Source organism: Dipteris shenzhenensis, chromosome 14, assembly GCF_047967505.1.
Source record: "Dipteris shenzhenensis isolate YYH24624 ecotype China chromosome 14, Dip_SZ_1.0, whole genome shotgun sequence".
In the NCBI taxonomy this organism is placed as follows: Eukaryota; Viridiplantae; Streptophyta; class Polypodiopsida; order Gleicheniales; family Dipteridaceae; genus Dipteris; species Dipteris shenzhenensis.
The window spans coordinates 28787053-28931231 of record NC_141609.1 but is presented as its reverse complement, the minus strand read 5'-3'; the positions used below and the strand labels follow the sequence as shown (position 1 = coordinate 28931231).

Genomic DNA, 144179 nt, shown 5'->3' with positions numbered 1-144179 from the left:
TTTTGTCTATTAAACAAGTTGATGTTGGTACTTTGTTGACTATGGTAGAGCAACACATAGAAAGATTCATCACCCACAATTTTATCTTCAAATGGCACGTTGCCCAATTCAAGGAATGTCTCTCAAATTTTCCAAAAGATGTGATAGTATCAGTCGTTGATTTTGTTGAGAATTACTCATTCAAACAACAAAATGAGATCCAATCAACGCACTGGCACTCGGAACAATGCACTATCTTGATACATATCACCTACTACTGCAAACATGATCTGTGATAGAGGAGATGCACTTCTACATTTCTGATGTGACACTATTTGTGCAACATTGTTTTTTGAGTCATTGGAATTGGTGGAAAGAGCAAGGCTTGCAATTTAAAAGGCATTGGGTGTGGTCAAATGGGTGTGCAGCCCAATTCAAGGCTGCAAGGCCTTTTTTCTTTGTTGGAAGTTTCTATGCCCTCACAAACTTGGAGATGACATGGAATTTTTTCACCTTCGGACATGGAAAAGGAGAGCATGATGGAGATGGTGCAGTCATAAAGAGAGCACTCACCCAAGAGCAACTCAAAGAAGATAAATTTGTGTTATATAAAGTCTCTGATGTTGTGGCTTTTCTGAGGAATACACTAAATACAGCATCAAGTAGTACCTTCAATAAGAAGAAGGAAAACATAATACGAAGATTCTATTGGGAGATAAAAATTAGCAATGTAGATAGGTCCAAATAGTACAGTTGTGTACGATTGCTTGGCTCTGCACAGTGTATGTGGCTACAGCAAGAATGATCCAACCCAAATCAAGATCAAAAAATTAAGTTGCTATTGTCAAGTTTGTATGTGCAATGTGTGCCGGAGGTGTGTCAATAAGGACTATGTGATGAAATGGAATAAAAAATTGTTGAAACCTGTAGAGGATGATGCACCCGATGTTGAAGTCATAACAAAAGAACCCCTTTTTGAGGGTCACAAAGACTTCCTCAGTCATTTGTTGTGTGAAGGTGACAGCTTTGCTATTCTTGCAGAGCTTGATAATTGTGAAGGGGTAGAATTTTACATTTTGAAATACACAGAGAAAAGGCAAGTTGCCACACATATGGTGAAGGACAAATGGGGAGGAGAGTGCAAGCAAGGATTTGCATATGTTGCTAGTTTGTACTACAAAAAATGTGATATGTTCATCATTATCAGCTTCTGGTTGAAGGCCCCTTTGCGATCATTCTTTCTCATTTGGTAAAGTCCATTAAGTTTTCAATGGATGCTAGGAACAATGACAGCAACATGTACTACCTCTCTTCAGAGATGCATAAGGCCATATACAATGCAATGTTGGATATTTGTAATGAGACCTAATGCTATGAAGTTTTATGGAAGAAAATTCCTATTTTTTGTACCATTGCACATACATGTATGGCTTGTTCGCATAAATCCATGAACAAAGAATTCTACATCTTTCATATGTTCTTATGCTTATGTAGAATATCTCCTTGTGGTACTTTAAAGGGAAGCTTGATGTTTCATTGCTCATTTGTGAGCTGAAAACATACAAAGATACATGATATATTCAGAGGACACGTAAGAATAGTCTATTGTAATGACTTAAGATGAAATAATTCGTGAAGACTTATTGCAGGCAAATAATTAGGAAGCAAGGGATAATCTTCAAAGCCTTATATGCTCGGATGGGTAACAACTGTAACAATTTCCATATGTACAGCAATGACAACCCTGGATTGTGACACTAGTAGCTTCTATCATATGTTTTCCTCAAATGCTTGTGGGCTTCTCTTAACAGATTGTGACAGAATTGAAACATCACTGGAATAAATTCAGAATGTCACTTTTACTGTGATAGCATGTCACTGTACTAAAATAAATTCTAAATTTAAACTTTACGGGGAAAATGGAGAAAAAGTACATAATTTTGTATTAATAGAAACATTTACAATGCCTAGTAAACTGGGTTGTACAAGAACAAAACTGTAGGCTCTTAGTCAATATCAATCCACCCATGTGCGGGCTTCTCTATCTTTCCACCACGGCACATCTTCTGCTTCACAATTCAAATTATGGGGTCAAATCCCCCCATATGTAAGGCTACTTCCTTGCCAATGCCAACCTATTAGGTGAGTGCAACCACTTATAGAGCCACACACCGAGGTCACAAACCAGAAATCAGACTCCACCTGATCTTCGAACTTGGGCGAAATTAAGTAAGTGCCAGGTTTGTTCCCTTTGCATTTGTAGAGGCTATCATCCAGCAACAAAGTGTTCTCCTTCGTATACTGGGGAAACACCTCCCAAAATGTAGATAGTCACTTGAAGAAAATTGGTTTCCCATTTGCAAATGGGAATGCTGCCTTGTGACATAGGTCTTGGGATAGTAAGCCTAAAAGCTTCTCTCTGATATCCCCAAAACACAAGTCTACTCTCCTGAAAACATTTGTGCTTGATGCACAACTCCATATGTATATATCAAAAAACTCGCGAGCCAACACCAAAAATGCCTTTGCATCTTTCTTGACATAGTGTGTGATACCTCTACCTTCAGGAACCCTAGCAAAGCATGGGGAGTATACGAGTAAGGTCTCCCCTCTCCGTGCATTTATTGTAAACATGAGCACACCATTCAGATCGACAATCAATGCAGGATTTTGAACATTGCACTTGGGAGCCCTACCATAATATATCTGCACATTAGCTTCCTCCTTTGTATTTGCTTGGGGATCTGCTGGATTAGGCTATGTATCACGGTGCACAACATCATTAGGCAGTGCAACATCAGGTTCTGAAACATCAGGCTATGGTATATCGAGTTGTGAAACATCAGGCTGTGGTATATCATTAGGTTGTGCAACATCGGATTGTGAAATATCTGGTTGTACATCATCGGTCATCGGGCTGTGCAATATCTAGCTGTGCATCATCGGGCTATGCAATATTTGGCTATGCATCATTGGGTTGTGCAATATCTGGCTGTGCATCATCAAGCTGTGCAATATCTGGCTGTGCAATGTCTGGCTGTGCATCATCGGGCTATGTATCATCGGGTGTCTCCAAATTACCGCTAGCCTTTGCATCATCACTGGATTTTCTCTTTGGCACTCGTGCTATTGCATTTAATAAAAAGTGCTACTAAGTTCATACCAAAAGCATTCACTGAACATGAAACTAAAATTATACTCCACATAACAAAAGCATACACCAAACATAGCTTTTGCATACAGTCAATTAAACAAGGAGTTGGAGGAGAGATAGAAATTCATGGAAGGGCCGTGCTACAATATGGGAAAATGCCAACGCACACACTCTTACATGCCTTTTGTTTTCCTCTTTGGAAAAGAACAAGGCAAATCTTTGGAGCCCTTTTTTTTCCTTGAATGCAAGAAAGAGGATAGAGGTACTTCATCCTCTGCCTCTTTATCTTCACCATCCTCTTTGAGAGCTTCCTCCTCAATCTGTGCTTTCCTCCTAGGAGACTTGTCTTCTTTGGAGACACATGTGCACCCTCAATTTTGGCATGCTGCTTTGATGGTGTGGCCTCTGGTGGTCTCTGCTAGTCCTCAGCGTGCTTAGATGGCGTGGTCTCTGATGTTCTTAGAGGGCTTTCCTTCCTGGAACCAACACTGCTCCCCCTCTTTCCATGCAGTTGTTGCATAAACTCGCATTCACTTCTAGATGCGAACCCTCCGCAGTCTTCAACAAAACCACTATGCATCTCCTCCAATGTTCCTCCTAGATTTTTCAAATTTGGGTTTTTATGCAGATCATCTGGGTTTTGCTTAGCTTCAGTGGTGTTATCTACAATATTTTGCATGGTTGCACTAGAAAATTATTTTGAAAGAAACAATGGACATTAGCAAACAACTAAACTAAGCATTGGTAAGAAGAAATGATAAGAAGAAAATGCAAACAATTGCCTACAGTGGATAAATATATGTGTTACCTTTTTCAGGAGCAGGCAATCCAAGCATCTTCTTCACCCTTGGAGGAACTGTTTGCAGACAGTTGTTCTCTACACATATCCCTTTCACCAAACATATGTGCACAAAGCACAAAAAGTGGTAGACATGTTTGTAGGGCAGTGAGAACACCTCCAAGCACGAAGAATCAAAATCGAAACCACATGCAGAACATGTTGTGTATGGTCCAATGAATACTTTATCGAACACTACAACAGTTGGTGTGACAGGCTGTGGAGAAACTGTAAGCTGCAAGGAGTGTTCTGCCCACTCCTTAAGTTGCACACAGTAGTTATACTATTGTAGCACTTGTTTGTATCTCTCCTACTGCGAATCGACCACACTCTGCACATAAATCCACATGAAAGCACCATAAACCACATAAAAAAGCACATGGAAACAAAAGCACATAAAAGCACAAGCAAGCACATGGAAGCACATGGAAGCACAAGCACAAGCACATAAAAGCACAAAAAAAGCACACAAAAAAGCACATGAAAGCACATGGAAGCACAAGTGAGCACATAAAACAAACTTGAAAGAACATAAAAGCACAAAAAAAGCAAACAAAAAAACACATGAAAGCACATGGAAGCACATAAAAGCACACCTCAAAGCACATAAAAGCACACAAAAGCACACATAAACGCACAAAAAAAGCACAAAAAAAGCACAATAAAGCACATGAAACTACATAAAGCACATATAAAGCACACATGCAAGCACATAAAAACACACTTGAAAGTACATAAAAACACAAAAAAGCACATAAAAGCACACTTCAAAGCACATAAAAGCACAACAAAACACATGAAAGAAAACTTGAAAGCACATAGAAGCACCAAAAAGCACATAAAAGCACATAAAAGCACATGAAAGCACACCTCATTGCACATAAAAGCACACAAAAGCACAAAAAAGCACACATAAAAGCACAATAAAGCACATGAAACTGCATAAAGCACATACAATGCACAAAAAAACACATGCAAGCACATAAAAGCACACCTACAAGTACATAAAAGCACAAAAAAGCACATAAAAGCACACCTCAAAGTACATAAAAGCACAAAAAAACACATGCAAGCACATAAAAGCATACCTGAACGCACCAAAAAGCACATAAAAGCACACCTCAAAAAACACAAAAGCACACATAAAAGCAAAATAAAGCACATGAAACCGCATAAAGCACATACAAAGCACAAAAAAACACATGGAAGCACATAAAAGCAAACCTAAAAGTACATTAAAGCACATAAAAGCACACCTCAGAGCACATAAAAGGACAAAAAAGCACATATAAAGGCATAAAAAAACACATGCAGGCACATAAAAGCATACCTGAAAGCACATAAAAGCACCAAAAAGCACATAAAAGCACACCTCAAAGCACACAAAAGCACAAAAAAGCACAAAAAAAAGCACACATAAAAGCACAATAAAGCACATGAAATCACATAAAGCACATACAAAGCACAAAAATACACATGCAAGCACATAAAAGCACACCTAAAAGTACATAAAAGCACAAAAAAGCACATAAAAGCACACCTCAAAGCACATAAAAGCACAAAAAAGCACACATAAAAGCATGAAAAAACACATGTAGGCACATAAAAGCATACCTGAAAGCACATAAAAGCACCAAAAAGCACATAAAAGCACACCTCAAAGCACATAACAGCACAAAAAAAGCACACATAAAAGCACAATAAATAATAATAAAGCACAATAAAGCACAATAAGACACATGCAAGCACACCTAAAAGCACAATAAAGCATAATAAAGCACATACAAAGCACAAAAAGACACATGCAAGCACAATAAGACACATGCAAGCACATAAAAGCACAAAAAGGCACACATAAAAGCATAAAAAAACACATGCAGGCACATAAAAGCATACCTAAAGGAACATAAAAGCACCAAAAAGCACCTCAAAGCACACAAAAGCACAAAAAGCACAAAAAAAGCACAATAAAGCACATACAAAGCACAAAAAGACACATGCAAGCACATAAAAGCACACCTAAACGTACATAAAAGCACACCTCAAAGCACATAAAAGCACAAAAAAACATATGCAGGCACATAAACGCATACCTGAAAGCACATAAAAGCACACCTCAAAGCACAGAAAAGCACAAAAAAGCACAAAAAAAGCACACATAAAAGCATAATAAAGCACATGAAATTGCATAAAGCACAAAAAGACACATGCAAGCACATAAAAGCACACCTAAAAGTACATAGAAGCACATAAAAGAACACCTCAAAGCAAAAAAAAGCACACATAAAAGCACATAAAACACATGCAAGCACATAAAAGCACACCTAAAAGCACATAAAAGCACCAAAAAGCACATAAAATGAATCTGTAGACAAAATCAATGCTGCCTTCATCAATATGTCCCTTGAGGGGTCCCCTTTAGGGGCAAGGGACATATTGACAAACGAGTTTAGGTGGCCCTTGCCCCTAAAGGGGACCCCTCAAGGGCCACCTAAACATATTTCAATAGAGGTCGTACAAGACTCAAAGCACAACACAACAATACATGAAAGCACATGCAAGCAAACAAAAGCACAGAAAGACACACTGAAGAGAAAAATAAGCACAAGAGAAATACCTTTTTATCTACGACTATCTTTCGAATACCTTCTACATTTGGTTGGGAGTATAGCACTTCTACTTTCGATAGCAACTCATCGCAGGCAGGAGCGCTTTAGTTCAAGTAGGCCTGCCTAGATCTTCGATATGTTGGAGGCCTTGGAGGACAGCCCCTCAGCCCTGCGGAGTTCTGAAGATGATAGCTCAAAAGAGGCATGTGCCTCATGGAGCAATTCCCTCCTACTTTCCACTCTTGCCCGAGCCACTTTAACATTGGCAATCAGGTCAGCCAACTCTTTCCTACCAATACCAGCATGCGGGAATCTAGGCCTACTAGTGATGGCGATGCTAGAGATTCGATTCAATGATGAAGGTGCAGGGTTGGATGTTGTCGACCTTGTCTCACAGTCCTTGCATGCTAGACCCCTCCCTAGTCATCTTTCCTTTTCCTCCCACCGAGCAATCTTCGCCCCCAAATCACCATGCTTCTCTGCGAGTTGCATAGCCTGCTCAGCAAAGTGGGCCCAATCGACTAACATAGGGCTATGATCATTTTGATGCAATGTGAATGCCTTTGCAAAAGACTGCCCGACCTCCTTGTTTTTCGGGGCATCTTGATAGACATGCTAGTGCAACTGCATGAATTCTTGCAAAAACTATGGCTTCACTTCACTGCACTTCACCTACTTCGAAGGTGCTGGCCGTGGGCATTTAAAAATGTGCTGCCACACCTCCTCACTGACATTAGAGTTTGTACCTGATTGAATGGTTCGAGGGTCCAAGCCCTCAGAACTCAATCCATTGTGACAGCTGAATTCGTCTGTTGTCCCATTAGGGAATTTTGGACTCAAGAAGGGCCTCATAAGGAGTGGATTAGCAAAATGGATTATGAACTAATAAGGCCTACAAAGGGTCCCCTCACCCCATATGAGGACCAAAAAGTACATCTCCCTAGGTAAGCATTAGATCACTAAACCAAATGTACTTTGATGTTAATTAAAATTGCATTTCAATATTTCTTGTGGACATTTGATTAATTGGCTCTTTTTTTAAAAACAAGCGTTGAATTTTGTACTTGTGGACCCAACAAGGGTGGGCGATGAGAAAAGTTTGGGGGAGCGACCTCATGGGAGTTCAAGGGGAATTTCAAAAACCCCTTAAATAAGTTTTTTTCCCCAAAACAAACACCCCTCCTCTTTACGTAATTTTTTCCTAAAGTTGAATGAAAAAACCCAATGTTTTAATGAACTAAGTAAATGTTTTGATAAATATCACTTCTTTACAATGCACGTGGTACACTAAAATTTTGTGAGGTTAACACGATAACAAATAGAGGGGGGGCAGGAGGGGTTGAGGGGGGGTAAAGGGGGAAGAAGGGGGGGGGGGGGGTTCTAACTAATAATGATGCACAAATTAAATATACCCCTATATATATGCAAATACCTTCATTTTCTTAGTACCACCAATACTCTCTCATACTAGTACATTACTTCCTATCGTCACATTTCCCATAGCCCCACCATCACCGACATGGCAAAAACAAAGCAGACTGGAAGACCGGTTGATTCCAGAACAAAGCTGCCAATCCCTCCCGATGTATATAATGCAATGATCGAAGAAAGAAGAAAGAGGAGGCAGGACGAGGAGGAGGAGGAGAGGACAGAAACAATGAGCAAATAGATGTTGATGAAGAAGATCATGGGGAGCAATCCAATCCTCAGAGTCATCCCGAGGCACCTCAAGAGCCAGAAAGCAAACCAGAAGAATAGGAGCGCAAAAGACGTAGATTGGAAGAATGGGCCAGAGGACAAGAAGATGCCAGGCAAATGCAAATTCAATTGGCTCAACAACAAAGAGCACAAATGGAGAGCCAACAACGACGACCCGCATGGCACAATGCTACTCGGGACTTTCCACATTCTAGATAGGGTGGAAAATCTTTGCCAGAATTGCATCACATAGCAAAAGGAAAAGGCAAAACTTGCAATAGGCGAGGTGGAGGTGGAGGTGGAGGTGGAGAAGGAGGTGGAGTCCCTAGAAGACACTGCAGAAAGCTTGGAAGGAAGGCGCTTCAAGACATAAGAAAGTATCAAAGTAGCATGAAACCTTCTAATCCCAAGAGCTTTGTTTGCTCGATTGGTGAAAGAGATTATGCAATCCTACAGGGACGACTATCGTATTGAATCAATCGCACTGGCGACCATACAAGAAGCAGCAGAAGTGGCGATCATAACTCTTTTTTACGACACAAACTTGTGTGCAATCCATGCCAAGAGGGTTATGATCATGGCAAAAGACATGCAGCTGGTAAGGTGGATTAGAGAAGACCCACAAGTTAGGCCATAGATCATATTTTTTGTTGTATTTACTATGGACACCAATTTTGGTTGTCAAAAGCAATTTTGTGCAAAGATGGTTGTAAATATATTTTGTAATAGAATCCTTTGGAAACTATTTTTCTTGTAGATTTTCAACTTTGAGCTTTCATTTTCAAGTGGAATCTTGCAGTGTATTATTTACTTCCATATCTAATGTATGTACATGATGTAATTGATTGTTGATGGCAAATAATCATGGCAGAATGTCACTAGTATGTAATTAGTCAATAATCATGGTAGAATGTGATTAGACACTAGTATGTGATGGGGGATGCATCCCCCCAAAAAACAAAAACAAAAAAAAGCCCCCGAGGGTGTGATGGGTGTATTTGTTTCTTGTGTGTGTGATGGGTGTGTGTGCAAGTGATGGGGGATGCATCCGCAAAAAAAAAACCAAAAAAATCCCTTGAGAGGCCTAGGTGCACGTAGGCGTGCACCAGGGCCTCTCGAGGGATTTTTTTTGTGTATTTCTTGGTATAGGCACTTTTTTTTTGTTTTTTTAAATGTATTTCTTGTGTGTGTGATGGGTGTGTGTGTAAGTGATGGGGAATGCATCCCCTAATTCAAAAATAAAAAAACAAAGCCCCTGAGAGGCCCAGGTGCATGCAGGCACGACTTTGGGACAAACGGGAAAAAAAGCCCCTGAGAGGCCCAGGTGCGTGCAGGTGCGACTTTGGGCCAGAGATGGGGACCCGTCTGGCCCAAAGTCACGCCTGCACGCACCTGGGCCTCTCAGGGGCTTTTTTTTGTTTTTTTTTATGTATTTCTTGTTATAGGCACTTTTTTTTTGTTTTTTTAATGTATTTATTGTGTGTGTGGCCCAAAGTCGTGCCTATGCGCACGTGCACGCACTTGGGACCCCGTCTGGCCCAAAGTTGCGTCTGTGTTGTTAGCTGAAAAAGAAATCAGGACAAGAGGCTAGACACTAAGCATGGCAATGCTCAAGGGCCATAGAGGAAAGGAGAACGTGTTATCATGGGAGGGGAAAAGGGATTAGAAGGGGAGGGAATGAAGAGGGAGACTATGGCACAAGGGGAAAGGGAGAGGGGAAAGAGAAGCATGTACATGATGGGAGGAGGAATGTAAAGATGGAGACATCAAGGGAAGAGGGCCATGCTTTATTTGAAAGGAAGGGAAGGGGGAAATCAAAGTACTAGCTAGGTGGCTTTCAAGAATGAGCGTGTCCCATCAAGGAATAGCCCCCTCCTTTTATAGCCAAGAGAGAGGGTCTCTCCCAATAAATGCATCCTCCCACATGCATGGTATGTGTGGAAGAGTCTCCCATGTGGGCTAGGTGGTTACGCACTCTCAATTGTGTGCGATAACACTCGGCCACATTTTTCCACATATATCAACCCCCATATCCCAAGTCTATGATACTCCCTTGTTCTCTTCCCAATTTTATAATACGTTCAAACATCTAGGAGGACAAGTGGAGGGCTGGCACAAGGAATCTTGCCACCTCATCCTACTTTACCCATTATTTAACTTGCACTCTTGGACCTTCTATACCTCCCCCACATGGGCCTATCCTATATGAGGGAATAACCCAATATAATATCCATCTCCACCTATTTTATATTACTTCTCCCATGGACTTTGAGCCATATCTCACTAAATGCAGGCATGGGACCACCTAGGTGGAGGGGTGGCACATGGAGGAGCCATGCCACCTTAACATTTTATAATATTACTACCATGGATTATGTACAACACACCTTATGGGTCCTCTTATGTGGAAGGGTGGCACATGGTCATGCCCTGCCACCTCAACCCTGGGCCCTATGCACACCATATTTTATTATACTATTGCCACACATACAAACACACACTCATATTTATGCCTTTTTACTTTGGTCAAATTTACCCATAATAGTTCCCCCCCAGGCAGGGAATGCATAGCATTTCATCATACACAAAGAAGGGCTTGAGATAGCACTTGTTGATCACCTTCTTGCCATATGGCTCATGTAGCTCTTGAACTTATACAGACCCATTGCTACGTTCCTTGATGATTTTGTATGAACTGGTCCATAGTGGCAAAAACTTCTTATCCATTTGGTGGTCCAATCTGTTATTAAAGAATAGCACAACATCCCCCTTAGCAAATTGTCTTTCTCATCCCTTGCGAATCTTGGTATCCAAGCGGGCCTTTTGTCGATTCTTTTGGATCTCTGTTTGGTGTAGTGCAAGGCGTCGGGTTTCATCTAGCTTCTAAAGTTGCACCAACCAGGCCTCTACATGTTCATCTTCTGTCATCCTCTGTTCTTGTGCCAATCTCAAAGCCAGAATCTCTATCTCTAGTGGTAAAACGGCCTCAGTATAGTACACCAACTCAAAAGGAGTGTGACCTATAGACGTTTTATGAGTGATGTTGTAAGCCCATACGACTTCCTGACCTTCTAATCCCACTGGCTCCTGTTCCCTGCAGCCATTTTTCCCATGGTTTTACAAAAGAGGCCATTGGTCTGCTCCATTTGACCCATGGATGCTGGATAATAGATGCTAGAAGTGCGATGATCAATACCCATGCGATCCATGAGCAATTCCATTGCTTCATTTAAGAATGGACTACCATGGTTAGATACTATTTCCATGGGTGTCCCAAACCTTGTACAGATACATTCAAATATGAAATTTGAAACTGCCTTACCATTTGCAGTGGGGAGGGCGATAGCTTTAGCCCACTTAGTGACATACTGAGTGGCTACCAAAAGATACTTCTTTTTGCGAGCAGTCATGGGCAAGGGCCTGACAAAATCTATTCCCCACTTCTGAAACGGATGGATGGACATCACTAGGTGATGTCACCCAGGACGCAAATCCTTCCTACCAAAGAATTGGCATGGTTCATAGGTTTTGCAATACAAAGTGACATCCTTGAACAAGGTCGGCCAATAGTTTCTAGCATGTAAAATCTTCTTAGCTGTATAGTCACTGGCATAGTGGCCTCCACAAAATCCATCATGATAATGCTTCAATACCTTAGGCACTTCATCTGCATCAATGGCCCATCTTAGTACCCCATCCATGCCTTGACAGTACAACACCCCATCAAAGAGGTGTAGCGCCTACTATCTCTTCAGATCTTCTTTCTCTCATAGCTAGTACTTTTCGGAGGAAAGGAGAAAGCAGTTAGAAACCTGTAGATACCACCATACCATGGATCCCCAACTTCTATGGCCACTACAAGGGTTACATCAAGGCACTCCTCTAAATCAATCAAAGCATTCTTCAAGTTGGAACAACCTCCTTTTACAATTTTGAAAGAAAAATCATATTCTTGTAAAACTGCCAACCATTTGGCCAACCGGCCCATGGTATTTGGTGATTGAAGAACTTGCTTTGCAAGACCATTGCTAGAGATTATAATGAAGGACTTTCTAGCCACATAATGCTTAAATTTCTCAATGCAGAACACCAAAGACAAGGCATGCTTGTCAGCCTCAGAGTAGCGTCGTTCAGTTTTGAGCAATTGTCGAGAAGCAAATCGAACAGGATACATGAACCGATTCTCCCCTTGCTGGAGAAGAATACTTGCTAGAGTGTGCTCACCAAACCTAGGATTGATATAGAAAGTCTTTGACCAATCTGGATTGTGTAGAATGGGTTCTGAAGCTAGAGCATTCTTGATTTGTGCAAACCCATCATCACAATCCTCATTCCAAGAGAAATCAACCCCATCTTTCAATAGCATAGTCATGGGTCATGTCAAAGCAGCATATTGATCAATGAAGGCGGCAATAGTATCCTGCTAGATTGACAAATGAGCGTACCTGATGTTTGGTTGTTGGTGGGGAGAGCTTAAGGATGGCTTCTACCTTCTCAGAGTCAGGCTTGACGCCCTCATATGAGACAATGTCCCAATAACCTCCCTTGAGTGGCTCCAATGGTGCATTTCTCAGGGTTGAGACTGCCATTCGCATCATTGACCCTTTGCAAGGCCAACCTAACCTTCATGACGTGCTCCTTACGTGATGAGAATATACAAAAATCATCTAAAAACACCTCCAAGAAATCCCCCAAATAAGGAGCAAACACCATTTGCATAAATCTTTGAAAGGTAGCAGGAGCATTGGTGAGGCCAAATGGCATTACTTTGAATGCAAATGTCCCCCAAGGTGTGGCAAATGTGGTTTTAAGCACATTTTCTTCGGCAATTCTGATTTGATAAAACTCGGAGTAACCATCACAGAAACTATACATCTCATGACCACTTACCTTCTCAAGAATGAGGTCTTGAAAGGGCAGATGATGATGATCCCTCTTGGTGGTCGCATTGAATTTCTCATAGTCGATGCAGACCCGCCACTTGTTTTTCTTTGGGGTGACTACCACTGGTGAAACCCATTCAGTATTGTGAACCAGAACAATAAACACAGCTTCTACAAGTTTCTGCAACTCTGAGCACAAAGCATTAGTCTGTAGGGGCCCTAATCTTCGATACTTCGGAGGCACAGGCTTCGCATCAGAGGCTTCAGCTCTATCTTGTGCTCTATGGTAGTCACATGGCGAAGGTGGCGGTAGCTAGTTGCGAAGAGGTTAGGGAAATCTTTGAACATTTCTAGGAACTCATCTTTCTCACTTGGAGTGAGGTTTGGGGAAAGCATAGATTCAAGCTGTTATCTTTTCTGCCGGTGGCGGGGTCGGAGACACCCCCATCATGTAAACTTCCTCCTCTGAGAACTCCTCCCCCCGTCTGATTCTTCCATTGATTCAAACACCGAGGACGAGACAGTATCACTGTCTTGCTCCTCTTCTTCTTTTGGTTCCGTGGCACTTGGTTGCACTGGGATCTTCTCCTTAGAAGCACCAAAAGACATGTTTCCTGTCTTCCAATAGCTGAGTGCATCACTCTTTCTCAACCATGGTCTCCCGAGTATGGCTGGGTAACTCCTACCTGTATCTTCAATGTCCACTACATAAAAATTAACGGTGGTGGTCAACCCATTGGTAGTGATGGGCAAATCCTCAATGACTCCCAGGGTGGCGAGTCGTCGACCATCTACTACCTTGATTTGAGTGGAGGAACGCCTTGTACATTTCAAATTCAATTTCTTCATGATTCGGGGCACCATGATATTACATGCGGCTCCCCCATCAACACACACACTTTTGACATGGCAATTATCTATGATGACATCTACTATATGTGGGTGCTGATCAATTTCTTTAGAGATAGAAGAGACCTCTCATACCTTTCCCTTTTTCTTGCTCCTCCTTGTTGAGAGCCCTTGCTGTAGCTCACGTCTCACCTTAGGGCTTAATCCTATTAGTTGAGGGAGCGTGATGCTCAAAGATCGATGAGCAAGATCCTGAACGACCAAATAGTCCTCTTGCCCTAAGCCGATGGGAAAATCCGAGGGTGACCACTTAATCCTATGAGATATTTTAGTCTTCTCTATTGGTGGGTCTGCCATCTTAGCATCTGAGGGCTCTAAGAAGGACACCTTCTTCCTGGGGTGGCCCAGTCCATGGTTTAGAGAGGGGTTTGAGGTGGTACGGCTTCTTTTGCCGAGGTCAAGGATTTCTACATCAGAATCCTCAGAGCCTAATTCACTTAAAAGATTCACCCTTGGAATATTGGGACATTTCGTGTGATAATGACCCTTCTAGTGGCACTCGTAGCACACAACATTGGCACGTTCTCTTGGAGGGTGATTGGATTGATTTTTGATGCCCACCATCTCAAGCCAAAGATCATTCAGGGCCTTGGCTAGGTCATTGACTCCAGGTTCTTTTGCAGGAGGGGCCTCTTTAGCTAGAGGGGCCGAGGGAGTAGAAAAGAGGGGGGCTCATGGGCGAGGCTGGGGAAATCTTCGAGGCGGAGGTTGAGGATATACTCCTTGTTGAGGGTAAGCATCTAAGGGAGGACCATACATTTGAGGTGGAGGCGGTGGATACATCCTTGATGAGGGGTGGGGGTATGCCCCTGAGTTAGACCCCCCAGGTTGTTGTTGCAAGAATTGAGGGGGTTGCGGAGGGACAATCGTCTTCTTTGAAGCGGGGTGAAGCGGGGTCAGACTAAACTTTATCAAACTTTTGAGCAATCTCATGTGCTAGCACCATAGTTTCTGGATTCTCCCATTTAAGCTTGAGGCGGCGGAATTCGTCACTTGCTCTTGGTACAAGGTAGCCCAGCACATGCTGAGTCATTCTAGCTCGAAATCCGGCATTGTCCTTCTGCGTAGAAATTAAACAATCCAAGAGCACGGCCGCTCGATCCACATATCGATGTGCCATCTCACCTTCTGACTGCTTCAAGTTTGCCACCTGCAGGTACACATTCTCCAGCTCCTCTTCTTTGCTGAAATACTCAATCATCACTGCTGTCAACCTTGGCCAGCTTTGGCGAATGTCTTCGGCCTGCTTCTCATACCACACTTGAGCCAAACCCTCTAGAAATGTGGGAAGAACCAACAACCATCTATCTTTAGTAAGAAAGTTGAGAGAAACACAATGGCGCTTGAAGGCCACAAGATACTCATTTGGATTTTCTTCAACCCATCCACAAAACACGAGAATGTCAGCCATGCTTGGAAAATGGGAAAGAGAGAGACAAAATGAGGCTTATCTATGGGAAAACAATGGAAAGAGGTAGCTTGAACTGAAAATCAGGTGAAGATACATACACAAAGCACACATAGGTAGGGTAGGGTGTGATTGGTGTATTGTGAAATACTACCCGAGAAGAATTTTCAGCATAGAATAGCTCATAGACAATCTTAAAAGAACCAACCCTCATGATATCGCAGCCATCTTTACAAGCGAGGGTTAGAGATGCGGCGTTGCATGAGGTTGTTCATCAAGGCAAACAAGAATGCCATGACAAATGTCAATAGTTGGAGAGCTTGCACATCACCTTTAGCTTCTTCCAGTTCTTGTAGTTGCCATGCTATTTCTTCAAGGGGTGTGCGGTCTGGCATCCTTCTTTTGAGCAATGTCCTTGAGGACCTTTTTGATGATCTTCCGAAGTCAGTAAATGCGTATCAAATATGCCCAACACTTAGTTTCATGATGACCACAACCTTTGCATTCCTTACAAATGATCACCCTCCTTTGTGGCTTGCAGCTTTGTTGGGGTGGTGCTTCCACTCGCGTCATGCGTGATTGAAGTACAAACTTCACGTGCTAAGAAATCAGCAACTATATTTTGAGCTTGAGGGATATGCTGAATTTTTACCTCTTCAAATTGTTGGCATAGTTCCAATGCTTGTTGATGTCATGGAACCAAGCCTTTGCTCCGCACTTTCCACCTTTTCACACACTAGTTGAGAATCTCCTTGCACTCAAGCTGCTTGACGTGATGTTCTTGTGCCTTTTGTAGCCCAAAAATGAGTGCCGAGTACTCAGCTTGGTTGCAAGCACTTGTAGGTGTAGACTTGCTATAACAATACTCCTTACCACCCGGTGAAGTGAGCTTCACACCCACACCAGCAGCTCGAAGGTTTGTAAGCTCCATCAAATTGAAGGATCCAAGATGTCATCACACCAAGACTAAAATCTGGACATCCCAAGTTTCTCGGTAGTCCAAGATAGGTAGAAGGAGAGGGTGGGGAGAATTCGATACTCGAGCCAAACATTCAGCACCAAATAAACTTGCAATCCTTTGTTGATAGTTTATCTTTAGACAAAAAAGAATTACAACTTGAAGCTCAAAATGAGGCACAAAGGGATTCCTTGGTCAAAACATTACCAACCATAGCCGAGCCCTAGAAACTTTTGTAGTGAGATTGAGAATAAACCATTCAAGACGAGCTTATCCACAGGAATTAACAAGCAGATGCGCCAAATCTCCTCAGAGGAATGTAAAGATGGAGACATCAAGGGAAGAGGGCCATGCTTTATTTGAAAGGAAGGGAAGGGGGAAATCAAAGTACTAGCTAGGTGGCTTTACAAGAATGAGCGTGTCCCATCAAGGAATAGCCCCCTCCTTTTATAGCCAAGAGAGAGGGTCTCTCCTAATAATTGCATCCTCCCACATGCATGGTATGTGTGGAAGAGTCTCCCATGTGGGCTAGGTGGTTACGCACTCTCAATTGTGTGCGATAACACTCGGCCACATTTTTCCACATATATCAACCCCCATATCCCAAGTCTATGATACTCCCTTGGTCTCTTCCCAATTTTATAATACATTCAAACATCTAGGAGGGCAAGTGGAGGGTTGGCACAAGGAATCTTGCTACCTCATCCTACTTTCCCCATTATTTAACTTGCACTCTTGGACCTTCTATACCTCCCCCACATGGGCCTATCCTATATGGAGGGAATAACCCAATATAATATCCATCTCCACCTATTTTATATTACTTCTCCCATGGACTTTGAGCCATATCTCACTAAATGCAGGCATGGGACCGCCGCCTAGGTGGAGGGGTGGCACATGGAGGAGCCATGCCCCTTAACATTTTATAATATTACTACTATGGATTATGTACAACACACCTTATGGGTCCTCGTACGTGGAAGGGTGGCACATGGTCATGCCTTGCCACCTCAACCCTGGGCCCTATGCACACCATATTTTATTATACTATTGCCACACATACAAACACACACTCATATTTATGCCTTTTTACTTTCGTCAAATTTATCCATAACAGCATGCACCTGGGCCTCTCAGGGGCTTTTTTTTGTTTTGTTTTTGTGTATTTCTTGGTATAGGCACTTTTTTTAATTTTTTTAAATGTATTTATTGTGTGTGTGATGGGTGTGTGTGTAAGTGATGGGGAATGCATCCCCCAATTTAAAAAAAACAAAAACTAGCCTTTGAGAGGTCCAAGTGCTACTTTGGGCTAGACGAGGTCCCCGTCTGGCCCAAAGCCGCGCCTGCATGCACTTGAGCCTCTGAGGGACTATTTTTTGTTTTTTTTTTGTTTTTATTAATGTATTTCTTGTGTGTGTGTGTGTGTTTAAGTGATGGGGGATTCATCCCCCAATTTAAAAAAAACAAAAAATAGCCCCTGAGAGGCCCAGGTGCATGTAGGCAATTCAAATTAAAAAAACAAAGAAACAAAAGATCATCATGACACCCAAAGCAGTTCATGCGTATTTTGATTTCAAGGAGAAGAAATCACAACTTCTTTGCTTAAATTAGCTCAGTGGGATCAACACTTTCAAGTTAATATGATGCAAGCAAACATAAGATCGGTGGGCTCTTATAGTAGAATGGACATCTGATTGCATTTGAGATTTGGAAGCTCTAAGTCCATAACTGTTTGTGACAAAGAGTGAAGTTCTAACATAGTCCATGTATTAAAGACATGGAAACATTTTTTTAACGGTCAACATAGACCACACTAGTCATCACTTGGCTACCTATCACCCAATGGATAGAATAACAGATGTGCTAGAACCAATCATTCTAGTAATATGGCAATAGTATTGAGTACATTCGAAGTAAGAACAATGTTGTGATCAATGCATGACTTAGTCCAAAAGAGTTGGTCACACAACAATTTCCATTGTGTACGACCACTTTCTTTGACATGAGGAATGAATAGCACAATTCCAAGAGTTTGGGAAATTTTGGGATGCATCCCCAAATTTTTATAAAAAACAAAAAATAGCCCCTGAGAGGCCCAGGTGCAACTTTGGTCTAGACAGGGACCCCGTGGTCCTCGTCTTGCCCAAAGTCGTGCCTGCGCACACCTAGGCCTCTCAGGGGTTTTTTTTTTTTTTTTTAAATTGGGGGGATGCATCCCCCATCACTTACACACACACCCATCACACACATAAGAAATACAATAGGGGGAATTCTAATAATGGATGTTAGCACCCTCCCCTAGGTGTTGACTATGATTTGTTAAGGATGGTATTTAAGACGTCATTTTCATCCTTGGGGTCATTTTACCACTAGGTCCACTAAAGGGACTATGGTAAGATAATTGTTCTTCGAAATTAATACGTTTCATGCTTACAAGGACCTATGTTGAACAAAGGACCTCACATTTCTTTTGGATCACTCAATTATACCCTTAAGAGTACATATCCTAGTTGTGGCACTCATGAGGAAATCAGATGTAACAGCGAAGCCTGGATTCCATTACCTATTATGCAAGGACACCGGCCACCTTACATCTCTCACAAGCATGCAATGCCTATACCTCCTTGTTGTGTGAGCTCAAATCTCTGGGGCTTCTCTTTATCTTCTCCTCCCCAATGTTTTTCCACTTTCCTCCACCTAGATCCTGTATTCTTTCCTTTCCTCTCCCCATTTTCCTCTTGAGTCTCCACTATTGAGCTTGACCTTGCAAGCATTCTTGGGTTTCTCTCGTCTTGTGCCTTAACTAAGGCTATGCTACCAGCCACTCTTCTTCTCACAACCAGCATTAGCATTCATGCAGCTCATATGGTAGCCTTTTCCTTTTCGGACAATTGGGCGATGCCCCTCATCAGGTTAAATCTTATGGCTTGCAAAATCCTTCCATCGCTTTGTGCCATTGATGGTCCTAACATGTTTTTTATAAAAAAAAAGTGCCTATGTCATGGCCACCTTTCGATCAAAGATGGAAAATTTTTGCCCAAATCAATTTGCTTCTTCATACTTGAAATGTGTCCCAATTTATAAACCCATATCTTGATCATTAGCATTCAAATTTGGAACCCACTTTGAATAATGGTTTCATATGTCATGTTATTCACATCATTTTAATCCATTGCAACCATTTTAATCCATTGTTGTTCATAGCTATTAGTGCATTTGTCAACCTTACCATTTTGTATCAAACTTCATTGCTGTCATTGCCAATGCCTTCAGAATATCAAGGCACACTTCTAAAGCGATTTTGGCCATTCCTAGCATACTTTACAACATTTCACACCATAAGGGCCTACATCTTCAATTGTGTGTAGCACCCTTTAGCCAAATTTCCATAAAAGTCAAAACCCAATCTCCTATGCTAGGATTGAGTCAGTCATATGTTCGTTCTCTAGCCAAATTTGATAATACACAAACACCAACCAAGTATATGTGTGGATTATTGCCATCTCCATGTGGAACCATTGGCATAAGTGAGAGCTTGCCATCTCAATCATGGAGCATATATCCTCTGAATTTACATTAATCCTTCCAACCAACCATGCACATAACTAAATTAGCCACCATATTATTGTTCTATTTTCCTCCTAGGTTTGGGATGCAAAACATTCCTAGTCCTAAGATGAATCTAAATATGGAAGGGTTTGAGATTGTGCACCCAATTTAACCTTTTGTTGCTATCTTGATTAGAGTTCATCGGCAATCTTGATTTTGTCTATTCATACACCTAGTAACTTGAAGAATTTTTGAAACCTTTGATAAGGGAATGCACTTTTCTTCAAAATCAAGTGTATATTTAAATTAAGGATACACTAAAATCCAAGAAATGAAACTCAATTATAATGCAAAACACCACCCATCTGGAAAACAAGAGAAATATATATTAAATTATACAAAATAGATGCACTTTTTACAAAATATTTGCTTGCTTAGGTTTAGCTACTATTGCTGCTCTCCTCTGAGTTGACAAAACAGTGGGTTCACTGAAAGATTCTACAAGCTGTCCAGCATCATAAACACCTGCCGAAGCACCCATAGCAGTAGCAACCGCCATGATTCTTCCTGCTAGTTTCTCTCCAAAAGTAGATAATGCCAAGTCTCACCTCACCAAAATACGCTTGTGTGCAGAAGGGGGTTAAAGGCACAAGGGAGACTAGCTTTGAAAGTGCCTTGCACTTTATCATCTCTTCCTTCCCATAAGGGGAGAACAAAGTATGGAAGCACACTAGGCTATGGTGCTCGAACATTCCCATGTAGTGTCCTAGTGCTGAATCCACACCGATGTTGTCACCTCGACCCCCTTTACGTGTCGCAAACTTATCAACTTCGATGACATCCCAAAAATTGAGATAACATCAATAATCTTCTCAATGCCAAAATAAGAACATAAATTCATTCATATTGACAAAATATCATGAACTTACAATGTGGGCAGCATCTTGTTCGTCCATTCCCCGACGAGTTATATCGATGGAGCTTTTGCTCTCATCAATTGTTGGAGGTGGTGCCGATGATGGCGCCTCTGCAGTATTCTCAAGTCTCTGGCATTTTTGCACCCTCTCTGCCTCCAATCTTTCCTGGACCTCACAGAACTCCATCTCTGTAACTGCTGCATTAGTAGAGTCATGCATTTCCTCCCACACAATCAAGATCAGTAGATGCTCCAAAGTGTTTACAAGTGCCAAATCTATTCACCTATTCAACCCCTCTTCTGGGTAACCTAAGTTACTACTACTCTCCCAAGTGGAGAGTGCCCCCAGTACTTCATCTTCTCAAATTTTTAATATATTGAATGTCAATCAATAATAAATATACTCTGTTTTCAATCAAAATATATGAAAGGATTTGCATCAAAACCTCATCCATCATATCTTCTTCCTCCTCTTTTTGCTCTCCTTCCTCCTCTTCCTCTTCTGGCTATCCTGTGGGGGATGATGTCCAGCCTACTTCAGGAACCACAACAACTCTATCGTCTGCTCTATTTCTACTGTGTGCTTTTCCTTGTCCAAAGTTGCACTAGACCAATCTAGAGCAATGGTGGCTTCCGCAACCACATTAGGATTCTCCTCAACATCCACATCTTGCCATACTGCTAGAAGAAGAGTTGGCTCTACATTGATGAATGGAGGTGCATCTGTGTCCTCCATTTCCAAAAGAATTACACAATAGGCTATTTCCAAGGATACAAAACAAGTTCCTATAGGTTCCACATGCAGATCCAACTCTTCATCGTTGGAAATCCTTCTAAAACTTTTTAGACTAAGGGATTTGCAAATTCTTTGCAACCTAAACTTGAAAGTGCTATCAGGTCAATGAGGAGATTCACAGGAACCCACTGTACTCTATCTAGGATCAAGTAAGGCTTGATTTTCTCTCTCACATAATCTACCACATTTCAAAAGAGATCTAGATGCTTGTGGATTGTGCCGATGGCATCTATCTGACGATAAAAAATATCATACAACTCTGCCTCTCTACTTGAATGACGAGTAAAAGTGACAAAGTCATGGTATGCCTTGCGGGGTGTGGCCATTGGAGGTTTGTGGAAGATGGCAAGAGCAAGCTGTCTAGGAGGTGAGGACAATAAAGGCTATGTCATACCTAATGGCCCATTATATAGTTGACTTCAGTCTCTTTAAATACCTTAAAAGTTTGACTACAATTTAGGTAATAAAATATTGGACAATGTAATATATTGGCCTAAATAATTTGCCACCATCATATTCCACTCCCGCCTCCCTCGCCACCCAAAATAATGGCTTTTTTTTTTGGAATTTAGGGGGCCCTATGTTAGTACAAATTGTAAGAAAACAACACAATGTCTGTGCTCAACAGATAACAGGATCTCATATGCAAGAGAGAAAACAAATAGTATGGAGAATAAAAAATTTGATTACTATAGAACTGATACAATAGATGGCGCTGCCTCCCAACCATGCACTCCTGTGAAAGAAGCTTCGATGGCGAGCTAGAAATAGTAGAGGACGGAGGCTGGATGCTAAGGAATCAGGGTTGCTGTAGCTAGTGATGAAATGGGCTTCACGGGCTTGCTCTTATATAGCCACTAGTCGTAGTCGGTTGGGCTCAATTGGGTGACCGACCCAGTCCGCCCAAAACGGTCGACTGGGGGTCGGTCCCAAAAAGGCCACCGGCCACACGATAGAACCGGTTTGGCCCACAGCCATCCGGGATCATCTGGGATTCCAAACAGGCCCCGCAACCCAAGAGTGGGCTGCCTCAAGAAACGCTCCATCTACCCTCAATGCAGTCAGTCATGGGATGCCTTCCCGCACATGCATGTAGCCTAGTTGGTAGTGTGCCAACTCCGTCCAGCCTTTAGGCCACACACATGGCCCCCATCTGGTGTCCAAACCAGGACCTACCGGATAACTGAGCTACTCAAATGCCTTCCCCTCATATGGGGGGCTTACAAGTAGAGTTAGCTGGTTCTCGTGTAGTTACATGAGAGTGGAGCATTGATATCTAACACCCCCCCTCAATGTCCACCCACAAGTGAACTTACTTTTTCGGTCCAATGCTAAGTCGATGAAGATGCCTCTCCAGCAAGTCTCTTCCAAGAGCCTTTGTGAAGATGTTCGCAGCATTCTCTGTAGTCGGACAGTACCCATGTCCCCTAGAATCCTCCTCAACCACACCGCCTCGCAAGAAGCAAAGCATGCTGATTTGTACTCAGCCTTGGTAGAAGAAATAGCAACTGTGGGTTGCTTCTTGTTGACCCATGACACAGCTCCAGATCCAATGAGAAACAGTAACCTATCACCGATCTCCTGCTGTCCACGTCTCCTGCCCAATCCGAGTCACAGAATCTAGTCAAGATGTTGCCCTTGGTATAGGTGATGCCATAATCAAGTGTGCCTTTGATGTATTTCAGCACCCGCATCCCTGCCCTCCAATGGTTCTCCCAGGGCTTATTGGAAAACTTGCTTAGTACACTAGTCGCAAAGCTGATGTCCGGCCATGTGTTACACAAGTAAATCAAACTGCCCACAAGCCTTTTGTACTTCGCTTTGTCCACCAGTGGTGATGAATCCTCGTTTGAGAGCTTCACGTCAACCTCCATAGGGGTACCAACTGTCTTGCACTCAGCCATGCCAAATTCCTTCAGTATCTCTCCAGCATACTTCAGCTGTGAAATGAAGATCTATTTTGGCTCTTGCCAAACTTCAATCCCCAAACAGAAATGCATCAGTCCAAGGTCTATCATTTCAAACTCTCTTCCTAGCAAATGCTTTGTTTGCGAGATCTTCTCTTCATGGTTCCCTGTTATGACAAGTCGTCCACATAAAGGACCACGATCATACACCTGCCTCCTTCTCTGAAGATATACAAATTTGCATCTAATGGGCTCCTCCTGAAACCGTTTTGCAGAAAGTAGGCATCAATTCACTGGTACCATGCTCGTGGGGCCTGTTTCAGCCCGTAAAATGCCTTCTTTAGTTTACAGACTTTACCTTCTGAACTGGGGATCACAAAACCTGGTGGTTGTTCCACGTATACCTCCTCCTTGAGATCCCCATTCAGAAAGGTGGATTTTACATCCATTTGAAACACGGGCCAACTTCCCTGGGTAGCTAAAGCTAAAACACTGCGAATTGTGGTTAGTCGAGCTGTGGGAGCAAAAGTATCCTGATAATCAAAACCATGTACCTGTGCAAATCCTTTTGCCACGAGTTGAGCCTTGTACTTATCCAACATGCCGTCGGATTTGTACTTGGTCTTGTACACCCACTTGGTGCCGATTACCTTGCGTTTTGGTGGACGATCCACAAGGTCCCAAGTGTTGTTCTTCATTATGGAGCCATACTCTGACTGCATAGCCTCCATCCACCTATCATCACCCTGTGCCTCTTCAAGACACTTGGGTTCATTAGCATGGATCACTTCTATCATCAAAGCATAGTTGACCAAGTGTTCCTGCGCTCTTCTTTGCTCCTCTAATCTCTTGGACCGGCGGTGTTTGGATGGTTCCTCCTCAATGGTTGGAGGTTCTCTGCCATCCAAAAGTTGCTTTACCCACTTCAGGAATGGCTTTTGCCGTTGTGGTTCTACAAGCTCTTCTTCATCTTCTTTATCTTGAATCCTCCCAAGCACCATTGTGGGAGTTTGGTCTGCTATTGGTGGTGGTACTGGATGGATATCCTGGTCCTAGTTGTCTGGGAAGGAAGCATCCTCCTCCAATTGATGCAGCTGTTCTGAGAAGACCACATCACGACTTACTATTACCTTCTTGGTAACAGGGTTATAGAGACAGTAACCCTTCGCCTCTTCACTGTAGCCCAAGAAAATACACTTCCAGCTCTTCGGTTCCCATTTGGTCCTATTAGCATCAGGGACATGCACAAAACAGTCACATCCAAAAACTCTGAAATGTGTAGCTGAAGGTTTCCTACTAGAAAAGGTGTGTAGTGGAGTCATCCCATTCATAGCTTTCGTGTAGCTATGATTCAGAATGTAAACTGCAGTGTTACATGCTTCAGCCCAGAAAGTCTTTGGTAAATCTTTCCCTTTCATCATACTCCTACCCATTTCATAGATGACGCGCATCTTGCATTCTGCTACTCCATTTTGCTGTGATGTATGTGGCGAGGGTTTCTGCCTCTTGATCCCGTGACTTTTGCAGTAGCTCTCAAATTCAGTTGATGTGAACTCTCCACCTCTGTCTGATCTCAATTTCTTTACCTTCTTCCCCGTTTCTTTCTCGACCATTACATGCCATTCCTTGAACTTGCTAAAAGCCTCGTCTTTAGTCTTCAAAAAGTATATCTATATCCTTCTACTATAGTCGTCGATCAGTGTCATGAAGTAGTAGGAACCACCCAAAGCTTTCGTCTCCATCTTTTCGCAGAGGTCCATGTGAATGAGCTCTAGAGGAGCCTTTGCCCTGCTGGCCTCTTTAGAAAAGGGCTGCCGATGCTGCTTGCCCATCATGCAAGCTTCACATACATCAAGCAGATATGAAATTTTTGGTAGGTCTACAATCATTCCACTTTTATGCATCTCCTTCAAAGAACTAAGGTTTAGATGACCAAACCTCTCATGCCACAGCTTCGTGTTCTTCACATCGGCTTGAGCAGTGAAAGCTAAGAGTTTGTAGATGTTGTTGCACTGTGTACCTTTACCAATGACCTTTCCTTGAAGATCTAGGATCTGTGCACCATTCTTATCGAATTGAACTTTGAGGTCCCGATCCGTGATCACAGAAATGGACAAGTTCCTCTTGATATTAGGCACATAAAGAACATCAAACAACTGTTTTACAACTCCATCTGACTTGAGAGTAATTGTACCTTTTCCTTTTGCTGGACATTTTGCATCATTGCCGACTGCTACCAAGATGTCATTCCCTACTGGCTGTAGAGAGGTATACCAATCCTTCCGATTGGTCATGTGGCACGATGCACCACTATCAATGATCCAAGGCTCATCCATAGGTACATGAACTGCCTCCATGCAAATCTCCTCAATTGCTACGAAGAGCTCTACCGATGCTGCCTGCACGCTGTTGCTGGACTCTTTCTTTACTCCGTTCTTCTCATCGGCAATCTTCTTTTGGCACTCGTTCTGCTTGTGCCCTGCCTTGTTGCAATAGAAGCACTTGATCTTCTTCTTTCTCTTTTTATCATCAGAAGAAGATGGGTTACCAGAGTCCTTAGCCTTACCTTTCTTTGATCCAGTGCAGAAAGCCGAATCTTCTCCAATCCTCGTCTTTTGATGCATCTCCTCCCCCAGAAGCATCGTGCTAAAGTCCTCAAAGTTGATTTCTATTCTACGTATTCAGTGCCGTAACAAGACCGTCGTACTTTGGCGGGATAATTCGTATACACCTTCGTGCTAGATTCTCGTTGGTGATGGTGATGCCAATCGCATTCATCTGATCGCGCAGATTCTTCACCCTGATGATGAACTTCTCTACCGCTTCAAACTCAGACAATTTCTTGTTCACGAGTTGAGTCTTCAGATTTTGAATCCACGTCTGATTCATGGTCTCGTGTTGATTTTTCAAGACCATCCATGCCTCCTCCACTGTGGTGACATGTTGAATTAACGCCATGATGGAATCACTTACACTGCAGATAATAGAACACAGTGCATCTGCATTTCTTCTTGTCCACGTGAGAATCTCATCCGCAGTTGGTACTATCTATTGTCCTGCATTGGCTGGATCCGCCGACCTCACGTCCACCCCAGTAGCAGTGTCCCAAAGCTCATATGCACTTAGGATGGTCTTCATCTTGAACTTCCAGAGTGGATAGTTAGAGCCGTCCAACTTTTCGCTTTCACCAAACGGTGGGATTCGTAGTCTTGTGGGTTGGGCCATCTCTCACAATCTGCTCGCAAACAGAAACACACTACCAAATCTTCTTGCTAGAGTCCAGGCTCTGATACCATGTAAGAAAACAATACAACGTCTGTGCTCAACAGATAACAGGATCTCATACGCAAGAGAGAAAATAGACAGTATGGAGAATCAAAAACTACTGTAGAACTGATACAATAGATGGCGCTGCCTCCCAACCGTGCACTCCTGTGAAAGAAGCTTCGATGGCAAGCTGGAAACAATAAAGGACGGAGGCTGGATGCTAAGGAATCAGGGTTGCTATAGCCAGTGATGAAATGGGCTTCACGGGCTTACTCTTATATAGCCACCAGTCATAGTCGATTGGGCTCAATTGGGTGACCGACCCAGTTTGCCCAAAACGATCGACTGGGGGTCGGTCCCGAAATAGGCCACCGACCACATGATAGAACCGGTTCGGCCCACAGCCATCGGGGATCATCTGGGACTCCAAACGGGCCTCGCAACCCAAGAGTGGGCTGCCTTGGGAAATGCTCCATCTACCCTCAATGCGGTCAGTCATGGGATGCCTTCCCACACTTGCATGTAGCCTAGTTGACAGTGTGCCAACTCCGTCCAGCCTTCAAGCCGCACATGGCCCCCATCTAGTGTCCACTACCGGATAACCGAGCTACTCAAATGCCTTCTCCTCATATGGGGGGCTTACAAGTAGAGTTAGTTGGTTCCCGCGTAGTTACATGAGAGTGGAGCATTGATATCTAACACAAATGACATCACACTTATTAACAAAAACTATTACATTTAGTCAAAAACTATTACAACACAGTTTCAAAACTTTTACATTTATTCAAGTGCTATTATAACACACTTCAAAAACTATATCATATTTTCAAAACTATTACAACACACATCAAAAACTACTAATTTTATTAAGTATCCTCATTGCCTAGTACAAATGACATCACACTTCAAAAACTATTACATTTATTCAATACCAGTATGAATGGACAAGTTACAAGGAGGCTTCCATTTCTCAAGCATTGATGTTCCTTTGAGTCTCGTTCTTACTATCTTCCCATTTAGTGCAAAGAAAAAATCACTATCATCAAAGGCAACAGCGATGTATTCTCGAACGTGCTTCAAGCTCCAACTACCTGTGACCTCAAGATATTGGATATCCCCATTGGGCATATGTACCTCTACCTCTGTGGTGTCCACTACATCACAATCCATAGGTATCCATGTGCCATGATTATTTTTCCAACGCCTGTAAGCGTATCTCATGTAGCAAATACTCCACACTACTTGATATCTTATTACTATACTTTCTTTAGTAAGTATACATCGAAAATTGTCTCCCTTCTGCAAACCCTCCCTAACATCCCACATTGGGTATAGAATATTATCAAGAAATTCATTTTTCTAGCCTTTGCATACCCACATGGTCTTTGTCTTGTGAATGAAGGTTGATTTGAAAAACTGAATAAATGTAATGGAGGGCATGAACCAACTAACACCCACAGATTTTGAACCAAAAGTAAACTTCATTGATGGTTGAATATCTGATCTCATCTTCATTCTAAATGCATCTATAGAGAATGGATCAGGAAGAGGCCATTCTGGACTATCAAAGATAGGGAGAGGAATAGGACATAGGCTTCCATATGCACCTTCTCTTTGAGGAACTTGGTAACATGAATTATAGAAAAAAATACTAAACTTTGTCAAGGAGGCAGCACTCCGCATCCTGAGAACATTAATTCCCCAATATTTGAATGGAAAGCTTAAAATATTCCCGTGAGACTATCCAGAGGCTGGGTTTCAACATACACACACCTCTCTCTCTCTCTCTCTCTCTCTCTCTCTCTCTCTCTCTCTCTCTCTCTCTCCCTCTCTGTCCCTCACTCACTCACAAATCTCTCCCCTCTACTATCTCCCCCTAACACCCCTTAACCCGTCCATCTCTCTCTCTTTCCCTCCCCCCCTCCCCCTCTACTATCGCCACAAGGCACCCTCTCTCAAAACGCATGCTCACATACAATCATTAGAATACACAATTGAATTGAAAATGAAAAAAAATTAATGTAAAAGAGAGATAGAGTTTGAAGGAAAGCAAGTTTGACTGGCAGGATCCAAGTTCATGTCTCGAGCCATGTACACGTGTTGAACCTTTACCTTATGTCCTTTTTTTGTATTACAAAACCCAACAATGTGACCCTTCCAATGCATCTCTTTCTTTGCTCTATTCTTTCTAGAAACCTTGAATGGACCTATTACAGATGGTTGCATTGTGACCCATGACATTAACCTTAACTCTTGAGGGATCCAAATATCACTATTGTCCTTCAAAATGCGACCCACACAAGATCGAATTGATAGCTTTGGCCTAGGGTAAGGGGAGTGCTTCACCATTGTAGAAAGAATGGGAGCAAGCAAAGATAAAGAGGTTGGGAGGAGGAAGAGGTTGAGAGGAGGTTGAGAGGAGGAAGAGGTTGGAAGGAGGCTGAGATGACGTTGAGAGGAGGAAGAGGTTGGGAGGAGGCTGAGAGGAGGTAGAGAGGAGGAAGAGGCTCAGAGAAAGGTGGGGAGTCAATGGGGATAGTTTGGGGAGACTCCTGGGAGGAGTTTGGGGTGCTAGGGACACTTTTGAAAATTTTTAATTTTTTGGAGGGAAAACAAAGTCACAGATTTGGGGGCCTACCAAGAGAGCCTAGGAGGGTATGGGGACCATCCAAAAGTGAAAGGGGGGAGTAAATGCCTCAAGAGGCAAGTGGAAGCCTAGTGGGGACCAAGGAGGACTATCCACCAATGAGAGGCCAATATGGAATCCTCCATTCTTTTAATGCCCAAGCCTTCCCATTGACTGGTTTGCTAATCACAAATCTTAAGGGACTAATCCAAGAGGCCCTTTTTGAGTCCAAAATTCCCCTAATGTAGAGAAAGTAGGCTGCAAAGGTGGCTGGTAATCAGAAAGAGAGAGCGCCTTTCTAGACTTTGTTGCCTCTGGCATGTTTACTGACTGAGAAGGGATCTGCAACTTCACTCTTACTATGCCACGGGGTGTGCATTTACAAATATATTCCTTAGGAAGTAGAGAAGAGTCCTCACCTTTCACCCTCCCTCCAACTATCTGTCAAGGCTCCTTTGATTGTATTCTACCCTTTCGGAACAAAGAAAACGAAGGAAAACTAGAGAGAAACTCAAAATAGGAAGAAGAAACACTGGAGAGAAACTCGATATAGGAAGAAGGAACACATGCAAGATGACGTGGTATCACTAACTGTAACAACTCGCCTGCAAACGGTGTGAGAGTGGTCACTTCATGCAGCATGATTATCCAAATTTTTATTTAAAAATTCTTTCAAAATTTCATTGCTCATGTGCTTTTTCCCATGGTATCAAAAGCACAAAATTCATGTCACCTTCCCATGCTAAGACCCAACTAAGCTATCTAATTGTACTCTCTTCAGTCATTCAAGCCTTAGGTCTACAATTCCTGTAGTAGAATGCTTATGAGAAGCAAACAATCTACATGTATTCTCAGTTCTTCTAGTCTCAATCTTGAATCTACCATTTTGCTTGCAGAATGCTCATGAGAAACAAGTCATCCAATATTAATCTCTTCACTTATTCTAGCCTCAAGAGCACTCCAAACAATTTACATGGTCTACAGTCCCCTTGATAGAATGTGCATTAGAACAAATTGTCGAATCCTACTCTCCTAAGTCATTCCATTCTTAGGAGCACTTTAGCACTACAAGACACGAGCCTCTTTCTGATGTTGTCTTTCGATGCTTCGTGGGTGTGGGCACGAAGATCATTGGTATGGTTGGTGGGCAGGGAAGGTGTCGATGTGGACGTCAAGGTATGGTCATTGGTATATGTGTTAGTATAGGGCTAAATATATACCGACCCCTATATTGACCTTTATACTGACTACCATATCAACTGACACCAACCCTTGCACCCATGCCTTGGTATATTTCTCCATATCGACGTTTTTATAGAACATCACTTCCAAGTGTCCCAAAATAATTTGACCACAAGTTTGGTCATTTGAAAGATAAAAAATATAAGAGTATGTACAGCAAAATTGAGATCAAAACACTCATATATTGATAGTGAACTTCATTAACATATAAATTAATGTACAAAATGTCACTAAAAAAATGTGAGAACCAAATTATACATAAGAAGTCTCGTCAATGTCAAAACTATGAATTGGTAGCATTTACATCAACGGCTTCATCTTGAGCCAAGTCTTGTGCACCAAATATGTCTTTCTCAAGGTTTCCATACAATTGATCACCTACATCATCATCCCCTATTATATGTCTACCGAAGACTTGATCCTTTAGTTCATTGGCCTCTAGTCCTCCCTCTTCTTCCCCAAAGTCATGATCTCCCCTTCCTCCATTACAGTTTCATTATTGTCACCTTCTTCGTGGCCCATATCGTCATCTTCATCCTCTTCCCTAGATCCATCGGCATCATTATTTGGATCTTCTGCTATATTCTGGGGATGATGGGAAAATGTCTCAAGACCTTCATTGGGATCATCTCCCCTAGCAAATCCTATCTGTAGCACTATGCTCCACACTCCGAGAAATTAACCAAATTGCCATACTCATGACAAAACAAAATATAATCATTAGGGCAAGTCATAATACATCCCAACCATTAACATCTTTTGGAGCAACATATTACATTTTGCATATCCAAGAAACTTGTGAATGAGATACTAACTAATTAAAACAATTAGGAATGAGATACTAAGATCAAGGCTCCAAGCCTCATCAAGGCTCAGACACTTGTGTCTGACTATCCATACTTTGCTTGCAAATTCAAGATCGAGAGGCAAGCTCATAGTTTTGACATCCTCGCACCATCATACAATAGTGTTGATGCCAAATCTCACATCATAATCTCATGCTCAAAGATCTCACCCCCATCTACCGTGGTGCCTCCAAAAAAAGAATCCATCATGTTTGCCATACCCTTGTCCTCCTCTAGAGGATCATTCTCAAGATCATCTTGATCGAACTGTAGTGGTGGTGGATGTGCTCCCTCGCTGCTCTCCTCATCCTGTATAATATAATGATGCAAGGTTAGTGCATGCAACAAGGACAAGAAATAGAAATATCCATGAATCATTCAAATATCATTGGTGTACCAATGATGCACTAGCATGTCGATGTACATCCTCTTCTGGTGGCACCTCTCCATACATCTACAAGTGGTGCATGACAATATGATATTGATGACGAACCCCTCGCCTGCAATGCATGCAAGGACAAGGCAATCTCTCATAAAGCCACTCCAAACTCCTATTCGATGAGCTATCACTACTCATCCTCTCCACCTACACACATCCACAACCATCCCCCCAAGTCAAGTCAAACACCCAAATACCCAAATCCCCCAAATTCCCTCAAACCCCCATATCCCCTCTCTTTCACCAAACACCGTGGAGCCTAAATCCCTTCAAACACCCACTCACCCCCCAAAATCGCCTCCCACTCCCCATACCCCGCAAAAACCCTAAATCCTAAACCCCCACAAAACCCTTGTTTTGTTAATATACTGACATCGATACCAACGTATATACCGATGCTCTGCTTTTATATACCCACAATAATACCAATGCCCATATCGACATTTTTTGGGAACCAAAAACTGCACGTTGTTTGTCCCGCGATGCCATTCATTTTTTCGTGCATTCTCCTCCCTCGCTTTCAGCTCGGGATCGCCTACAACCCTTGCCTCCTCATTCCTACCTCCTCCCTCCTCCTCCCACCTCTCTATCCTCTCCTACATTGTCCCTCTACACTACAAGACTTGCTACAGCTCCCTCTCCACCTCAAGGTAAGAATTCCTCTCTTCCCCTTCTATTTCAAGTTTGTTTGGTTTCTTTGTCTTTCTTTCTACTTCTCCTCTTGTTTCCCTTCCTCTACTTTCTCTTTCCATTCCTTTCTCTAAATTTCTCTCCTTCCTTTCTTTCTCTAAAGGAAGAAATGATACACAAAAAACAATCATGAAAGAGAAGAGTATGAAAGCTTTACCTATTGTTTTCATGCTTTCTCCTTGTTTGTAGGCTTCTCTTTGTCTCCTCAATCCAATCCCTTTGGAATGTTGCTTCTCCAAACTTCTCCTTTTACTAATTAGTTTACTTAAAATGGTATGTTTCCTCTCTTTTATAGGGCCAGGACATGAAACACCTCCTTTCCCGAGCGAGATTATCTGGTGCCAAGACACGTCATTTCTAGGTAAGAACGTGCTTTGAATCCTCTCTTTTTCTATTTTTCTTTTCGTGATTGCATTGGCTTGCAACTAGCGCCTTAGTGCCTTAAGTGCTAGCTGCAATGATGGGTGTAGGAACTCTTATCCTCTCTTCTCCTCACTTTTATGTCCTCTATTCTCTTTTTTCTTATTTCCTCTATTCTCTTTTTTCTCCTTCTCTTTTTCTTTTCCCCTCTCGATCTCCTCTTCTCCTCTCTTTCCCTCTCTTCCCCTCCAGGGATGATTTTTTCATGTTAGTTTCATTAAGAAGCGAAAGTTTTATATTGGTGTCGAAAGTTTGTATGCCCTAATAAAAATAAATCTTTGAAACGTTCTCTGGGATTTGAACCTTCTATGTGAAGATTTTTGAAGTTTCGCTAGAATTTACATATTTTACTTCATATTTCAAAAGAAAATATATTAAAGTATACTATATTCTATCAATATTGTGAAAGTAAAAAAACTAGCTTGATAAACTTTTGCCATGATTTTATATTAATATATAAACATACCTTCGATAAAAGCATCCATGTTCCCCTCTCTTCTCTTATTTCCTCTCTTCTCTTTTCTCCAATCTCTTCTCTTCTTTCCCTCTCTTCACTCGTCTCTTCTCTTGTCTCTTCTCCTCTTCTCTTATTTCCTCTCTTCCCCTCTCTTCTCTTCTCTCTTTTCCTCTCTTTTCCTTCCTCTTCTCTCCCCTCTCCCATTCCCTCTCTTTTCTCCTATCTCTTCTCTTATTTCCTTTCTTCCCCTCTCTTCTCTTCTCTCTTTTCTTCTCTTTTCCCCTCTCTTTTCTTCTCTCTTTTCCTCTCTTTTCCTTCTCTCTTTCCTCCTCTCTTTTCCTCTCTTTTCCCTCTCTCGTTTCCTCTCTTTAACTCTCTTTTCCTCTCTTCTTCTTCCTCTTCTCTCGCCTCTCTTATTTCCTCTCTTTTCTCCTATCTCTTCTCTTAGTTCCTCTCTTCCCCTCTCTTCTCTTCTCTCTTTTCCTCTCTTCTCCTCTTCTCTCTTTTCCTCTCTTTTCCCCTCTCTTTTCCTCTCTTTCCTTCTCTCTTTTCCTCTCCTTTCCTTCTCTATTTCCTCCTCTCTTTTCCTCGCTTCTCTCTTCCTCCTCTCTTTTCTTCTCTTTTCCTTCTCTCTTTTTCTCTCTTTTCCTTGTCTCTTCTCCTCTCCTTGAGGGCCCACCCATGTGAAGCTTCAACAGCCTGACATCTAGCAAGCATATGTAGACTTGTGTCATTGCGCCCCTCTATAAATCATTCTTTGAAATCCTGAGAGTCTCGGTTGTCTCAAGTGCATTTTGGACTTTTGTTTTCTATGTCATGGCAACTAGAGGCTAAGATTTGAGACCCAAGAATTCAAAGAATGATCTGAGTCTATAAATGCTTATTAAATCCTAGGCTACACCAGTGCGAGGAGCCTATCTTTTTCTCTCTTTGTTATTCATTATGCTGTATGTTTTTTAAAGGAGAGAAAAGATAGGGGGAAAAGTGTTGTTCATTATGCTGTATGTTTTTTAAATGAGAGAAAAGATAGGGGGAAAGTTTGAAAAGAGAGAGGGATAAAACATAATCTCATCATAGATCATAACAAATATCCAAGAGGGGTTACAACAAATATCCAAGAGAGGGCTCCCTCTCATACACTAGAAACTATAGCTAACATTTTCCAAATGAGAGTACTTTATAAACTGTAAAGACATTCTTCATCATTTCTTCAATGAAGTGCTACCCTCTCCTTTGTGATCTCTCTTCTTCTTCTTATCCTTCACCTCTTTTTTCTTTTGCTCCTTAGCCGAAGGAGCTCTTTAGGCATATGGCCTTCCTCTCGGATCAAGCTCTGCATCTCCTCAATAGAATCCTCTAGGATCAAGCTCTACATCTCCTCAATAGAATCCTCTAGGATCTCTCGATCGGCCTTGTATATGTCTTGGTCAGAATGATCTTCACCCTTGGTGTGTGCATTTGGACATAGATGCGCACCAAGGAGCGATGGTATATCTACCTCCCCATCCTTTATATCATAATATTGATTGTAAAGCTCCTCCAAGTATGCTACCATAGCTTTTTCACCAGGGGCCATGGGGAATAGCACAGAGAGAGGGAGAGAGAGAGAGAGAGAGAGAGAGAGAGAGAGAGAGAGAGAGAGAAGGGAGTGACTAGCAGTGAACGACGATTAGGAAGCAACTAGAGAGCAACTAGAAGTAGCAGAGGGGAAGGAGTGGAAGGAGGGGAATGATGAGACGAGAATGGTGTGAGACAAAGAAGAGAGGAGGGAAGACTTTAAAGATTGAGGGAGGGTGAAGTGGAAAAGGGAAAGGCAAAGAATCAAACGTTCAAACATTGAGGAGGATAAAGCGGGTAAGGAGATAGGCGACATGATTGGCGCAAATTGTTGAATAAAGGAGAGTGGATGCAATAAAGTTTCATAGAATTATATTTTTGGAATATATTGGCTTGTGAGATATGTATAATTTGTTGAATAGAGCTTGTTTGTACCCTTCATTCTTTTACATATCTTGAATGAGTGCCCTGATATGATTTGTAATGTGTTTTATATGCCCGTATTTGGTTCTTTTTTTTGAAATAGATTAAAATTGGAACGCCCTCTCCACGACAGTCTTTTGAAAACCCCAACCTGATTCCCCATGTTGCTCTCACTCAGGACATCGAAACTCTGCTATCACATGTAGCAAAAAAGATTGTGCATGATGCAGATTGGGTAAAGTATAATGTTAAAGTGCATGTGTGTGGGTGGGGTTCTGGCTGATCGCTCGTGGAGTAGCATGGACTGAGGGAGGCACAAAACAACCTACAGGATCTCCGTAAGCTTTGGAGAGACCACTACTATGACCGACTACTTAGCAAAGATGACACTATAAAAGACAATGGTTTGTGTAGACGTCTTCTTGGATCGCGAGTACATAGTCCAAACAGAGTATAACTATATATTAGAAGAGTGGAAGATGAGGTCCCGAGTGACTCATCTAGCGGTGAGGAGGAAAGTACCTCTGATAGTAATGCAGAGCAGTAGACCTCCTCCTCTCTTTTGAAATTTTGGAGAATGTCTCTTTTGGAGACAAATTTTGTTTGACAATAATATTTTTGCGAGAATTTATGTATATGAGAACTATTTTGGATATAAATTTTGTACCTAAACACTCTTTTGGACCCAAATTTGGTATATAAATACTCTTTTGGATACATATGATAATGTAACTTATGGAGATATATGATAATATACGATGAAGTCTTAAGTAAATTGTCTTTTCATAGTCTTAGTAAATCGAATGTGAATTTCAAGTAATAAATTATCTTTTAAGTAAAGTGTAAGTATTGTCTTTTAAGTAAATTGTCTTTCCGCTTCTTACCCACTCTTGTGTTTGTGTTTGTCCAATCCCCCCAAATTAGACATGTCAGCACGTTGCACATCCGGAGACTACAAAGCCCCTCATAGGAGGCCTAGGAGACGTCATGATATGTACTCTCCAGAGGACTTTCTTTCCACTGAGCCGACTCCTGAGGGGCCTACCCCTACGACTACCATTGGGTGGACTCCCCATGGGCCAACTCCTCTCAGGCCTACCCCTTGACAGGGAACTCCTTTGCTAGTAGCCCCTTGGGGGGTGTACTACTAAGAAATCCTAGGTATCACGTGCGTTCAAGGGGTATTAAAAAAACCCCTCAACTAAAAGTTTCTCTCTGGTAAAACCACCCCTCTTTACTTATGGACTAACGGATTTTTTTCTAAATTTGAATTAAAAAACCCCTCTTATTATTGTAATCCTATTAAATTATTAGCAAACATGGGATTAAAATACCCCTCCTTTTGAATGCACGTGGTACACTAAATTTTTTCGAGGTGAACCCCCCGAGAGTAGCCCATGGCTTCGTCAGGAGTCCCAACGAGTTTGTCGCATCCATGAGCAATGCAGATGTAGTGATATTCTTCTCTCTACTATCCTAGAGGACCTCAACTATTGACAGCTTTACCTACTCGACAGCCGTCCCTTGTAGCCCCTTCGACCAAGGGGTCATCACTTGGGCATACCCATCGTAGATCTAGAAAGAGTAGTAAGGGTTGAGGCTATTGTGGTGGCTCGAGGGATGTAGACGAGTTTGCACACACATCCCTACAGGTCTCCACTTCGTCATGAGACGAAGTACCAGTCAGGTCCCTTGCCCTCTCCACTCGTAGGGCGTGGCACCCAAAGACCACTCCCTCCTTTACTCCTCATTGCTTAAGCGCTCGCACCATCCCTTGCTCTAGCTCTGCTACTCCATCCACTGTGAATCCTTCGGACTTTCTTTTGCTCGAGGACCTTTCCTATAGAGTGAACATCATTGGGAAGGTTATACAGGACGAGGACAGGAAGGCGATCACCAGATACATGAGGAGGTTGGTGAGCACCCACTTTCCCAATGATATATTTAGACCTTGAAAACAACAAGACAATAAAGCTAAGGAAGCCGACATAGAAGCCCTCAAAAGACAATTTCCAAATCCTAAAGGGTTTGAGTTTGAAACAAATGCCATGCTTACTCGCATGGGGGACTCCTTAGGTAGACCCGAAGGATTGGAAGAAAGCGAAGAAGTTTTACAAGGACAATCCTGATGCATTTGAGCCTCAGCAGAGGGCAGCGATGGAGACCATAGGTCCTTTGCACCTCAAGAGTGGTGGCACACTCGATAGTGAGGCATGGGTGGTAAGTATATATTTATCTTCTACTGAATTTCTAATATGTTCAATCGTTCAAATATCTTGTCATTCATATCTAACTAATTGAATTTAGACCCACAGGAATCTGTGATTCGAAGGCCTCCAAATGACAAGGAGTACAGAAGGGCCTTCAGGATTGGAGCCAGGGCATGGTTTAAGGAGAAGGAGGGAGAAGGAGTCCACAATGATTGGGAAAGGGTGGTGGCTTGTCATGTGAGTATACCCTATTCCTCTTCATTATCGTTTTACTATCACCATTGCCTTACAATCAACGCTCTTAGTTTTTCTAACTTGTTTCATTCTTAGGGAGGCACATTCAACCCATCTGAAGATCCGAACGGAGAGATGGGATCTGAGTAAGAAGCGGCTAGGTACGCAGCAGAGGAGGGCGAGGGATTGGGCAACGAGGCCATACGTAGACTAGAGATCGAGGGCGAGGAGGGCAAGGAGGATGAGGAGGAGCAATAGTAGGATAGGACAATATTTAGTGGTTCAATATTTCGGCACTTCTGCCATTTTGTAGTAGATTGCCTTGGCAGATTTGCCATTTTGGAGTTTGGAACTTTTGCAATTTTGTAACACATTAGCGCATTACTTCGGCAGATTTTCCATTTTGTAGCATATTGCCGTTACTTTTAGACTTTCATTGCAACCTTTGTAATGTACACCTCCGCATTTGTAACATTTAATCGTGATTTTAATGGGAAAAAATTTTATGTGGGGCATGATGGGATTGAAACAAGCCCTATCCTACCCCACATATTTTTTCAAAGCTTCTGTAAAACACTAGTATATCGAGCCTATACTGACACTGCATGTCGATATATATCGACGTCTACACTGACGTTCATATCGACACTGTAGGATAGGACAATATTTAGTGGTTCAATATTTCGGCACTTCTGCCGTTTTGTAGTACATTGCCTCGACAGATTCACCATTTTGGAGTTCGAAACTTTTGCTATTTTGTAGCGCATTAGCGCATTACTTCAGCAGATTTTCCATTTTGTAGCATATTGCCATTACTTTGTAGACTTTCATTGCAAAATTTGAAATGTACACCTCCACATTTGTAACATTTAATCATGATTTTAATGGAAAAAAAATTTATGTGGGGCATGATGGGACTAAAACAAGCCCTATCCTGCCCCACATATTTTTTTAAAGCTTCTGTAAAAGATCAGTAAACTGACGTTTGTATCGACACTGCATATCAATATATATTGACGCCTACATCGACGCTCGTATCGAGACTGTCAGACATATTTTACTGACGGTGACACCGATGCTCGCACCGACGGTTTCTTTGCGACATCCACACCGATGGATTTTTCGATACTTTTCACTTGTTTTTTAAAAAAATTCTTCGTATTTATGTCGGTATCGGTGTCAAAAAGAGGCCTGTGTCTTGTAGTGTAGGCTTTTAGAAGGTTTACAATTCTCTTTAAACAAGTTATAAATGATGAAAATCATTCATAAAGCCTGCCCAAGATCCAAAATAAGGAAAAAGAAGATGAATTGGATAGGTAGCATGGAAAAGAGGGCGGAAAACTCTGTGTGTGTGTGTGTGAGAGAGAGAGAGAGATTTCCACCCAAAAAGAGTGTGTGTGTGTGTGAGAGAGAGGGGGTGAGAGGAGACAAAGAGAAAGTAGAGAAAAAGATAGAGCAAAAGGGATGAAAATAGCAACTGAAACTTGTACCAATCATAAAAAAGCCCACGTGGAGGACACATCATTTTCCCTTTCCTTAAGGAATATACCTTTACTAAAGCCTTCCCTCCTCAAGCTAGGCCAAAAATATACATGAGAATCAAATAGTCTAATTGTTCACTCTTAAGTCATTCTAGTCTTAAGAGCACTTTGGTCTTTTAACATGATCTCCAATGATGGCAAAATGTAGAGGAGTTCTATATTATATAATTGTACTTTCTTCATTCATTCTAAGGCTCTCTTTTGACATGGTTTGCAATTTCCTTAGTAGGATGCACATGAGAGCCAAAGTATCTAAAAAGTATCTAATCATAATCTCTTAAGTCATTCTAGCCTCAAGAGCACTCGAATCTTTTGAGATAGTTTGAAATTTCCCTAACAAAATGCTCATGAGAGTGAAATGAATACATATGCGATGTCAAATCTTTACACATACCAAGAGCTAAGTTATCATTCATAAAACTTAGACCACAAGGGGTGTGCCTTCCACAAGGCTCCCATGTCTACCAAGGGGACACCCTTGGTCTCAGGGAGTAGTTTATGCATGAACACAGTCATGATCATCACCCACCCGGCAAAGAAGAAGAAGAGCCCCGATTTGAAGCAGCATAGCATCGCCAGAAATGCTTGCGCCGTCACGAATATGAACAACATCATCGCACAGATATTGATACTCTGCCCTGCCGACCTAATCTCCAGCGGGAAAATCTCGCTCGGTACCAGCCACCCCAGCGGCCCCCATGACCACCCAAACGTCAGGGTGTACACACTTAGCAGCACTACCCCCACAATCGCAAATGGTTTGGAGAGTGAGTTGTGTGCTCCCAACTTCCATTGAAGAAGTATCCCAATCAGTACCTGAAGCAGAAGATGCCCATTTGATCATGATCTTTTCTTTAGCTACAGAACGCACGAGATGTGGTGGCTCGCGCTCAGATATTACGTGCGCTGTGATGGGCGAAAAGATGACTTTCGCAGGAGAGAGTCTGTTCAGGCAAAGCAAGATGCGGGTTGCTGCAAAGATTACGATCGACTTATGGAGCTCGTATTTTCTTCACGGCATTATGAAATGAACAGTGTGCTGCAGAGAAGAACAATCGCAGGGGACGACGGCGCCATAGGATCGACATTCGTCAGCCAAACAGAAATGATTGCTGCAATTCTTTCGTGAAGAGATTACCAGGGTCGTTAACATCTGCAAGCCACCATGTAGAAACAGCTTCCGTCGCCCAATTCTGTCCAGCGCCAGAGCAGCTAATATAGAACTAATGAGTCCCAATCCACCAAGAATCACTGCAGAAAACATAGATGCATCGCCACCAAGCCCGAGCGTTAGGAACAGAACCGGAGCATAGAACGTGATTATGTTAGTCCCTGTGACCTGTTGGAAGAACGGAATGGCGAACGCCATTACCAACTGAGGCCGGTACTTTCTCAACAGTATATTACGCCATGGATGCTTCACTGCCTTGCAAAGTTCCACAGCCTCAATTATATCCTCGAATTCAGCCTGCACGTCTGGAGTTCCACGCATTTTTACTAGAATTTGATGACCCTCGTCTAGGTAGCCCCGCTGGATGAGGCTGCTAGGTGAGTCGGGCAAAAATAAGGACCCGATTGTCATGGTAGTAGCAGGAATGAAAGCTAGACCCAGGGAAAGACGCCAACCCCAGGGAACGATATTCACGGTTACATAGTTGATTACATATGCACATAAACCTCCCAGTGTTATGGCTATTTGAAAGAATGTAGTGAGGCCACCACGCAACTTTGGAGGAGCCATCTCCGAAAGGTACAAGGGCACAGCCTGAAACCACAAAAGAAGCAACTTAACGAGCGAGCATCCGAGGCTTTCTTTCTCTCGGACGTATAATGAAAAATGCTAATTGTATACTAGGAAGACAGTGCGAACTTGATTTGTAAAACCAATTCCGACTCCTAGCATGATCCGCCCTGTGATGAGCATTGCCAGATCCTGCGCAGCACAATTAATAATTGACCCGATCATGAAACATAATCCGCCAATCGAGATAGACGCTCTCCTCCCGTACTTCCTAGTGGCGACGGATGCGAAAAGGGAGGTAACGAATCCGGCGAGATACAGGGAGGAGGTGAACAGGGCGAGCAATTGACTGTCGAATTGGCAGTAGTTGTCAGTGGTGGCGGCATGTCTTTGACGGTAGATCGTGGGGAAGAACTTGAGGAGGAAGTCATCCATAGCAGTAACACCACCTGGGGATCAAGCTGGGAGATGTAATTATCCGACATGAAAATCTTGTAAGAATGGACGAGGTGATGAAAAGGCGAAATTCTACCTGAGATGCCAAGGTCGTAGCCGAAGATGAGGCCACCGGAAGCAGCAGTGATACAAGCCAAGACAACGAAGGTGGTGGTGCGGTTTGAGTTGGAGTAGGGGTAGAGACGATGGGAAGAGCCTTGTAGCAAGGTAGCACCACCCGGCATGGTAATGGGCGGCACAAGGTTTATTGTATCGAGGTGGGGGGTCTTGAGTTGTTTAGGGCTCATAGGCAGCCCCCATACCCGCCCTACATCAGCTTCTGAAAGGGACTGCAATGAATGGAGACTCTCCCCTTAGCTCTAGATTTAAGACCGCTTCCCGAGAATGCCATCTTCAAGAAGATGGTGAAACACCAACCATGGTGATGGATGGGAGAAATTTGATAGTATGAAGGTGCCTTTCCTATGCTAGAAGGGCTAAGAGGCCACCCCTTTACCCCCCCTAAATCACCTTTCGCTTAGCCACATGGGCATTGAATGGAAGCCATGCCCGTGGCTGTCTCTAGATTTGGCCGTGGGATGCCATCTTCAGGAAGATGGTCTAGGGGACTAAGCAAGCCTTAGATGCTTCAAATAGCCCACATGCTACTAAGGGTCATAGCACATGTGAGGAAATAGAATGGGAATTGGGAAAGATGGTCCCTACCTATATTGCAATCGTATTCATATCCCACCATTGCTTATAGTCAACATACCTAGGGATGGATTAAGTGGGAGAGGACACATCATGTCACTATTCAAAGGTCATTAGGAGGTGGGAATAATAACACGTGTCATCATTCCATGTTTTCCATTCCCTTAAAAGGGGATCCCATTTTGGCTCCCAAGGCCTTGAGGCAATGGTCCACGATAGGAGAATAAGTGGATATTCCCATCTTGAACCCATCCTAAACCACGTCTCATCCTAGATTTCTAGTACATTACTTCTAATCCCATCTTAGTCCCATGAATGTGCTAAGGCCTTAACTTCAATCGTTAGCTAGTCATTAGTCCAACCTACTTTGCAATCTTTCTTTATACATCCAAACTCATTATGGCTCCTCTTCCACAAGTTGAAATACTTTCACCAACTTTGATGACCATTAGTCAATAAATACCTCAAAACAAGTTGCCTAGAAATGCTTGGCAAACTCTTTCTAAACTAGAATTGCCTCTTGTTTATCTACTACTTAGTTACCTCATGCCCAAGATTTCCAATGGGAATCAAGAGTCCATGCATGTTAGGGGTAGGGCGGGAAGGGAGCATCATCTAACCAATCTATGCTCGCAACCTTGCCTTCATTTAATTCAATAGCATAGCATCTTTGCTACTTGCCCTCATCCATTGCACACAACTAGCCTCATGGAGAAAATATCAAATCTCCATTGGCATGTAGTCACTAAAAGTGGCATAAACTTAAACCTAAAGAGAACCTAAAGGGGCCTTAAAGTGCGGCTTAGGGAATGGATCTTTCCACTATGGCTCCTCATCAACACGGACAAGGAAAAACTAAGATTGATGCCCTAGTCATTATACTCATGATTGAGTCACTTTTCCTTAGATTAAGCCACCTCCATAAGGATGGCTACTAGCATTATCACTTAATAGATTCTACAAGTTGTATAGAGAGGACAATATAATTGTGGATTCATAGAACATAAAGAGGATGAAACTTGTAGGCAACTTCATATACAACTGTAAATGCTTTTATGAATAGTGTTTGATTGCCATATGAGAAGATAAGTCCACGAGAACAATGTTTCGGAGCTTACTTACAAAGTATACTCTTCAAGCATCTTTCACATGGAACCAATGGAAAGTGCAATAACTATTAACTACCTTCTCTTATAGTACTTTCGTGTACAAATGGTGACCATGAAGGCATACAACCAATCTATGAAATTCTTTGATTGAGTGATCACACTCATTCACCCACCAATAGACTCTCATGAATTATTGGCCAATGGGAATTAAGTAGTGCCCAATGAGGAGTGCACTTTACATTTAAGTGATGGAACATCGATTTGGGCCCTCCCATAAATTTTCAATGTAACTGTGGAGTTTTTCATACATTGAGGTGATGCTCTCTCTCTCTCTCTCTCTCTCTCTCTCTCTCTCTCTCTCTCTCTCTCTCTCTCTCTATCAAATGTATTGAAGCCTGGCTTCCATAGCAAAAATGTATTGTTCTAACCGTCATTTTTGTTGTGATGGTGCCAGGTGAGTCGACATACCTCTCCATCGGATTTGCATTGAAAAATCTAAAGCATGAAGATACAATGTTGGCAACTTCAAGGAGTACTCTACAGTGGATTATCTCCAACTACTAATAAATAATATTGGACTTTCTATTGGAGACTAGTCAAGATTCGAACATTGGTGTCCAACATGGTTATGAAAAACTAACATTGGTGACCCACACATGTTCTAGTGTGTGCGACGAGGTTCTTTAAAAAAAAAAGCCATGTATAGAACAATTTATGGTACGAGATTTGATATGATCCTTAGGTATAATATGAATGAGAAGCATACCAACAAGTCTAGCTCCATTACAATATATAGAGCCATGGATTTGACCTTACCCTAGGAAAAATATTTCATGTCACAATGCGGAAAAGAAAAGGTTATCTACCCTAAAACAATATGCTACGCTATTCCAAATGCAATAAAGCCTAGCCAAAATCTTTATTCCATCATGTATTAGATTCCTATAAGTTTTGTCTTCTACATGGTTATGAAAAACCAACGTTGGTGACCCTCACGTGTTGTAGTGTGCGCAACGGGGGATTTTTAAACAAAAAGGCATGTATAGGCCTATTCATGGAATAATATTTGACATGGTTATTGGTGGGTACAATGTGATTGAGAGGAATACCAAGTCTCTATTCATTCTGAGATATAGGGACATGGATTTGACCTTTCCCTAATCAAACATATTTCAGTTCATGGTGCGGTAGAAAAGGAGTTATCTACCCTAAAACAATATGCTATGCTACTACAAATGCAATAACACCTATTCAAAAGCTTTATGCCCTTGTGTATTAGAGTCCTACCAAGTTTCATCTTCTTCCGACCATCGATGCCCAATATGGTTATGAAACGTTGTTTGCATGGTTGGGCATGCATATGTTTTCATTTGTCACCATGTCTCATACATGAGTATGGAAAAACACACATCGGCGTGCTCCTATCGCATGTGCATATGCCCTATGGGCACAATTATTTGCACATGCCTTAAAACTATTCAAGTTAAGGCCCATGCAAAGTATCATGACCATCATACACTGTTTGCATGGTTGGGCAAGCATATGTCCTTATTTTTTCACCATGTCTCATACACGAGTATGAAAAATATGCATCGGCCTGCCATTACTGCATGTGCATATGTTTGATGGGTTAAATACTTTGCACACACCTTAAATCTATTCACTTCAAGGCCCATGCAAAGTATCATGTCCATTAGACACTGTTTGCATAATTGGGCACACATTATTTTTGCATTTTTCACCACGTCCCATACATGAGTAGTATAAAAAAATACTCATTGACGTGTTTCTATCACATGTGTATTTGTTTGATTGGTATGACACTTTGCAAACACCTTAAACCTATTGAATTTAAGGCCTTTGCAAAGTATCATGTCCATCAGACACCTTTTTCATGGTTGGGCATGCATATATTCTCATTTTTCATGTCTCATATGTTCTCATTAGGGATGGACATGATCTCACGAATATGTTATCATTTTTCATGTCTCATAAAAATTTAAGGCATTTTTCATCAAGCATGCTCCTATCGCACGTGCATTTGTCTGATGAATATGATAATTTGAACAAACCTTAAAACTATTTACTTTAAGTCCCATGAAAATTATCATGTCCACCAGATATTGTTTGCATGGTTAGACACACATATGTCTTTGTTTTTCACCACGTCTCATACATGAGTATGAAAAAATAGCATCAGCATGCTCCTATCACATGCGCATATGTCTGATGGATACAATTCTTTGCACACCACTTTAAACCTATTAAATTTAAGGCCCTTGCAAATCATCATGACCATCAAACGCTATTTGCATGGTTGGGCAAGCATATGTTCTTGTTTTTCACCATATCTCATACATGAGTGTTAAAAAATACACATCGGCATGCTACTACCGCATGTGCATATGTCCGATGGGTAAAATACTTTGCACACACCCTAAAACTACTCATGTAAGGCCCATGAAAAGTATCATGTCCATCAGAAAACATTTGCATGGTTGGGAACACATATTTTTGTATCTTTTACCACGTCCCATACACCATACATGAGTATAAAAAAATATGCAGCAACGTGATCCTATTGCATGTGCATTTTTCTGATGGGTATGATAATTTGCACATGCCTTAAACCTATTTACTTTAAGACCCATGAAAAGTATCATGTCCATCAGACACCATTTGCATGGTTGTGCATGCATATGTTCTCATTTTTCACCATGTCTCATACATGAGTATTAGAAATACATATTGACGTGCTCTTATTGCATGTGCATTTGTCCTATGGGTATGATACTTTGCACATAGCTTAAACTTATTCATTTTAAGGCCTGCATAAAGTATCATGTCCATTAGACACACTTTGCATGGTTGGGCACGCATATACATGTTCTTGTTTTTCACCACGTCTCATACATGAGTATCAAAAATACGTATCCGCATTCTCCTATCATATGAGCATTAATCCGATGGGTATGATACTTTTCAAAATCCTTAAACCTATTCACTTTAAGGCCTGTGCAAAGTATCATGTCCATCAGACATTGTTTGCATTGTTGGGCATGCATATGTTCTCATTTTCTATGACCTCTCATACATGAGTATCAAAAATACGTATGGGCATGCTCCTATCGCATGTGCATTTTTATGATGGGTAAGATACTTTGCACATGTCTTAAAACTATTTAATTTAAGTCGCATGCAAAGTATCATATCCATCAGACACTATTTGCATGGTTGGGCACACGTATTTTCCTATTTTCCACCATGTCTTATACCTGAGTATAAAAAAATGAGCATATGCATGTACTTATCGCATGTAAATTTGTCCAATGGATACGATACTTTGCACATGCCTTAAAATTATTTATTTTAAGACCCATGGAAAGTATCATGCCCATCAAACATTGCTTGCATGGTTGGCAATGCAATGTTTTCCACATCTCATAGATGGGTATAGGTCCTATCCTAAAGCAATATGCTACACTACTCCAAACACAAAAACACCTAGCCAAAATCTTTATGCCATCATGTATAAAATTCCTATCAAGTTTGGTCTTGTTTTGGCCATCGCTTGCCCAGCATGGTTATGAAAAATCAACATTAGTGACCCACACGCATTCTAGCACGTGCAACAGGGATTTTTAAAACAAAAAGGCAAGTGTAGACCTATTTATGGGATAAGATTTGGTATGATACTTGTGTATGATGTGAATTAAAGGTATACTAACTCTCAATCCGTTACGGGATATAGAGCTAGGGATTTGACCTTACCCTATAAAAAATGCTTCAGCTCATAGTACGGCAAAAGTTCTTAATCTACCATAAAATAATATGCTACGCTACTCCAAATGCAATTAAACTTAGCCAAAATATTAATTCCATCATGTATTATACTCCTATCATGTTTCATCTTATTTGTACCAACAATGCCCAACATGGTTATGAAAAACCAACGTTTGTGACCAACATGTGTTCTAACATGTGCAACAAGATTTTTGAAAACAAAAAGGTATGTATGGACCCATTTATGTAACAAGATTTGGTACAGTGCTTGGGTACAATGTGACTCAAAGGCATACCAACCCTTGGTACATTATGAGATATAGAGCCATGGATTTGACCTTACCCTAGAAAAAATGTTTTGGCTCGTGGTGTGGCACAAAAATTGTTATTTACACTAAAATACAATATGCTACGTGACTACTGTAAATGCAATAACACCTAGCTGAAATATTTATGCCATCATGTATTAGAGTCCTATCAAGTTTCATCTTGTTTCAACTATCGATGCCCAACATGGTTATGAAAAACCAACATTGGTGACCCACACATGTTCTAGTGTGTGCGACTGGTTTTGTGTAAAAAAAGGGCATGTGTAGACCTATTTAAGGTTGGGGTGATGTCCAACCCATAGTTTCAACCCATGATATTCACTCCCTTGTGGATATAAGGGATATCATCAAAGAATAGAGGGATGAAATATCTACCCTTAATAAAAAAAAAGATCTAACAAAGGAGATGAGAGGAAAATCTGCTTCAATCTAGGCCATAGATTAGATGGAAGATCCAAGGGAGGAGATGGGTGTAAGAGGGGCTTCAATTTCGGTCATAGATTTGTTGGAAGATCCAAGGGAGGAGGTGGGTGTAGAAGGTGCTTCATCAATCCAAGCCATAGATTTGATGGAAGATCTAAGGGAGAACATGGGTGTAGAAGGGGCTTCAATTTGGGACATAGATTTGATGGAGTATCCAAGGGAGGAGATGGGTGTAGAAGGCACTTCAATCTAGGCCATATATTTTATGGAAGATCCAAGGGAGGAGATGGGTATAGAAGGGGCTTTAATTTGGGCCATAGATTTGATAGAAGATCCAAGGGAGGAGATGGGTGTAGAAGGCACTTCAATCCATGCCATAGATTTGATGGAAGATCCAAGGGAGGAGATGAATGTAGTAGGCACCTCAATCCTAGTCCTCCATTATGCGCCTCAATCCTAGCCCTCCATCTATGAAGGTTGATCTCTACTATCCATTATGGTCCTCCATCCTAGCCGCCCATTATGTGTCCATATTAGCCATTAATCTTGATCTGGATCAAGGGAAAGGTACTTATTGATCACGTTTAATACTCCTCCCCCTCCCCCCTTTTATTTGATTCAAACCCTCCTCCCCCTCCTTTTTATCCCTACATATTTTACTTACTTGAAAGAGTACCCTTCCCCCCTTTAACGCTAACTATTTATACCACTTCCCCCATCCCTTCTTTATTTAATTAAAGCCCTCTTCCCTTCCTTCTTTATCCCTAAATATTTTGCCATGTACTCCCCACCCCCCTTCCCATTTTTATTTAATTGAATCCCTCCCTCCCCCCTTTATCCCTAAATTACCCACATACAGTCGATGTCATCATAGATAATTGCCATGTCAAAAATGTGTGTGTTGGCAGAAGATGAACATGTAGAGGCCCGGTTGGGTGCAACTTGAGAAGCTAGATGAAACCTGACGCCTTGCCCTACATCAAACAGAGATTTAAAAGAATTGACAAAAGGCCCGCTTGGATGCTAAGATTCGCAAGGGATGGGAAAGACACTTTGCTAAGGGGGATGTTGTGCTATGCTTTGATAATAGATTGGACCACCAAATGGATAAGAAGTTTCTGCCACTATGGACTGGTCCATACAAAGTCATCAAGGAACGTAGCAATGGGTCTGTACAAGTTCAGGAGCTGGGCAAGAAGGTGATTAACAAGCGTTACCTCAAGCCCTTCTTTGTGCTGATGGACCCAAGCATGGAAATGCTGTGCATTCCCTGCCTGGGGGGGGGAACTTTTATGGATAAATTTGTCTAAGGAAAAAGGCATTAATATGTGTGTGTGTTTGTATGTGTGGCAATAGTATAATAAAATATGGTGTGCATAGGGCCCAGGGTTGAGGTGGCAGGGCATGACCATGTGCCACCCTTCCACGTAAGAGGACCCATAAGGTGTGATGTACATAATCCATGGTAGTAATATTATAAAATGTAAGCTGGCATGGCTCCTCCATGTGCCACCCCTCCACCTAGGCAGCATTTAGTGAGATATGGCTCAAAGTCCATGGGAGAAGTAATATAAAATAGGTGGAGATGGATATTATATTGGGTTATTCCATCCATATAGGATAGGCTCATGTGGGGGAGGTATAGAAGGTCCAAGAGAGCAAATTAAATAATGGGGAAAGTAGGATGAGGTGGCAAGATTCCTTGTGCCAACCCGCCACTTGTCCTCCTAGAGGTTTGAACATATTATAAAATTGGGGAGAACCAAGGGAGTATCATAGACTTGAGATATGGGGCTTGATTTATGTGAAAAAATGAGGCAAAGGGTTGTCACACACAATTGAGATGCATAACCGCCTAGCCCACATGAGAGACTTTTCCACACACACCATACATGTGGGAGGATGCATTTATTGGGAGAGAGCCCCTCTCTTGGCTACAAAAGGAGGGGGCTATTCCTTGATGAGACACGCTCATTCTTGTAAAGCATAGAGCCCTTCTGAATTTTCCAACTCTGAAAGCCTAAAGTGGTGTGAAAACTAGCATCATCTAGCTGTACTTTGATTTCTCCCTTCCCTTTCTTTCAAAATAAAGCATGGTCCTCTTCCCTTGATGTCTCCATCTTTACATTCCTCCTCCCATCATGTACACGCTTCTCTTCCCCCTCTCCCTTTCCCCTTGTGTCATAATCTCCCTCTTCATTCCCTCCCCTTCTAATTCCTTTTCCCCTCCCATGATAACGTTTCGCCCTCACGTTCTCCTTTCCTCTATGGCCCTCGAGCGTCGCCATGCTTAGCCTCTAGCCTCTGGTCCTAATTTCTTTTCCGGCTAATAGCAGTTGTATTGAAAAAGAAGATTGCATTATATTCTTTGATAAGATTTGTACGATTGTTCGATTCACGGTATAGCATTTCACATTTAGCATATAACACTTTGTTAATTTGAGCTTGAAATATAGTATTAAAAACGAGAGAAGATGTGTTACTTAATTGGAAAGCATTTTGTACTCCTCATTAGCACATACCACACGTTCATGTGGAGGGAGAGTTGGCATGCTTCCTCTACAAAAATTATAAGACCAAGGAATGTGCCCTTTCTTGGGTTTGTAGCAAGTTGCAGTCAACACATAGTAATTTGCATTCATAGTATATGCATAGCGCATAGGAGTTTGCATTTTGCACAAGTAGCACTTTGGATAGCACATAGGAGTTTGCATTTTGCACATGTAGCACTTTGCATGTAGCATATAACCCTTGCAGAGATACATGAAACTACATCGTTAGGTCTTGGGTTCAAATCCTACTCTTTAATAAAAAGAGAGGAGAGGAGAGGAGAAGGAGAAGAGAAAGAGAAGAGAGAGGGGGGACGCGGGTAGTTTTGCAGAAACTCAGAAAAACTGTCCGCGACCAGAAGACGCAGGAGCCCAGAAAACTGTCGCACGGGTGAACACAGTAGACGCACGAATCGAATGCGCATGCAGGAATTCAGAAGGAGCACAGATGTTACAGTTCTGTAGATGCGACCGGTATGAGCAAAAGATTTGCTGGCCAGAATACACGTAGGAACCGTGAGCAAAAAGCAGGCAGACTGAAAGTGCAGAAGCAGGGAGGTTTTGCAGCCGTAGGGACAGGGAAGGTACACAATTTGGACGTACAAAAGTAGAGAACTGTGCACGGAAGAGGCTGCAGAGCCACACCCAGTTGTAGGAGTAACAGGTTTTACACCACTAGCCGTGGAGATTTCGATCCCAGCAGCCACACCATTTCTATTAGCCGGAAAAGAAATCAGGACCAGAGGCTAGAGGCTAAGCATGGCGACGCTCGAGGGCCATAGAGGAAAGGAGAACGTGAGGGCGACACGTTATCATGGGAGGGGAAAAGGAATTAGAAGGGGAGGGAATGAAGAGGGAGACTATGACACAAGGGGAAAGGGAGAGGGGGAAGAGAAGCATGTACATGATGGGAGGAGGAATGTAAAGATGGAGACATCAAGGGAAGAGGACCATGCTTTATTTTGAAAGGAAGGGAAGGGAGAAATCAAAGTACTAGCTAGGTGGCTTTACAAGAATGAGCGTGTCTCATCAAGGAATAGCCCCCTCCTTTTATAGCCAAGAGAGGGGCTCTCTCCCAATAAATGCATCCTCCCACATGTATGGTGTGTGTGGAAAAGTCTCCGATGTGGGCTAGGCGGTTACGCACTCTCAATTGTGTGCGACAACCCTTTGCCTCATTTTTCCACATAAATCAAGCCCCATATCTCAAGTCTATGATACTCCCTTGGTCTCTCCCCAATTTTATAATATGTTCAAACCTCTAGGAGGACAAGTGGAGGGTTGGCACAAGGAATCTTGCCACCTCATCCTACTTTCCCCATTATTTAACTTGCTCTCTTGGACCTTCTATACCTCCCCCACATGAGCCTATCCTATATGGAGGGAATAACCCAATATAATATCCATCTCCACCTATTTTATATTACTTCTCCCATGGACTTTGAGCCATATCTCACTAAATGCAGCCTAGGTGGAGGGGTGGCACATGGAGGAGCCATGCCACCTTACATTTTATAATATTACTACCATGGATTATGTACATCACACCTTATGGGTCCTCTTACATGGAAGGGTGGCACATGGTCATGCCCTACCACCTCAACCCTGGGCCCTATGCACACCATATTTTATTATACTATTGCCACACATACAAACACACACACATATTAATGCCTTTTTCCTTAGACAAATTTATCCATAACACTGCCTACTCAAATCTAGTTTAAAAGAGGGCTATTAGAAGGCAATTTTTGTAGGATGATCTCCATAAATGGCAATTTGAAACACACAACTTAGGTTTTTTTTTTTAAAACTATGCACAAAAGAGTTTCAATCCTCCGCTATAGTAAGGAAGGAATAATAAATGGGACATTGGTTATTCTACACATTGATTGGCTAGTCTATTTGTCTGACCAGAGAGACACTTACATTGACCTACACCAGATTATCCAACACATGGACAACTTGCACGTACCCACACACTCTACCACTACCGCTTCGACACGTGCCACTTGCCCGACATGTGCTCTGATTGTTGCCCCCCTCCCCTACGCACCGACAATTGAAAATCTACAGTGGTCTTGTCGATTGATTGATTTCTTGGTTTCCTCATGATAGGCACCTCTTGCTACCGATTCCCTACTTCATCAACATCGAAGTCGGCGAAGTCCAAATATGAACTGCTTGATCCTCCACCATCCGTAATCGTAAAAGACCATGGCCATAGTAATAGATAAAACCCATCAGCTAACACCTATGCCACGAAACCACTATTGTGGATTTGATTTCAATCGGAAAATGCATGTGAGATGACGCTTTGCAACCATTTGATCGAATCTTGAATCTGATGCTTATAGCCATAGATTTTGGATTGATCCAATGCTCCATGTGTGCCATCCATTAAAAGGAAATGTGTGACAGATCAGGTTGGTCTCTAGAATAGGGCCAACATGCAGGCACATATGTACGGATGCTTGTAGCAGGGTTGCACAAATTATGTTGGCAAATAATTGGGGAAACCATCACATGCTTTGAGGCGTCTACTTTTGTTAAGGAGTATGTAATGCTCATAGGAATCTAAGATTAATTGCACAGAGAGAGAGAGAGACAAAGAGAGATACACACACACACACACACACACACACACACACACACACACACACACACACACACACACACAGAGGGAGGGAGGGAGGGAGGGAGAGAGAGAGAGAGAGAGAGAGAGAGAGAGAGAGGTCATGCTAGATTTTCTACTGGCCAAAATTGAGAAAAACTAGCTCAGATTTCTCCCCTCTTTAGAATACTGATTAAGATTTTTAGTAACTTAGTATAAATCTGGCAAATGTGTATGCTTTGAGATCTAAAATGTGGCTGATTTGGAGATTGTCTTTGTTTTGATTGGTTGGGAGATAAATTTTCTGATAGTAGTGGAAGGTTTGCTCAAACTGGGGAATGTAATGACGAATAGGTATCACCCTCTCTCCAACTTCCAATTGATATAGGTGAACACCAAGCCTTACCTAGTAGAAGAGGGGCTTTTAGATGTCATTGGTATGTGCCTCCAGGAGAAAGAAATGTCTTCTTGGTTCTGGCATGCTCTAGTGGAGAATGCTCCTCTGAGGCTTTCATGGCTTTCAATGTTTCCCAGTACATTCCACCTAATCCTAGCAAACTTTCCCCCCTCAATCTCAGGAGGTCAATGCCTAGAGTCGATGAGTTTTAAGTGTAGAAGAGTACACAAGTACACCTCCTAATATAGTGGCAAATCAAGAGCTTTTGCATGCAAAGCGATTTTTAGGCAGGCAGCATTGTGCCATCAAGTGAAAATTTGACCTGTGGTGCAGTCACGTGTCGTGCTATTTTTATCACAAGGTGCCTAAAACAGTTCTCACTCTGCCTAGAATTTTTGTCTCTGTGAATTCACTTCAGCTACTCAAATCACCTGCAATGCTTCAGCCACAAGTCTTTGCTCGAATCCAGAACTCGTGCCAAGAACTCGCTAGAGCAAGTTGCCTCTCAATTCAAGAACTTGTGCTAAGTCTCGAATTCCTCTAGCTTGCAAGTCGTCGCTCAAATCACTCTAAGAGCTTTCATCCTCTCAAATCACTTCAGCTTACAAGTCATCGCCCAAGTCACTTCATTGCAAGAAGATTCTACAACATATCAAGCTATCTCAAACCTTGAACTAGAGTCTCTGCCAATCCTCCATTAAGCTATTGAACAAAGACGCCAATCCTCTGTGAAGATGCCAAACAGAGATGCCAATCAAGCTGTTGAATAGAGACACCAATCCCTAGTGAAGCTGCCCAACAAAGATGCCAATCCCTTGTTAAGCTTCCGACAGAGATGCCAAACCTCGTGAAGCTTTCGTGAGTCTGTGAACATGCCAAACGTTGAAGCCTCTCTAAGTCTAAAGTTGTGAGTTCGACGTAGGTCTCTCTCTCTCTCTCTCTCTCTCCCTCAGATCTCAGGGCTCCTGGTCTCAAAGTACGACTCTCGGATCCCAAGGCTAGAAGCGCAGTATCTCGCACTAGCTGTTAAACTAAACACACCTTCTATCCTCTAAGGGTTTAAGCATTCACAATGGTTGTTAAACTTCTCTCTCTCTCTCGCTACCTATGCTCTCTCTGTCTCTCTCTGTCTCTGTCTCTCTCTCTCTCTCTCTGATCCCAAGACCCTGCATTGAAAGATAGTCTCAAAGTACACCTCTCAGATCCCAAGGCTAGAAGCGCAGTATCTCGCAATGGCTGTTAAACTAAACACACCTTCTATCCTCTAAGGGTTTAAGCATTCACAATGGTTGTTAAACTTGTGTGCCTTTTATTCTTGAGGGTTTCAGCATTCCAACAAGAAGAGAGGCGGATGTGTCATCGCAAGAAGGATCTTGGGAGCTAACAGGGAAGGATGAAGTGAGTGCATTGTAAGGTGGTTGCACTCAACGTGTCAAAAACACCACAACAACGATGAAGCGGCACACCTTGTGAAAAGGAGCATGATAAGGAGCTCTCTCTCTCTCTCACACACACACACACACACACACACACACACGCACATTGCTATGGGAACACAAATTTTCTTGCTTTCTAGGATTCCATGTGTAGAGCATATCGATTAAACAGAAAAGCCTATATCGATTTTGTTGACTTCCTTTTTGTCCAAAACAATGTAGTTTGATGTATCTCTGCAAGGGTTATATGCTACATGCAAAGTGCAAACTCCTATGAACTATCCGTATCTTTAACCTATTAACCACAGACACCCAAAAAAAAAAAGAGAGGACACGTGGCAGCTTGGAGGAGAAGAGCCTGCCACGTGTCACAAAGAAGGAGCTCTTGGATGGAGGCTTGGAGGGGGGAGGAGGTGGAAAGACAAGAGGTAGCTTTAGGGGCAAGGAGGAGATAGAAGGTCAATGGAATGGAGGAGATGGAAGGTCACCTTCAGGAGAAAGGAGGAGATGGAAGGTTAACGGAATGAAAGGAGGAGATGGAAGGTCTCAGAGCCATGGGTTAAGACACAGCCAAAATTTCTAAATCCAATCCAAGGATGCAAGGTGAATTGATTAGCAATTTAAGAATCAAAGATCCACCTTCAGATGGGGAGTTGTTGAGGATGGTCATGCATCTGTGCCCATGCAAAGCACGGGTTCAATACTCGTACTATGGACGCAAATTACTATGTGTTGATTGCAACTTGCTTCAAACCCAAGGAGGGACACATTCCTTGATCTTATAATTTTTGGCAAGGAAGCGTGCACACTCTCCCCCCACACAAATGTTTGGTATGCGCTAATGAGGAGTACAAAATGCTTTCCAATTATATAACACATCTTCTCTCATTTAAAATTTCAAGCTCAATTTCACAAAGTGCTGTATGCTAAACCCGAAATGCTATACGACGAATAAAACAATTGTACAAATCTTATCAAAGAATCTAATGCAACCTTCTTTCTTAATACAGCTGCCTGTTGCTATTAAAAGGTAATTTTTATAGGGTGATCTTCATAAATGGCAATTTGAAACACACAACTTAGTTTTTGACCTGCCATGTCTTACGTGGAAGCCTCAGTAACAATGGCCCTCCTTGGAGAAGCGAAATTAGTTTGCAGGGCTTTTTTTAAAATTCCGATATTCCACTCGTCCTCTCCTAGTTATGATTGGGCTAAAGTTCCACTCTCTATTTCTTGCTATTTGCACCCCTTCTGTTTCTCCCCCTCTCTCTCTCTCTCCCCTCTTCTTCTTCTCTCGCCTAGCTTCCAATTCGTGCACACCATCTCGAGAAGGCCACATGAATGAAATTCACCTTGTTTTTTTTTTTTAAACTACATGCAAAAGAATTTCAATCCTCCACTATAGTAAGGAAGGAGTAATAAATGGGACATTGGCTATTCTATAGAGTGATTGGCTAGTCTATTTGTCTGACCAGAGACAGAGTGACCTTGACCAACACCAGATTATCCAACACGTGGACAACTTGCACCTACCCACACACTCTACCACTCCCTCTTCGACACGTGCTACTTGCTCGCCATGTGCCCCGATTGTTGCCCCCCTCCCCTACCCATCGACAATTGAAAATCTACAGTGGTCTTGTTGATCGATTGATCGCCGGTTTCCTCATGGTAGTCATCTCTTGCCACCGATTCCCTACTTCATCAACATCAGAGTCGACGGAATCCAAATCTCGACTGCTTGATCCTCCACCATCCGTAATCGTAAAGCCATACTGACCGATAAAACCCATCGACTAACGCCCGTGCCACCAAACCACTATGGTGGATCCTATTTCAATCGAACAATGCATGTGAGATGACGCTTTGCAACCATGTGATCGAATCTTGAATCTGATGCTTATAGCCGTAGATTTTGGATTGATCCAAAGCTCCATGCATGCCCATCGTTATAAGGAAACGACAAGTCGACGACACTCCAACCAGACACACACCAACCACCCTTTGCACACGTGAAACACCAGCGTCGACAAATCCCACGTAACACGTCGCCTTCCCATGCCCTCGACAATTGACAATCAACAATCGACAATCGACAGTGCAACAAAACGGGCTCTTAGTTAAGAAAACCTATTCTCAACCTTTCTGGTTTTGGCGGTTTCCTCTCAAGAATGGACTCCCGCTAACCATTAGGTACTCCTTGAGAGACCACCTTCCATTCGTCCAACATTCCGACGATTCCTTGTCGGAATCTCGGAAACCATTCGTCCAACATTCCGACGCTTCCTTGTCGGAATCTCAGAAACCATTCGTCCAACATTCCGACGATCCGAAAACCATTAGGTACGTCCAACATTCCGACGATTCGTTGTCGGAATCTCGGAAAGTTCTGTCGTTGTGCGTTCCGTTCATCGTCATCATCGGAGCTTCACAAAATTCTTCCACCTCTCTGCATGCACAGCGAATTCGTGACAGGACTGCAAAGCTGCGATTCCGTTGTGGAATCAGCCAATCAAGCTCCGCAAGAGGCCCTGAGGCTGATGAGAACCGGCCAGAATCGTGCGCGGAACTGGCTCCGCTCTAAAGATCACGTTCAATGTTCTCCAAAACATCCATAGGTTCTATGGCAACTTAGAATACAAAATTAGGCTGTGACAAAAGCTCGCGAAAGAAATCGACGATCGATGCTCAGGTGGAATTGTTCTAGAAAATGCAGGCACGGGAAGCTGGGGAAGAGGATTCCAAATCTGTCGAAGAGAATTTGAAATCGATGAAGCAGATTCCTTGAGAGAAGATTAGAAATCGACGGGAAGAATGGAGTTCAAGCTTGAACTTCCATAGCTTTGAGTGAAGATCAGCACTCCGTGTACGAGCAGCTTCCAGCATGGGTTTGCGAACGTCTTCTTCTGGAGAAAGCACCTCCACAGAGCTGATTCACGGATCGAAATCTGAGGAAGGGAATTGAAACCTGCGGATATTGGGAGTTGGAGGAGAGGCAGACGGATTGGGAGACGAGATGCAATGGAAATGTTGGCGAGGGGAAGAAGAAAGTAGCAGAAGGCGACGATGCAAAAGCTTCCATCTTGCTCATCGTCAAGCCCGCAAAGGTTTTCGGCGACGACCATGGCGGAGCAGTGCGGACTTTGTCCCCCAGTTCCGGCCTGCTCCACGATCGCTTGTCTGCAGCCGCTCCATTTGTCTCTCCTTCCGCTTCTCCTCGTGCACGATTCCTGTTGTTGCTTTCTCAGAGCCCCGATTGACCTTGACGACTTGTTCGCCCGATTCCCCGTTTGTCCTGTCTCCTTCCCCTCTTGGTGGACAAATTACCGTGACCTTCTTCTCGCCTGGGTCCGCTCGATTTGCCGGCCGGTATCAATCTGGCATCAGAAACTCCGCCTCATTTGGACCCGGGAATGTGAGAAATTCAATAATCAAGCTTGATTGCGAGCTCCAGGCCAGTTCATACTCTCCTGCCGCACAAATTTCGAGCCTGTGTGGACCTTCAGGGCACGGAATAGTGGGTTTGTTTTTGGCTTTTTGTCTTTCCAGCCGTCGACCCCTCCTTCGGAGCATTGTCCAGAAAAAGCACAACCTTCAAACAGCATGGACGCCACGATAACACTGATGAACCACGCAAAGAGTATTCAGAGGATTGTGAGAGAGGATACCTGTTAACAGAACTGAGCTGCAAACATGGGGATCCTGCCGGGATCTAAATACCTTACTGCAGTTTTTGTATTTAAATGTGTTTGCCACATTGCTGCGGCCACAACGTATCAAAACGATGGTGAGTGGAAGTTCAAATATAAGAATACGTCAAGGTCTGCGACGTTCTTTGGCTGTGCCTGAAGAACAGACTTCTGGCCAACTCGTCGATATGCTTTAGCTATACTGGATTCCAGAGATTGTTTGGGATCCAGAAATGAATGGCGACACCCTTTGATTCCCAACATATATGTTGTTTGCAGTCGATGCCTTAAAAGCTTTCTACAAGCAGATAGGGGATCCGGAGCAGCACTTAAACTGGACAGGAAACGATCCATGTGGAAGTTGGTGGCGTGGAGTCTATTGCGATGAACAACAGCAAGTGCATGAATTGTATGTTCAGTTCCCTTTTTGGCCTGCCCTCTGGGTAGCCTTAGCAATTGTTCTCATTTTGTAAAGCAGAAATTCGGAATTTTTAGTATAATTTGAATCTAAAATAGGTGTGATGCTTTGATTGGCTGCCGTCAAGTGGGAGTTAAGTGCTCTAATGGAGTTTGGTCCGTCTCTCTCTCCATTCACTACCTCCTTTGTTTTACATTTTGGGTAGACCTTATGAATGACAAAAGTCATTCATTTCTTTCACTTGTTTTCTTTTTTAATGCGCCCATCAAGCTGAACCTTCACCTAGCCCTTGAGCTGCAGGTTGCCCATGTCTAAATCCTGGGCAGATGCCTCGTAGTGGTCCATGGGTGGGTGGGTCGGGGGATGCTCCAGACATTATCAGGGGAATCACAAATTGATATGGAAACTTAAAATAATACGAAGCGATTGGAACTCGCAATAACGCAAAATTCAATGCCTTCATGCACCTGAGTACTCGAATAAAACATTTCCTCAAGGGAATTTTCAAGACAGGAGGATAAAAGAGCGCTGTAGAACATGGCATGCACCATCTGGCATGGCCCTCGCTTGTGTACCAGTGATTGGGGCAAGTAATGAAAATAGATTGAATGCTTGAGATAATTCAAGATGCCTGGAATGAGTCCTCCAAATTTTCATCAGATACTTAGACACCATAAATTTGAATGCTTCCGCCAACATGCAAAATCGACACAACATCCGAAAGAGAGGATCTCACCTCCCCTGTCACCCTAAGTATTCTTCAGGACTGTAAGACCAGTTGATTCCAATGATGAAAAACATACATCTAGAGTGCATTAAAGTTTTATTTCTCCTGTCTTCCTTAAAGGCAGTGCGGACAGCCAAGTTCTAATTTTCTATAAAGGGATTTTGGATCCTCCCTGATTATGGCAGAAGAGTCTTCATTCATGAGAAGCTTTTTATATCCGAGGTCTCCTCCACGATTATGGGCCTCCAGGCTTTCTCAAATTATCTCCCACTAGTTGGGGTTTGTTTGCAGCTCTACTGAGCCCCTGTTGACCAACTTTGAGGGACTGTTAGACCTTATACAGTTACAAATTTGGTGCAATACAATATTATTATATCTCCTTGTATCTAACATCTAGGCGCTATACTGCTTGCCCTCTCAAAAATGGAGAAATGGCCACATAGTATACCGATTTCGTTTTGTCACTTGAGTTTATCTCCCATTCAATGTACTCCTTTCCTATTCAAATTGGGAATAATAGATGCATTTAATGTGTTGTTATCTTCTTTGCTCCAAAAGCTACTTGTATACATGCCCTTAATGGCTCTCAGGTTTTACTGACAGCTATCCACAGATTTGAGGTACAAGGGTCATTCTAGAGTGAGGCCAATTTTCCCATGGTCACCGTTGTTGAAAGATGCTACTAAAAGGAAAAGGAACTGTCTCATATTATTCAAAACTGGTGCATTGCAAGATGTGAATTCAAATAGACTGCCTCCCAGGCATGGAATTTATTGCGGAGCCCACAAGTGCTACCAGTCTTGTATGTTTCTCTGGATCACATGCACGGCATAACACAGAATATTGTGGATATGAAAAACATAAAATTCTGAAGTGAGTTCTTTTGGTTGAAGTATGTATACTCTTCAAACCAGGGATCTTACCATTTATACTGTCCATTGCAGACGCCTTATGAATTTGAATTTAACAGGCACACTGGCTCCTGAGCTTGGCAATCTCACATCTCTTAGTATTTTGTGAGTATCCTCTGGCATCAGAACTATATGAGTTGGGAGCCCAAGAAACTTGCAATTTCTGCTTTTAGAGAAATTATGCTTCTTAAATAACGATTCAAAAAATTAGCCATGTCATTCCTGTTTTCTGTCTCGTTTGAATGTTGTCCCTTAGTGCCCTTTGAGTGTTTTGGTCTGACTTATTTCTCGACATCAACCTGCAGACCTTTTGAGTTATTGAAATTCTCTTTTTCTTTTCCCAGGAATGTCATGTGGAACAACATTTCTGGGAGCATTCCAGAAGAGTTAGGAAAGCTGCAAAATCTGACACTTTTGTAAGTTTCTAGTACACTTTTCTTTCTTTTCTTGAAAGGAACAACATATCTCTTTCAAGAACAAAAAAAGCATATGCCCTGACAAGGACAGGTAGAGGTGCTTCCTTAAGTAAGCACTCTAATTAAATGACAAGGGAGAACTTAATACCACAAGGGAGAACTTACTATTACAATTTCTCTCTGGCTGGAAATCCGGTAGCTCAGTATTTGATTTGTTTCCCATTCTAGATGTAATATACTGCTTTATGTCATGAGGCAATTGGCCACAACGAATGGGTGGCAAGTCATCAGTAGAGAACAGCTAATGACAAATGGAACGGAAGAGGCTGGTGTGAACAAACCTAACAAGGGCTTATCCACACAAGGGGTATTGCCGTCATGCAGTTGGAATTATATCCAAGTGGAGTTGGAATTATATCCACTTGGAGGGCAATATTGTCATACAAGCAGTTGGAATTATATCCAAGTGGAGGGCAACATTGTTGAGGAGTTAAATGAAAAGTCCATGCATAATCAAAACCTGAAGGCAAAGACCCATATGTTAAGGAAACTGGTGGACATATTAAAATTCGCACCCTCCTTTACTAAAGACAATAATATTATCAAGAAACGTACCAACAGACTTGTATTTTTGAGAAATTTCACTAATCAAATTAAAAATCGTAGGAGTGTTTCTAAGACCGAAAGGAACTACAGGATGCTCAGACAAACCGTTTAGCATTTGAAACCGTATTGTAGCTATTTTATTGAGCAATACACACCTGACGATAACTCTAATTAAGGTTTGTGTGGGTAAAAATTGACGTTCCTTTCAATCAGTCAAGGAAATCGTCAATCTGTGGGATAGAAGGAAGGCAGTGTACCCCCTTGCTCTTCGATTTTATGATGTGGGATCAAATGTTCACCATAATGGAGAGTTGTTGGGCTAGCAGGGGAAGGAGCTTTGGATCACCAATGGTCGTGCTGCCACTTTCATATCACTTTTTTGAGAGACAAACAAGGCTTGGGTTTAGCAGTCAATGTGATCCAGTTGGGGCCTTATGAGCAGCTCTGAGAAGCTACACATTGGCCGCTGAACTAGTGCACCAACAGGCTAGCAATGGAGACGTCCTCCTTGATGCATTGGAATGTGAAGGTGGGCATTGACCCAGTCATGCCTTTGGTGCGCAGATGCACAGACACAAACTACTCCCCATCTAAACCCCCACGGAAGTCCTAGAAATCCACAACTATCACATAGGATTCCATTCATAGAAAGTGTAGGACATATATGTCACTGGTATGGACATGTAGGCTAGTCTAGATTTATTTCTGTTGTTTGGACTTGCTCTTGTTATGTGACACTGTTGATCCGTATACCCAGTGGTCACTAGATGTACTATCACTCATTTTTGTATTCATTCCTTATCCAAGTTGGTACTCTTTCTCTCTCACACACATTTTCTGTGTATGTTCATGCTGCTGTCCAGTTCTCTCCCTCACTTCATGTTCCTACATATGGTATCAGAGCAACGTTGCCCAGGGTTGAGTGTGGAGACTTGCTGAGCTTGCGAGTGCGGAGCACACGTTCTCTTGTTTTGTGCAAGGCTCAGCCTCTGTAGCACCTAAGGAAGGGGTATCATCTACCAAGAGTGGTGTTGTATTGTTGGCTCGGCAATTCATGTGCAGAAGAACGTGGTCTGGAAGGAAAGGCTTCCATTGCAAGCATGCAAGCAATGAAAAGTGGAGGAAGGAAGGAAGTCTTCCTGATCCTGACGGAAAAATCGAGACGCAGGCACGATTCATGGACTGTAGTCACTCGGTGGACAGAAAGGCAGAATAGAAGTCTGGCATGTGCGTTCGTGAAGGCGTCTACACCTGCGTTCATGAAGGGGAGAAGCCTACAGCATCTACACGTGGAGGTTGTAGCATCCATGGCCTAGTAGGCATCGCTCGTCCAGTATGTGAATAGCCGAGTGTTGTTGTCGCCATATAGATCTGGCCTTACCTGCCAATTTGCCTCGATTCTATTGAGATCGCTGTTAAAGGAACCAACTAGAATCCATAGCTGCGACAAGCTGAACTCGTTGGGCACTTGCACGCTGGGATCCCACACGCTTTTCGTGGCTGCTGGCTTGAGGTGATGCATGCTACTACGTCATGTGCATCTACTACTACAACTGTCACTTCATCAAAGGAGCTAAATTTTTTTGGCAAGCACAATGGACAAGCTATGTCAATGATAAAAAATTCAGTCAAGAAATTGGTGATGCAAAATCGGAAATCATGTATATTGGCCAAGGATGCTTGGGATAAACTTGCCAGTATGTACAATGTCAAGAATCAGGCCAGATTGTTGTCCTTGGAACTCAACTCAAGGAGTTAAAAATGCAACACAATTAGACCATTCTTGAGCATATCACCAAATTGAGATCAATTTGCAGCTATTGATGAGAGCATTGGGGATAAGAAGATATTTCAGTCACACTGAATAGTCTTGCCCCTGGCTATCACACATTTGTTACCTCGCTGAATATTACACTACGTGTTGCACCTGTATCTTTTGACGATTTGCTAGGGCTGTTATTGCAAGAAGGGCACCGAATGCACAAATTTGCGAAATGGTCAGATGCTTCTGAATAGGCTTATGCTGCCCAAGACAAAGGAAAGGGGAAGAAAACACATCATAAACCAGCCAAGGCTTCACAACAGCAGCCACAAAAGGTGCCTGGTAAATGGCAGCCAAAGGGGGGAAATTCCTCAAAGCCAACCAAGGCTTCTTCTGATACAAAACCTTTGAAAGGTAATGGTCATTATTGTGGGTTGCCTGGTCATATTTCCTCTCAATGTCAGAAAAAGTATTCTGAAACGCAAGGCACATGTTGCCACAGTATCAGATGATGTTCATCTTATGAGCAGGCACATACTGTCAAGGATGACAAAGGGCTATGCGTTTTTGGTTGAGGAAGAGATACTATGCAGGGGGGAAATGCCTCTTACAGAAAAACAGCCACCGAAGATGCCAAATGATGCTCATGATGCACATGCAACAAGTGGTCAAGTCATGGTTACAGTGTAGGATGCTGATGACACACATGCAACTAGTGGTCAAGCCATGGTTGCAGTGGAGGATGCCTGGTGTACTGGGTGGAGCTACCAAACACATGACTTCCCATAGGGAGTGGTTTGAAGAATTTTCTCCATTTGTGGGCAGATCTGTGACATGTGCCAATGATACAAGGCAAGAGGTACCTGGCAGTGGTTATATTCCCGTGCGGTTGCCCAATGGCAAAGCACAATTTATTCGCAATGTGTGGCATGTGCCAGGACTACCGTGCCTACTCTTGTTGTTCAACAGCACATGCTAGTTGAGTTTCAGGATTTGCAATGCAAGGATCAAGGATCCCACCAAAGATATGGAAGTGGTTGCCGCAGCAGGTACATATCATGAACCCATTTCAGCTCAAGCTATGGCAGCTAGTGTTACAGATCTGGCATCTCTTTGGTATGCACATTTGGCATGCACGGTGTGGATACTTGATGCTGCTCAAGCTATGGCAGCTAGTGTTACAGATCTGGCATCTCTTTGGCATGCATGGTTTGGGCACATAAACAATCGCAGCTTGCAGTACTTGCAGAAGTGGTGCAGGGCATGGCCAAAGCTCAATAGCACGAAATCTGAATTTTGTGAGCTGTGTGCAATGGGCAAAATGCATAGACAGCCCTTCTCTTTGGATGGAACAGTATGGGCTACAAAGAAACTTGCACTCGTACATTCCGATGTTTGTGGCCATTCAATGTGGCCACACATGCAAGCAAGAGATGTTTTGTGACATTCATTGATGACTTCTCACACTTTGCATGCGTATTCTTGATGCAAAGGAAGTCTGAAGTGTTTTATTTGTTTCAAGGATATAAGCTGTTGATGGAAAACAAATTGGATGCCAAGATCAAAGCATTGCTTTCAGATAATGGAGGACTATATGTATCAGATGCCTTCAATGACTATTTGGGACAGCATGGCATCAAGCATCAGTTTACAACTCCATACACTCCTCAACAAAATCCTGTGGCGGAGAGGAAAAATAGGCTTCTCTTGGAGATGACACACTGCATGCTTTCTCAGAGGAATTTGTCCAAAATCTTTTTGGAGAGAAGTTGTGATTACAGCTGCATATATTTAAAATAGATGTCCCACCAAAGCTTTGGGAAGCATCACACCTTTTAAGGCATTTTATGGTAAACCTCCCAAAGTTGGGCACTTCCGTATTTTTGGTTCAGTCGCATATGCTTTGGTTCCGGACAAAAGCAGTTTTAATTGGATAACAAAGGGATTAAATGTACCTTTGTTGGATACATCCATGCAAGCAATGGCTACAGCCAGTCACACGAAAACTCATTGTTAGTAGAGATGTTATCTTCAATGAAGCCGGGGGCTATAGTTACATGAAAGATTTTAGATTTGGATTCAACTCCTTTAACTGTCATTCATTTTAGTGAGGCTGCAAATGATGTGTTGCAGCCCCAAAAAAAAAATGCAAAACAAAAGGAAATGCCCACGCAGCCGGAGGAAAATGTTGTTGAAACACAAATTAATACTTATCAAAGGAGACCATAGTCTCAGCCTGTTCCAGTAGCAGAAAAACCAGTAATTTCAGTTCCTAGATGGGCAAAACCCACTCTCCAAGATGCTGGCGATCAGCCCACTCTTGGCAGGACAAGGGGTGCCACAAAAAAGACTTCATGAGGTCAACTATGCATTGATGACCGCAGTGATGGAAGCTCCAGCGGAGCCTGATAATTTTCAGGAAGCAAACTAATCCTCCATGGCTGCATGCAATGAAAGCATAAATGTCTTCTATCCAAAATAATGCAACATGGGAACTAGTAGATCTACCAGTGGGGAAATCTGTCATTGGCACGAAGTGGGTATACAAGGTGAAATATCATGCCAATGGTGAAGTGGAAAATGTAAGGTATGCTTGGTTGCCCATGGATATTCATAGGCAGAAGGCATTGACTACGAGGAGACATTTGCTCCTATGGCCAAGATGACTACTATCAGGTGTGTTGTGGCCATGGCTGCCTCATATGGTTGGCCAATCTATCAGTTTGATGTGAAGACAGCCTTCTTGAATGGAGTCCTCAAAGAGGAGGTATATGTGAAGCAACCTCCAGGCTTTAGTGTTGCATGACAGGAACACAAAGTGTGCAAGTTGCGAAAAGCATTAACTTGCACAAAGCACTGTATGGTTTAAAACAAGCACCACGTGCTTGGTATCATGATTCATTGCATACATGCTTGTCTACTGTCACATCAGTTTTGTAATACTCCAAGTGAGCCCAACTTGTATGTTCTGCAGGAACATGACTACATAGTCATCCTCATTTTATATGTGGATGATATTATACTCAAAGGCAATGATGCAGAGAAGATTGCAGCCATCAAGACCATGCTATTCTCAGAGCTTAAGATGACTGATCTGGGGCTGTTTGTTAAGATGACTGATCTGGGGCTGTTTGTTACATTATTGTTTGGGACTTGTTTTGGCAAACGGCACATGGCATTTTAGTTACTCGGTCCAAGTATACCTCGAGTATAATTCAGCAATTCAATATGCAGGACAAGAAGTATGATACTTCTGAGACGTTTGATGGCACATTATATAGGCAGCTGGTTGGGAAGCTCATCTATTTGTGCTCTACCACGCCGGATCTTCCTTGGCTTGCTATCACAGTTCATGCAATCTCCTACTGTCACACATTGGAATGCAGCCAAGAGCAGCCACTACCAGGAGAGTTACTTTTTTCAGAGTTTGGAGGGGATCTCCTTTCTTCTGTGAGTTGCCTTCAGGGTTGAGATGGCATTTTCAGCCTCTGCCTTGGTTCTTTATTAGCTCACTTTGAGCTGTTTTTTTTCATGCATTGCATGATGTACTCCTGCATTTGAGCTTGCTCTTGTGGTTTTCATTCATACTTAAGGAAGTAATTTTCTTGAAAAAAAAAAAGAATGCAACCAAGGCTGTCCTTTGATACATATGTGGGACTGTTCACTTTGGTTCGCATTATGCTAAAGGTGATGATTTGCATCTCCATGGTTTTACTGATTCAGATTGGGCATGAGATTGTGATGACAGAAGATCTACATCTGGTTATTGTTTCTTTATGGGCAGCACTTCTATTTCATGGCAAAGTAAAAAACAACCCAAGAACTCACTCTCATCTAGTAAACCGGAGTACAAGGCAGTAGTTGCAGCCACTACAAAATGCATGTGGTTGAGGAACTCATGTATGACCTTCGTCATTCATAGAAGGATGTTCCCATATCTATATGCTGTGATAGTCAGTCATGCATCGCCATTACTCACAACCTGGTGTTTCATGCTCGCATGAAGCATATTGAAACCACTATCATTTTATTCGGGTTGTATTGATGATGGCTACATTGCTCTTCAGTATTGTCCCACCGAGGATATGTGGCGGATCTCTTCACCAAATTTCTTGCAACGGATCCATTCATACGATTTCGAGAGAAGCTTCGGATGAGGGACATTTCCACAATGTCAAGGGGGGTAGTCAAATGACATTGTGTATATGACCCATGGGTTGCTATCTCCTTTCATGGATGAATTTGTGCAAACATGGTACTTTAGGTACCCTAGGTACTTCTAACATATTTCCAGAGTATCACATCCATACCATTGAGGGGGGCTATGTAGGACATTTATATCATTGGTATGGACATGTAGGCTAGTCTAGATTTATTTATGTTATTCAGACTTGCTCTTCTTATGTGACACGGTCGGTCCATATATATACCCAGTGGTCACAAGATGTACTATTACTCATTTTTGTGTTCATTCCTTATCCAAAGTTCACGTGGGTTCTCTCTCTCTCACATTTGATGTGTATGTTCATGCTGCTGTCCAGTTCTCTCCCTCACTTCATGTTCCTACGAAAAGGCTGTGTTTACTTGGACCATGGTAAGTTGAAACATGCATGGTCTAGATGATCGTGATGGCTTCAATCACAACAATTGATACATCACTAGGAGTTGCAACGTGCTTTGGTGGGACGATCAGTTGACATTCTTATGATACAAGTGCATATGTTCTCAGCTTCGGCTATCAAGCAACCATGTCGTTTGCTCTTGGGGAGAGGTCCAAAGAGGTAGGAGAGGGGACATGTGCATTTAGTAGCCCAAACATTAGCCCCACAGTTGCTCAATTAGGGTGAGCTCATAGGAGGCTGGGCAATGTGGATAGGCTTGAGAATGGAAGACTTTAGGATTGGGATATTGGATGTGTATGCACTCGCATGTCATCAAAAGCATGCACATTTTTGGAGATGGTTTATGGAGAGCCTCTTGGGAGGACAAGGAAGGGGGAGCCTCTGTCTCGACGATGTGGCGCTCGTGACTCCTGGCGAGACACAAAGTTCTCTACACTACTAGGTAGCCTTTGCTACTTCTTTGGCTAGCAATGTCATGACGGACTACTCGAGAGACTAAATAGATATTATGTGGGGGATTAGGATATGCATAGAGGTGGAACCATGGGCATTCTTAACAGACACGACGATGTCAGACCACTCCTTGATTGTGCTTCAATGGGAATAGGCATCGAGGATTGCCTTAGAAGCAGATACAGATTCCCAATATTTTACTATAGGAGGAGGTCCAACAGGCCATGGTAGAGATTCAGTAGCAGGAGGACTATCTCTATCAGATGGTTGGGCTAGATGGTTAGCATATTATATCCAGATTCAGAGACAACAATCTCTACAAGAACAAGAGAGAGCACTGCGATAAGACTTGACCTCCCTAGAAAGAGGACCTTTCCTCACAGCGGCTTGTAGATAGATACGAGAGCATTGTGGCTTGACCTCTAGGCAATGAAGATCCGCAAGGTAGAGTTCTCTTATCACTCCCACAAGGCACGATGGGTTTACCTCAGTGGTCACCTCTTTTCTCAGTAGTCACCTTGTGCATCAATGGGCAAATGGATGTCCCTTTCAAACATGAGAAGCTATTGGAGGCCCTCAAGACCCTCCCATTGTAGAAGTGCCCAAGCAAGGATGGCCTGATATCATCTTTTTTTAGATGCTTTTGGAAGGTCATTCATGCTCCCCTACGGATGGCCTTTCATAAGAACTTCGAGTTAGGATAACTCTCTCAATTGCTTGTTGGCCCTTGGGCCAAGCTAACATAGGCAGCCTTACCAACACCAGGGCAAGAACAAGTGGCGCTCATGACTGGCAAATAGGCGAAGTACCTCATGGGCTAACTTCTGAGAGGCGAGCATCAGCCACAACTAAGGCAGTGATCCCGAGTCTGAGGATGAGTAATAATCTTGGAGTTAAGGGCGGTGGATCAATGGCGAGCAACGGTCCAGCGAACGGAGTAAGCTAGTAATAGTAGTCGGTTTTGCAATTAGTCTGCTTAGTAGAAAGAAGTGTTGTAACAGAAGTAGAAGAGACGAGTCACATTTATTGTGGTACACGATCTCTCACACCTGGCTTGCTAGGTTAGGAGCTTGCTTGATTGAGTGCTTAATTCAAGCCGAGGTGGCTTGATTGTAAACAGACTTTATGAATACAATCGTGGCTTTGCTTCAACTTGTTCAAATGGTTTTGTTTTGTTCTGTTAAATTGTTAAGAACTCAATCCCCCGTCATCATACGGTTTCCCCTTTCAATAGCAACCCCGATCTCCGAGTTGTTTTGTTGGCATTTGCTTTCATCACACCCAAGCACACATGTACACACAGCTCACCAAGGACTGCAAGAGCAAGCATCTTCATCTGAGCATTACACGGGTTGGGTCAACGGTTCACGAGCACCGAACACCGAGCACCCATAAGTTAACCGTTGGGGAGTGAACAAATCAGGCCATTAACATTTGTTGATCCTGCTGGGGAAGCGTCAATTGAATTTGCGAGTTGACATGCTGTTAGTCATCAGGGGAATCGAGTGGATTGAGTTTAGCAAGCTTAGGATTGAGTGCACAATCATTGAGAGAGGTTCATGCTGACCAGCAACGAGTTGAAACAGTTGCTAGGTGTGGTGAGCTACTACAAGAATTACCTCCGAACAACCATAGATGAGTGGCACAGTTTGGTGACGTGCTTGAAGACTGGAGTGTGGACCACAGAAAGCATTCAGATAGCCAACCGGCTAATTCACGACTTGGCCAATTCTGATACATTCACAACTTGGCCAATTTTGATACATACTCAGAAAGAAGACAAAGATACGCGGCCAAGCACAAAGAGTTCCTGAATGAGTGTTATACACACTTCTAAGAGACTCATAGTCCATAACTGATGTTTGGTGTTTATCTTTTTTGCGTATGCTTTGTCCCATAGGCCCGTGAGGCCTCCCAAGGATGGTAATATATCTTTCTATCTATCTTTCTTTCTTTCTCCATTCCATGCATTCTATCGCCTCTCTCTTCTTGACCCCGACCCCCCTTTGTACAAGAACATCACAACTATCCAAATCACAAATATACAACAATTGCTACATACATCCTATGCTTGTGGGATGATTTTTCTCCGCAGTGGAAGCACAAGCTGGACCTTTTTCTGCTGTCTATAATGGTTCTAGAGTGGTTATTGATTTTTAATCACTCTACTGCAGCATCATTTTGTGTTCCTAGCTTGGTATCCTCTATATGTTTATAACATGGAGCATTTTGGTACTCATTGCCATAGCATATCTCTAAATGAGGCCTGTCAAGCACTTTGTGTCATACCGTGCCAACTTTTTTGTTAACAGTTTGATGACATCTCGTACAAGTTTTTGACATGAGTTTGGCTATGTTTGGAGAACTCATAGAGCTTCTTTCATTCCAGTGGGATTTTATTTGGCAATAATGGGTCAACATCCTCATTGCCTATGTTGTGATTTCTACACCGAGATTAAAGATTCTTTTGTTGACATCCAATACTTCTATGCACATTTGTGCAAACTCTTGGCCTGTTTTTGCTCTCATACAAGATCTGCATATCATGTTTCTGCTGGTTTAGGGTGTTTCCTGGTGCATTGGCGGTACTAGATCTTCTTAGATTTGTGAGCACCGGGACTTTTATGCAGTCTCTTTTGTAAAGGATGCACAGGTAGTAGGCTCACAGACAGAGGAAGCCACAGTGCAAACCAAGGATGGTGAGCTCCCGGCTGCTCGCTGAGCTCCCTCCTCCGCCCGTGGTAGCCTGAGGGCCTGCTGCCCGCTGCCCCCCTTCCGCCTTGCCTTGCCTCGCCCTCGCCCCCTGCTCCACCTAGCCTCCTCCTCCGCCTGTGCTTCGCCCGGCCTCCTCCGCTCTGCCTCCGCCCCACCTTGCCTTCTCCCTGCTCCGCCTTGCCTTCTCCCCGCCCCGCCTTGCCTTCTCCGCTCGCGCCCCCTTGCTGCTCCTCCACCCCTTCCTTCTCCCGCCTCGTACCTCCTCCGGCCCTTCCTTCTCTCCTTCCAGCCTCGTACCTACGCCCGTTCTCCTGCCTCTCTTGCCAGCGTGCCCCCCCGCCATTCCGCCTCCCCCCATCTTTCTCCTCCTTCTCCCGCCCTCCTTCCAACCCTTCACTCTTCCTCCTCTTCTCCCTTCTACCTCCTTTCTCTCTTCCCCTCTTCCTTCCCTGCCACCCTTGCCACCTCTCTCCCCCACCTCTTTGCCTCGCTTCGCCTCGACGCCCTCCTTCCTCTCTCCTTTTTCATTTGCCTCCCTGCAGCGGGAGCATTCGTGCTTGTTATGGTGAAAGAACATCTTGGTGGTGACCTTTGGTTTGGCCAAAGGGGCTCTATGGCAGCACCCTCGACTCCCACAGCCATTAAGGTTCTTCTTTCCCCAACTGACAAGCAATTGGTATAGCAGGCAGTTCAGTCCCTTCAAGACAAGGTGCTTGTGGGCCTCACGCCTACACAGAGACAGGTCCAAGAGTGGATCCAGGCGAGCTTGGCATTAGAGGGAGACCACATCCAGGAGGTCACCATCTATGGAAGAGGCGTTTTCCTCATCCAGTTGAGCTCCCCCGACACTGCCTCGAGACTTATGGAGCAGAGCCCCATCCTCCTTAGCCCGCATCTTGTTTACCTCTTTCCTTGGTATCATGGGTTCACAGTGGAGGGACATGGATACCACACACCATGTTCCACGTTTTCCGTTTACACTTTGCTTCCCAGAGCTCCCCAAGGAGTATCGTGCCATCCTCCCTTCCATTGGTCGGGCATTTGGCACAGTGCTCGAGTCCCCGCCAGAGTCAGCCGTCTTAGTTTTAGCAGATGATGGAGTCCCTAGGATCATACTGGTGGTTGAGAGCCTGGAGTCCCTCCCAGAGTTGATCCGTCTCGAGACTCTTGAAGGGGCACACTTCGCCAGAGGGTGGAGATTTTCGGGTTACCAGGCAAGTGTCTTCGAGGCAGACAGATGGGTCACCTCACCAAAGATTGCCCCGTGGCCTCCCCCGAGCACCTGCCCCCCCTCCCCCGTAGAGTAGACAGAGTCAGTAGGCCCAAGTCCAGCGTCCTCTCAGGCAAGAGCAGCAGGAATCTTAGACCCCATGGGTTACCCCCTCAAAAGGGGACTGGACCCAGGTTAAAAAGAAAAAGAAACCAAGCAAGCGGCCTGCTCAAGCGCCGCAGGCAGAGGGATCCTCTGAGCTGTAGACTCCTCGTGTATGGGCGAGCTTCCACGTCAGAGGAATTAGAGGATGCTGCCCATGAAACCGCGCAACAGTCATCTTCCTCCTGACGCCTTTTCTTGCAATGCGATTTGCTGGAGCTTTGGTTTTCAGTGTCCAGGATGGTGGCAGATTGCTCAGATCCACAGATGATATATTGCTTGAGTCTGCTTTTCAGCCTATCAGGGTCGTAGGCCTTTTGATGCAGGGATCAGATTCAGAGTGGTTCTTAGACCCTGACCCCCAGTTACTCTCCACCGGGTCTTGGAGACTTTGGCTCTATGGAGGAGTTCCCATCAGGTATTTACAGTGGGACCCCGGAGAGTGGGAGTGGATTGACGCGGGGCATCGAGAGAAGACCATCCCCTTCTTTCGTTACACGGTCAGTAATGCCAGGAGATTTCAGCTCAGTAGTAGAGGCTGGAGACCCTCCAGGGTTCCTCATTGGGAGACTTTTGGTATTACTGCGGATCAGCAGAGGTACTTCTGGAGGAGGCTCTGGAAATCCCACAGGAATAGAAAGATCACTATCTTCTTTTGGCTTTCTATTCATGGAGGGATTGCAATGAACCTTTGGAGGTCCAGATTCGGAGCCGACCCTACTTGCCCTCGTTGCCTTTCTGCTTCGGAGTCTATTCAGCATTGCTTATGGGATTGCAGACAGGCGAGATTGATTTGGATGGGGATAGCCAGGATCTTCAGTCACTTTGCCCATTCCCCACTCTTTATGACTTGGGGCTCGGTGGCTTGGCTTTCTCTTACAGGACCTCAGGTTTTCTATGAGGGACTTGACTCCTCCCGGGCCATTTCGGTTCGACATCATCGGGTTGAGCTCTGCTCGTTGGATGTGGTTCCACACCGTCCTTTTACAGCTGTACATACCTCTGTGGATACTTCTTGGGAGATTATAGCGAGCATAGCAGCCTGGCATATCTGGAGATCCAGATGCACAGAGGCTATGGAGGGTTCTCAGGTTCATCCCTCGCACACATTGGCTAGTATCTGGACAGACATCGTGCACACTCTGATGGCCGTATGGACGGGTATGCAGGGGGACTCCCGTGCAGCCTCAGCTAGGAGGGCTTCTTTCTTCAGGGAATGGAAGGATTCTCCTTTCTTCTCTGAATCTACTACAGGGTTGAGATGGCACTTTCAGCCTCAGCCTTGGTTTCTTTCCACCTCACTCTGAGGGGGTTTTTTATTATCCTCATGATTTCATGATGTATTCCGCTTTGAGCTTGCTCTCGCGGGTTTTTGTTCTTACTTAATAGAAGTCTTTTTCATGAAAAAAAAAAAAAAAAAAAATTCCTCTGAGCCAAGCTTGCACAACAGTATGAGCTAGCTCCTGTCCAGATTTGAAGGGAAATGGTCCACCAGGGAGGGAGAAACAGCAAAAAAACCAGTCGACTTTCAAGCTGCTGGCTATGGCGACGTAACGCGGCATTTCGCCTCTCCTTCTCAGTGGCTCTTCTCTGGTATACCAGCTTTGTTTCTACCTAGAAAGCCCTTTTTTCTTTGCTTTGAAGAGTGAGATACAAGCCCTCCAAGTTCAGGCCTTTGTTTTGGACAGTTTTGACAATGTTGTGAGTTTGATGCTACATTAGATGCTACTTTAGCATTTTTGATGTTTCAAAGTGTTGAATAGCATCAGTAAAACTGTGGCTACAACTTTCCTTTAAGTTGCTATACCTGGATTTGCTTGAAATACTTTCATTTAGCCACCTCTATGAAGCATGCAAGTTGAAGCATCATTTCCATTATGATTTGTAGTATGGAATTTGGTTATAAGTCTTTGCTACTCTAAATGCTTGTACTTTGAAGCTCTTCAACTCTTTCTAGCCTTGTAAGAGAGTAGACACTGCCCATTTTGGGTTAGACCCTCTCATGGCTACCTTCTTGAATATGGATAAGTTCAATGGTAAAGGCTTTCACACATGGCAAATGAAGGTTAAGTTTGCATTGATGAGGGAAAACCTCTAGGGGCTTGTCAAACGTGCTTCAACTTCTTCTTCAACAGCCTCTAATGCTGGAGAATCCTCAGCTCCGACACACCCGGCACGAGATCGTGCTAGAGAGGAGAAAGCCTATGGCATTATTGCTCTTGGCTTAGGAGATGACTATATTCATCACATTTCTGATTTGGAGTCTCCTTCTGAAGCTTGGCAGAAGCTTGATATTATTTTTTGTGCTAGCTCTCACATCTCAAAATTGTCACTTAAGATTGCTTTCTTTGAATTGAAGATGGCTAGTGGCACTCCTTTGGCTGCCCATGTCAATCACATGCGGAGTCTCATGACTCAACTTACTTCTATCAACTCTCCAATCACTACAGATGATGCAATGGCAGTGTTGCTCAAAAGTATGCCTAAAGATTATGATCATGTTGTTACCACTTTGAAAAATCTTCCTAATCCTACTCTTGAAGGTCTTATTACTGCTCTTCAAGAAGAAGAAAGGCACATGGAACTCTGGAGAGGGAATGACACAGCCTATGCCATAAAAACTCAAAAGGGCAAGTTTTCACCTTGCAGACATTGTGGGAAGACTAATCACCTCTCAAAAGATTGCTTCAAGATCAATCCTTGCAAAAATTGTGGCAAAAACAATCACCATGAAAAGTATTGTAAGGCAAAAAAGGAAGCAACTACAAAGCCAGAAACTGCCAATCTACTTTCAGTTGATGTGCCCCCACAAGATGAGGCATCCTATGAAGATTATGCTTTTTGAACCATCTCCATATATGCTCCAGATCTCTCTTTTTATGTTGAGTCAAGGTACTCAGCCTGGATAGTCCTCCAAAATGAATGAAATAAACTTTTGTGTGTTTTGTAAACACCTCTGGTCACCATATGATGTAGGCCATGTGTATGTGTTTTGCTCCATGGTACCTCCTGCAGACATTGTGTGCATGTACATGCAGGGGAGATAACCATTGGAAGGTCTTATGGGGAACCCCTTGCTAGCATGAGATCCTAGCCATAGATTTATCCTTGACCACCATGAGATGGCATGAGAAACTATGAGACTAGATATATCCTTGACATAGCCTGAGGCATTCCCTTGAGGGGGGGTATGATGGGATATCTCAAGGTGTATGCCCCAGGCACACCTTGGTTTCTATGTGTGTGTGCTAGAGGCACAGTTAGGTGCCCATAAGCACTGTTAGGTGGTGGTAGATGTCACATAGGATGATTGAGAGAATCTAGGAGCTGATTGAGGAGATGATTGAGGAGATGATTGTGGAGCTTGGTGGCTTATGTAAGAGGTGCCTACATATGGACCTCACCTTTCTTCATTCCATAAGCAAGCAAGCATTCTCATTTCGTGTTCAGCTTCATGCTTTCCTTTCAGTTCTTCAACACTCAGCCCCTGCTCCTATGGTCACTCTCACCACCCGCCCCCCTCCCTTTGACCCCCGCGTCCCTATCCCTCCCTCTCCCGCCACCACCCTCCCCACCTCAGCAGCAGGTTCTTCCGCCTCGACACCCCTGCCAGCAAGCAAGGGATCGATGATGCCCCCTTCTGCTTCTTCATCGCAGTAGCAGGTTCGTGCAGGGAGGGATCCTAAGGGACGAGGCTCATCCTCTCGGTCAGCATCTCCCAACCTCCAGCTTGGGCATCCCTTACCGTGGGACTTCTGGAGGTTAGGACCCTGGAATTATCTAGAGATTCCGGACTCATATCCTCTTCTACTGGAGGTAACGCTCATGGTTCTTCAGCCCGAGAAGGGGGGTTTGATCAGTGCAGTGGGATCTCAGACATACCCCGTTTGGAGATTTTAGTTTACCTCCACAAGGTTGGAGAAGTGGTCCCCAGAGGTGTTCGATGCTATTTTTGAAAATCAGATTACACTCATGATGGACGAGTGGATGGAGCCACAGGGACTGGACCTTTGGTATGCCCATGGCGCGGAGGTGAACTTTCAGTTGAGCTTCACGTGCGAGGAGCCAATGTGTGGTTTGGCGACAAGAGTTATCAGATTGCCGCTAGAGGCAAAGGTGGAGCAGGCATACTTCTGGCCCCTCCAGAAGTGTGTGGAGTTATTTGGGGTGGAAGCCTCTTCATGATGAAGTGGGCATGGAAGGTGGGTATTAAGCTGGTATATGTTAAAAGTGAAGCATGAGCAAGAGCAAGTGAGCAAATGAGAGCAATAGCAAGTATGATTTCATTCATGAGTAGAGTTGCATATAGTGGAATGCCCCTGAGTAGATGGCTCCAGATCCATGATTATCTCCCTGATTGTCTCCATCAGTAACACCCTCAAGTCCTCCATGAAACTGGCCACCAGGTCCCTAACTTATCTCAATCACACCTAGATGGGTGACACCTAACTGATGAGTCACCTGACACACCTACCATGGTGCTCACTAGCACTCACACCATGTCCTACACAAGCACTAGCACACTGGCACACACGCACCACATGACCATGTCCATAAGTGTGTCCCCTAAACATCAAATTTTCCAACACCCCCCTTAAATTGATGACCTTCTACCCTGATAGTAGCCCTTCATCTCTCACTCCAGTTGCATTGGCAGTAGGCACATGTGGACGCCCTAGCTCCACCATGGCCTCACTCCAAATCTGGTTACCTCAGTTTACAACAAGAGAGTCCACCTGGAATATGTGTCTTTGGGTATCACCATAGGACATATGACTCAAAGCAGGCAAACATGACTAACTAAAATGGAAATAACATATCATTTTAGGATGGACTATCCATGGCATAGCACCTTATTGACTGAAACACACAACATAAAACTGAAGCGGAAGCGAGTGGAGGAGAGTGAGACCAAGACCTCAAGAGTGGTGGGTGTGAATCAAGAAGCAAGGACACACCACAAACCTCAAGAATATATTAGGATAGACACTTGGATGGAACCAGTTCGGAGTGAACCGTGTTCACACTGTAACCTGTAACAAAAAAGTGTACATGAGGTGGCACAGGGCCTTAACCCCAACAACCTCCCACCTGAAGGCAATGTGCCTCAAAAAAAAATAAGAAATTACAGCAAGTACATATAGAATGTACAAGGCCAAAACGTGATATATGGCCTATCCAACACCCATCAGTGCCCTGCAATGTGCAAACCGCTCTGCTGGCAAGATCTTGGTGAAAAGATCCGCAGGGTTATCATCAGTATGGATTTTGACAAGTTCTAACAACTTGTCATGCAATACCTCACGAATAAAGTGGTACTTAACATCAATGTGCTTGGTCTTCTGATGAAAGACCGGATTCTTTGCCAACATAATAGCACTCTGGCTATCACAATGCAAAGAAGGAATATCCCCTGAAAAACCCAAGTCTCCCACCAGACGTGAAAGCCATATGGCCTCCTTGCAAGCCTCAGTGGCTGCAATATACTCTGCCTCCATGGTAGACAATGCTGTGCATCTCTGTAACCTGGATATCCATGAAATAGCACCACTTGTGAAAGTAAACACGTAGCTCGTGGTGGACTTACGATTGTCTGCATGCCCTGCATAATCTGAATCTGTGTATCCATGCACTTCTGCATCTTGCTTGCCAAAACATATGCACACATCTTGAGGCCCCTTAAGGTATCTCAATATACCCTTAATTGCCTCCCAATGCCTCTTACCGGGGTTAGCCATATATCTACTGACCACTCCCACTGCAAAAGCAATATCTGGTCTAGTAGCAACCATGGCATACATCAGACTGCCACATGCAGAAGCATAAGGAACTTGGCCATATGAGCCCTTTCATCATTTGACTGAGGGCTGTCCTTTTGGCTGAGTTTCAAATATGGTGGCAAGGGTGTGCTCAAAGCCTTCCCCTTATCCATATTGAACCTCTCCAGGACTTTGCCAATGTACTCTTTTTGAGAAAGATAGAGTAAACCCTTTGACCTGTTCCTCACAATCCGCATACCAAGAATGTGATTTGCATCACCAAGATCCTTCATGTCGAAGGTTTTGTGCAGTTTTGCCTTCAAAGCATTCATATCAATAGATGACTTCCCAGCAATAAGCATATCATCCACATAAAGAATGAGTATACGAAGACTACCATCTCTTGCCTTCTTAGTGTAGAGACAATGATCATGATCAAACCGTCTGAATCCTTGTGCTTTCATGAAAGCATCAAACTTGTGATACCACTCTCTGGGTGCCTGCTTGAGCCCATAAAGACTCTTCTGCAATTTGTATGCAAGCCCTTCTTTTCCCTTGACTTGATATCCCTCTGGTTGCTGCATATAAATATCCTCGTGAAGGTCTCCATGAAGGAAGGCCGTCTTCACGTCCATTTGGACAAGATCCATGTCCTGACAAGCAACCAAAGCTAAAACAGTCCTCAATGTAGTCATCTTGACTACAGGAGAAAAGATTTCATCAAAATCAACTCCCTTTTCCTGCTTGAACCCCTTAGCAACTAATCTTGCTTTGTACTTGGGCTTAGCATCCCCTGGAGTGATCTTCAACCTATAAACCCACTTGCATGGTAGGACTTTCTGGCCTGCAGGCAACTGCACTAGATTCCATGTCTGATTCTTCTCAAGAGATTGCATCTCTGAAACCATGGCTTTCTGCCAATTCTTTGCGTCCTCCCTCTTCATGGCTTCTTTAAAGCACGAGGGCTCACCACAATCTGTCACCATGATGTAATCATCAAGTGCATTCACCCCTGGAACAAACCTGTCAGGCATCCGGGACACCCTGGTGCTCCGCCTAACCCAACCATCTTGATTAGGTGGCTGATCTTGCTGTTCCTGCATATTTTGGGGCTGTACAGCCTGCTCTGGAAGCACATCTTGCTGAATCTCAGGCTGCATTTGTGGCTCTTCCTGTGGAGGATAATATGGAGCATTAAAAGCTGGAGGTGGCTGCTGATTTTGACCATTTTGGACAGCATTTTGATTGGCATTTTGTGGTTGTGCTCGAGGTCCTTCCTCCTAAAAAATGACTCTTCTCACTCCAATGGTATTGATAGGCTGTTTTTGCATCCTATCTTCTCGAAAAATCACATCATTGCTCCTCACAATTTTGTGAGATTCAGGGTCCCACAACCTGTAACCCATCTCTCCATTGTCACCATACCCAAGAAAGATACACTTGCGTGACTTTGGGTCTAATTTGCTGCGTATTTCCCTTCTGACATGCATAAAGGCTTGGCAGCCAAACACCCTGAGATGTTTGTAAGAGGGTGGCTTTCCTGACCACACCTCCTCAGGTCCTTTTTATGGGCTGATTGCTTATGTTTGCCATAAATACAATGATCACATGCTGAAAAATCAGAAAAATTAAGTAACCCAAAGAAGACAATACTTTCATTCCTTTCTGGCTTATATGGCCCAACCGGCTATGCCACAATGAAGTGTGTGGCTGCTCGGTCACATGGATTACATTAGCATCAACACCCTCAACATACAATGGATACAAGGTGCCTGATTTGCAGCCCTTGGCCACAACCATATTTCCCTTAAGCACCTTCCACATAGAATGACCAAATTGGGTGAGATAGCCTGCATCATCAAGCTGCCCAGTGGATATCAAGCTCTTCCTGAGCTGTGGCACATGTCTCACATTGTGCAATACAAATTCAGAACAATTTGGGAATTTTAGATGCACATCCCCAATGCCAACAACGTCACAGGCATAATCATTCCCAAGTTTCACGCATCCTTTCTTCCCTGCATCATACGAAGCAAACCACTGCTCATGAGGAGTAACATGATAGGATGCACCTGAGTCTAATAGCCAATCCTGTGCATACGAGCCATCATTGGCCACAAGAAAAGAACTATCACCAGAGGAGGCAACAAGTATGACATCGTAATTATCTTCATCACTGCTAATCACTGCATTGAGCTCCTCAAGTTTAGCCTTGCCCTTGGTGTCTTTGGCATCTCTTTTGGCATCTTTGTCCTCTTCTTTTCTTTCCTTATCCTTGCCTTTGTTTTTCAGCTGAAAACAGTCCCTTTTAATATGCATGCCCCTTCTTATGGCAGTAGTGGCATTCAAGGTCCTTCCTAGGACGGGACTGACTGCGAGATTTCCCTTTATTTTGGTTTTCCCCTCTATTTTGCTGCCTACCTTTGCCCACAGCCAATGCACTTGCATTCTTATTTTCACTGCTATTCTTACGCCTCACCTCTTCCTGCAGAAGAGCGCTTTCCACATCTTGGCATGACAATCCTGTGAAGGCAGGGGCTGAATTGCTTATGCCTGTAGCAAAAGTATCCCAACTGTCAGGGAGGGTACTCAAGAGAAAAATGGCCTTCACCTCATCATCAAAATTCATTTTCTGATTTGTGAGTTGGCTGAATATAGAGTGAAACTCATTGAGGTGAAGTGAGAGGGCTGTCCCCTCTTTCATGCTTAGTTTCATGAGCCTCTTCAACCAAAACACTTTACTAGCTGCACTCTGACTCTCGAAAAGGGACTCAAGTTTTTTCCATATGCTGTAAGCGGTGGCTTCATTCTCTACATTGAAGTAGATCTTCTTAGAGATGGTCAAAAGAATGGTACTCTTGGCCTTCTCATTCATGGTTTCCCACTAAAGGTCACTAACTTCATCGGGCTTGATCCCTTTATACTTGATAGGCATATTTTGATCTTTCTGGACCAACACATTATATATTTGCTTCTTCCAATAAGAGATTTGCATTCCCCTCCAACTTCTCGATGTTCCAATAGTTGCCTTCGTTGCTTGAAGACATGATGATAAGCCCAAGTAGAAGCAAATAAATACACCTAAGGCACAGAGAGCCTCAAAGTCACGTGCTGTGACTTAATGCAATGTTGTCCACTCTCCAAAACTGTTTAAAAAAAACAGTAAAAGAAAAAAAACCTCTAAAAGTCCCCAAATCTCTTCCAAAGTAGCCTGCACTTGTACAAAACTGTCACAAAGCTAAACTCAGAACTGAACTGAGTTTTCACACTCTCCAAGAGTGTACAAATGTGCTGTCCACAACAAGAAGCATTTGCCCAAAACTGACCTGATTGCAAAATCTCCTCTTTTGTCAATGCATTTGACACATAGACATGTGAATCCCCTTCCAAAACTGTCTACAACAGCCAATGACACCAATTTGAGCAAAAGCCCCTTGTTTTGGCATCTATTGAAGAGAAATTTCGTCAAATAGGCATCCACAAGTGCGTACAAGCACTCTAGCGTCAAACGCCCCAAATTTCTTGCATGCAATTTCTGCAAATTCCGAGAATGCACCACGATGTGCACCAAATCCTCAAATTTCTGCCCAATGTGGCCAAATGTCACACAATCCAACTGCCCACTTGACAAATGTCAAGTGTACTTGCGAACCACGTCTTAAATACCTCGAAGAAGGATATTCCCATGCACGAGATTAACGAGGTCATGACCAACGAAGGGCGTAGAACAGCAGCGGAACGCGACCCAACTTGACGTTGTACGGCGGGCCTTGACGCTGTACGGACGAAGCTACATGTTGTACGGAACATACGGTTGGCGTTGTACAGGCCAATACGCTGTACGGAAGCAGAAGCCACACATTGTACGGAACGTACGGTTGGCGTTGTACGGGCCAATACGCTGTACGGAAGCAGACGGGGAACTTCTCGGCTGAGGGTGAGGACGCAGGATAGAGATGATGAGCCAAAGCTCTGATACCAGTTGAAGCGGAAGCGAGTGGAGGAGAGTGAGACCAAGACCTCAAGAGTGGTGGGTGTGAATCAAGAAGCAAGGGCACACCACAACCCTTAAGAATATATTAGGATAGACACTTGGATGGAACCAGTTCGGAGTGAACCGTGTTCACACTGTAACCTGTAACAAAAAAGTGTACATGAGGTGGCACAGGGCCTTAACCCCAACAAAAACTAGAAGGCAGGGCCAATTCCCTCCTGGATGAAAGTATCCTCATTGATAGAGGTCTTTGTAGCATCTAGCTCTGGTTCTTTCTTCCTGGTCTTCATAGTTTCCGAGAGCACAAGCATATCAATATTGATGTAACTCTTTTGCTCTTTGTCCTTCTCCACACTCTTTGATGCATCTTGTCCATATTCACTTAGTAGCTGTCTTGCAGCTTCATTATCCAACGTCGAGTATTCCATTGAATGTAGCACGGTTCCAGAAAATATCTCAGGTCCTCCACCAGATGGAAACGTGGGTACGATGGGGCAATCTCCGAAACGACCAACGCACATGACTAGGAAATCGAAATGAAGCCACTCTTCTTCAATCTTCGTTTGAAGTTGTCCTCTTGACTGCTTCTGCACACGCAATTGCCAAACCTTGCCACCACCATTCTCTTCTTCTTCATGTGCGAAAGCTGTACCATTGTTCCCCCATAAACCGGTAAAGCTAGTATTTTAGCGAACCTTGATCTGATTTCCATAACCTCGCAGTTGAACCGAATTCTCTCCTTTAACTGAAATCTCTCTGCATAGCCTTCCAGGTATTCTACGACTTGTTCATTCGGAGGATTGAAAGGAGTGCCTGTAGGCCAAGGGAAGTCTGAAAATTGGTACCCGTCTCTGGGCGACTGCAGTTTCATGGTGGCACAAGTGTACCGCCAGACGCCAATAATACAATCCCGGGCTTCCATGACTGTGGGCTTGATTCCATGTTACATGAGGTGCTTACAAGCAGCAAGGCCAGTCATTCCTGCCCCGACGATGCACACTTTGTGGGCGCTGCAATGCGAGCTGGTAGAAATGAGCAGAGGGAAAAATGTAGGATGTCTAGCAACTACGTGATTTTTCATCCCAGGCGCACTAGCTACATAGTGTTGCAAAGACTACTGGAGGGTGCAAAGGCTGAGAGGATTCCGACAATGGTTGTGTGCAGTGGGAGAATTAATCTCTGAAAGTTTGGAGAGAAAGGGAATGAGATATGGAAGAAGAAGATGAAATCATGAGGGAATCTTGGAATCTCGACTTCTAGGCTACTAGGGAGCTCATGGAGGATGGAATGGCTCTGATACCATGTTAGAAATGGAGCATGAGCAAGAGCAAGTGAGCATATGAGAGCAATAGCAAGTATGATTTCATTCATGAGTAGAGTTACATATAGTGGAATGCCCCTGAGTAGGTGGCTCCAGATCCATGATTATCTCTTTGATTGTCTCCATCAGTAACACCCCCAAGTCCTCCATCAAACTGGCCACCAAGTCCCTAACTTATCTCAATCACACCTAGATGGGTGACACCTAACTGATGAGTCACCTGACACACCTATCATGGTGCTCACTAGCACTCACACCATGTCCTACACAAGCACTAGCACACTGGCACACACTCACCACATGACCATGTCCATAAGTATGTCCCCTAAACATCAATTTATCCAACAGTATCCACCCTAGTACGGCGCCGCACAGACACCGACTACTCGCCCTCCAAACCCCCGGCAAAGTCACACAAGGTGGTCTTTCTGGGACAAGCACCCACTCATAGGAGAGCCTTGTTCCCGACACCCCCGTTCTCATGAGCTGGACCATAGTGAGTTGGAACGTACACAGGCTCCACGACCATGTTCGTAGTCAGCCGCAGTACCTGATACTCCGGGCCAGGAGTTGCAGAGGGCAGTGGTAGGGCGGGCAGTGGACATCCTTATGATTCAGGAGCACATGTTTTCAGCCGCAGACATCAGACGACGTCATCACCTTCTCCCCGGGAGAGGTCGTGAGGAGTGGTCCCCTGCAGTAGGACGGGAGCGGAGGGGTTTGCATCTCAGTCTCTTAGACTTTGGCTCCAGAGGTCTACGATCAAGGCGAGCTCATTCCAGGACAGACAGTTTGGATGGGAGTTTGGACAAGAGAGTCCAGGATTGGGATCCTGAACGTGTATGCCCCAGTGTGTAGACAGCACCGCCCGGCCTTTTGGAGGAGGCTGTCAGAATGTCTTCCGGATGTAGACTTCTGGATTGTTGGAGGTGACTTCAACAACCTGGAGTTCGGGGAAGGCAAGCAGGGCGGCGCCTCGTTCTCTGAGATGCCAGCAGCAGAGCGTAGCACTTAAGAGCAGTTCATTTTCATGATCAGTAGCAGAGACCCGAGGAGAGAGCCAGATTTCAGCAGGACACCTGATAGCCTTCTCTTCTCCTTTGGACAGAGGAGGCACGATGGATTGCTAGAGAGACTAGAACGTTTCTATGTTGGGGACTAGGCACTACACAGAGGCAGATCTAGGAGATCTAGCAGGTCATGCCAGGGATTTGGGAGCAGTCAGAGATGACTCCGTGTGACGGCTAGGCTGCATGGGTGGCCGATGCGATTCACAGGAGTCGTGAGGAGCTGTAGGCTCACGCCCTTAGGCGGAGGAGGACCCTTTAGGAGTGTGAGCGGGCTTTGAGAAGAGACCTCGCCTCCATCGAGAGGCTCAGGGAGCAGGACCCAGGTTCTTAGTGGCTTAGTGACAGATTCGAGAGTGCTCGTCTTGAGCTTCAGGACACGGAGTTGCGGCAGGCTGAGTTCTCCTATCACTCCTCCCGAGCCCGATGGGTGCAGTAGGGGGATAGGATGACGAAGTAGTTCTTTCAGACCACTAGGCCCCGATCGGCAGGCACACAGCTGCAACGTCTCCGGGACTCGCAGGGCATCATGCACACTGACCCGCAAGAGATTCTAGACATGACCACCGGTTTTTACAGCCAGCTCTTTCAGAGGGAGAGGATGACCCAAGCGGGTCTTGTGGCTCGAGAGCTAGTTTGGGATCACGTTCCGACAGTAGTCTCGTAGGATTTACGCAACAGACTTGAGGAGCCTTTCACAGATGAGGAGCTCTGGGAAGCCCTCAAGGCTCTCCCGTGCCCGGGTGAGGATGGCTTGACTCTAGCCTTCTTTCGAAGCTTCTAGGAGATTATCTTCACCCCTTTCCGTTTAGCTTGCCAGGAGTTTTTTGACACAGGCTTTCTCCCCCAGTCCATGAGCAGGGGGTGGATTTGTTTGATCCTGAAAGGAGGAGACAAGTCAGACATCCGACAGTGGAGGCCGATCACTTTGCTTGATATTGCATACAAGATCCTCGCCAAGGTCTTGAGTTTGCGGTTTCAGCCTCATCTTACCGATATCATCCACGACACACAAACTGGGTTTGTCCAGGAGCGCAGCATCCTGGACAACATCTTCACGTTCTGGGAGGCAGTGGATTGGTCCAGGGAGGAGTCACAGCCGCTGGTTGTCCTTCTCTTGCACTTTGAGAAGGCCTACGACAGGGTGGAGAGGTCCTTCTTGGAGGGCACTATGAGGAGATTGGGTTTCTCAGACATATGGGTCAGAGGAGTCTCAACGTTATATGTAGGGAGCTCTAGTCACACGGGAGAAGCCTTTCCTCTCTCTCGCTCAGTCCGCCAGGGCTGCCCACTCGCTCCCTTCCTCTTCTTGTTTGTGGTGGAGGCTTTGGGCTACTACTTTAGATCACAAGTGGTGGGTCTCACAGGGTTGAGGCTCCCAATCAGACAGGAGGAGGAGCTACTTGACTCGGAGTTTGCAGATGACACGGCTTTGTATGTTGAGAGCACCACAGCGAGTCTGGAGAGAGTCAGGGGCGCCCTGGCTATTTACTGTGAGGCCTTGGGAGCACGGATCAACTGGATGCAATCTATAGGTTTCTTCACAGGCTTTGAGGAGACACAAGAGATCCGTGGGTGGGGGAGTGACTTTGGCTTCAGATGGATACCGCAGGGCCAGACAACGAGATACCTCGGATGCTAGGTGGGTATTGACATTACAGCAGAGCAGCAAATTGCCCCGGTCCTTGAGAGTGTGTTCGACGCAAGCTTCTCTATTGGAGCTCGGCCAAACTCTCCTTAGCAGGTTGCGCCTTAGTGGCAAACATGGTCAGTCTTGCCATGGCCTGGTATATCGCCTCCTGTTGGTGCTTTCACAGAGGATGCATTGGGCAGCTCCGACGGTTGGTACGAAACTTCCTTTGGGCAGGTTCAAATGGCACGAGGAACACTAGGGCCCGAGTAGCTTGGTAGATGGTGATCATGCCGCAAGCGCTGGGAGGCTTGGGTATCATTGATCCGGAGATGTAGAGCAGAGCCCTTCTGGCAAGTTGGTGGTTCGTGGCCTCACCCCAGGTGCAGAGCCTTGAAAGCTCCTCTTACAACGAGGGCTTCTAAGGAACACCCCACACACTGGGGGACAGTGGCAGCCTTCACACAGATGGATCTTCTCAGAGGCCCCCCTTACGGGGAAGGGCTCCCCCCTGATGAGGAGCCTTCACAGGGTCTGGCAGAGACTGGCAGGGGGTCTCATTTGTGCTTCGCCCAGATGCCGAGAGGAGTTTGAGCGCCAGCCCCTTCTGTGGTACCTAGAGATCAGAGATCAGGAGGGATGTATGCTCGGACAGCGGACTCACATTGGTTGGGCACAGTGGGACAGTGGTGCAGCAGGGTCCTTTGGCCGTTGGAGCAGATTACCTATGGAGGCAGAGGCGAGGTTTGACACCCTAGCGCATCTGCGAGGGACAGGGCAGCGGATGGGCGAGATTGACTTAGCCATTCTTGAGTCCTGGTGGGAAGGACTTCATGTTTGGAGAGATAGCAGATGGTTGGGGTAGTTTTCTCGTACTGGTGTTTCCTTGAGGATGTTGATGCAACGCGGCAACATGCACCCCGGCTTCTTCCGTGTAGGACGTGGAGACCTACTTCAGCCACTCATTGAGAGAGACCCCGAGATGGATGGGAGTCTTGATGGGATTCACTAGCAGATGATCAGAGTGGTAGGATGTTTGGGAAAGGAGTGGCACATTGACCCTCCCAGTATCTCAGAGCAAGACGCCTCTAGATGGCGCCTTTGGCTGTGGGAGGGTAGACCCCTGAGGGAGGTCCAGTGGGATCCAGGAGAGTGGTTCTGGTCCTCCAAGGGCGGCCTAGCTGAGCCGGTGGATGGATGAGGTGCCCTTCTTTTCCCACACCACACGGATTGGCAGGAGGCTTCAGATGGACTCGTAGAAGTGGACCCCCTCAGAGACATTGGGTGATGCAGAGAGTGCCCCAGGATGTTCGCTCCAGGTTTTGGACGCAGTTGTGGTCCAGCTTGCGGCCAAGGAAGATCTCATACTTCTTCTGGCTGGCTGCCCACGGAGGCTTGCCCATCGGACCATGGTTGGAGCAGATGCGAGTGGAGGGGTAGTGCCATTGTTGCTCCGATGGTGTCCTAGTTACTATCCCGCATTGCCTGTGGAGCTGTCGTAGCGCGGCGAGGATCTGTATGGGAGCCCTCAGGATCATGACACGTATGCAGAGTCTTCATAGAGACTACACCTGGGGGATGGTGGCTTGGTTGACAGAGGGAGGACATGCGTTTCAGATTGATGAGATCTTCCCAGCCTACCGGATACAGGGTCAGAGCATACAGAGGATTGCACTCCACGAGGCAGTCTCCCTCTTGATAGCCTAGCTCCTCCTTCTCCTAGGGAGGACAGTGTTTGGGAGGTGGTAGCCAGCATCACGGCTTGGAACATTTGGGTGGCTTGCTGCAGTCTTGTGATGGTGGGTGAGCACCCAGTTCCACCCTCGGCTACCCTACTTGCCATATGGCAGGATGTCATTTACACTCTACGGTCCACTTGGGAGTGGGGGACTCTAGGCTCCAGGGCGACTATCGAGAGGCGTGCTCATTTCTGCAAGGCTTGGCCTGCATGAGTTTTCTGCATCTTCACTCCGCAAGGGATTCACTGGCTGTATAGTCCCCCCACTTGGCTGTTAGCCCCAGTTCCAGAGATCCCCTAGGCAGTGAGCTGGGTTTCTCTGGAACAGGCTGGTTTCTTTCTTTCAGCCTTTTCCGGTTTTTCCCATACTCAGCACCTTCGGGGCTGCTGTCTTGCATGAAATCTTTCAAACATTAATAGAAGGTTCCTTTCTTTGCCAAAAAAAAAAGATTTGTGAGCACCGGTTGGCCCGCATGGCCTCTTTCTTGCTTCAAGGCAGTGACATCATTTGGAGATTAATGTCAGATTAGGTCCTTGGCATCTATGGAAGGAATGTTGCTTCCAGGCTCCATAGGATCATCTCATGTCCACTGAGAAGTACTCAGCATCCACATGGTCTGATTTCATACACAAATTTTTTTATATTTGCAGGGATGTTGGGATGACTTTTAGGCAACTTAGAATCTGTGGGAAGCCTTGATTAGGATTAACAGACAACTTCCTCCTTCCATGGATGAGCAAGGTATTACTTGGCTTTACCATTTGCCATGTTCTCGCTTTACGTGCCATTTTTGTTTTGGTTGTTTTGGCCTTAAGTTGCTATTGTATTTAGAGTGAGAGTTGCTTAATCCAGATAGGATACTTGACATGTCTTACTTAATGAAGATAGATATTTTTTGACAAAAAAGGATTTTCTTTTGTTGTTTGACGTGTCTTTATTGATAAAGATAGATAATTTTTGGCAAAAACTGGATTTCTTTTCTTTAACTTTTAAAAAATATAGGGATCTCAGAACTTCAAATCTTCTCTTTTCACAATTACTGGGATCTTGAACCCAATGATCCACACCTAATAAGAACTTTGATCAATGTACCAAACCTATTAAAATTGTTTTGCAGTCCTATCAGAAAAGAACATAACATGCACAACAGCACCTTTAATGGTCTTTGAAGTCACCTTTCACCTTGGATTCCTTATTTAAAGAGAAAACGTAAAGCGAAAGGTATTCAAAGGATGGACAATCTGGAGGACAGTAATCCTTGATTTTGTAGCTAGGATCTTGTCTTGATTTAATGGTTTAATAGTCTGGTTTCTCTTTGTGTAAACCAGCCTTCGCGATTATCATTTTGTTCTTATGTGCTCTTCAGTTCTGAAGAACTTTTCTGCATGCTATGTTGGTGCACCACATTTCAGAACTTTTGTTTATTCTAAGGGATACTAGGGATTTAAATACAGTGCATCACAAGTAACAAGTACCTGAGTTCACCTTTATATTTTGTTTGCAGATTATTAAATGGAAACCAATTTTTTGGCTTGCTGCCACATTCCCTTGGCCATCTTCCAAATCTGATTAGGTTACAGATAGATCAAAATAAAATTTCAGGCTCTATCCCACAGAGCTTTCAAAATCTGAATAATGCACTTCACTTGTAAGTACACCTCCTCCCTCATGCACTTCGTAAAAATGGTTTGTATCCAAATCTCGCTCTTTTCTAAAATCAATTCTATAAATGAGTTTATAGGGGTAGCAATTAAGCTTTCCTTGGAATTTTGTGATTTTGAGTATGATAAAGACATTCATAGGGTCGATCCTGATGTTTGCAACTATCGAGTTGGTCAATGGTTACTCTATCTGGTTTTAGAAGAGCCAACTAATCTGGTGCAACTATATTTCTGGACAAATGCAAAAGTAGAGATCACGAAGTGGGATTTCGCTTGCTCTGATTAGAATTTAACAACGGGGTTCTATGCACAGCCACATGAATAACAATTCTTTGAATGGGATGATTCCCTCTGGGCTTGGCCAACTTCCAAAATTGTTGCACTTGTAAGTCCTCTCTATTTCAGTAATCTAAAATGATGTTCCATTTCCCAAAACGCATGTACAAGGACATAGGTATACATCTTGGTCACAGCTATGCATCTCACATTTTTTCTTATGGTCTCTGCAGATTGTTGGATAATAACATGCTGAGTGGGCCAATTCCAGCAGACCTCTCCAATATCTCTTCGTTACGAATCTTGTAAAATTTTCTGGATCCCTTAAATTTGAAACCATAGATTTGTCTAATATTCCTTACAGATATACAAAAGACTGGAAAAATCTGAATGTTGAGAGAAGCAACAGATTTATTATACTTTTGTAGTGATATATGTGATTTTATTAACAAATCCTTTTTTTGTGTGGATTCCCTTGATGTTTCAGACAGTTAGATAACAATCAATTTGGTGGATCTATACCTCCAAGCTTCTATAATATGCCCACACTTGCAAAGTTGTAAGTACTACATTGCTATAATATTATTTTGCATCTTAAAGAAGATTTGGTGAAGTGTAAAAGGCTGCATATCAGCAATTCCATACCAATCACTCCCCAAAATATTGTGGCTAGCCTTGCAATGTTTGTTCTAGGAGCTTCGTGCTGGCACTTTATGCCTGATATCTACATGCAGCTTACCACACTTGGTGCCAAATATCAAGAAGAAAGATGGCAGTTAAGCTAGTGAAATAAGGGGCAAGCTCACGGTTCTTACAGCAAGCCTTTGAGGGGCCTCTTGGCGTCTCCTCCCTACAACACAATTTTTCTCATTGCTATCCTCCCTGCCTCTCCCTAGGGGCAGCTAATATTGAGATGCAATCTCAACACCATGCATATCAGTGCTAAAATTTTGTACACGAACTTGTTGTGTTAGCTGATTTCCATGTGCACTAATCGATGTCAAAACACACATTACTTTGATACCATGTTATATTAGGGAGTATCAGGAGTATCAGCCTGACACTTGCTAATGAAGAAAAGTAGCAGCTGCACAACAGTGTAGCAGCTTTCAACATTATGATGCAGCAACAGACAAACTCACAGCAATGCTGCACTCCCTAACTTAAGCACTAAGGACTTTAATTATATTAGCGAGTGTCAATCCTGAGGTTAGGTGCTGTGAGTTAGTGCATTGTTGCATCGTGCTGTTGAGAGTTGTTACACTGTTGCCAAAAGTGGCAACTTGACATTGAGAAATAGCCGTGACGTTCGTGTTTACCCTGTTCATAAATTTGACCGTTTGTATGTGCAAGCCCTTTGGATTTGTCTGCATTTGTAACTTTAAATGTTTTTTTCTTTGCTGTATGTATCCATTTGCCATTGCATCCTTTCTTGTTTGATGGTAAGGGCATTGAGTCCCACCTGTTGTGATTTTTAAGTATTTTTGTCCCTTCTTGCCATTATATCTGTGTCAAAGGCACGCTCATAGTACTATTGCTTCCACTTGCATTAGTAATGTCAGCAAAGCATAACTAAATGTCTCTACCTCTCTAGATGAACTTCCTACTTTATCATATGCTATTTTGGCTGGCAGCTTCTCTACTTTGGTTGATCTCTGAAGGTTGATCTTCTCTCGGTTGTGATAGTTCTCTTTCTTCATTATTGTTGTGTGCAATGGTGGTCTAGATATAACTTTGATTCCCTTAGCATCGCCATCAAACACTACTCGCCATTTTCTTTCTTTTTTAACAATTCATTCAATAAAAAAGATCCAATTATATTATGCTTGTGAAATACGATACAAAGATCAGCTCTTTTCAAGGGCACTAACAAAATGGAGAGACAACAGCTGATTATAGCCTGCTTCTCAAGGTTCTAGCACACTACCTAGGGTAACACTAGAGTGAGCACTAATAGCCAGTGTGTGGTGGAATGTAGGATTTCTTGATCGGTAAGAATGTAGAAGTTTCGGTGGGCTGGGCCATATGGAAACATGCATGACGTGGAGAGATTTTTGTTGAACCTCACCAGCTTTGCAAGATAAATACGATGTTAAGCTATATATTGAAAAGGGTAGCTCTAGGTGAACCTTTTCTACCTCCCCATCATGAGCATGCATCCTTGCAAGACAAAATGCCAAGTTATGATCTTGACGACTATCTCCTAGATATCATCCCTTGGTATGTAGAATTCATGTTACTTGCTTTCCTCTAAGTTAAGCCAAGATCTTAAAGATGTGTGCAAAATTATCTACGCTAACATAATTCTAATGTGTGATGTCACCAAGTAATGTTTTAAGCATGATGAAATGTTCTTTGAGACCAACATGTTTTTCTCTTGAATGATATATTGGATTCTTTGCAAGTGGTTGTTCTTGCTAAATATCATACTATATTGTTGTAGGTTGTCCTACCTCAAAACAATTTGTACCTTACAATAATCTACTCAACCATGCAGCTGCATGATGGTCAAGCTCTATATTTAATTTATTGTAGGTTGCTTGTTTGATATCTAGGATATTGGTATGTGTGTAGGAAATTCTATCCCTAGGTTGATCTTATGCAGCCATGATCACGTCCATAGTAATTGTCACACATTCTTCTCATTGGTTCTCCGTGAGACTCAAGATGAGAGGGTAGACAGCCCATCATGTGGAATGAGTACTATTCAAATCACAAACTTACTAGAGTCATCTTTGCCGTGATCCTTGGTGGGAGGCAAAGTTTACCAAGATGCAAGGGAGCCTCAGGTACTCCTTTGACCAACGCTGGCATGATGGGCTCTTGTAGAGATTGGATATGTTCTACATTGGTGATTGGTCCATGCATAGGGATGGATTCAGAGGTATGCTATTGTCATCGATGATCTCAGACCATTCTCCATTTACACATTTGGAATAACTACGGTAGGGGTTCCCCCACGAAGGTCAAGGATTTTAGATGCTTTGAAGTAGGAGGCTTAATAGACCATGGCACAGAGTAGAGTTGAGGATGCCCTCCTATAGGATGGATGGGCTAGTTGGATGGTAGATGCTAGTGAGAGTAGTAGTACAACGCTTTAGGCCCATGTGTTGTAGCACAAACAAGCCTCCAAGAGAGAGCACAGGCACTTAGGAGAGATTTGGCCTCTTAATGAGATTTGGCCTCCATTAAGAGGCTTAGGGAGGAGGAGTTAGCCTCTCACTTTTTTGTGCAGGGTTTTGTCAAGATACCTAGGATATAAGTTGCTACATATATATATATATATAAACAGATTGCTCCAATGCTAGAGTGTGCTAAACATAAGCTTTTGTACTCGAGCTTGGCCAACTTTCTTTGGTAGGGAGAGAATTTATTGTGAACCAAGTCCTTTTGGCCATGGCTTGATAAATGCCTCTTGGTGGTGCTTTCATGTAGATGCATTGGAAGCTTAAGCACTTGGTGTGCAACTTCGTGGGGGTAGGTTCGGATGTCATGGCACACATAATACTCAATCTAGGGTTGCCTAGCAGATGGTGATCTTGCCCTAAACAAAAGGGTCTTTGTGAATTATTGATCCAAAGATGCAAAGTAGATCCCAAGCTCAATGTTGCCCATGGCGAGGGCTTCTAAGGAAAACTCCTCACACATGGAAAAGTGGTAGCAATCTTATTGTCAGATCTTCACATTGGCCCCTCTCACATGGAAGGGGATGCCATTGATGTGAAGCTTCATGAGCGTGTGGCGGAACCTCTTAGTCCTGGGAAAACCCCCAATGCAGTGAGGAGTTAAGAGTGGAAGCCCTTGGTTTGGCACCTGGAGGTACTCGATCCTATCTTTAGCAGCGCACACATATTAATCGGACGAAGTGGGACAATGGTCATACTAGATTTTTGGGAGAATGGAACCGGTTCTCCTAGTAGCCAGAATAGCAAGTGGAAGCATTGGCACATTTGAGCCGAGCTAATAAGCAGGATGTTATAGAATATTCTAGAGGCTTGGAGGGCGGGTTGCGTCAAGGGGCACTGGCACCACATAAGCTCAATGGGGATGCCAATTCTCTAGGATATGTGTACCCCTTTCAACCTTATTCCTGCACTATGATTTTTAGATAGCAAATAGAGGATGGTTGGTAGACCCGATCGTCTTCACTATTGGTTTAGGAGGGACACTACTCCTTGAGGTACTTCCACCAAATGACATAGAAGGTTGATGTGTTAGACTCTTTAGAGTTATAGAGGATTAGAGTAGTGGGATGGTTAGGGAGGAGGTGTGTATTGATCTCCCAACCATGTATGCTTAATATACAGAGGCTATGGATTTGGAGGGCCGATCTTTGAGGGAGGTAGAGTGGGATCTTGGAGAGTGGTGTTGGCAATCCAAGGTGGGCTAGATAGAGACGATGGCGCAGATTACATCCTTCTCTTACACCATTTTGTATCGGTGGGCACCTTCAATAGGTAGCTGTACCTTGGGCCCCTTAGTTATTCACAGGTTTTGGTCATGTCTATGGACTAGTCTCTAACCGATGAAGATCTTCTATTTCTTTTGCATGATAGCACATGGAGGTCTTCGCATGGCCTCTAGGTTGGAGCAAATGCAGGTAGATGGCACCTACCATTGCTACTCAGTAAGGGTCATGGAGACTATCTTGCATTGCCTATGGGGATGCTAAGTAGCATAGGGATTTGCCAAGTAGCATATGATTATTATGTGGTTGAGATGAATACGATCGGTGTTCATGTGGGACATGGTTGCTTAGTTGATGGAAGCGTGCAACATTTTCGCCATTGATGACATGATCTCTCTTGCAGAGAGTTACAAGCCAAGACATCCGGGGCTCAGCTCCACCCCTCCTAATAGCATCCGGATTTCTCACCATAGGATAGTGTCTGATAGTGGCCAGCATCAGCACTTTGAACATTTGGGTGGTGAGATGCAGCTTAATGATGGGAGGTATCAAGACTGCATGTTTGCCTTGTGCCACCCTTGTCAACATCTATCATGTATCATCCACATCCTTTTTTTCCCCCCTGCGAGGAGAAATGATATCTCCACATTTTGAGCGCCATCTTGAAGCAAGATTTGGAGGATTCTAGGAGTGCCTTTGCAAGGTTTGGCCTACCCACATTTTCTATGGATAAAGTGATCCATTGGTTGTATAGACCTTGGCACTAGTTGTCTACACTTCTACCCTAGGTGGTGAGCTGGTACCTTGCTAGGCAGGCTGTAGGACAGCTGGCATTTTTCATGCCTGGCCAATTGCCGACTCTTTGTATTGTGTTGTTTCATGTTACTAGTAGATGGTTCTTTTCTCCGGAAAACAAAGGGTATTTGTTGAATAAAAAATATATGCTGAAGCGAGAAAACCAAGCTGTGGTGGCAGGGGGCTGCTCCTACTCACCACTCTCCATAGTGTCCAAGATACTTTGTAGATGTTTAGACTTTTACTTGTAAGGTAGGTATTCTTGCTTATATTTGTTGATCTTTGCCACTTTCTGGTGACTTCCTTTGGTATGGCATCAACGGTAGTATTCATGTTAAAGCAAAAGCCTTCAATAGAAAACATAAGCACATAGAAAAATTGATGTCTGCATGTAAATATGTCGATGCAGCTCCATCAACTGCATCATAGGCCAACAATAGCCTATCATCAAGAACATGGTGAAAGATCATCATCACAATAAAACCATGCAAAGTAGCATCTAATCAACTACATCGGAGAACTCATGGATGGTTGGATCATTCATCAAGGAATACATCATCAAACTGGAGTGATCCACCATAGGTACAAGAGTACAAGTATGCACTTGCATTGGAGCATCATCTAGATCATCCTACTCTAACTCAGACAATGCATCATAAAATGTATCATCATCAGATGAATAACCATCATGATCATCGTGACAAAATCAACTACAAAGAACTGTATGCTCTGCTTCTCATAAACATTTCATCATAAAGTATATCCTGAAGGCAAAAGCATACAAGTAATTTTTTGCCATAGAGGACGATATGAGATCCCAAGCCATACCGTGTGGCTGCAAGAGAAAAAGGTAAAATAGTTCCATCATCATGACATCCGCAACATAAGTAATTCCTTTGAAAGTAATAAAATAGAAATGTCTAGGTTCGTGTAAAGCCAGTGGAAGCTGAAAAGATTTTGACCAGTGAAATGTCTAGGTTCGTGTAAAGCCAGTGGAAGCTGAAAAGCTTTTGACCAGTGAATGCTTTCAGCCATCAAGTAATTACCTATCAAAGAATCACGGCCATGCCATTCCAAGTGAGAAAGGACGTGCTTCCAATCAAGAAGCAAGTTGGAGACCAAAGGGCAACCATGCAATGTACCATCAAAGCAACCAAGTAAGAAGTCCCAATGAGTGGGTTGCCAGTGACCAAAGGCAGAAGTATTGATTTGTTGTAACAGAGAACGTATCATAACAGCCCAAGGCCTGATCACCTTGCATAAATTGTAGCAGCATTTTCCCTTTGTGGGAACGGATGTGCACCTGGATATCAATGATTTTAAGACCTCCATGCATTGAAAGCAGTCTTAGACTTTTCCGGCCATGCTTGGATGGCCAAAAGAGTTCCATGATTACAGACATGAAAGTCCGTTTTAGTGAACATGATCAGAAGCAAATAGAATTGAATAGAGGCCACTAGAATGGACTGCTCTATTCGAAGTCGAACATGCAATGGCCAAGTTGCTAGTTTCCAATATTTAATCTTTTTTCTAAGCTTGACAAGCACCCAATCAATTTGCTGACGACGGGTGATCCCCCAACCCAAAGGGTAACCAAGATGACGAACAATCTGAGTGGGTAGAATTATTTCCCCTGGCCATAAGAGACCATGCCAGTCTTTAGAATGCAAGGGGAGCAGCTTGGAATTTTGAAAATTCACATGAAGACCAGATGCCAAACCATAGAGCGAAAGAGCTTGCATCCAAGCGGAAAGATCATTCTGAGTATTCTTTGGGGTGAAAAAGGAATCATCAGCGTAGGCTTGAGCAACCATGCTACGATTTTCTGCCATTTCCAAGCCATGAAGGATTCCTGTATCCACTAGATGATTTATGTATTACAACATAGGATGTGTAGCAATGGCATACAACAAAGCACTAAGGGGACATCCCTGACGGACCGAACAAAGAAGAGTCCATTCTTCAAAAATGTCTCCAGAGAGAATATAGGCAGCTTTGCTGTCCTCATGGAGCCAGTAGATAACCTGCTGCATTTTTATTCCAAACCCCAAAGCTCGCATGGTTTGCGAGATAAATTCCCATTGCACTGTATCAAAAGCTTTTGCAATATTCTCCTACAAGAGTAGAACATCCTGCTGTGTGTATTTTGCATATTCCATCCCAACATAAGCATTTGCAATATTGTCTGTGATATGCCTACGAGGGATAAACCCATATTGAGAAGGACCCTCATGCAAATAACCTTTGATACGGTCTGCAAGCATTTTGGCTATGATTTTGTAAATGACCGGCATAAGCGTGATTGGTCTCCAATCAGAGTGAATCACATAATTGCTTCTTAGGAAGGAGCTTCACAAGTCCTTTTTTTCCATGACATTGGCATGTGCTGATTTTCCCAAGCTGAATTAACCATGCACAGCAGAGTAAATTTCAGAAGATCCCAAAAAGCCAGGAAAAATTCAACAGTGAGACCATCCCGTCCTAGAGATTTCCATCTACCACAAGATTTAACTGCATCAGACAATTCACTTTCTGTGAAGGGGCATGCTGTAAAAGAAGTTGCCGTGTAGACACAATCTGAGAAGGAGGATCCACATGCCCAAAATTAAAGGAGAAGTGTTGCACACAAGCAGCTGCAAGTTCTGAGCGAGATGAAGACCAGGCACCATGAGGCATCCATATCCGGCAAATATTTTCTGCCCGCCGCTTGTAATGCAAGCTTTTAAAAAATTGCTTTGAGGAGCAACCTTTATCAAGAAAAGCTTTATGTCGAGAGCGTGTTTCCCATTTAATGAGCTTTCTTTTATCATTAGATTGGAGACAAAATCAAGCCTGGCATAGCAACATGTTTTCTTCCAAAGACAAAGGCCTCAGATGACCAAGCTCTATCAAATCTTGGCAAGTGTATTTGGCATGAGCAATAGTCTCCCGTATTGCTCTCATATGATATTTGCCATAATCCTGAATAGCAGCTTGCATTCTAGCAACAAAAGCTTGCCATGCATAATCAAGATCTATATGTGTCTGATGAGAAAGTGGCTGAATGGCATCACAAACTAATGCTTTAAAATCAACATGCTCCAAATAACTATTATTTATCAGTAGTAGCCTTGTGCAAGGCAATCTGTCATCTGGAAAAGCATGTAGGGAGAGCCTTAACCAAAGAGGCGCATGATCCGAATGTGTGAAGGCATGGTCAATCCAAAGTTTACAAGTAAAATTATCACAATGCTGCCGATTAACTCGATACCATCTATCCAACGTACCTGATAATTGGGCATTATGCTGAAAGGTGTAGCGTGGCAGCATGGGTTGTAATTCCTTCCAGAGATCAACCAAGCTAAGCTGAAGCAAAATTTGAGACCATGCCTGCTTTTCAAAGGTCAACATATGAGTGTTACCTGAGGTATTATCTCTGTGTTGTGGAGCATTGTTAAAGTCACCACAGATGAAAGCATAATCTCTCCATGGATAAGTTTGCATAGCATCCCAAATCATAGCTTTCGCGCGAAGATTGCGGAGCATAGACTGAGGCAAATTCAAAAATCCTTCCTTGAATGAGGCATTGTATGATAAAAAATGTCATAACCAGCAAAGTGCCCAGTCTGACCCGCATACATGTGTTGGTTATGCTCTTGTAATGCGACTACATCTGGCTGTAATTTGTTGAGATACATCCACACATATTTCCATTTTCTACCATCACACATACCCTGTACATTGAGAGTAACACATTTGATATGATCAAGCATATTTACAGATATGAGGCAAGTATGTGCAGCAGCTAAAAAGCTGTCTATGATTGCATTTCCACCTTAACATCCGGGCCTCTCCCTTGAGAGGAAGAATCAGCTTGAGGAGAAGCCAAGAGGGCAGCAACTTCCTCTTTTGGAAATAGAGTACGATTCGCAGTCACTGCAGCCCAAGTAATACCAATTCCAGAATTCTCTCCAGGAGTTTTCCCCTTGGAAGATGCACCATTCCAAGTCCTGGAAGGCAAGGGTCTCCTAGACGAGATAACTTTTCTAGGAGTTTGCCATGCTTCAGTCAAAGTTTTTTCCCTCACCTGAGGTTGAGATGTAAAGGGCACAGAAAGAGGAGTATTATCATTCGATGCAACCTGTGTTTTGCCTTTTTCTTTTTCAACCAAAAGCTGTCGAATGCCCTTATTCTTCATCATAGAAGAGGCATTAGAATCTCTCTCTCTCTCTCTCTCTCTCTCACACACACACACACACACACACACACACACATTTTTTATATATAGTGAAAACATAGTGCTTTATATTACAAGATAGCTATCCAGAAAAAAACGGGTAACCTGAAAGATTACATCAAGGGAAAATGTCCATGTAGGACAAATATACATCTTGATCTATGCAGTGAGTTTGCAGACAATCGAAAAGCACACGCGCGCACACACTTTTTTTTTTTTGGGTGAAATTCTCGACACACACATACTCTTTTTTTTTAGTGAAATCTTATATTTCTGTGTGGGAAACCTCAAAACCACCAATAAGTACAAGAGAAAAATTTACAAGTAAAGCCTTAGAGCAAAAGTCATGAGGTAGCCAAGTAAAAAGTGACATATCAAGCTGGAGGAGGATCAAACACAACATCCTCCAGCGACACACACACACACTCAATCACTCACTCACTCCCTCTCTCAAGTTTATGCTTTTGCAACGTGCAAAGGCGACATGGTATCAGAGCCGCAGGTTGTCTAGAAGCTTGGACTTGGACTGGGAGACTTGGAGAATGTTTGGGGATGACACAGTTTATGCTGGCAGGCGTGAATAGTTCTAAGGTTGCCTTTGGTCTCCTGCTTTGGGCACTAGGGGAGGAACTTGCATTTCAGTTTCAAATTATTTTCTTCCCCCACCCTAGAGCACAATGAATCATACTTTTGATTGGGGGATGTAAGGGTGGTCTAGTGGATCTTGTCCTTTTCTAGAACAAACTACTCTCTTGGGCCCCAATCGTAGATTCTTGGATTATTGAAATTGACGACAACATGGTGGAATTGGCTTCGTGGCAAAGAGAAGGTGGTATTCACTCTCTTGAGAGAGCAGAGGCCTTCCTTTTCTAGTTTAGCGGCAAAGATGCTTTGGGCAGATGCCTTTCACACTTTGCCTCATTCTCTCTAGTTCTCGTGGTCGAATAGGGGACTGCAGATGCCCAAGCATGCATGGATACTGCTATGTATGCAGCAACATAGATGAGATTAGAAGAACCTGCAGTTTTGCAACTCAATAAAAGAAGAATCCTATGGCATAGAAGAAAATCCACAGGCACAAGTTATTCAAGTGGAGCATAATGCAACGGGCATATAAACAATGGTAGATGGAATAAACAAAATGCATCTAGATGAGCCATTTTGGGATTCTACATATACTCACTTGAGTACATAGTTCTCGCTGAGACAACATTTCCACTCGATTGACTCACAAAAGCCAAGTGTCCCACCAAATGTTGGTGATTTGTTCTCTAGTTCCTACCCAATCATGGCCTAATGGTTGGTCATGCCTAACTTTGTTACTTGGCCTCTAAACTAGTGCTGAAAAGGTCATTGAGGAAAAAATTCTACTAGCTTATCCTACTGGGGTGGAGTGTCATCGAGTGTACACAATGTTCTCAAGTTCACTCCGATTTCCATTGAAAGGATTCTCAAACAGTTTGCATGCACCATATTGATCATTGCTACATGGATTTTTTGCTACAAATACCCACCAAGGCAAATACCCACCAAGGCTCTCTTGTCGAATTAAACTTTATAACACTACTCTACTCATCCACACATAGTCACATTTATATGGCAATGATGTGTTCGGGATGCACAATGCAGTAAGCTTCCTCACTTTATTATGGAATACTAACAACAAAGAAGGGCCATCAAGCCATAGCAATGCCTAAAGGCGAGAGAAGACTAGCGGGCTTAATACAAAGCATAGCCCTTTACAATGGGAAAGCATTGAAGTCCTTCACACCGAGTAAACCCATTGGGAAGGACAATAAAAAGGCCTTTTTCGTGGTAACTCATTCTGCTTATATAAGCTTCTATATCCGGAATCAAGAAGCTTCCCCAAAATCCTCTAGGTTCAAGAACCTCTTTATCTATATTCGTTGCTCATTGGAGGCCACAAGAGGCAAATTATGAGATTCCACGCCCTTGCACTTGGACTTGGCCAAAATTGTGTGCGCATGGGCTTTAACCAAAACTACGTGCATTTGAAATATGGGTGACCTCGGCCAGCCAAGCCAAGGGTTGACATGCATCCCTTGTATCATGCCATCTTTGGCGCACCCCTTTTGTACAACAATGCCTTGGTGCAATTATAAACTTGGGCTTATGCTTCAAAAAGTTACTGGATTACAACACCACCAAATCACCAATCTTCTATTCTTGAGAGTGTAGGTTTTGGTTGTGCTAACTTTTTGCCGAGCTTGCGACATGAGCTTGCGACATCTAATGAGCAAGATTCTTTTTATTGTTCTTGCAACTCTTCCAAGTCCCATAACCACTCAAGCATGACAAGCTGAAGTTCATCATTGACATCCTCGAACTCTTGGATAGTTTTAATGTGGAGTTCAGAAGGCAAGATTGCCCCTAACCCACATACCAATTGAAAAAGGGAATATCCCACACTAGCCTTGTATGCCATTCTATATGCAAACAAGGCAATTGGTAGCAACACAGCCCACTCTACTAGACAATTGAGACATGGCTTGGTTAGAACACTGCATATGGTTTTATTGCTACTCTTTGCCATACCATTTTGCCTGAGGGTAATAAGGAGTGGAACTTTTGTGAAGAATCTATTTCTGTTGCACCAATTCCTCAATGATACCATTTAAGAAGTGAATGCCTTGATCAATCATCAAACCCCGATCTTGAGATGATGTGATTGTAAGCAAATAGCACCACAACTTTTCCAAACATTCTGACACTGCCCAAGCCTACTTCCTACTGTGGTGCAATAGACAAAAGAATGAAAAAAAAGATGAATATAACATAAAAGAAGCGACAAGTGAATATTTATGAGTCTATTGAAAACCTAGAACATGCTAATTACAATGATCTCAAAGCATTAAGGAACATAAGATTGGACCATAGACAACACTTATTATCATGTTATGATGTTGGTCACCGTACACCATGACTACCTTTCAAATGGCACGTGGATCACTCTTCAAATTCATTAAATAAGTTACTAGATAATCTCATAGCTGAAGACTCTCATTTAGAGCTATGACCTTGGTAGTGCTCCTGCGAGCTTCCCCTCCCCCCCCACCGCTAGCTCTACCTCCCCCCCCCTAGCTCCTCCCCTCGCCTCGACCACCCCCACCCCCTGCCCCTCCGCCCTTGCCCGCCGCCCCCCCTCCCCCTCACCCGCCGCCCACCTCGCTGCGCCCCTCGCCTCCGCTCTCACCCCCCTCGCCGCCCTCTCGCCTCTCCGCTCCCCTCCACCTCGTCTCTCCGCTCCCCTCCACCTCGCCTCTCCCTCGCCGCCCCTCGCCTCCGCTCTCACCCCCTCCCTCGTCTCAGCCGCCCCCTCGCCTCTCCGCTCCCTTCCACCTTGCCCCCTTCCGCCTCACCTCGACTCACGCAACCCCCCCCCTCGCTTCACCTCACCCCCCCTCTCGCCGCTCAGCCTCACCCTCCCGACCCCCCTCGCTTCACCCGCCCCCCCCGCCTCCATTCCGCTCTTCCCGCCCCCCGCTTCACCTCTCCGCCCCCTCGCCACACCAACCCCCCGCCCCCTCGCCCTTCCGCCCCCCGTCTTCCCCGCACCCCGCACCCTTCACCCCGCCCCCCGCCCCCGAACCCCCCGCCCCCTCACTCCGCCTCGCCCGCCCTTCCGCTCCACTCCTCCACCCCGCCACCCCCACCCTTCCGCCCCGCCCCGCCTCACCCCGCTCCCGCCGCCTCCTCACTTCACCAACTCTCCGCCCCCACTCCCCCCGCGTCACCCCCGCCTCCCTGCCTTCCGCTTCGCCCCTCCGTCCTCCGCCCTCCATTCTCTCCACCTTCCGCCTCCGCAACCGTCCTCTCCACACCCAGGCTCCACCCTCTCGCTTCGACCCCCCTTTTTTGGGTGGCAGCCTTTTCCTCATCAGAAGCTTGCAGTTAGTCTTGGCGGTATGGCGGCTCCCTGCCCGGATCCGGAGGCCCAGTCGGACCCTCCCTCTCCAGATGCCTACCGCGTTATCCTGACAGAGCAACAATCATCTCGTGTTCAGGAGGTTGCCAATGACTTTGCCCGTACCTCTGTTTACGGCAGAGTCATTGGACACTCTCCCTCCAGATTAGCCATCAGGGACTGGCTCCAGTCCACTCTCCTGCTAGAGGATGGCCATATTGAGAAGGTGGCCCTTATGGGAAGGGGCATCTTCTGTCTCAAACTCTCCAATGAGAAAGCTGCGAGCAACCTGATTGCCGGTTCCCCCACATCGGTGGATGGAAAGATTATCATGATAGTCCCGTGGTACCGTGGATTCAGCGCAGCGGATTTTGATGTTCGGTTCCGTATACCTCGCCACCCAGTGACACTAGTTTTTCCAGGTCTTGCTGCTGAGCTGCGGCCGATTGTCAGGGACTTGGGCTCCCACTTTGGCTGGGTTATGCACGACACTTTCGTCGACGCGGTGATTACGGCAGGAGCCCCCCGAGTCCGTGTGGCTGTGGCAGATCCTGCGACTCTCCCTGCAGTGATCGAGATCGTGACAGATGCCGGCAGCATCACCCAGAGCATGATAGTCACCGGACAGCCAGGTCAGTGCCTGAGGTGCCACGGCTTTGGGCACTTGGCGGCTGCTTGTCCACGTTTCGCCAGCTCTTCTCGACCCCCCCCGCCCCTGCTCCCTCCGCCCCCGCCCCCCCCCCGGACAGCCACGTCAGGAGGAGCCGAGGCAGTCGGAGTCCGGTCCAGAGTTAGTGGGCGGTTGGACCGAGGTTAGAAGGAAAAGAGGAAAGAACAAGAAGATTTCGGATAAAGGCAAGGAGGCAGAGGTTACCCTTCCTACAGCAGCACCCCAGAGACCTGACAGGCAGCCGCCCCAGGGACCTGGGAGAGCTTCTTCTTCGACGGCAGCCCGCCCTTCAGAGCCTCAGATCCCCCTCTCTCCCGCTCCCCCGCCCCTTTCCACTCAGTCCCAGCCCCTTCCCCAGTTTCACCCCCCTTCTCCCGACCCGCAGCTTCAGCCCCCGCCTCTTCTTCCTCAGTCTCCTCCTCCTCCCTCTCAGCCCCAGTTCCAGATGCATCCCCATCCCCCCCCCCCCCCCGTCTCCCTCGACTCTCCTACAGAGTTAGCTGCACCGTCGGCTTCCCAGCCGAGGGCAGCCCCCGCTCCTCCTCCTCCACCTCCTCCGCTAGTCGCCTCCGTGGAGTCTGAGTCGCCTACCCCTCAGCCTCCTCCCCCTCCCTCCCCGCTGGCAGGACACCCGGAGTCTACACCACCACTGGAGCAGGCTTCCCTGTCCGCTAGCCCCTCAGTGGCAGACTCTGATGGGTCTCAGCTTCAGGAGAGAGAGCTTCCTCGAGACTTTTACAGATTTGGCCCTTGGGACTACTTGGATGTGGCCGACCTTGGGACCTTCCCGGCTTGTCTCGACATCAGTATCTTCCTGCTCCGCAAAGGGGCGGATGGGAAGATTGCCGCCTTGGCCCCTAGGGATGGCCCTAGCTTCGCTTTCACGTTCCTCAGCGATGGCACCGAGACCTGGACAGACGACTCGGTTTGGGAGGCTCTCAGAGAGCAGACACACGCCCAGGTTTGCTCCTGGATAGGCCCGTCCGGTGGGCAGCTTCTCGAGACTCAGTGGTCCGAGGGCGATGTGCGCCTGCGGTGGCGTTGCGCCGCCAAACGCTTCCGACTGATTGTGATCCTCAGGCCTCCCCTGTCATGGCCCCTCCCCCAGGATGTCAGAGCTTGGTCCCCTCAGAAACTCCGAACCTTCTATGGGATGACTACTTCAGAGATCTCGAGCTGGCTCGAGAAAGCATTTGCTCATGGCACCAAAGGCCTCTCGCCTTTGCTGAAGGTGTTGAAGAACGGGCAGGACGACCCCGTCTCCCCCTCCAAACCTTCTCATAAGCGGCAACGCCTCCATTCCGATATGTCTGCTTCTTCATCGACTTCGACCGCGAGCAGACAGTTGTTCGCAGCCTCCCATCCCTCTCCATGAGCCTACACCTCGTATCCTGGAATGTGAACGGGTTTCACTCTTCTGGCACCCGTGGTCCCAGGAAGCTCATTTTGCGACAGGAACTTCAGCCAGCAGTGATTGGTCGTTTGGATGTACTTCTGCTCCAGGAGCACAAGCTTTCTGCGGCTCATTCCCATAGCTGTGGGAAGGTTCTCCCTGGACGTTCCTACACTTATTGAGCCCTCGATAGGCGCACAGGGGAGGAGTGGGGGTGTCTGTACCTCCGTGTGCGAGCAGTTAGCCCAGGGAGTTTTCGGTCATGGCACGTTGATCCCAGGCCGGGCCCTTTGGGTAGGCCTGAAATTGGAGGGATCCAAAATAGGAATCCTCAACATTTATGCTCCCACAGACCTCCGATGCAGAGCCACCTTCTGGAGGACACTTACAGGGATTCTTCCAGACATGGATTCCTGGATTGTTGGAGGTGACTTCAACAATCTGGAGACCTTGGAGGACCAGCAGGGCAGAGGTCCGGAGTTCACAGGTATGGCTCAGGCAGAGCAGTCAGCTTGGGACTCTTTCATCTTCGCGACAGGAGGGAGGGACAGTTGGAGAGACCCGTCCTTCCGGCGTTGGCACGGGAGCCTGGACTTCTCATGGGGCTTCCGCAGGGAAGGAGGCAGACTCCTGGAGAGGCTTGATAGATTTTATGTCAGTGATTGGGCCATCAGCAGAGGCGGTCAGGCGGGTATAGTTCCAGGGCGACACTTTCCGACCATGCGCCTGTGCTCCTATCATTAGATTCGGCAGCCCAGGCCCTTCCCCCCCGGTCATGCAGGATTCCCGACTCCATTTTCTCGAGGGTGGATGTGCGCAGCAGTATTTGCAGTCTTTGGGACAGAGACTGGGGCGAGTGCGTGGATCTGGTTGACTCGGTTGCGCAGGCTTTGCAGGAGTCCAGCCAGATCTGCCAGCTCGCAGCCCTACAGGTTCGACAAGATTGGTGGGGCAGAGAGAGAGCTCTTCGGAGGGACCTCACCTCCATTCAGCGACTCCAGCAGGCTTCCCCGGGCTCAGAGGAGCTTCGGATCTAGGCCCTTCGAGCCAGAGCCCTTCTGGAGGAGACACTCCAGCGTCGCTCAGAGTTTTCCTATCACGCCTCTCTCTCCTTCTGGGCCCGGAAGGGTGACCGGATGTGCAGGGAGTTCTTCAAGACGCATAGCCAGAGAGCTGCAGGTGATCAGCTTCGGAGTCTCAGGACAGCGGATGGTCACATCGTTACGGATCCGGGGGAGGTCCTGGGGTTGGCCACTGACTTCTACAGGACCCTCTTCCAGTAGGAGCCGCTTGCCCCTCGTGCTAGTCGTGCCCGTGAGGAGGTGTGGAGGCACATTCCATCCCTGGTCCAGCCTAGCATGCAGGCGACGTTGTTGGCACCGTTCACCATGGATGAGATGTTGGAGGCCTTGATGGCCATCGACGGACAGAAATGCCCAGGTGAGGATGGGCTATCCCGGGCATTCTTCAGCTCCTTCTGGGACCAGATCCATCAGCCCCTCCTTGCAGCTCTGCAGAGGATTTTCAGCAGCGGTCAGATGCCAGAGAGCCTTTCCTCGGGACTGATTTGCCTCATCCCGAAGGGAGGAGATAGACAGGAGATCCGCCAGTGGCGTCCGATCACTCTCCTTACCACTGCCTACAAAATCCTCGCCAAGATGATCAGCGCCAGAGTTCGGCCTCTACTCCCAGACCTCATCCATGACACTCAGACAGGCTTTGTCCAGGATCGCAGTATCCTGGATAATGTCTTCACCTTTTCAGAGGCGGCGGAGTGGGCTCAGCACAGCGGATCACACCTTGCCATTCTACTTCTCGACTTCGAGAAGGCCTACGATCGAGTGGACTGGTCCTTTTTGGAGGGGACTCTGGAGCGGCTAGGTTTCCCGGCAGGTTGGATTCAGGGTATCTCAGCTTTGTACAGGACAGCGTCTAGCAGGGTCATCATTGGAGGCAGGATGGGTGAGCGCTTTAGCTTGGAGAGATCAGTGCGTCAGGGCTGCCCCCTTGCTCCTTACCTGTTTCTCTTCTTCGCCGAGGCTATGACTTACTACCTTCGGGCGAGGTCCACAGGGATCAGGGGTGTTCGCCTTCCACTCCGGGAGGACACGGAGCTTTTGGACTCGGAGTACGCAGATGATACTGCCCTTTATGTCCAGGACGATGAGAGGATGCTAGAGAGGGTGCGGATGGCCCTAGAGGTCTTCTGCTCGGCCGCTGGTGCGAAAATCAACTGGAACAAATCAGTTGGTTTTCTCACAGACCCTGGGGCGTGTTCTCAGTGGGGGCGATTTCTGGGTTTCAGATGGATTCCACGGGGACAGACAGCTAGATACCTTGGCTTTCAGGTTGGCCTAGACATCACGCCAGCTCAGCAGTTTCTCCCGGTGCTAGACTCCATCCGACGGAAGCTGGCTTTCTGGAGCACTGCTAAGCTCTCTCTTGCAGGTCGTGCCCTGGTAGTTAACCAGGTCCTCCTAGCCACGGCTTGGTATGTGGCTTCCTGCTGGTGTTTCTCGAGATCCAGCGTGGCACAGCTCAGGAGGTTGGTTCGGAACTTCCTTTGGTCCGGGGAGGATGGTCTTAGAGATACCAGAGCCAGGGTTGCTTGGCAGACAGTCATTCTTCCGCAGGCTGAGGGTGGCCTGGGGGTCATCGATCCAGAGCTTCAGAGTCAGGCCTTGTTAGGCAAGCTTGTCATCCGTGGTTTGACCCCGGGGGGGCAGACGTGGAAGATGTTACTTCAGCAGGGAGTCGGTTCTTGTGTCCCGCGCCGAGGTGGAGAGTGGCTACCGTCCCTCAGGTGGATCTTCACTTCCGCCCCGCTCACTCAGCCCCGTTCCCCACTCGTTCGTAGCCTCCTCATGGTTTGGAGGCGGCAACGCCTCAGTCTCATTCAGTCCCCTCCTAGCTGTCAGGAGGAGATCGATCGCCAGCCGCTTATCTAGAACGGTCAGGTCAGAGATGCCGAGGGCCTTCAGTTGGGGGAGAGATCACATATCAGGTGGGACGGCTGGATGAGGGGGCCAACCCGGTCCCTTCGAGTTTGGAGGGATACGTACAGACATCTGGAGACGGCTGATCTTGCAGACGCAGCTGGAGGTGCACGTGGAGCCCAGGCGAGACGCACGGAGATCGACGGCGCGATCCCAGCAATTTGGTTGGTTCCACCTGAGCCTCAGGTCCTCATGCCTGGTGACGCCCGCTGGCTGGGATAGTTCACCCCCCGTGGCATCCCACTGGTGATCGCAGGACGTATGGATGACTCCTCTATCTCCTTCTTCGCGGTTTCTGGGGATGGACGACTCAGGAGAGAGGATGCGCTCATCGACCCCCTACTCCCATGGCAGAGGGTTCGGGTCGTAGGCCTTTTGGGGAAGGTCTGGCGTACCGACCCTAGCATCGAGCAGGGACAGATGCAGCTTTGGCGTCTCTGGCTCTGGGAGGGGCGGGCCTTGTCAGAGCTTGATTGGGACCCAGGAGAGTGGAGGTGGCCAGAGATTGTGACAGGACAGGGGCCGACTTCCTTCTTTGCCTACAGCACGACTCTGGGCAGGTGAGTTCTTGGGAGGATGCAGAGCCGCCCCCCCACCCAGCGACCCAGCTGGTACGCACAGGGTATTTCCAGGTTCTTTTTGCAGGCATTCTGGAAGGCCTTATGGGAGAGCTGGCGGCCGCGGAAGATCTCATACTTCCTGTGGCTTCTTGCCCACAAAGGTCTTCCACAGTGGGGAGCTGGTTGAGGCAGATAGGCCAGGACGGATGCTGCCAGATTTGCCATGCGGATGAGGAGTCACCAAAACACTGCCTGTGGAGCTGCACTCGCGCCCAGGAAGTGTGGAGGTGGACTTTCGGGATTCTTACTCGCGCAGCACCAGAGCTAGGATTGATCACTTGGGGCGCGTTCTGTTGGTGCAGCACCGCACCTGGTCTTCATCACTTATTCGAGGCATGCCAGCAGGACCCCACTTTCCTTATCACACAGGGGACGTGGGGGCCGCTCGAGGGTATCCCGCAGCACCTAGCAGAGGCTGATACAGGAGTTCGGGAGAGGCAGCCAGTCTGGGAGATTATTAGCAGCATTACAGGGTGGCACATCTGGACCTCGCGCTGCGCGCAGATCCTCGATGGCACCTCCTTATCGACTGCCCAGATCATGGCGGAGATTTGGAGTGAGATTATTCATACCCTCAGAGGCCAGTGGGACCAGATTCAGGGAGACTCCCGGGCCGGTCAGGAGAAGCGGAGACGCTTCCTCCGGGCTTGGGACACACAGGGCCTCTTCTTCGAGCAGACTACGCAGGGCCTTCGGTGGCACTACTCACCACCCCGATGGCTGTTGATTCACACTCGTCTTATCCCCCCGTGAGAGTATGATTTATTTTGCTACCTTTTAGGGCTGTGTCCGATTTGTGAACGCAGCCCGTCAGCTATAAGCTGACCTTTTGTATCTTGTTCTCGAAGTAATATAATTAGCACTGTTTTTTCGGCAAAAAAAAAAAAGCTGAAGACTCTCCCCTATGACACTCTCAGCTTGATTTTCTTGGTACAATGATCCCCTTCTCCCATCTCCTTGTCTTCTTCACATCCTCTTGTTGTTCTCTCCCTTATCCTATTGGCCCTACGCATCCTTCCTCAACTCCTATTGATTCTCCCAGTACAATCATCCCCTTCTCTCCTCTCCTTGTCTTCTTCACATCCCCTTGTGGTTGTCTCCCTTATCCTATTGGCCCTGCACACGCTCGAGTCCTATTGGTGTTTGCCATCCTCATCCCACTTCCATTGGTGACTATCACATCCTCTCCAACGTCATCGTTCCACTGTGCACGCATTGATGACCTCTAATCTCCTAGATGTGCCAATATTCCTCAAGCGATATTCTATCCTTCCCTCATAACTGCTCCCTGTGCAACTCTTTTGTGGCTCTGAGATACTCTTGTTGTCTCCACCTTGTTTTGGAACTAGTGGGCACTGGGCTCAATGTTTGACTTCATGGCTCCTTGGACTTTGATGGTACCAGGGAACTAGTGGTGTCCCAAACTTCTCGATCGTCTCACTAAATCTGTCAATCTTTGTATGAACTTGTCTTCATGACCCTTGATGATAGTTGTTTTTATGGCACCTGATGACGGTGATAGGCAGATTTCGAGGACCCCGATTTGGAACTGCTGGTGGTAGGAACTAGGTGGAACTGATACTATTGTGCATCTTAGGTCATGTTTGCATGCTAGGACTAGAAGTTTATTTGCATGAAGGTAGAAAGTGATTGTTGATTGTGAAACTAACGATAGATAGGCCAGTGGAGGCGTGGAAAAGAGCGTGTAGATAAAAATAGTAGTCGCACCTCCCCAGAAAAGCAGCAGTTACTGTTTTTGCAATAACTTTTGAAGGAGAGATTTGTTGCAAGCCTTAAGCCGGATCTTAGATTGAAAGTGAAACTAAAGAACCCTCTTTTCTTTGATGAGGTAGTATGCTATGCACAAGAGAAGGAATGGAAGATGAAGAGATTTGGAAGTAACTTCATGAAAGGATACTTACAGGCTTTGGAAGCAATGCATAAGTGCAGTGCCTGCAGGTATAGCAGATAGTGATGATATGAAAAAAGTGACCAAGCAGGTTATTAGTGGAGAAGAGGTGCAGATGCTTGAAGCACAAGAGTGGCATGAAAAGGGAATAGCTATTGATATGTATGAAGATACGGATGATCAAGAAGAGGATGAAGCACAAGAGATTACAAATGCATGTGAAGCATATGTTGGGCCTTTGTGTGATGCAGATATGTGACCTTTGATGATGCTTTGTTGTTGGAGCCCATTCATGATGATGCAAATACGTGCGGTGATACACGGGGTGTGGAAGAGCCTATGCTTGACTATGCAACGATCAATGACTCGCTAGATATAGGAAGCAACGCTTGCAAGGATCACAGTTATGCTTTGATAATGATAATAGCAATGTTCAAAGTGGAGAGATTTATAGGGATTCAGATGGGTTGGATGATGCTATATGTGTTGGGTTTAGCGAGGGAACTACTAGACATGCTTGTTCTGATGATGATTTACCTTGTAGCTTGATGCACTTGGGAGATGCTCTTCATGTTTGCCATGTTGTTGTAGAGCCTATGTTTGGGCCTGCATATGATGCAAGGATGAGATATGATATATGTGACAATGTTAATTTTATTTTCCTACATCGGATATAGATTCTTTCATGGATAAGTGGGCTTTGGGACCTATTTGGGATGAAGATCTTATGGACAAAAATTTTCTTTCTCATGAAATAAAGGAGGAGATGCAAGTACTTTCTTCTGAAGCTGTAGCTCAGGATATTTTGAAGGGGTCATTGCACAAGCAGTTGATCACACAGGCACATGTAGAAGAGTTTCTGGATGTACTTATCATGGATAGGGAAGTAGTGTTGCAGTGTTATGCTGCAAACGAGTTGGTGTTGTCGAATGTCTATGTGTGGGTGGATCCCTATGTGGCACAAGAATTTGACAAGATGATGGATCGGGACACCTTAAAAGATGTATGGATTGATAGCTTGCCGTTGGATGCTTTATCTAATCATGACAGCTTGGTGTGTAAAGATGCTTAAACTGTGTGGCCGCTGTCTAATAGAGGGAAGAGATGGGTACAATTGTGCTTTGTAGGAGATAAGATGGTTTTTGATCCAGTTATTTTGCTTATATGTGGTGAGCAATGGAGGAGATGTATTGGTTTGTTTCCATTTGATTCAGGAGGATAACAAGGCAAAGCAAAAGGAGACTGCTGGACATAAATGTCCTCAGCTGAGGGGTGGGCGAAAATGATAGGCAGATTTTGAACTGCTAGTGCTAGGAACTAGGCGGAATTGATACTATTGTGTATCTTAGGTCATGTTTGCATGCTAGGACTAGAAGTTTATTTGGATGAAGGTAGATAGTGATTGTTGATGGTGGAACTAATGGTAGATAGGCCAGTGGAGGCGTGGCAAAAGAGCATGTAGATAAAAAGAGCAGTTGCACCTCCCCAGGAAAAGAAGCAGTCACGATTTTTGCGATAATTTTTTATCCGTAGCTTGGTTTTGAAAGAGATTTTTTTGTTGCGAAGCTGAAATCAAGATCTACAACTCTCTAGAAGCGATTGTGGCCAAAATCTGCAGAGAAAAGGGTCGAAAACAGAGAATATGACAGGCTACTGGTTTGTGTTGACAGGCTGCTCCTATCTTGCAGCAGAGATTGGACCTGTAGGAGAAGCGCTCCCTAGCTTCAGCGCTGATAGATGTTATGTATGCTTGCCTTTGTGATAAATCACCTTGAAGGATTGTCTATATTGTGTTTGTGAATATTATGTCTCTAGCTTAGTGGAGTCTAGAGAGCGTGAGATGTTGAAAGCGGTCAAGAGGTTGATGAAATATATGGGTTATGGGTTCATCTGTGATACAATTATTGTGTTTGTGGGTTGAAGAGCTGTTATAGTGGTCACTTTCAGTCCATCTATTTCTCTTATGAACGGGTTGTATTTGTGGTCTCTATTGACGTAACCTCTGATGACCATGCCATCTTTGTGCCTTAGGCTTCCCAGTGTAACAATCAATACTAAAGGAAGACATCCACCCCAATTGAACCATATTCAGGATTGAAGCAGCCTATGGCTCAAATTCCCAATCTAGTGGAATGATACATATGGAACACTTACTAATGGGCCTATTGTAGGCAAGAGATGGCAGACAAGTAAAACAAGAAGTGTCCTCAAGATGGTCTACTCTAAATTGAGGGCACTGTACAGATAATGGGTTGTGTAGATCCCAGCGGGTCCATCCAGCTTTTGACATGTTTGCTTATCCCCGACAAAGGATTTTCTTTTGATCAGTAAGCACTCATTTTTTGTCCCCCAAATGAGGACTGATTGAAAAAGAAGAGATAGACACCATGCGGTCACTAACAAAAAGCAGACTAAGGTAAGAAATTTTCTTGTGGGTCTAAGATGCACATTGCTACCTTATATGCCCAGTCTTTAAAAATAGAACCCGAGCTGCTTCATTTCTCTTAAACTTTTACAAGCAGGTCACATAAAATAACTACCCGATTCAATTACACTTCCATGATAACAAAATGTAAGATGGAATAATACTTATGTTATTACCGACAGACAAAAAATCACTCAGATAGACAGCCTCAACCCTACAGGGTCTTTTGTCCTTACAATAGACTGTGCATACAGGCTCCTAGGGACCCTACAGCAAGCTGGGCTCACCTGACGATGACACACACACAGAGAGCAGCTCGGGGGTTGACCCTCGTGAGCAGCAGCTTTTACAAACCCTTCAGACCACCGTGGGACAAAAGGATTTCCCAGGACCGAATCACTCGGATAGACAGCCTCAACCCGACAGGGTCTTTTGTCCTTACAATAGACTGTGCATACAGGTTCCTAGGGACCCTACAGCAAGCTGGGCTTGCCTGATGATGACACAGAGAGAGAGAGCAGCTCGGGGGTTGACCCTCATGAGCAGCAGCTTTTACAAACCCTTCAGACCACCGCAGGACACAAGGATTTCCCAGGACCGAATCACTCGGACAGACAGCCTCAACCCGACAGGGTCTTTTGTCCTTACAATAGACTGTGCATACAGGTTCCTAGGGACCCTACAGCAAGCTGGGCTTGCCTGACGATGACACACACGGAGAGAGCAGCTCGGGGGTTCCTCATGAGCAGCAGCTTTTACAAACCCTTCAGACCACCGCGGGACAAAAGGATTTCCGAGGACCGTCATGAATCACTATAAATCAGAAAATGTCAATCGTAGAGAGTAGTTACTAGGTGCCATGCACATGTAGCTGTAACCAATGCATGACCAGGTCCACATAGAAAGACTTTTTCAAGCTCCCAAGAGGGGCTTTTCACCACCCACATCATAGTCCAATACCAGACCACACTTCATTACATAAAAGACAATTTTATGCCCAATTAAACAGCCACCCCCCAAAGAGAGAATTTCTGAACATTCCAAATCCAAGCATGGGGAATTGACAAGGTTGCAAATCCCGAACACCATTAGTCGAAGAAACAATCTCAGTTAACTCTAATCTAAAAATTGCCAGAAACTATTAGTCTGCTCACTGCCTATGCCAGTCTGAAACAAGAGATAAATACCCGCTAAGAGCCAAGATGCCTCTACACAATCGCCCAGTCACGAAGAACCAGAGCAACTCTTAATGCATTTACAGATCCTTAAAATGCCCAGTCTCCAAGCCAGCAACTTCATTGCCTGTCTGGGAGTCTAATCAGTTTTTTATTTGCTGAGGATGATGATGATATTGATGATGATGCTGAGATTGATATATAGTCGACCATCGACATGACTATGTTGTACTTAGGACTTAGTACTGCCATTCTGCATTTTTGCATTTTACATTGGTATGGATGCTCGTTTAGTAGTTCCACTACCACAGCTTGTTGTATCAGGATTTTCAGAGTCTCATAGACCCATCGGTCTTCTGAAGACTTTAATAAACTTTCTTTCTTTCTTTCTGACTTTTTGAGTGGTATATTACCACAGGTATTTCATGCTCCACATGATTATGTATGCCTTGAGTTTCTTCTCATCTGTTTCTTTCATAACTAAAAGAAGTCTCTTTTACTGAAGGGGGAGGGGGGGGGAGGGTTAAAGCCAGTCAAGTCTCCCAAAATCAAAGTAAGATTAGACATTCACATTATTAAATGCAAACTTGTTTACTCCTAGCTTTACATCGAATCATGGGCACAGGCACACAAAATCACCTCCCAGCCGATCTCGGTGGTAGTAGTAAGTTCTCTCTTCTTCCGAATCGTTACGTTGAAGCTCTTGCTTACTTAATTTCCACCAAGCCCCAAAATTCCCTAGATGGATCTAGTATGCCACATGTCTTCATTTTAGGGTCCCTCCTTAATGCATCAGTTACCCCTCTCTTGGGATATCATTAAAACCATTTGCCCCTTGGCACATTTCATGCATTTAGGTCCCTTAGCCTTAGATCCACCTAGTCTAGTGCCATGTCACCCTCACCAAGGACCTTGACCTTGGATTTGTCATATCTATGTGCGACTTAAATTGATATGCTTTTTGCCTTTTCAGGAGCTTGAGAAACTGTAATTTGAGTGGAACTGTGCAAAGCCTCGCTAACCTTTCAAGTTTGAAATATTTGTGAGTATGCACGGTGCTAACCTTTGTATTTGGTGTTTTTTAATCTTCCATAGTCCCCTTTCATAACTATTAACCCTGAATTATTTATCTTCAGAGATTTGAGCTATAATAATTTCACTGGTGCAATTCCTTCTGGAAGCCTTCCAGTAAACCTTACAACAGTGTAAGTCTTAACGTTTGGCAAGGTGACTATGTTCTGTCTATGGAAAAGAAGTCAAATAAATTTTTGGAAGGGAATCAAATTAGGCAAATACACGCAGATTACAACAGAATATGTCAAAATGAAAGAAAATGTAAAAACCCTCACTATCCCTATTGACCAGTATAGTTAAGTAAAGGCGTCTTTACAGTCATTTTTCAAATCTTTTATTTTAAGCAATTCCTTATTACTGATTCTCACTTTTGTATGGTTTTCTCTCCAGTATCTTGTCGTACAATAACCTCAATCAGAGTTTGCCGGACAGTCTCGCCAATATGTCCAATCTCCAGTATTTGTAGGTTCTTTCAGCCTCTGAAGATGTCTAATCCCACCTCTCCTGAGTCTGACAGTAATTTAAGGACATAATATCTCCGTTCCCATCAATCATCATGACTCAAATGGTGTGGTCGCTGGCATTGTGCAGCTTGCAATTGTATGGTGCGAAATGTCCATAAGTTTCTCAGAACAATAGGAAAGATAGCAACCGAAGAGGCTTGATATTTTTGCTAGATTATCTTTCATAAGTCCTAGTTCATGCTTGTTCTGTTGCATGGTTTGAAGTTTGCATGTATGATGATGGAGAATGCACAAAGGGTTTCCAGAGGTCTGCCACCATGAGTTTCAACTAGTCGTTTTTTTGGCAGAGAGTTGAGAAACAACAAGCTGGCAGGAGAGGTTCCGTCTAATATTGATTCTGGAGTAAAGTTCAATTCACCAGCATCAAGACTGATTCTGTAAGAGAAGATTCTTTGGCCCACTGTTTCAATTTTACTGCTAATGGTATGAGTTTTTGGTGCTCCATTGAATTTGATTGAAGCTACTGTTGTGTTTTGTAGAGACCTTCGAAACAACGAATTGCAAGTAAACAATTACACAAGCTATCCATCAAATGTGACATTTTGGTAATATTGGCTGTCCATTCAGAGAGTCAAGTGATGCTAGAAACTAGTGTATTGCAAATTCAATATGATGTATAACTCTTGCATTTTATCCTTAACTGACCAGGCTAAATGGAAATCCGGCATGCAACAATTCAACAGGCAAAGAGTGTGCACCTGGAAATTCAGCTCTAGATTTAAGAAGTATCAGTGATGAAAACCCTGCTATTCAGTTGCCAGTTGGATGTACTAACGATACATGTGATTCATCTCAGAATGAGGAGCTAGTATATAGTATTGTGAAGGATTTCGGTCGTTGTATCTGTGCTTCCCCCCTCTTGGTTGGGTACAGATTGAAAAGTCCAGGGATCTCCTATTTTCCTCCGTTCGAAAATGATTTTGAAGAATATTTAGCAAATGGGCTGAGCTTGTTCCAATATCAAGTGAACATAGCCGACTTTAGTATTGAACCAAGTTCAAGACTGAGAATGAACATCAAACTGTTCCCAAACTTTCCATTACACGAATTCAATGACTCGGAAGTGATTCGCCTTTATAATGCTTTCAGTGACTGGTTGATTCCAGATAGCCCAGTATTTGGTCCAACTGAATTGATAGCCTTCACCATTACATATCCTTACAATCGTAAGTATTTGACCACATGCTGATTATCAACGGATCTTCATATTGAATGAGCTAAAGGACCATACGTATTGTGCTACCTTAGTTAAGAGTTTATGTGGTGTTTATCAATTTATGTTGTTATTGAATGGACAAAGAAACCATACCTGCTGTGCTACTTGTAAGTTAAGACTTTATCTGGCATTAATGAGCATGGTTGCAGGACTCACCTTATTTTATTCAATTTGTGCTGTCCAGAGACAATATCAATCATAAGCAGTCATGGATTGAGTACAGGAGCATTTGCTGGCATATTACTTGCTTCTGTTCTATTCACTGCAGTAATAGTGGCTGGGACTATGCTTCTTCTTTTTAGACACTGGGGTCACTATAAAGCCCTGGCATCAAGGAAATCAGGTATTATTGATTGTACTTTGTACCAGATTTTCTAAAAGAGGATTGAGTCAAAATTTGATTTTAGAATATGCTGAAGTGAAACATATATTTTTTTCAATATGGCTAGAGGATACCATACATTAAGAATTCTTTCAGAAGTGGTGTCTCTCTTATTTCAAGTATTCTTTTATGTGTTTTCTCATGATTTCTTGGCTGGAGAGCCCCTATTTGTTCTGAGCAGAATAAACAAGTGACTCTTTATTTTGGTTATTTAAAAAAAAACTATAAATGCAATCGTCCTTGTTTAGCATGTCCTTTAAGGAATGTATTTTCAGTGAGGACAGTATAGTATCATCATAAAGGACCTTTCCTAACATGGTGGCCTCTAGGACTGCTCAATAATCGAGAAAGAAAACCATCATAGATCTCAGAAAATGAAAAGCACTTTTCTTAGGTAGCTGGAGATGCACCCAAATAAACGGACTAGCTATTGATCATAAGTGAACTGTGTCAATACCAAGGTATTTATGTGATAAATCACAATGGCATGTCTATAAACAATAGATTTAGCAGGGGATGCTTACGATGCCATTTTTCGCGCAAGAAAGGAAGAAAGATTGATTTATTAACGCCTGCGAAAAACCAAAAGGCTTATGAGACAAAAATATAATATGATCATGCTCATACACCCCATGCACGGGAAGTAGAGGGTTCTAGCACGCCTCTATAATAAGCTTGCATGGATCCAATCTGGAACCTAACTCCTCTGGAATATCAGGCCTAGTATACGGCCCACTGTAGCTCTATTCTGGAGGGACTGGACGGCATTCTTCAGTTGTTGCTTGTCCTTCAGGGAAATTAAAATCTGAACGGCTGTGGGGGGCGAGAGAGCTGCCATGTGAGCCTGTCTTGCTAAATCACAAGGTCACCACCAATATTACTTTCTCAAGCATAAAAAAAGCAAAAGCACTGAGCTGCTAGCGGGCAAGAGTGAAAGATGGGGAGAGAGGAAAGGGAGAGGAGAGGAATGGAAAAAGGAAAAAGAGAAAGGGGTGGGAGGGGCGGGGGGGGTGTCGTGGTTCTGAAAAGGAGCAGCAACCATCCTAAAAAGCCCCAAAAGGGGTCTGCAGTAGGCAGAATGTCCTGCTGAAGTCCTCCAAAAAAGGGAAGGGGGGGGAGCAGGTCATGAAGAAGCCCTTGAAAACGTAGAACACCAGATTTGAGTGAAGAAGCTCTGTGAACACAAATGCTACCAGAAAAGGGGGGGGAACCCCCTTCAAACCAGGCTGTATAGAGCTAGGCAAGCGGGGGTTGCACGACGGGGGGAGAAGCCAGGAAAGGCTGTCCCTAGGCAGCACGAGAGTCAGAAAAGGGTGACGGAGGGGCGTAGAACCAGATGGGGGGGGGGGGGGAGGGGGGGCGGGTTGAGGCACAAAGAAATGGGGGCGGAGCTCAAGAAGAAGAAAAAGGGCAGAGGAAGGGGCGAAAAAGAAGGCGGAACGGCAGGAAGGAGGTGGCGTGGGGGCGGAAGGGGAGGAAGGATGTATAGAAGGAAGGTGGTAGGGGGGGCGGGGTGTTTGGGTTGCAGGCCAAGTGACGGAGAGGCTGAGGACAGGGGTGGAGCTAGTAGCTTCGATGTGGGCAGGGAGAAGTCTTGCAAGCCTTCAATTGATTAGAAGCACACTTGACTTAATATCATTGATCTTGATTCTCATTGCAAAGCTTGTTGTCAAGGGACTCATGCCAAGTCAGGAGCCGTGGAAGGATGTCTTCTTATGTAGCATTAGATCTTATATCCCTTCTTTAGGTGGTGAGTGGTTGGAGAGCACGTGCTGGATTTTCATGTCATAGATCTCAAGATGCCTTCCTCACCTCTTATAGTTTCTATTGTGAGAGCTTGGCACAGCTTCAAGGTTTGTGTGAGGAGGATTCTCTCCGTTTTGTAGGATGACATTGATAGGCATCCCCTCATGTGGAATGAATCGGTCTTGGATGACCTTCGTAGACCTATAAGAGCTTCAAGTTATATGCAGTGGTCCAAATGGGAGAGAGGTGTTGCTTCCTCTATGGGATCCTGGAAAGCTTTTAAGGACCTCCCTGAAGAACAAAGAACTCTTTTGGTTAGTCATCTTAGAGAGTGGCAGAAAAGTTGCTCAGATAGGTGCAGTGATCCCTTTGGAATGGGCTTTTGGACATGGGGGACAGCATAGACACATCAGATGGATGGGGTCTTTTTTTGGCACTAGTCTTCGACTGCAAGCCTTCGGCCTCATGTGCAACAGAGTGGGAACACATCGGTCTTCTTGGTGCAGTGTGAGGGCAGGTTAGGTAGGTGTGTCTATGAAAATGTTACTTTGGCTGCACACCTTGAGCTGGCCAGGGTAGTGGGCCATGTGGAGAAATGGTTTTATGCTATTGGCTGATACACTGGCCCCTGTCCTGACATGACCCCATTACTCCTGAAACCTCTGACTTGCAAGCAACAAGAACACACCAAACATGAGGAATTTGAGCAGGCTGCTCACCACCCAACCATGATACCTACGGGATACGATCCCGAATCAGGAGATGTCCCCTCCGAGCCACGAGCTGAGCTACTAGCACGAACTCCCCAACCAGGCCTAATGTCCCATACCACCAGGTGGTGCCTAGAGGCCTTGGATCTACTACTGGGCCTTGGGCTATGCTAAGATGCAGGCGCACATCCGCGACTCAGGATCAAACCTTGCACTAGGGAACTAGACTTACTCCCATCGGCTCTCTAAAAATTGGAACCTATGGGCGCCTTATATAGACTCGAGCCCAATGCACCAAAATTAGCGGAGACCTCTATCTAGTTCATACCCTTGCCACTCAACCCGAGAATCAAGCCTGCCTAGCCCTAAGCCTCCCCAGGCTACTTGAGCTAGTCTTGTGTACCCGGGTACATGTCAGATACCAATCCGTGCACATGACATACTTGCCCTCCTCTAAGAACTCACTCGTGAGTTCGCAAGAAAACCTGGGAATGTCCTCTGGAGGTTAGGTAATGTCTCCCATGTTGCATCCTCCTCAACACGATCCTTCCACTTGATCTTGTATTCCGTGATAGTTCTATTCCGAATCTGTCTTTCACGAAATTCAAAAATACTCTGAGGTTTGTGTGGTATGAAAGTCAAATCAATAAATTCTATTTTTTCTTGAGGAGGAACAAGTTGATCATCTGCATCCAGTAACTCTTTCAGTCTGCTGACATGAAAAACTGGATGGACTTTAACATCAGGAGGCAATTCTAGTTTATATGCAACTGGTCCAATTCTTTTAATAATCTTGAATGGACAGTAGTATCTAGGGAATACTTTCGGAACCAAACCAGTACTTAGGCTCTTGGATTCCTTGGGAATATGCAAATATAGCATTGTCCCTTCAGAGTACTCTCTGGGTCAACGATGTGTATTAGTATAAAATCTATCCCAATCTTGGACACTTCTAACAGACTCTTTGGAAAACTGCAACATTTCTTGCATGTCTTGCAAGAACGTCCTTGCAGCATCATTATTAATTCCCTTGAACCCAACCATAACTGGTGATATGGTTGAAACCCGTACATAAGCATAAAAGGATTGTAACCTGTACTTGAATGCTTTGCACTGTTATAAGCAAATTCTATCATGGGGAGATAATCTTCCCATGAAGACTGTCTCTTAGAAACATATTCCTGAAGCATATCTTCAACCAATTGGTTAACCTTCTCTGTGCTGCCATCGGATTGCGTATGATTTGAGAAACTCATACTTAGAGTAGTTTCCAACTTCTCAAAAACAAGTGTCCAAATGTTACTTGTAAACTTAAAGTCCCTATCACTGACTATGTCGGAAGGCAAACCATATAGCTTAAACAATTGGTCCACAAACTCGTGAGCTAACTGAAGAGCTGTTATGGTCGATCTAGTAGGTAAGAATCTAGCCATCTTTGTCAGACGGTCAACTTTGGCCCAAATGGAGTCATGACCCTTGAACGTTCTAGGCAAACCGGTAATAAAGTCCATGGAAATATTTCTCATTTATTACCTGGGATTTGCAATGGTTGTAATAAACCCGCGCTTCTAAGGCATTCTACCTTAGTAACTTGACAAATCCGGCAACCTACCGCACAGCTTTCAATAAATTAAGGTTATACGAGAAACTCGTAGTGGCCATACCTAGTACGGAAAGCAGTTCTATCTATGTGTTTAGCATAGATACGGATTTGGTGGTAACCCGTACGCAAATCAATCTTAGTGAAGTACTTCGCTCTGGCCAATGGGTCTATCGAATCATCTGAACGAGGAAGAGGGTATTTATTCTTAATTGTCACTTATTCAATGTTTATAATCTACACACATTCTCCACGAACCATCTTTCTTCTTTCTTAAGAGGACAGAAGCACCCCAGGGTGACTTACTTGGGCGAATATAGCCCATATTCAGATAGTCTTGTAGCTGTGAAGCTAACTCGTCCTCCTCGGGTTGGCTCATCCTATAAGGTGGAATACTAATAGGTTGATCCCCAGGTACTAAATTAATGCGATGATCTATTGCTCGTTCTGGAGGTAAACCTTCAGCAGTTGTGCAGGGAATACATCAATGAAATCATCTAACAATATTCTCAATTCTCGGTGTCCAAACATGCCAAATTCATTTTTGTTATTAACAGATACAACAAATGAAGAAAGCAGAATCATAACACACTGATACACATCATAATGAGAAAATGGTTCAAAAAAAAAACCCCCAACACAGAAACAAAAAACCAAAGAAACAAAAAAACAAAACACACACCACAGAGATTTATTTATTTTTTTAAAAACACCTCGAACGGAATACCGTACGTATGGACGTATGGATGGAGTACGGAAAAAATGTCCGTACACGTACGGACCTAACTATGCCACCGGGTGGTGCCTAGAGGCCTTGGATCTGCTCTCGGGCCTTGGGCTATGCTAAGATGCAGGCGTGCGTCCGCTTCAATCTAGGATCAGACCTTGCACTAGGGAACTAGACTTGCTCCCATCGGCTCTTTGAAAATTGAACCTATGGGCCCCTTATATAGACTCGGGCTCAATGCGCCAAAAATAGCAGAGACCTCTATCTAGTTCGTACCCTTGCCACTCAACCCGAGAATCAAGCTTGCCTAGCCCTAAGCCTCCCTAGGCTATCTGAGCTAGTCTTGTGTACCCCAGTACACTTCAGATACCAATCGTTGCACATGACATGTCCGAAGGACATTTTCGGTATTTGGAGGCTTTGGCCTTTTGGATGTGTTTGCATAAATTTTTTGCAGTGAAACCCAAGTGAATGGGACAGGTAATCTCTCCAAGAGCCTTCTTTCTTTGACTTTATAGTCAGTAATCTCAGGTTAGAGCCAGCGGATGGATGCTATCTAGAGCTTCCACATCTCTCCAGATTTGCAAAAGGTCTTTTTGGAGAAGTCTTTGGAAATCCCTCAAGAACACGATGATCACTCTTTTCTTTTGGCTTTTCACCATAGAGGGATTGGAGTGAGGAACACTTTTGGAGCTGACCCCTCGTGCCCTCGTGCTTGGCTTTGTTGAGTTTGTTCAGTATTGCCTCTGGGAGTAAAGAGTCTGGACAGGCAAGGATTACTGGGGCAGGGATTGAGGACTTCTGGGCAGGTTTTGTTCTTCCACTGTGTTTATTACTTGGGGCCCAGTGGGATGGCTTTCTTTGACAAGGCCTTAGGTTTCCTATGAGAGGCAGCTCTCCTCTTGGTCTTTTTCACCTTGTAGATTGTCTACTGGACACTGTTCTTGACTCTTTGTATACACCTCCACCCGCGTTAGTGAACACGAGTTGAGAAATTGTTACTAGTACCACAACTTGGCATAATTGGAGATCCAGATGTACAGACAGCACCCAGGTACACCTAGATCATGCCATGAATCGCATCTGGACCGATATTGTACACAGTCGGGATGGCTGTCTGGTCTAGGATGTAGGGGACTTTGAGATCAGTGTTGACTAGGAGGACATTTTTTCATAGATAATGGAGAGGCATTCCTTTCTTCTCCGAATCTCTCTCGGCTCTACTGTTGCGTTTTCAGTCACACTCTTGGTTTCATTCAGGTTTTGCTTATGTTTAGAGAATTTGAGTGGCACTTCACCACTATTCTCTCATGCTATGTTTGATGTATTTTCTCCTTGAGTGTTCCACTCTTGTCCTTTTATTTCATACTTAATAAAAGTATTTTTCATAGGGAAAAGAAAAGAAGAAAAAGAGAAAAAATAATTTATGTAAGCCAGCCACGTTTCATACAAAAACATAACTTCACATTCATGCTTGTTGAATGCTTTCCAAGTTACCTTAGGTGAGGAATGAATTCATATCCTAGGATTACTTAATATTGAAAGGAGATGTAGAGAGACATTTACACACATAAAACGTTAAAGGGGCCATGACTAACCAGCGCAACTAATAAGAGAGTCACTTGATGACTGCACAACTATGTAGTCTTAGTGTCCTTATTGCTAATGTGGAATTGAATAAAGTGTAACCAGCTTGCATCCCTGGGTGGCTCCACATAAAATTTCTGGTCCTGTACCTTTAGATCCAGCACCCACAAATTTTGTAGCTGGAGCTTACAATGTCAATTCAAGTCTGTTCATTTCTATCACACTTGAGATCTAACTTAGCCACTTAAAAAACACATAACATGCAGAATGATCTTTAGTATGATTTGGATGGAACACTTAGGCCTCTGGAAGAATGTTAGAGACACAATTTGGTGTGTGGGTTTTGTGTGTGCTCTACTAGCTAGATGTCTTTTATTTGAAGGCACAGATTCCTATCTTCCTGTCTTGGTGCCCATTATAAACATTGTGGAAAGCAATTGGCCTTTTTCTGTGCGGTAGACCATATTCACGCTTTTTCTCTTGTAAACGTATGATTTGAAGCTACATGAATTTCCATCCCATTCAACGATATTTTCAAGTATAAGAGAATTATTGTCATCTTGTTTTTACAGCTAACAGCATTTTGTGGAACTCTGTGTGCGGTACAGGAAAAAATGATCGACAAGAGCTTATTAAGGTTCTTGGTGTGAAAGATTTCACGTTTGAAGAGATGGCTTTGGCAACAAAAAAATTTAGCGATTCAATGCAAGTTGGACAAGGTGGATATGGAAAGGTTTACAAAGGGGTGTTGGCTGATGGAAGGGTGGTTGCAATTAAGCGTGCACAGGAGGGATCGCTACAGGGGTCGAATGAGTTCTATACAGAAATAGAGCTTCTATCTCGGGTGCATCATCGTAATCTTGTTTCTTTAGTTGGATATTGTGATGATGAAGGGGAACAGGTACTTCTCAGTCAAATTTTTATTCTAAGAGAGTGTTCCTGCTGTCAGGCATTCCTGATCCCTCTTTCAATGCTGCAGATGCTCGTCTATGAATTTATGGCAAATGGGACACTGCGTGATAACCTTTCTTGTAAGTAGGTGAAAGGGATGTCTTCTTACTTCCTTTATGATGTCTACCTGCATATTTGTGAAAATATTAGATCAGAATTTGAACTTCTTAACAGCAGGAGAGCTAAGCAAAGTATATCTGCATGCAATTGAGCCAGGAAAGATGACCATAATTCCATGCGGCCTCGTGGTTTGCCGAGTGTCATTGCAGGGATACAAGGCTTGCTCTTATTTACGTTTCTAAACATGAATGTTCAGTGGGATGAACAAGACTAATAATAATATAGTCTATGGATCTAAGAAACTAGCAATTTGAACACCATATGTATGGCTGTGAATGCATCGTTGTGTGCGAGTGTGCACATATGCACACACATGCATTCATATATAGTATGAATGTGGAACTGAGTGGGATGCCAGATCCAGAACAAGAAACTTTTATTTAAGTGTTAATCTAGTCTAGAAATAAACTGAAATACATCAGCATATTATTACAAATGTCACTCAAATTTGGGCTTCATCATCCATGCTATGAATTTTGTTGCGAATTCATGGTTTCATGGACTGTAGGTGGATACGGGAGTAGAAATTTGAGAAATAGAACGGGAAACAGAACAAGAATGTGGTTCCCTCATCCCATGCCACATCACGTGCTTGTCATATATCAACCCCCTTACACTGCTACATGGTAGACTAAAATGTTGCAGCACCTAGTGTTGAATGTTGTTCTATGAAATCCTTCCACTCACGGCACTCTTCTCAATGGGATACCCACTCCAAGCTGCTGGTGCCAAACATGTTGTTGAAGCTCAGGAAGCTATCATTGCTGCATGATCATGGATTTGTGGTGATTGCAACCAGCCTTTCCATTTGATGGTGATCCCAACTCAAAGGTAATGGTATCCTTGGTCTTTTGTGAGATGGTGATCTTTGTGACAGTTATTAAAAAACAAGCCGTAAGGTTGACCACAATGCTACATGTGGCCTTTTGTGTGGCCACATGTCAACAGTCAATGGCAAGGAAACTCAGTCCATGTTATGTCAACTGTAATACCGAGACCAGGATATAGGGGGGAGACCGTGAGGGCTTGACAATGCTTGCAAGAGTGGGACATTAACTAATATTACCCTTCACAGGATAAATAGGGCTTGAGGCTAAGGTTATACTTATGATTAGGCATCAGGTATGGTGTGCAATAAGGCTCAGGAGCGGGCCTATTAAGTGAAGGTCCTTAAAGGACAAATGGCACTAAGATGGTGTCCCAAATGACAAACACTGGGTTCAGGGGAGGGTTCCATATATTTCCAAAAGAGGTTGGTCATGAGGGAAGAAGCAAGAAGGTCGACAAGGCAGCGAGGAGGGACATCGTTAGAGAAGAGACGTGTGCAGAATCCATGGTGGGATGGATCTGAAGCAGAAGCCCTCAATTGTAGTAACCTTCACACTACTATTAGAACCCTTAATTGTTGTAACCTTCACCTCAATTGTAATAACCTTCACACTAGTATTAGAGCGGGTTCGTTCACATTCTTTGTTCAAATAGTGCAACTTGTTCATGCAGTTTGCTCATTCAGCTCCTTCCATATTGCTAGAGAGGTGTTGCTGCTGTAATTTACACTTTTCAGCAGAATTTGCAACCTCGGCCTATGCGCTCCCATAGCTCTTCTTAGCCTTTGTCAAGCCTGACTAAGTACGTATTCCATCGGAATCGCACACCTTTGGAGCATCTCGTTTATGAAGAATTGTAGACTAGCTAAGTGCATTTCTCATTATATAGGATTCGACTTCTTCAAAGTAGGAAGTGGGAATCAAAGCCATGAAAGTACAATAAGCATCTTCCCCAAGCATTTCTCAGATGTTCACAGGCCTCGTGTTGGGTCGAGGGCTTGATGAAGTAATGGTTTGCGAATAACTTTTTTTTTGGAAAATTTTCTGTTCAGGATCATATCCTCCAAGGGCACAAAGGTAGGAGGAATCACGATCTAAGTAGGAGTAGATATTGAGTCGCTGTGCTGCTGGTTGTTGTCGACTTGGATAGAGAAAGACAAATGAAGGGAAAAAAGCCACACCATGCTAAAGGTCATTAGACCCTACAAGAAAGACCACATCATAAGGCCGTTTCACCCCTCTACCTTTCCTTCACAAAATAAAATATCTAATTTAGCCCAATGTCTTTTGTTCTAAAGCAAAGATTGATCACGTGAAATTTTGAGAATTGACCTCGAAGATCGGGATTGAGAGGTCTGACATAGGAGATTGGGATGAAGAGGCAAGTTCCTGCATCAAAAGGGGATTTATTCGGCTCAAAATTTGAATCCTAGGACATCGAACAAATAATAGGATGGTGGATACTACATTTTCCTTTGTAGATAAATCTTTTCTTTTGTTTTTAAAGAACTCATTCCATGATGGGTCCGGAGTGGGAAAGCGAACTACAAAAAGTGAGGTAGAACAAGGAAAGAAAAAGTGGTTTTGCTGAAGTAGTTCCTTAGTTGGAATTCGTAGAACTAGAAAACCTTTCTCTTAATATAGAACCTCATTCAAAGTCAGTCAATGATTCATTAGAAACTCTAGCTGAAGCAGTTTCAAAGTTAGTAGTTTAAAAAATCCCACATCATAAGGCCTTTTCACCCCTCTCCATTTCCTTCACAAAAGCAAATATCTATTTTGTCCCAACCTCTTAAGCAAAGATTGATCACGTGAATTTTTTAGAATTGACCTCGAAGATTGGGATCGAGAGAATTGACATCAGAGGTCGGGATCAAGAGGCAAGTTCATATATCAAAAGGGGATTTAGTCGACTCAAAATTTAAATTCTAGGACCTCGAACAAATAACAAGAAGCTAGATACTACATTTTCGTTTGTAGATAAAGCTTTTGCTTTATTTATTTAAAAAGAACTCATTCCATGATGAGTCTGGAGTGGGAGAAGCGAAACTATGAAAAGTGAGGTAGAGTTAGGAAAGAAAAAGTGGTTGCTGAAGAAGATACCCATGAGGAATCTATGGATTTGGAGGAAGTATATTATGGTGATTATGGAATTCCTTATTCAAAATCATAGATCTAGAAAACCTCTATTAATAGAAACTGATTGAAAGTTAATCATTCATTCATTAGAAACTATAGTTAGTAGTTTCAAAAAACCCACATCATAAGTCCTTTTCACCCCTCTCTTTTTCCTTCACAAAAGCAAGTATCTAATTTATTCCAACCTCTTATGTTTTAAAGCAAGGATTGATCACGTGAAATTTTGAGAATTGACCTTGAAAATCGGGATCAAGAGCATTGACATCAGACGTGAGATCAAGAGGCAAAGTCGCGTATCAAAAGGGGATTTATTCGAATCAAAATTTGAATTCTAGGACTTCAAACAAATAAGGGGAAGGTAGCTACTACTATTTTCTCCGGAGTGAGAAAATCAAACTATGGACACCTCTTGGGAGATTTTGGCTAGCATTTCCTCTTGGCACATTTGGAGAGCCAGATGTACTGAGGCCTTGGATGGCACCCAGATACACCCATCACAGGTGTTCACGGGTATTTGGACTGACACGGTTCACACTTTGATAGCCATATGGGCTAGCATGCAGGGCCCTTCACAGGCAGCCTCTTCTAGAAGGACTATATTTCTTCGAGTTTGGAGGGGTTCTCCCTTTTTCTCGGAGGTTTCTACCGGATTGAGATGGCACTATCAGCCTCAATCCTTTCTTTTTGGCTCTTGAGCTTTTCGTGCATTGCATGATGTATCCCGTATGGAGCTTGCTCTAACGGTTTTTCTTTAATACTTAATAGAAGTCTCTTTTTGCAAAAAAAAAAGAAAAGAAAATCAAACTACGAAAAGTGAGTTAGAGCGAGGAAAGAAAAAGTGGTTGTTGCTGAAGAAGATCCCCATGAGGAATCTATGGATTTGGAGGAAGTAGATTATGATGATTATGTAACTCCTTATTTGGAATTCATAGAACTAGAAAACATTTCTCTTGATATAGAAACTCATTCAAACTCAATCAATGATTCATTAGAAACTCAGCAGTTTCAAAGTCAGCAGATTGTGAATCTAGAAACATCTACCTCTTGACTGAGACAAACCTCAAACGTCTTGAAAGACCTCGAACCACCAATTTATAATGGGAAAAAAAAGAAAGAAATAAGGACGCTATTAATATATTCCTACAAAAAATGGCAAGGTCTCCACTGACTTAGAAATATATCTCTTGAAAATCAAGTTGTGGAATCTTGTCTTTCCCTGAGTAATAAAGCATATAAATGGTGAATGAACTTGAGAGAGATTGACAAAATCCCAGAAAGAAAGAAAGAAAGAAAGTTTATTAAAGTCTTCGGAAGACCGATGGGTCTATGAGACTGTGAAAATCCTGATACAACGAGCTGTGGTAGTGGAGCTACTAAACGAGCGTCCATACCAATGCAAAATGCAAAATGCCAAAAATGCAGAATGGCAGTACTAAGTCCTAAGTACAACATAGTCATGTCGGTGGTCGACTATATATCAATCTCAGCATCATCATCAATATCATCATCATCCCCAGCAACAGCAAGATATCAGGATGGATGAGGCAGTGGAGGCATGAAGTCGGCAATAGAGTGCTGTCGGCCACTCAGAGGTGCGGTCCTGGCACGTCTCTTGGTCGTAGCTCTACGTCTAACCAGGGCTACTGTGACCCTCGTCGATCGGGCTCCAACTCTAAACAAGGAGGGGATGTCTCCAAGTGTGATCTGTGTGTCGACCCTTTGTCTGAGCTGTCGGGTCACGGGCTCTGGGTCATGGTCATGTCGAGGCCTCGTCTCGTTGGGGTCCATGTGATCTAGCTGAAAGAACTCCGTGATAGAGCTCTGAGAGGGATCAACCGAGGAAGAAGTCTGCTCCTGTCTCCGTGTTCGGAGTATCCTCTCGCGGTGTCTAAGTGCCTCATGAATGAAACCTGCCAAACACCGCTGGTCTGGGTAGGAGAGGAAATGGGCTAAAATCCCATAACTATCTCTGAAGAGGCAGTGGTAACGTCCTCGGATCTCATAGTACACAGGACACCTGAAGATGAAATGCTCCTCTGTCTCAACCTCCTGTATGTCACATATGCATATGCGCCGTTCCCTGGGTAGTCGCTCTGCTCTGCCGCTCTCGATGCAAAGTCTGTGTGAAGAGACCCAGAACTGCCCAAGAGAGATCCTCATCGAGTGGGGTAGGTGAATCTGTGTGTATCCTGGTGGGTCAATGAAACCCTCCGCTGTGATATGTAAGAAGTGATCTCTGCAAAAGCTAAGCTTCACTGGGAGTTCACTCGGTTCCAACCAGGTCCGAAAAGTGTGTAGCTGTAGTAGATCCTCACGGATAACCTGGTTGACCTCGTGTGATAAGTGGGGAGAGTATTGGTTTGAGTTTAGACAAGAATTCCTAATTTTTACTTGAGAACGAGCTTAAGAAGGCGGCATGGGAAGCTTGCGTATGTGCCACGTGTCACCAATGGGAACTGTGCCATGTGCCGGGGTCTTACTCGCAGCCTTTATATATTAGGTCAAAGCAGTTTGCACAAAAGCTATATGATGAATCTAGGCGGATCAAAAAACCAACTCCCAGTAGTATCACTTGTGGTCCTAATATCTTCGAGTTGACCACACTGAGCACCAATCACAGAGCTGGACTGACCATCTTACATAGCACAGTTCCGAACAGCATGACCACACACGTAGAGCTACCAATCAATTGCCGCACACACCAAGTGTCAAGTCAACTTGCGGATAGCGCATATGCGGGTTTTCACCTCCCGTGAATGTGCCGTCAGTTGTCACACATAGCAGCTTCCCCTCAGTGTCCACGCTTTCGTGGATCGCCACATCTCGCAGCATGCCAGCACATGAATTGATTGCATGCTGCCACCACTAGCCACCAATCAACTGCAGTTCAGGTAGGTACCGCTGTGCTAGTCGCCGCGTGTCGTCACCAGAGAGTTGAGATGGTCGAAACCCGCTATGATACCATGTTTGAAGTGGCAGAACATGCCACATGTCACCACCGGAAAGTGCGCCAGGTGCGAGGGTCGCACTCCGTGTTCCATAGCAGCACACATAAGAGGGGAGGAGGGAGATCTTGGGATGGGCTGAAGTGAGGATCCACTTGATACTATCCATCCAGTTTCCAATGAAGGAGTACAAGACTAAATGCAACGAATAAAAAAATCTTTCCATCGCTCTTTTCAACTACAAGCATGCAAAGCAAGGCTTTGCACTGCAAGTCCAGATCAATGGTCTTAAGACCCCCTTCCCGCATGGGGAGTGCCAAGCCACGTTTGTTTAACCATGAAGTCCACTCCATAGAAAATTCATCATGGGCCCCTTGAACTAATTGATGCAATCCCTAGAATGGCACCAACAAGAGCAAACAACCATGCCGTGGCTAGCAAAACCTACTTACAACCACCATCCTAGAAGCAAGGTCAGTTTGGCTGAACTCCAAAAAAGGAGTTTCCTCCTAATGCTCTATAATATAGGAGCAAACTTCTATGAAGGAGAGATACCCATACCGACCTAGCATCCCAAGTACCTGATAGAGACACCCCTCTAACCAATATCAACCCCCCAACCTAGAGTGTCCTCATCAATAATCAAGAGTGTCCTCATCAATAATCTAAAAGCCATTGGATTTATTCCAACTAATGTGTGATGTGCCTACTGTAGTATAAAATAAATTAAAGACTTCCCTAAAAGAGGTGAGATTCTGAGGAGTGGCATCCAAGCTGTGAGACACATGTCTTGGGCCTAGAGTAGAGAAGAAGTGTTTATCTATCTCCCACCTAAGTCCAAAATGACTCGCGTGCATGGAAGGCATACTCTGCTCTCTAATCATGCAGTATCTGCTGATGAGCCTTTGCTGCAGCAAAGCGGTCCTGTATCCAAGCATCTGCAGGTCATTTCTACTCTTCCCTCTGTAGGGCTGCCAACTACTAGCGGAGGCTAGCTTCTTGTTTGAGAATCTCTTATCTCTTGGTGCTAGCAACCGATCACTAATCTGAGAAAGGGCTATTGCCACATGTGAAGGAGATGGCACCCTGCCCTACATATGAGAAACCCAGATCTTTAAAACTATCTTTGTGAGGTCCTCTTCTTCATAAAAGGCAGCTAGAAGTCAGATACTAGCAGAGTGTCCTCTGGAGTGAGGCTCAAGGACCATCAAAACTAGCAGAGTGTGATCTGAGGTGGAAATCCTTGGTCAAATGCATACCGAGCCACCTCTATCCAAAGCCCATTCATCAACATAGAATCTATCAATATGTGCATGGATGGGAATCTGAGGTCTCCCATTCAACCATGGAAACACGAGTGACTGTGGGTGCGTGTGAAAGGCATCATCAAAGTTCAAACCAAGCAAGCATCTCTACCATTGAACCAAAAGAGGAAGGCATCCCAAACTGCTCTCTCAAGTGAAGGAATGCCTCGTTCTCTACCCCCTGCTTGTCTAAGGGTAACTCCACCATGTTGAAGTCACCCCCAATGATCCATATGAGTCTTCTATAGGGGCCCTGGAGAGAAGTTTCTTCCAAAAAAGGATACAATCCCCTCTACTGTTGGGGCATACAGGTTGAGAATACCAACCCTATTCCTTCCAATTAAAAATAGGATCCATTGTGACGATTGAAATGTATGTTCCTCCTCTGATGCCTGTGAGTACAATCCCTACTGTTCCTGATTAAAAAGTATATCAATAGGACTACCAGTAACACATGGATGAAGCTGATTACGGATCAGCTGCCTTTGGCAGCAATGAGGCACACCACCAATGCCCTAAATGTTCTAGGTAAGAATCTGCATCCGTGTGATGAAGATGGGTGGAAGACCGTACTGAACGGTAGTGGAAACACTTCCCTCTTACACATGAGGTCTCCTACCGTAATGTTGCTGCAATAGAGGGAAGTCCTCAGGGAAAGTACTCCTATGCATGTGGAAGGTGACACCCTAACAACATGAACACCAAGAACCATGTCACCAATAGAAGAAGGAGAGGACAAGAGGAGTTTCACTGGAACAAAAAAGGCTCCGGAGTCCGTAAAATCCCCGGTTGTGAGGCTGAAGCCACACTCTTGCCATGATCAAGAAATGAAGATTGTCTAGCTGATGTGGAAGGGGGCTGCTGAGATGGGGGTCAATGTGGAACAAAAAGCGGAGAGCATCATTCCTAGCCTCAACCCAAACTAGGCTAGGAGTACCTGAACATCTAGGGTAAGTCAAGGGTATCACTAGCTGTAACAAGGATAGGAATATCCATAGCTACAATCGGAACTGGGCCAGTGTCAAGAGAAGGGGCCTCTATTTTTTTTGCCGAAAAAACAGTGCTAATTATATTACTTCGAGAACAAGATACAAGAGGTCAGCTTATAGCTGACGGCTGCGTTCACAAATCGGACGCAGCCCTAACAGGTAGCAAAATAAACCATCCTCTCACGGAGGGATAAGACGAGTATGAATGAACAGCCATCGGGGTGGTGAGTAATGCCACCGAAGGCCCTGCGTAGTCTGCGCGAAGAAGAGGCCCTGTGTGTCCCAAGCCCGGAGGAAGCGTCTCCGCTTCTCCTGACCGGCCCGGGAGTCTCCCTGAATCTGGTCCCACTGGCCTCTGAGAGTATGAATAATCTCACTCCAAATCTCCGCCATGATCTGGGCAGTAGATAAGGAGGTGCCACCTAGGATCTGCGCGCAGCGCGAGGTCCAGATGTGCCACCCTGTGATGCTGCTAATAATCTCCCAGACTGGCTGCCTCTCCCGGACTCCTGTATCAGCCTCTGCTAGGTGCTGTGGGATGCCCTCGAGCGGTCCCCACGTCCCCTGTGTAATAAGGAAAGTGGGGTCCCGCTGGCATGCCTCGAATAGGTGATGAAGACCAGGTGCGGTGCTGCACCAACAGAACGCGCCCCAAGTGATCAATCCTAGAGAAGGGGCCTCTAACTAGAATGCAATGCATGGTGATAGGGAGGGGAGGATGCACAGTGTGTGTAGGACTTGTAAGCGGTGGTGGAGGAGCACTCTGTCTCGAAAGCTGCACTAGAAGGCTTTTTGGGCCTCTTATCTTTCTTAGGCAATCCCTGATGAAATGACTAAAGGTCCTAAAGATCCTGCCTTGGTCTTGTCTAATTACAATCTCAACTCTCTACCGAAGTAGAGAATCATTAGGGCACTGGAGTGGTCTTTCAGAATGTCAGGGTCAGAAACAAGGGCTCTAAGTCTAGTAATTGCATCTGATATGACGGCCTTTGCCGTCGAACAGGGTAAACTAGGAAGGGAGGGAATCTCAGTGTGACCAATCCAAAGGCAGCACCAATCGTGGTAAGGATCCAATCATAAACTTGGTTTAAACTTGGAAATTTGATAGAGACAAGTCATCTGCCTGTCCTCCTCTACTGGCTAGAAGCCAACAGTCAAGGCTTGAGGAAAATCTTCCTGGAACTGAGCACTACAGGACTAGCTTTGAGCATTGTGCTCACAGCTCCAGCAGTGTCAAAGGCCACCTCAAAGAAACCTAGTCCCAAAAGTTGAATATCCGCAAGGTGTCGGGTGGGGGTCTAAAGTAAGGCCGCTAGTATCCAGTCCCTAGCCGTAATTTGGAAGGGTGGGACCCATGGATATGTTCGAATAGTGTTGTGGAGCTCGCAAGCTCCACATGTTTTTTTATTATTGCAGCAGCTTGTCTTTTGAAAAAACGATGGTCCTCGTGGCCAGTGGGAGCGGTCGAGGATTTCCCGAATGGGGATCCATTTGACAAAATCAAAGATGGGAGGCCAAATCAAACACAAAAAAGATCCTTTCGTTGCCTTGATGAGGCTAGAAAGAGGGGGAAGAGGAGGGGAGAAGGAAGCAGGGTTGCTAGAGAACCCAAGGGAGAGCTACGCGGAGGGAGGGGGCTGAGAGGGAGAGGCAGAAGCTGAGAGGTAGAGGGAACTGAGCAGGGAGAGAGGATCTTGCTGCTGTTAGGATGCTGAAATGGAGCTGAAATGGTCTGCTTAGCACCTCGAGACTTGCTGCCAATACAGATTCTGTAAAATAACTAATTGCAGCTGTTGAAGGGAGTCGAGTTCCTTTGACCTGAAGCTTATAGTTTTGCTGTACTTTTTATCTTTCCCTGACCATAAAATCAGAGCTAGAACCAGACAAACTGAAGCAAATCAAGAGCAGCCTGCAGGTGCAGAAGAAACAGTAGAAAGGAGCTGGCCAAGGCTTCAAACATTCAACTGCTTGCAGGCGCAATCGAAGCTGAAGAGTTGAGCAGCTTGCAGCTGGAAATGTACTTGGAGATTGGAGCTTGCCTAGACTTCGAAAGAGGCGAGCTCACAGTAGGGTGCCCCAATTTGTACAACAGCCAAAAATTGCAGATTTCTGGGCCGTTACTCAGCAACGAATTTGACACAGAAGGCAGGGGCAAGAGGCTGATGGCAGGGAGGGGGAATATAGAGGGGAAGATCTAGGGAAGAGGGGGGGGTGTACGACAGACAGGGAGCTGCTCCTGATAATCTTGCATAATGCAGTCATGGTGGTACAAACTTTCAACCCTTGGAATATTTTTTTAAAACTTATTTCAAGGAAATAATTATTGATACAGAAGTAGCATAAGACTATGGACACCACCTCTTTGTGAGCTCCCTTGTATACTAGTTCATGCCTGAGATACACGTAAGGTCAAAGAAAAAGAAAAATACTAGTTCTGTAATCATGATTGAGTGGAAACATTGGTTTTAGCAGTATACAGAGCAACGACAGGATTGGGAGCAGGCATGAGCATTGTCTGCAGAGAGTAGAAGACACCTTCCCAGGACAGTATACAGCATTAGAATTGCTCGTTCAACCGCTCCAGATTGACCAGGGAACTATTCTTTTGCTTGTCATTATGTCTCATGCAGTTTTCCTCAGTAAAATTTTCGCTTCAAGGGCAACACATCGGGCTTCATGCATGGTTTTGTATGTTATTAGCACCTTTACATATTGCTACCACGTTTCACTACCATTGGGCTGCACACTTGAGCATTCCACAGAGGGCATCTACACCACCATCACTATATATTAAGCACCCTGCAGGTGTCTTGTTTCCCTGAGGCAATGGAGCTGACGTCCATATATGAGGCAAGACATTGGTCACATGTCCTAATTTTTGACAATACGAGTATTGCTATCTCTCTTTTACTTGATTATTTCTTGTTTTTGACATTAATGCAAAACTCTTTTCAAATATTGATCCTCATAATATTCTAATGTTGCATAGACGTTTTTAATATATCCTCATGTAGCATAAATATCCATCCCCTTCATATAAACAGACAAGCAGATGTATGCATGAGATTGAAATTGAACAAGATTATACATGATATTGCCGGTATTCGAGTATTCCCCTATGTGTTTGATCTCATATACATTCTAATCTTGCTTTAATTTGCTCGTCCCTTTCAAATACAAAAATGAAGAGACGTATGAATGAGATTTAAATTAATTCAAGAATATACATGAGTTGCTGATGTTTGAGTATTCCCATAGCCATGTTATCCCATATATATTCTCATGTTGTATTAATGCCTATCCCCATACGTCCATTGTAGCATATTCTAAGGTTCATTCACTATGGGTGCAATTTTTTGGTTTCTTCAAGGTCACTGAGTAGTTAGGGTGTTTTACTATAATCTTTAGGTGAATATGACATATTAAGCCTCGTCTTTTAGAAATAACTTGCAAATGTTAGTAACAACAGATAAACGAAAGAAGCATATTTTCTACCTGTTGCTGGGATTGTCCTAGTATGCAAAATCAAAGCATCCTCTATGATTTACATTGATAATATCTATTATTTAGGAACTGGCATCTTTGAGATATAAAGGAATGACATGATTATTTATCTTCTGATTTTGGCAGCTCGTACGAAAAGGCCTCTTGATTTTCGTACACGACTCCAGATAGGCCTAGGGTCTGCACGAGGCATCCTATATCTTCACACTGAGGCTAGTCCTCCCATTTTTCATCGAGATATCAAGGCTAGCAATATCCTGCTTGATGAAAAGAACAATACAAAAGTTGCAGATTTTGGCCTGTCAAAACTCGCACCTATATCTGATGTAGAAGGTGTCGCTCCTGGCCACGTCTCCACAGTGGTGAAAGGAACACCGGTGAGATGTCTTTACAGCCTCAGATCTAATGCTCAGTTCTATTTTGTATAACTACATCTAATATTTTCAATTAAAGATACTTAAAATTAATTTGATAATTTGAAAGAGTATCTCACAGACTTGTTGAGTCTAATGGAGATATCATGTTGTGCCAGGGTTATCTTGATCCAGAGTATTTTCTTACACACAAACTCACAGACAAAAGTGACGTGTACAGTTTTGGAGTGGTATTATTGGAGCTGATCACTGGCATGCAGCCAATTTCTCACGGGAAAAACCTTGTTCGCGAGGTGATAATGATCAATGTCATCATGCCTTGTTTGTTCCATGCAAGTGTCAATGCTTCTTACTTCACTAGTAGTAACACCTTCTGTGTGCATGATGCAGGTCAACATGGCATATGAAGCTGGAATGATGCTATCATTTGTGGATCCCCGTATGGGATCCTACCCCTCTGAGTCCCTTGAGCCTTTAGTAAGGCTGGCTATTTCTTGCTGCAAAGATGATACAGATGCTCGGCCTTCAATGGCAGAGGTAGTGAGAGATTTGGAAGATATACTACGAACAACACCTTTGCCTGAACCTTTAAGTTCAGGGGATATTTCAGACATGGACAGCCATGAATTGGAGAGATTCAAGATTCGTTCTTCTAATAACCCCTACAGGTCAGCAGATTCTGATGGCAGTGAACTTTTGAGTGTAACAATCCCAAACATTGCACCACGGTAGGTATTGTTCCCACTGGGTGTGCAAGACATCCTCGACAAAGAGAAGCCTGGGAACAACTACAAGCAGCTGTTATGAAATTATATACTAGGCATATGATGGAAAAATGAGGTGCTCCAGAGAAGTTCAGAAAGGCAATGCACCAGGGTTGCTATGTGTCAGTGAAGAACTCTGGGGTCATAGGCTTGCTGCAATCATTTCTGAAGGTATTGCCTGCTACTGCTGACTGCGGGTTGCAAATGTCTCATGGGCAAAGCACTTGAAGGAGTTTATAGTGACGCATATTCAAAACATGCAGCTGCAGCAGCTGCAGATTCTGGCCTTTGTCCAAGCATATCAGATGCGTAACAATGTGCCATAGTATGTAAATGAGCTGAAAGTATATAAGGTGACATGGTTGGGACATATTCAAGTCATGCTCTTCCTGTGCATTAAGTTTAGATGCAAACAAGTTCTGGGAGGTCCTTTTGATAATAAAAGACTTGGTTGATGCTCATTTATAGGAAGCATTTCTACTCCATCTTTCATCAACTTAACTGTCCTGTAGAGTGGTCGACAGACAGCTTCCTAGAAACAGCAAAGGTAATGTGGGTTTTACCTTTTTCTGTACAATAGTCAACAGACAGCTTCCTATGGATAGGAAAATAATGTCTACAAGAAGCTTTTGTGTTTTCTTATGTCGATAATAGTCAGTTTTTGCTTAATCCAGTGGCATACCTTAATTAGAGGTTGATGTTTCTAACCCCCATTGTCATTCCCCCCTATTGTGATACCAACATTTCTGCTATATTTAGTGACGTAAAGCTGCCTCATGTGGGTAAGAATAAAGGGGTATCTTGTTCAGACAACGGAGGTTAAATGTAATCCTGCAGGTTCTCCTTCTATCCTAATCCTAACATTTAATGATCTCCTAACATTATCTCACAAGCACCTACAATCTTGATATTTCAATAGAAGCTGGTCCATCCCAAGGGCCAAACTACATATTACACTGTATGATCCAACACACAAAGCTAAGAATCTTTCATAGCATCAAGAAAAAATTTGGCCTGTGATTCTCTTTTATATGACACGTCAATTCCATGGTTAGAAAGTAATAACATGCTCATGGTGCTGGAATGCCTAATTTCCAATCCACCAAGGAAGCTCCAAGCAACCCCCCAAGGGCCTCTTTACAGGTGTTTTCAAAAACGACCCTAAACTTACCATATAGCATATAAATATTAACCTTAGAATGGGACATCATAAAAATCTACTTGCCATCTTTGTTTCTCTATCAACCTAAGCCAAGGGAGTTTACAAGATTTCTCATAAGCACACCATTTTTCCTCCAAATGCATGCTTTTGTACAAGGAAGAAATATACTAATCTAACGCATCCAGAATGTCCAAAGAACTATCGAAACATGGTGTGTATCATTAAGTGTTTTCTTCCAAAGAAAAGAACCTTCTCTTAGAAAACCTGAGAAAAACAATACAGATCGACTATACATGGCGTGCTTGACCAACAAAAAAGGATGTATAAGCAAGCTTCCATGGGATGCTTGAGCAATCAAAAAGGACATGCAGATCTGGGCTGGAAAGCAACTAGGGTGGAGGGCTAAGCAACCAACCGATTTGGTTGTATATATAAAGGGGTGGTGTATATCCTGCATGCCTCCATAGAGCTTTTCATTGGGATCTTGTGTGCTAGCTCTTCTTCGTAACTCCTACAGTTGCACTGACTCGATTATACACGAACAAAGATCAGCTTAGCACCTTTAGTTGTCTGTGGATCTATGCTTGCGGCAACATTACACCATAAAGTGGCATCATGGCTCTGGAAAAAAATTTACTGAATGGTGAACTTGTGGCTATGTTATGACACTAAGATTCATCTTCCATCAGCAGTGACCATGAGGTATATGTTTCTCCAAGCAACAACATACACAAAAATGGCTTCCAAAGCAACTCATCATATATAGCACCAGTTGCAAACGGGGCCTACAAAATAGTCAAACACTAGGGTGAAGGGCTATATGACCAGCATGTTCCTCGATTTGTGTGTAACAATTGCAAGTCATGCCTTGCAAAAACATTTTTGCCATTCGGCATCTTGCTCCCAAAGCGGCTTGCAGGGTGTAGATGAGATTTTGATGAGGGTGGTCATAGGTCGAGCTTGCTTCCCCTCCATCACTAAACTGCACTATGCTACCAAGATAGTCTAGGTTGTTGATCTATCTATCCTTCGGAGAGAACTCCGATCTTTGGTGAGGGAGGGATTGAGTTCTGAATATAGATGGTCTTGAGAGATCATTTTGATGAAGACAGCATTTTTCAGCCAAGTTTCCATCTCTACGTGAAGCCACATAGGTACATTGCGTCTTGACCACTATCTTAAGGGACCAATATCATATCCTCCGAGCTGTTGCACAGCTCCATAGGCGTTGAGCTATTGTGTCAAGGTCACATGTGCCATAGCAATGATACACCCCATCCCACCCTCATTTGCTTCAACGAAGGCAAACCTCCATGAGTAGTAGCCAGAAGAAATAATTTCCCTTGGGTGGAGTTAGCCGGTCGAAAACCTAGTGAGGCACCTATTACTAGAGTCAATGCTACTATTAGGAGATCCATCTCATTGAGCCAAATAGGGCACCTCCGTCACCTCATCTGAGTGTTCTATCTTGGAGGGCCAAAACAACTTGCCTAGGTCCCAATGCACCTTGCACAAGGGTGTGTCCTTCTATAACCAAAGACACCACCTAGATTGATCTTTCACATATTGAAAAGACATGGGATGAATAGACTAGCTCTGTCCCCATCGGCTAACTGCTCTAATCGTCTACCACTCCACTGAGCCTAAGATTTGATTATATCCTAGATCTATGTTCCCTCATTGACTCCATCTAGGCTAACCTTCTTGAGCCACTATTGAAGATCGTGTAGGAGACTTCGATTGGAACACCTATCCTAGAGAACTACCCTAACCAGCACAGACGATATGTGGCTTTTGGGGTCTTACCAAGCCACTCTTGTCATGCCTCCTAGATAGCATCTTGAATTCCTTGAATCCTGCCACTAGTTCCTTTTAGGTGGCCGGGCGCAATGTGCCTCTTCTCAGGTTGTTGGAGGAGTCAGCTCCATGTCCTTAGCGATCGTGCTAGACCATTGTCCCATTGTACCCGCCCCATGTGCATGCACCACCTCAACAGACGACCCTCCTACTCTTGGACGTCTGGGTGCTGGATGGGGTTCTTTCTCAAACTCATCTTTGCCTTGGGGGCTTTGGCCCAAAAGAGGCTCCATGAGAGATGTCGCCACGCTGTCATCAAGCTTCGCAGCTATGACATGCCTCAATGAAGCTCCATTAGTGAGACTATTAACACGTTCCTAAGAAAGCCCTTGTGCGTCATCTTCCAAGGCTCAAAGCTTGGAGGCAAACTCCTAAAACATGTCTACGTCTCTAGATTGATGATTCCTAGACCTCCTTTGCCTAGGATAGAATCACTATCTTCCAAGTGAACTTAGCTTGGATATTTTTTGAGCCCTCCAAGCATGCCTACAAGAAATTTCAAAACAAGTGCCTCAGTTACCCCATTAATCCCTTATGAAAGCACTAGAAAGAGGCAATATACTAGGACATCACCAAAAGGACTTGGTTCACCACTAATAATATTTTTGCCAATGAGAGTATAGAAGATTACGCTGAACACTCTCTAAAATTGGGGGAATTGTTGCTATGCTAAAGTATCGAATCGCACCTAATAACTCAAGTACCTCGTAGTCTTCCCCGGAGGAATTCGTCGGAAGCTAAGCTTGTAGAGCTCTTTGAAGCTTGTACTAGAACTACTTGACTTGTTCCAGTTGATCATGGCTCTCGAAGACAAACAATACACCTCCAAGGAGAGCCATATCCTCTCCAGAATCTTGGATGAGACCTGAACAAATAGGCTTGTGTCATAAGCTCAACCTTCAACCATCTTTTATGCATATCCGATTTCGCATCCTTTTCACGTTGCACAACCCAGGACATGCAGGATACTAAACAAGCTCTCTTCTTGTGCTCCATCGATAAGGTTCACTTAACCTGGCAATTTATGACTCATGCTAACCTTATCAATGGGTTCATTTTCCCGTCTCTTACCCTTTTTAAAGTAGGCTTAATCATGATTAATAATAAGCTTGTATATGTACAATTTTCTCAGCCTCACCCCATGACAGCATAAAGGACATTTAAAAACCTTGTAACTCTTTTTTTGAGATCTGTTAGGACATAAGCAAGGGTGCTTGTTTATTAAGCTAATAAACTTGACATACTTGCTTTAGCAACCTAGCACTTCTTGTGTCATGAACAAATGGTTGCGCTCTTTGTTGCATATTTCTTTTTATCTTGTGCAGCATAGCATGTTTCTCTTCTAATACTTGTAGGTTCCTTACTTAGTTGTCAACCATTTTAAACGTAGCATGCCTTTCTCTCCAAGATTCCATTATTTCTCCTTGTATAGTCTTGCCAATCATGTTCGTTGATCTACCTTCCCCAAGGGTGTTGACAATTGGCTCTTTGCTCCCAACATTTGTAAGGATCTATTCATTCTCCTAGCATGTCCGCCCAATGCTTTATTTCTAATGCATTAGCACTGCTTGTACTTCTAAAACTATCTTCTAAAAGGACCTAAAGTTTATAGCATTACATATAGTAGTTGGATGCTAAAAGGGAAACTAATTCAAGACCTAAAGTTTATAGCATTACAAATACTAGTTGGTTGTTAAAAGGAACTAAAGTTTATAGCATTACAAATAGTATTTGGTTGTTAAAAGGAAATTAATCCAAGCCATCCATAAAATCCTTCTTTTCTAAGATTTAGAATGCTAAGCCAAACCTTTTTTGCCAAATCATTTTGAAATTTTGCACATTCTCCAAAATTTGTGAGTTCTTAGAATCTCTCTCTCTCTCTCTCTCTCTCTCTCTCTCTCTCTCTCTCTCTCTCTCACACACACACACACACACACACACACACACACAATGAAACACCAATCGCTTTGGATGAAAACCAAAGAGCCAGAAATTTTTTTCGAAGAGAACAGTCAGGAATCTCACTCGTAGCCTCTGTCGTAGAGAATCCAAAAATTATCGAGAAGACGGGCAATGCCAGAATAACTGAGGCACAATCTCCTGAGAAATCAGACACCGATGACATGAAACAGGAGAAATGTGCCTATGAGCTAGCAATTGTCTAGATGGAAACATTCCCAGAAGCACTCGCCATAAAAAAACCTATTGTTGAAGTGGAACCTTGTATGCCCAAAGTTGCCGCAGTCTCTTCCTCTACCACTTAGCTGACCGATGCATTCGCCAAAGAGAATTACCCCTTTCTGAAACTCAGGGTTGAGGCAAAAGGATTTTGTATAATGCAAGCACAAAAATCTGAGATATCCTCAAAGGATGAGAGGAGGACCCAAGGGAAGTTAATGTCCAATCATCTAATTGATCCTAGAGTTCCAAAGGGGGAATTGGAACGTAAGGCAAAAGCATACAAGTGATTTGTTGCCGCAAAGTACAATAATGAGAACCCAAACCATACTGTGTGGCTACCAGAGAAAAGGAAAGGATAGAGCCATCATCACGAATAACATCAGCAATAGTATTGATCCCTTTAAAAGAAATAAAGTAAGAATGGCGAGGTTCCTGTAAAGCAAGCGGAGGCTGAAAAACTTTGGACCCGTGAATGCTTTCAACCCTCAAAGAATTACCCATCAAAGACTGTCGACCATTCCATCCCAAGCAAGACAAAATATGCTTCCAGTCAAGAAGCAAGCTAGAGACCATAGGGCAACCATGCAAAGTGCCATCAATGCACCCAAACAAGAAATCCCATTGAGTGGTTTGCCAATGACCAAAAGCAGGAGTATTGATATGTGTGACCAGAGATTGAATTATGAGAGCCCAGGGATGATCACCTTTCAGAAATTGCAGCAACATTTTTCCCCTATGAGC

The 144179-nt window shown here is 44.2% G+C and overlaps 2 protein-coding genes across 2 annotated transcripts; one reads left to right on the top strand and one right to left on the bottom strand.

The window, feature by feature from the left end:
• Nucleotides 1-39807: 39807 nt before the first annotated feature.
• LOC147894434 (sugar transport protein 7-like) lies at nt 39808-42004 on the bottom strand. Its single transcript, XM_087384984.1, has 4 exons — nt 41829-42004; nt 41426-41745; nt 40694-41320; nt 39808-40371 (listed from the first exon to the last, which is right to left on the bottom strand). The coding sequence occupies exons 1-4, from the start codon at nt 41974-41976 to the stop codon at nt 39964-39966; spliced, it is 1503 nt and encodes a 500-aa protein (XP_087241110.1). The 5' UTR covers nt 41977-42004; the 3' UTR covers nt 39808-39963.
• Nucleotides 42005-57631: 15627 nt separating this feature from the next.
• On the top strand, nt 57632-138859 carry LOC147894433 (putative LRR receptor-like serine/threonine-protein kinase At1g06840). Its single transcript, XM_087384415.1, has 20 exons — nt 57632-58872; nt 59054-59183; nt 60864-60935; nt 61175-61246; nt 89791-89934; nt 90261-90332; nt 90457-90528; nt 90711-90782; nt 115729-115797; nt 115892-115960; nt 116220-116291; nt 116641-116730; nt 116833-116898; nt 117002-117519; nt 117754-117912; nt 124930-125222; nt 125301-125352; nt 137227-137477; nt 137633-137767; nt 137865-138859. Exons 1-20 carry the CDS (start codon nt 58779-58781, stop codon nt 138204-138206), a joined length of 2844 nt encoding a protein of 947 aa, XP_087240541.1. The 5' UTR covers nt 57632-58778; the 3' UTR covers nt 138207-138859.
• The last annotated feature ends 5320 nt before the right edge of the window (nt 138860-144179 follow it).

Coding starts and splice junctions, on each gene's coding strand:
- LOC147894434 (XM_087384984.1), bottom strand. CDS start 41,976: ATGCCGGGTGGTGCTACCTTGCTACAAGGCTCTTCCCATCGTCTCTAC. Junction 41,746..41,828: donor CTACGACCTTGGCATCTCAG/GTAGAATTTCGC, acceptor CTTGATCCCCAG/GTGGTGTTACTGCTATGGAT. Junction 41,321..41,425: donor GAATTGGTTTTACAAATCAA/GTTCGCACTGTC, acceptor TTGTGGTTTCAG/GCTGTGCCCTTGTACCTTTC.
- LOC147894433 (XM_087384415.1), top strand. CDS start 58,779: ATGGGGATCCTGCCGGGATCTAAATACCTTACTGCAGTTTTTGTATTT. Junction 116,292..116,640: donor ATGTCCAATCTCCAGTATTT/GTAGGTTCTTTC, acceptor TTTTTTTGGCAG/AGAGTTGAGAAACAACAAGC. Junction 125,353..137,226: donor ACTGCGTGATAACCTTTCTT/GTAAGTAGGTGA, acceptor TGATTTTGGCAG/CTCGTACGAAAAGGCCTCTT.